Genomic DNA, 144179 nt, shown 5'->3' on the forward strand with positions numbered 1-144179 from the left:
ACTGGAAGCACTTGATGATCTCTCTCTGCCATCACTTTTCTTTTTGTCTTCTTTCTTTTTATATCTCCTTTGAACAGGCTCTTCATCTTCATTTTCGAAGACTGCATTATCTATATCATCAAATTCATGATCACTGTAAGATGGTGGTGGGCCTACTGGATAACCATTCGACGCCATCGTTGATGAACCTATACCTGATGTGATAGGCCTATAAATTAATGTTACTGTTGCGATGCAATTGTTTAAAAATACTGACGACTTTTCCAATATGTAGATAGACAAATACAATTGTCAAGGTAAAATAATGTCCACTTTCATTTTTATATATCGTGTTTACATGTCAATGAATGAATGAAATCGACGCAACAGGTTGACAGCTGATGATAGCGATTAATAAACCGTCCACTTAGTAAATCGCTAAGGAAACACAAAACGATGGCGATCTTGAAACAAACACCTTTTCCGTCTTGAATCAGAACATCATTTCACATTTTCATTTGTATCAAATATGCATTTCATAAATACCATGTGTTTTCCTTGTACAAAAATAACGGTACTGCAGCAAAATGGCGGATCTATATTTTGGTATGCATCATCGCTGAACCTTTTTGTGCAGATATTCACCACGCCCGCTATATTGAGTGTGTGGTATATTTTCTGTGGTAAGGCCTTTTCTTATGTAAATGAATAGATATGTACAGTGTTCAATGAGGCTGGGTGAAATCCTTTGGGTCATTAAACAACAAGTAGGCGATCGGCATATAAAGAGTAAACAAAACGAAATATAGAAAGTCATTATCATGGTCATATTATATATATCTTTATATCAGTCTGTGAAGTCCTGACACAATGTCAGAACGTGTGTGTGTGTGTTCCAAAAATATTACATTATGAATGTTAACATAAATATCATAGTTCCCAACATGTTACAAAAAAGGTTTGCAAAATGTGTTCTGTCAAGTGTTCATTTCTTTAACACTAGTGTTCAAAATTGAACACATTGAAATATAAAGTTTTTAATTATGGCCTGGAATGCGTTCAAAACTGTTCTCCCCAACAGTTTTTAGTGTGACAGAACACTGTTAAAAGGAAACATGGACAGTATGGGTAAAATTTCAGTATATAACTTTAAAAATTATAGAACACCTTTAAAAATCTGAACACAATTTTAGGCGTCCGTTTAATTTAGAGTGTAGGATGTAAATAATCACAAAAGAAACGCACCGTCACAAGACAGTAAAGTACACAAGAGTCAAACGTCGTGAACTCGCTCAGCAAAATAGAAACATTATTAACGCACTTTATAACCTTTTACAATGTTGTCTTTCCTGCTCGCGGATTTACGTTGATAAAAAAATAAATGAATTTGTTAAGTTATATTCTTCTCAGGTGATACATACCGAAATCACGGATAGAAATGCATGGTTTTCACCTTAGTATGCACGTGGATAGTATTAACAGGTAAATATAAAACAACACAATTATAAATAAATAAATAAATAAATAAATAAATAAATAAATAAATAAATAAATAAATAAATAAATAAATAAATAAATAAATAAATAAATAAATAAATAAATAAATAAATAAATAAATAAATAAATAAATAAATAAATAAATAAATAAATAATTTATAAACAAATCAATCAATAAAACAATAGATGAATACATTAATATTGAAAAAGTAATATTAAAATAAATATATAATAAGTAATTAATTGAATATATAAAATAAATACAATAAATAAACCTAAATGATGAATGAATGAACAAACGAACGAATGAACAAATAAATGAAGGTAAATAAACAATAACACAAATCAAATAAAAGATGAATAAATAAATATTCAATAAATAGACCAATAGATGAATACATTAAAGGAGTATTTCGTGATCCTAGCATCCTCTTTTCATGACATTTTTCAGTAGATATCCACGAAAAAAGCTTATTCCCAAAATTTCAGTTGATTCCGATTTTTCGTTTGCGAGTTATGCATGATTATGTGTATTACACTGTTCCATAGACAATGTCATGCGCGGATTTAGAGGGGGGCACAGCCGGCCCGTGCCCCCCCTTTTGGCGGATCCCAAAAAAAAAAAAAAAAAAAAAAAAGAAAAAAAAGAGAAGAATAAAGTAAAAAAAAGAGGAAAAGAAAGAAAGGGAAAAAAGAAAGAAAAGAAAAAGAAAACGGAACAACGTAAAAAAAAAAGAAAGAAAATCTTCGGACCTGTAGCCTAATAAATCTGTAGTGAGTATCATACACCGGGGCGGCACTCCAGGTACGGATTCAGGGGGCGGCGCCCCCTGCCTCCCCACAAAAAAAAAAAAAAGAGGAAAAGAGGAAAAGAAGTATCAGAAGTAGGCCCTATAGTACTTGTTGATTTCTTCTGGCCCGTCGATGATGCAGGGCCCGTCACATTTTGTCACCAAAGTCAGTATTAATACGGACTCCATGCTGGCTTCGATCCATGCATGCTTTAAATTGCGAATCTCCGAGTCTAAGGCCTATTAAAGTGTCAGTGTAACATTTTACAAATTGAGTTCGGGCCCTGTTTTGTTTTAAAAAGCAATGATATACTCTCGTATAGTGTAAAACAGATGCACCAAAAGGCTTCAATTGGACTTTCATTTTGCAAAATTTCCAAATTTCGGAGGGGGAACATCAGACAACCCCCTGCCTATATAAACAACTGCCCGTTTTCGCTTCTGTATTTCACACCCAGCACTCTGAATTTATACAATAACAGTGAAAACAGGTGGCTTCAATTGGCCTGTCATTTTGCAAATTTCATATTTTCGGCTTTTTCAAACTCATATTTTACACCATAATAGTGCCAAAATGGTCCACCAAATGGCTTCAATTAGGTTTTTATTTTGCAAATGTTTCGCATTTCTGAGGGGGCATCCCCCTCAGACACCCCCCATATCGCGCAACGTTATGGGTACATATAAAGCAATAATTTTACAAGAGGTCAAAACTTGTCCATGAATGGCTTCAATTGGGCCGTCTTTTTGCAAATTTTACGCTTTTTCAAACTAAAATTTTACACAATAATGTTGACAAAATGGTCCACCAAATGGCTTCACTTGGGTCTTCATTTTCCAAAAGTTTCTCACTTCTGAGGGGGGCACATCCCCCCTCAGACACCCACCTGCATCGCGCAAGCGCTCCGCGATGACCACTTCGCGGCCATTTCGCGGCCAAAACTTGCTCGTAAAGACATGGAGCTTGAGGTTTACATCAATGAGTCTGTCATCGAGAATGTTGAGAAGTTCAAATACTTAGGTATTTGGCTGGACCCGTCCCTCACTTGGTCTTCCCACATTTGAGAAGATTTCAAGCTCCGTCTCTAAACGTAATGGTTTGTTGAGAAGGCTGAGAAACATCTTGCCCAAGGAAACTCTCATTCTTTTGTATAAAACGCTCATCATTCCGCAACTTGATTATTGCGATACTGTGTGGGGCAACGCTGCTAAGACATCCCTCAGTAGACTTGATAAACTTCAAAATGCAGCTGGTAAGATCATTCTGGGGCTCCCACGCAGATATCCCACCGAAGTACTTCTCAACAACCTGAAATGGGATAAACTGGATTGCCGCCGTAATTTCCATCTAAATATAATGGTGTACAAAAGCCTTTGTAACCTACTCCCATCACCCCTGTGCAATATATTCCACACTGTTGCTTCGAGTCACAACCACCTGACTAGAGCAGGGTCACAAGGTAATCTGGTCATCCCACTTAGTAAGAGCGAGTCGGCTAAGCGAAAATTTACATCCAGAGGCGTGGTCTCTTTTAATTCATTGCCAACCCAGGTTAAAGTACCATTACCTCATACACTAGGCCGTTTCAAAGCGATGTGCAATTAAATTAAATTATTTAACTATTCAGTTTGTTGCATGATGGTCGGCTGCAGTGCGGACTCTGTCTGCGGGCTGTCTTAGAAGCCTGCCGACATTGCTGCACTGCAGCCGACCAGCACAGATGTGCTTCCTTGGTGTGTTCATATATGCTGTTTTTTGTTAAATCCATGGTAGGCCTATGTAATTCTTTTGTATGTATTTCATTTGTATTTTTGATGTATTTTGTTTGACCCCTGGGCCAGACTGGAAATCAGTGTAGACCACTGAGTTTGTTCCCCAGGCAAAATAAGATCTAATAATAAAAAATAATAATAATAAATCATAATTTTTTATTTTTTTTCAGGAGTGTGCCCCCCCTTTCTCGAAATCCTGTATCCGCCCCTGGACAATGTGTTGTAATTTCGTTCTGGTATACCAGAACGAAATTAAAATTTCACGATATCTTTGGTAAACGAATTAATCTGCAAGAAATATTTTGTAAATTATGTAGCCAGAGGTTTCCAGTGGTATAAAAATCTCAACTTTTTTTGAGAAAAGTGGGGGAATGATGAGGCTGTGGATCACGAAATGCCCAAAATAATATGAAAACAAATATACAAATAATTAGTGATAAATACAATAACGAGTAAACCTAAACGGTTAATAGATGAATGAATGAATGAATGAATGAATGAATGAATGAATGAATGAATTGTTGAATGAAATTTATTAATATTAATTTCAAATTTCCATATCAAAACACGGCTTTCCATAATAGCTCATAATTACCATCAACAAACATCTCTCCTTTTTAAAAATTTACTTGTTTATATTGACTTCAGGATGTCTGCCTGATGCAAAACCAATTACGATCCTTTTCCAGCTGACATTTTTTATGCAAATTACGCACTTTGTTTTGATTTTGATGGATCGCACTGGAACGGGACGGAAAATAATCGACGAAATTTAGACTGTTTTGTGACGAGTTACTTCAAAAATATACTATAATTATATTATTAAAGGTATGTAGATCATGACGGTCAATAATTTGGCAAGAAATATTTATTGAAAGATCCATTTAAATTACAATAAATTTTGTCGTGTAAGCTTAAAATATAAAAACTTGCACAACACTCACTCAGTCATTGTCAGTCAAGAACAAGTTCCATGCATTGCATTGCCATTGCATGGTTCTGTGTCATGACATGCATGATTAGTAATCATAATAATGGTAAATTACATTTTGTCATGATTTAGTTATTGCAGCTGCTGCAGTGCAGCGGAAGGGCGCTTTTTTCTTTGTTCACCCGAGCTATTACGAATTTATCAAATTAATCTTTTGCATCAAGATCAATATTATCAAGGTTAGGTAACATAAGGACAAGGTAAAACATGTGGCGACTGGCGATCCTGACTTTTAGACCACCCTCGCTATGAGGACTTAATTTTTACTTTTGCATCAAGGTTTAGATTAGCATCATGGTTAAAAAGTTGCCAAACACTTTGGAGTCAAGGTTTAATGTTTTGAAAGGAGGGCAGGGCTTGCCTTCGATAAATGAGGGAAATTATGGGGTAAAAAACAAGGTCAAAACAACTTTTTGAAAACAAGTGAAAATTACCATTTTTCTAGGGAGGTTTTGTCTCGAAAAATAATTTTGAAATAATAATAATTTTATAAGCAAGAAATGTACCGGTACCTTTATAAAATTAGCATCACTTCCGTCACATGAAAAGATGATCAGATGAGTAAAAAGTTGCAGAAATTTTGAGAAATATTATGGGAATTTTCTCAGAAAAATACAAGTATCACATTTTTTTGAGAAATTCACCATTTTGAATAAATGCATAATTGCGCCACGCAGTAAAAAGATCTCAAACGCGCTTGAAAATGCATAATTCGCTGGCATAAATTACCGTCAAAACGTGTGTATATCATGCGCTCGTAGATGCGAAAGCTTCAGAGCTGGTATCACCGGTTTTCCATCAAGCTCTTTTATGTCAAAAATATTGATAAAACATGAATTTTGGAACAAAATAAAGCTCATTCGACGGAATAAAAAGGTGTGTTTGTTGAGAAAGTTTAATTTGATAAATTAGCAATTTAAACCATACATGTATATAGCGAAGGGTGGTCTAAAAGTCAGGATCACCAAACATATTTTAGTTAATATTACAAACATACCTTTTATTTTGTTCCAAAATCAGACTCATTAGACTTGAATTTGGCACACTTTTGAAACTCACGAAGAGATGGTATTATTTTGTGGTACGCCTCTGTTGCAATGATGTCTTTTTGCAAGAATGGACTCAAAACACAATTGTGTAGTCCAAAAGAAGGTCTTACATGTACATCTGGATCTGGATTAGATACTGCCCAACGCCCCTGAGAAGGGGTCACACAAGCAGGGTGGTGCTAATCTGCAGATGCTTTGGTGGTTGCTTATTTCTTGCTTTCTTTGTCTTTGATGTGCTGTTTGACTGATGACTTAAACTTGTCCTTGTATGTCTGCTATGTCTGTGATTTGGTGCGGTAGGTTGTTCCAGTCTTTAATTGTTCAATTTATGAATGAGAATTTTAAACGGTTTTTTGATGCTGGTAATTGGGTAAATCTGCTATGTCGTGAGAAGCGTTGGACAGGGCGCAGGATATTATGCATTGGAACAAGCATGTGTACAAGCATTTTGTAGAGTGGCCTAAACATCTCCTCAATCCTCATCCATGTAGACTTGTTGTCAAAAGTGCATTTACTACAAGATCCTATTTGCCTTGTTACTTGTGGTCCCAACATATTTGCTGAATTTTAAGCATTGGTCAAAAATCACTCCCAAGGTCTTTTGTCTGATCATCCCACTACCAGTACCATGCTGTGTACGTAACAGGGCTATCTTACCTGCCATAATGGATTGCACCACACTGTTCCACATTGAATTTCAGCTGCTAATTTATAGAAACTATAGCTAAAATAATAATTTCTCGATCATGAGAGTATGAATGTACTGCGTGCACTGCGTAATGTCGCAAGTTTAGTGGAATGACACGATAGCGCGATCGATTGTGCACGCACAGGAAATGCAGCGCTACCCAAAGCGTGTTGTACGCCGATGCAATTGTCATTGCGTGCCTATTGAGCTCTCATGATCGAGAAACTATTATTTTAGCTATAGTCACTGACACTATAGTATACATTTTATATTAATTTTTTTGTACATTGTAGGTCTGCATGTATACATGAGGAGAGACCATTACTGTTATTCACATGATACAACTTTTAATTTTGTAACTCGACATATTCTTCAACCCAGGTTGATCAGAGAAGAAGTCGGAACTCTGCAATCTAACAACAATGAACCAAGTAGACTTCATAGGCAATGTGCTCTCCCTAAGTTGTGGGGATGCTCTGGGTACCTTCCAAGGAGAAGTGTCTGCTGTCAGCAAAGATGCACAGACCATATCACTCAAGAATGCCTACCGTAATGGGGTCAAGTATGAAGTACCTGAAGTCACTATACGGTAAGTTATTCTTGTTATTTTGATCAATATCTTTTTCAAACTAGTTAATATTTAACAGTAAATACAAATGAAAACACTACTTGTAGTGATGCTTTTTCTTTTAAATTCAGCTTGCATCTTCTTAAGTTCTTTGTGGTCTGTTTTACACAAAAATTCAATTAGATTATGGATGAAAATAGTGTCAAATTGCATGGGTCAGCATCAAGACTTTACAGACCCTCTAAACATTTTGCCTATAATAATATGCCACTCTGACAACATATATCGGGCAAATATGATGCTCACTGTTTTGTACCATTTGGTCATACATTGTACATATAGTCTTGACTGTTAGCAACTTTACACTATGAATTTTGTACAAAATGCAGCTACATACATGTAGGCCTACACTACAATTTTTTTTGCATGAATTGCATCTGTGTAAATTTTTTTGAAATTGGTCTACTTTATAGTTTATAAGTTTATTTTTTAGCTGAATTTAATAGTACAGTTGTTTTTATGTATGTTGCTTGTACTGCACCATCCATTCAGTCACAGATTACCCTAGCAACAGGGTTCGATTTAACTGGTGTCGTGGAGCAAAATGCTCCCCAATTTGGACAACCTGCTACACAAATTTCAGCTTGTATAGCAATTTTTTACAATGTAACCATATGCTAATAATAAGTACATCGCCTAAATAAGGTTTTCGCTAAAAATTTCTACGCAAATTATTCAAAGTAAATCGAACCCTGCCTAGCAACCCTGAAGAAGCCAGTATTTATGAATTTTAATGCAAAGATTAGGCATTAACATTACAAGTCATTGTCTTAATGTCTGTTCCTTTTGGTTGAGGAATTCCTGTCCCATCCATTCTTCAAGCATACACACATTTACAATGAATTTAAACAAAACTTTAGTCAGTCCTTGTGTTTCTGTCAATGATAGTGATCTTATCTCATGATCTATTTTCCATCACCAGTGCAATTGACATAAAGGATTTAAGAATCCTCAAGACTTTTGAACAGGTACTTCAAGAAAAAGTCCAAAGCATTGCAGACAGAAAACCTCCAAAAGTGACAATAGGAGCAAATGGTAAAATAGCAAATAACAATGGAACCTCCAAGAAGCTTACTGCTGAAAAGATTCAACAGAAGAACAAAAACACTCCTCAGAAGGGCGTCGACAAGTCACGTGGAAATACCCCAAAGAAAAATGCAGAACAAAATGGTGGGAGAACCCCTAAAGGAAAGTTTATGCCGGATGATGGCACTGATAAGATGTCGCCTTGTGTAGGAAGGGATGGTACTGATGGAGCCAAGACATCACCTCGTGTGGCAAAGAAAAATGGCTCCTGTAAGAAAGCTTTGTATCAGAATGGTGACATGCAGAATGGACATTCAACAAATAATAAGGAACAGGGTATTAAAGATGATTACAATGTAATCAAAGGAGGTGATGGAGGATCTAATAGGAGGCGTCAGCCTTCAGGAGGTAAGAAAAATTGGGGGTCAGTATAGATACATGTACATACAAATGGAATCTTGTGAACAATGAATCTGAATGAAAACAGCATGACGAACATTTGCATAACTCTATGTGACATGAAAATGAGTACAATTCACACCTGATTGGTTGGTAATAACCTCTGATAATTTTGTCCTTTGAGTAGTGTGATCAGTATTTTTGTCCTTTTCACATTTTGTCATGTTACATACAATCACATATTGCCCTGTTCATTCAATGAAATTCTTACTGTAGAGGTAATATTTGTGAGTCATTTGAAATCGGCTGAAGTTTGTCTCAAGAAAGTTGTTGCATGGTTTTAGTGTGATAAATCACCAGGATCAACCTAATGCCAGTCATCCCACTTCTTACATACATGTAAAATTATTGTGCATAGATACTCTAAGTTGGCATATATTGCTTTTCTGCAGATAATTCAAAAATGTAAGTAACTGATTGAATTACTTATTTCACTCAAGACATAGTGTAGAGAAATGTAGTCATTTTTTTCTGAAATAAATTTGTGGTTATCATTTGATTTTGTACAGGTGCACAATTCAATGAACATTCCAAAACCAAATCACAACCAATCAAGATAGAAGCCGGCAAAGGGCGCGGTAGAGGAGGCGGAGTCAACTCCAAGAACAGGGAGTGCTTCAGCGCTCCAGTAGATTCAAATCTGGATGACTTTGACTTTGATACAAATCTGAAGCTTTTCAACAAAGCAGCTGTTTTTGAAGAGATTGACGCGCTCTCTGGTGGAGAGAATGAAGTGCCTGTGAAGAAGTTTTATGGACATGATGAGAACATTCTAACTGAGGCTGAAAACTGTGCAATGTGGTTAGAGGGCACTCGGGTGGCTTATAAGACAGGTAAGGCAATAAACATTGGCATTACGGATATTGATGCCTATCATGCCTCATTGAAGATCAACATGTTCATTCTTCTTTCAGTTACAAATTCCAGGGTTCTGAAAGGGGTACATGTAGATATGTGAATGCTGTTATTTTGATATCATCATGTTTAAATCAGATTTCTAAAAATCAAATAATAATGAAATAATTATGTTTGTTGCCATTTAAAAAATATCGACAGCGACGGCCACGTTCATCCACCCCACCCCACTTTATCCATTCAAATTTACACATTTCGCACCTGAAGAAATCTCATTAACCCAGTAAATGATTAGCTCTGAGATCTGTTTCATTTAGATAGTATGAACACATAGTAGATGCCCCATGCTTGTTCTACTACCCACATCCTATGTCCAAACCACTGGAGCAAAAAAGTATCCTTTGGTGATATGATATCCCTCCATGTTAGGTAGTAAGGGTAAGGTAGAAAGTACCATATGAAAACACTGGACCACCTGTAACCACATAGTCCTTTACTCTGCTGCTGTAACAGAAATATGGGGGTGGGGGAATAATACAATTGATCTGAGCAGTGTTACATGCATGTATCAAACAATTTGTGTAATTTCTGTTCATAACAATGTATATTTTGGTCTCATATTCCTATGAATAAGGTGAATATGATTATTTTAATCAGGTGTTTGTATCCACTCTCCATCTGTTTCATGCTGAAGATAGATGGTTCCAATTATGGTACTCGTTTAGCTTCCAGTATAAAAAAAGCTGTTGTGCAACATATAAGTAAACAACACTTCCCACCACACTGGACAGTTTATTTACTGTAAAATGAAATCCTATCACTATCACTATTATGGGACTTTTTTCTAATTCAGTGAGTGGCCTAACAGTACCAAGCATCTCAACAATGCAGCAACAGAAGCTGTTCTTAACAGCAGAAAAAGCCGGATTCAGTGCAGAGAGAAGAGTAGAGTCTGTAGGGATTAATGCAGCTCATATGGCATTGCAATTACTGGGTGGATCCAAAAGGTAAGCAAATGTCACCATTGGCATGTTACAAAAATATTAACACTTATGACATGATGTTTTTCTTGTTTGAGCTCTTTCTCTTGTGCATAGGTTTGTTTTGACAAACAAATAATTGCCCGTAAGAAAAAATAAATTCTACACCTTCAATTGAGACCTGCCCGGACCCGGACCTTCGTCAAAGATCCCTAACCAAAACAGAAATTGATGCCCATCCAATTTTGTATGTATTGGGACTCAACAGTACATTATAGTTAAAACTAACCAAATTAGGTATTTGTAGAGAGAAACAATATGTGGCATGATCAAGGGGAATGAGTCACATGTGGGCAATTTTCAATTAGAAGTTTTGTACATCATTTTTTGGCAGTTTACAAATGCTACATTTTGACATTTTGATGTAAACCCCATCAAAATCAGACATCTAGTTAACCAAGTTATGAGCAATTTATCAATGGCTGAAAACAATATAAAACAAAAGAATTTGAACTCTCTTTTTGCCAATATCGCCAAAACAATATTAGCGACATCCGACTCATTCCCCTTGATCATGTCACATATATACTACCGTAAATGTTCGCATAAAAGGGCTCTCTTGACATAACTGGAATTTTAGACACAAACTATTAGTGCTCTCCCATAAAAATCCCACCAGCAAATAAGAGCACATACCCTTAATTCTTGTTGGGATTTTTAGAGGAGGAAGCTCTCTATTTGTACATGAAATTTACCCCAAGGCAAGGGAGCCCAGGGACGCTATTAGGCGAACATTTACGGTATACTTCCATATATTTAGATTTTCTCATCATCTTTGATGTTTACCTTGATTGCATAGGTTCACAGGAGACACCCAACAAGACAGTCCGTCCGTAGTTGTGTTGGCTGGTCCACACATCCAAGGAGCTCAAGGTGTTTGCTGTGCAAGACACCTTGCTAATCATGATATTGATGTTACTGTATTCTCAACAAGCTATGTTAAAATGGCAGATTCCATCACCTCGGAATTGACACTATTCAAGGAGAGCGGTGGAAAACATATCACAAATGTGAAGGTATGTGGGAAATACTTATCACACAGTTATACTTGACAAAAGTGTTGTTAAATAGGTACAGCAGCTATTCAATTGTAACTCGGAAAGTCAACATTAATTCTTACTGTAAACACTCATTCATCTGGGTATGTTGAAATTAAGATTTAATTTAAATCTGGTCAACCAGACACACCTCGTTTTGATGGACGAACTGATGTCGCCACTAAAACCTTTAGTCTTCAGGTGAGTTGTGATGTAAATGACCACCAACTGTATCAGCAGATGAATGACAATCAACAACATTCCTCATCAATTGTCATCTATACCAGAAGTGGCCTGAACTCATGGTCATTTGCATCACAACCCAGCTGAAAACTGAAGGTTTCAGTTGTAACGTCTGTTTCTTCTGTCAAAAATAGCTCTGTCTGGTTGACCAGATTTGAATTAAAAAATAATGAAATTGGTTGTTGCTTTAGGATATGATGCATTTGAATTATAGTCAACTTACTCATACTGGTAGTGAACACCCCGAACTAATTTAAATCCTCTGTAACATTAAGAAGTGATGTGGACATTTCTACTTTTGCCAAATTAGTGTCAAAAGGGCCTCTCTCTATGATAGCATGCATGTTAAAACATTTCAAAAGCTGTGAAAAGAAAAAATGATGTTGTTGCAAGTTAACAGATACAGTGAATTTATATATTATTTTCTCGTTCACAGAATTACCTACTACACCAGTCGATTTAATCATTCTTGCTCTAGACTGTCCCAACGATGTCATTATACGTGACCAGCCATGGTACAAGGATGCCGTCCAGTGGACGACAACAAAACGGGCTGTCATGTTTGCCGTGGACCCACCTGCCAACTCCACCCAGAAGGCACAGTTCACTTTGGCGATAGGATTACCCCTGTCTTACTTAAACGATGTAGGTGCTGTGTATTTGTGTGATGTAGGTATTCCAAAGAAAGTCTTTCTGTCGATAGACATAGATTGTGTTTCACCATTTGGACATAGACATGTTATTCCTTTGCGCAGCTCCTAGCACCTCTTGTGGTGAATCACTCAAATGTGTGATTAACCCCATGAGATCTACCTGCCGATTGGCCAAACAGAAGTTTTCATTATTTGACCAATCAGCAGCATTGTTAGAATTATTTCACCACACAAAAAATTGGGGTGAATTATTTGCAAAGCTCCATTCTCATTGGTGATTAAAGTGAAGATATCATGTAATTGACCAATCAGAGGCAATGTTAGATCGGCAGGTAGTGCTCAGGGGGTAAGCGGAAAAGTGCAAATATCAGGGAATGAAATACACTTGCAGTGTGCTAATATAGTTTTCAATTCTTCTCCCTTTTTGAGTCAAATATGATATAGTGAATTCATAAAGTCACTTGTGTAATTTTAGTTTTCTCTAGTGAGAATTCCCACCAAAATGTTATGAAACAAAATGTTCTTTTTTTGGAGAAGGAATCAGTATTTAGCTTTTTCAGAAGTTTTATTTTCTTAATATGCTTCATAAAAGTATTTCAAATTTCAAGCTGTGATATTGATGTCCAAGAACACAATCTATAAAGTAGAAATGCAAGGATATTTCAGCTCAAGGATTTAGCTGAAGTGAAGATATAAACTGAGAAGGGGTATGCTTTCTCTCTTAGTAGTGCTGTCATCGCAATTCATGTTTTTTTGGGTTTTTTGCGTTATGTTGATAAACAAAAGTTATCCAATATCAACACACAATAATTTTGTGTATCGATAATGTGTCGGGAATGTTCCTCATATTTATTCTTGAGGAATCTTATTTGCAAAATCCTGACAATCCCAGTCATAAATACATGCCAAATACCATTTTACATGTGGTGCTGCGCACTAAGGTCTTACACTTCCAATGCAATCTCTCTGCACTGTGTCAATCTATAGATCAAGCCAATTGTGACTGAGCGAGATCGCATTACCCAGATTCTCGCAAGTGAAACCAATTTGGGGAAAGTCCTTGCTCATGTGATCATCGCTAGCACTGGATGTTTTCACCATTGTTTAAAAATTTCATCAAAATTGATGTAATAAATCCTCAAAATGAAGAGAAAAAAAAAAGCAAACAATATGAAGATATTCAACAAGAAATATGTTCAGGAGATGTCCAATTCAGTCAAGAGGACATATGGTAAAATTATGCATCATACTATTTAAGAGTTGTAAAATTTGTGAGTTTTGTGCTATAGTTGATGTCAATATGCTGCCGATATGTATGCAAATTTATCTGGACATGCATGTTGAAAAGAAATTGTCAATGACAGCACTATTGTTGAGAGTTTGCATTTTACATATTTTATGTTGTACTGATATGCCCTTCTATGGATGGGAGTTGAATAGATGCACAGCATGAAAATGAAATTAATGTGCAGTGAAAACGTTGCCAATGCATTTTACTACATGTTGGCTTCACTGTAATAGATGCATTTTTTCAAGTACTCTTCAAGACCCATGGTGGTATGGAAGATACATGTGAGAATACTGCTTGCAACTGTGAGGTAAAAAAAGAGAACTAAATTGTTATATTTGTATAAAAATGTGAAAAAATATGAAAAAAACAGAGCAACAGTATTCAAAATTGTTATAATTGCTTTTTTACTACAAAGCTTTTTCTTTCTTGAAATGGTCTGGAAGTCATGTAGATAATGTATTGTGACAAATGAACAAACAAGTTTATTTACAGTCATTTGAAGGTCTTATTATTTTTCTATCTCAGAATATAGATTGAAACATAATTTCAAGCTGAAATATGTTTCTAAATGACTCTAGTCTAGGCCAAGAAATGTACGTCTTCCTACTGAAGAATTCATAGGCTATTTTGGTTACTATTAAATATTATCTTTTGCGGTGCTACATTCTCCTTTTCAGATTTAAATTAATTTTCAAAGTACTCAGTATATAAGGCCTTGACATTTTCTAAAAGAGATAAATTCATCTTTTCTGGTGTTAAGAATTTTTGTTTTCTTTCATTAACCTTAACACCCATAAATACCGCAAAATACCATGATGAGAAAATCTGCACATGCGTGAATCCCAGGGTCTGCGATGACGCAATCACCGTAAGTGTTAAATGCTCACGGAATTGCTGCCGGGGCAGCGTTACCTGTGTAGCTACTACGGTCTGTGTGCTTGGCATGCAGGGGGTCTGAGGTTCGAATCCCTGGGGTGCCAAGTGACTTCTTTGTTCATCTTCTCTCCTTTTTCGTATCTTCTTTAACTTCCGATATCAAAAAGCAGGGTTGGGTGTTAGGGTTAGCAGCTGAATATGTCAAGACCAATTACTTTTCAGGGCTTAGTCAAAATTATTTATTACAAAGGCTAATTTCACCTGATTTTACCCAAAATAACACAGAGTCGCTGCCAAATTTCTTTTGTGCAGTAACTTGGGTATTATATGATATATTTGGTGAATTATCAAATAGCCCCATAATTCTGTCTGACATGTGGTACTAAATTACATTCACTCCACAATTTAATTTAGGGTGCAATGTCATTTTGATAAGAGAGTTGAAAGTGCCAAAGAATGCTTAAATTTCAGAAAGGTCTTTCTCACAATTTTGCACTGTCAAGTTAAGAGTCAAATTTACAGGATTATATGATATGGCCTAATTTGTTGTAATCGTATGTGGATAGCTTTTATGTGAATGTGTTGCAAACATTAGGTTGGTAGCTTTGATATGTAAAGATCCAATAATGTGAAGGTTGGCAATACGCATATAATCAGCCATTTTACTTTGTTCAACTAGTGCAAGCCAAAAAATGTTTTGCTTTAAATGTGTGCATCAATACAACGCATGCTCGCAGAAATTCAGAAATGTGTGCCAGTCAAAAAGTATGCAAAGCAGAATTCCCCTACCTGTAAGTTCTGCACCCAACTGAGAGAACACTATTCTATGTCAATCAAGGTTATGAATCTTGCCTATTAAAATTGAATAATGTATAGTCAGTGTTGCCTCCCAATTAAATATATTTTGAAAAATATGCAAAATCATTTGTGCCATGTTTGTGGATATATGTTAGGAACTATAAACATACTAGTGTCTTTTAATGTAAAATTTGACTTCCTTCAACAACAATAAATGGTGGTAGAGAAAATTGCTAAAAGTGTCATAAATATAAACAAAAACATGTTTATTTTTGTTATCTTAGAAAAGTTGTTATATACATCAATATATAACATTACAAAATTTGAAGATAAAAAACGAAAATAGTTATACTGGGTGATATAAAATCAAAAGTCCTGTTTAAACATCTTGAATGATCAGTAACTTAAGGTGGCTGTGTACTCTCAGACATGCATGTAGTAAAAGTGCAATAACTTTGTAATTATTCAAAAACATATAAAAGTATACATTTTTATGAAGGCAAGACATCAATAAATCTTAATATAAATACAGATTTGGGGTAAAAACAACAATTTTGAAGAAAATCACAAAAAGTGAGTTTTTGGCAATATTTGTTAGGTACATCATAACAAAAAACATTCTTTCCAAAATATTTTATTTTGTTTTTAGCTCAATCTTGAGGCTCCATTCCAAAAACGGTTTTTTATTTTTTAATATTGGCCTTATTTTTTGAGATATTGACCATATAAGGCATCAAAATGAACTTTTTAAAATTCAAAAACGCCTATTTGCACAAAATGATGCCCAAAATCGGAAATAGACCAAAATATAAAAAATGAGAAAACCGTTTCTTGAGTCAAGCATGCTTTTTACGATGATCATATTTGCTTACCTATAGATGCTGTATTTATTGAGTTATCGTGTACCTAAATCGTCATTTTACCGAGAAAATGAACATTGAAATAATGGCCGTTGAAGTTTAAAGTGGTCACATTTTGCACTTTCATCGAATCTCACAGGAGAATGCGACAGTTTTCGTTTTGTAACTTATATTACGTGAACATCGGGTAAATCCACAGCCCCTTGAGAAGTTTGAGCGAAATCCATTCATAACTTGATATTTAAATCGGGGAAAGAACTTGAAAAAACCCACATTTTATCAGCTAAAACGGAGCCATTTGACCACTAGGTTTTTGTGAAATCAGTGCTTCCGTGGTGTTTCCATAAGATGCGCCACGCATGCATATAAGCGTCGCAATCGTCAGCGTATTTGTCGCGTTAACAAATTGCGCGATACATAACGCGATGAGTTGTTCTGCAGCGTGTACCTTGCTGGTACAACAAAGATTTTCTTTCCTTTTCAATTTCAAGCACGAGTGGAATAGTGAAATAAAATCCTTAAAATATTGCAGTTGGAGTTTACAAATCTGGATTTTCATTTCTTGTATTTATAAAAAACATAACAAGGTACAAACATATCATAAAAACTCAATTTTGAGAAAGAAACAATGGCTAGAGTACACAGCCGCGTTAAGTATTTGTATGCCCAGTGATGCAATATTGAAGTTCAATCAATCACTTGCTTTAATCCAGCATATTATTACCTTGGATCAAAACATAACTACATGAAATAAGACAATTTATGTTGTTATTTTGCATAGTAAACAATCAAATTTCATATTAACTGTCCAATCCATAATGATTATTTTACTTACTATGATTATGGAAAAGCTTAATGTGAATGTCTGTGTGTGTTTGTTATTGTTGATCTCATGTAGCTGAAAGCATAAAATTATATTCTTCAAACAAATCAAAGGTAGTTTAATTATTTTATAACAAAAAAATGTTAATAAAATTCTGTAGTTTTTCTCTTTTGAATATTGATTTCTATTTTGTCATCACCAAAGATACAATGCTATTTATTGCAGTACAAAACTTGTATTGTTAACCAGATACATGTAATGCTGGTTTCATACTTTCTGCCGCTTGCTGCTAAGCGGCGTGATGCTTCACCATGCAGCTTGCACTTGTCTGCATGCGGAGCGACACACAGACATGATTCTGAAGCCACTGTTGCCGCTCAGCACCGCTCCAAAATCATATTTTGTTCCCATACGTCAGAGCGGCACCGCTCCAAGTTGACTTGAATTAAACTCCTAGCGATACTGCCGCTTGGGCAACGCGGTGAAGTGATCGATATATCGGCCGGCTCGCCGCTGGTCACCGCTAGCGTTTGTGGTGCAACTGCGCAATGAAGCAAAATATGAAACCAGCATAAGTGTGGATATTAATAATGTAATGTAAGTTATCTTCATCTCACAATTTGCAAAATCATCATTTTCATATTGTTATTCATTTTCATGTCATAAATTGTATTTTGTTAGAAACTTAAAAGACAATCAAGTGCATACTGCTACATGATTATGTAGCATCAAATATGTTCAGTGTAAGTACCGTTGCTGTCAGAATTGTGGAGCATTTGATGACATTTGTTTGTCATCTTACTGTGATGCAAGTAGAAAGCTTGCCCACTTGTAAGATGTAAGAAATATTGAGAAAACATGCTGATAATGAGAAAAATCATTTTAGAGACCTAATTGGTCGCAAGTATATAAATAGTAACAAATTTCCCTGAACCCATAAATGACTTCAAAACCACTGCTTGATGTGCATAGCAATATGTGAAAGCATTCTGACAGCAGCTTTTAACCAATCTTGATGTGCATTAGTGAGTTGGTTGATTTTACATTGATATCCAAAAATACAGATAAATGAGGCTGTCAATGGGTGCATCCTCTGACCCATAGATACCCTGAATCTGTATTTTCTTGTAGTGGCCCATGTGGTCCAAATTTATGTATAATATGTCATTTTGACATGAAGTAGCCACGCTATGGTGTATATCCCACTAGGTGGTGTGTATTTATGGAAAGTTAATTTTTTATTACTTTATTACGTGGTCTCGACTGTATGTATCACATACACAAGCATAAGCACACAGGTGATAAACAATCACACTGATTGTCTGATCAACAGTCTTGACAACAAGACAGGAGACCTTGCCACTTCTACGCGATCGCCGATCACCAGCGCGTACCTCGACCACAGAAGAAATAAAAAATTAACTTTATGTGGAAACTAAAGAATTTCAGTGATCTTGGTGCTATTGCTATATAATATTAGAATGTGAAATATGGAAATGAACAATGAAGTCACTGTCTGTCAACTTGTGCAGATTTTTGCCAGTGGCAAACAGCAATGTGTTAATACTAAAGTCATGTTGTGATTGGCTGGGTGAGTATAACATATTGATTAACATCTCATTTGCATATTCCGTGTGAAGTACTAATAATGGCAAGTACATTGAGATATTTATAGTCATTGTATCTAGTGAAGTCCTTTGAAATCTTCCCAGCGAACACAAAAATGTTTTTAAAACATTATAAATATGTTATAAACACTTTTTGGTTTTGGTCAAAACATTTAAATGTTGGGTTATATAAAGGTCATGAAAACATTTTTAAAACGTGTTATATCAAAAAATCACTACAACAACTTTTAAAAATGTTTTTGCAAACTATTTTTTTGGTAAAGATCTTTTACAAAATAATTTCTTAACACTTAATAACATTACGTTAGAATGTATTGTGGCAAATTTTCTGAATGTTATTAAACCATTTTATGCTCTTATATAACCCAACATTTAAGCGTTTTCTGTCAAACGTTTTGTGCTTGCTGGATTCACCACATGATGTTGTAATTTGAAGCAATACAGTACATGTATTAATTAGAAAGGAGTTAATATGATAACAATTAGCAGTCTTTAGAAAACAAAATTAAATAATAAGATATTTCCTTTTTCTGTGGAGCACCATTGCCTGCTCCAGAAAATGATGGAAATGTTATAATCCCCTGCTTGTGAGTAGTTAGTAAAATTTGAACCTTGAAGGGTACATAGTCATAGCAGATTTTCTTCAGGGAAACCATAGTATACTTACAGCTTTTCCCCTACCAGTTCAGTAATATGCATAAATTTCTTATTTTTATACCAGGTTTGTGTGACATTAGTTTGTATAAAATATGTTGCATGGACCAAGTAGGTAGTTAGGTGGAAGCTTGTTTTAAGTTAACTGAAATATAATGTGGAAGCTTAAACTGATTTTACAATTCCTCTGACAGTGTTGGAAATCTTGTTAGTGCTGGATATTTACACCGTCAACACACAGTCTTTGCAAGTACCATAGTAGCCTCTGTGTGTTGCTTAACCCTGTCGTGGCCATGTGTTTATTTTATGCAACCACAATGGGCCACAATATGCTAAACTAAACTCTAATCCTAAGGGTTGGTGGTATTGTGGCCCATTATGGTTGCAAAAAGAAATTAAGCATCCTGGTCCAGAGGAGACACACATGTTGTAGCCTCTTAAGAGAGTTTGGGTTAGAAAAACAAAATATTTTGTTACATGACAAATATGTGTTGAGATAACAAATCACAAAGGAGCAATCACTCTCATACAATTTCTTGGAACCAAGATCTATTTGAGTTTTGAAAATATTTTTTGTATACTACATTAATTAGTAACCTTATGTGAGCATTGAAGTCAGTTGAATTTATAGTTTATTTTTTGACTGTTTTAACCACTGCAGATATTACAAGTTTGCATCCACACAGTATCAGAATCTAGAATAGTTTATACTGATTGTATCTCTGAAATCTGTTTCATGTAAAATCAGTTTGCTTTTAAATTCAAGTTAACAGGATTGTAGGTTATTTTTAAATGTGATCCAAACAGGAGAGAGAATGTGGTGATTCTATCACTATCACTTACAAAAAGTGACAAGCAGGTTTTAAAATCTTCAAATTTGCTTATTTCATTACCTTGAAGTTAAATGAAGACCATACTATATATTTAATTATTTTCATTTGGTATAAAACTTAAATGTATAGCCAATTAAAGAACCATAATTTTGTGAAATGTACCAAGTTCTTTGTGGCATGTAAACAATTGTTCTTATTTTTGTAATTAGTAATAGTATAAACCTTTTGGTACACATGATCTTGTTGTTCACACTTGTTGTGCAACTACATGTAATGAGTAGCGTAGAAGTCTAAAATTGCTTCCTATTTACGTTTACCGCTACGTATGAATATACATCATTATACATGTAATGTATATATACCACTACTTTGTAATACATAACATGGATGCAATACAACTTAAGATCAAAATTGAGTATAGGTTGTGCATCACCTTATACCACAGATTAGTACCAACTATTATGGATGCCCTGCAAATGTTGGTACTTTTTAAGATCAAATGTTGATGACTACATCATCAAAAGCAGGGCATCGTTTATATTTTGACTATGATCAGGCAAAGTGAGATTCATGTTGGGAAAATTCAACCTAGTTTTCTATTTCATTCAGATGAGACCAAGTGGAGAAAAGGAAAAATGAAAGAAACTTTGGTTGTCAGTTTTCTCCAACAACTAATTCATATTGCTTGATCATGTCATATTAAAGGAGGATGATCCAATAAGATAAAAAGTTGTTACCACCAGTATTCTATATTCAACTTTTGGAAGTTTCTTGTTTCTGTTTTAGTGACAGACATGCACTGGAAAATGACAGTGGCATGTTGTATATTGATTTATGTGAACTCCGTTGAATAAGTTTTCACTCAGCAACTCCAAATGAAATATTATATGTTGACCTGATGTTTCTAATGGTTATTGTTGCACTACAACACTATCTCCATTTATGTGTCGGTAAACAGTATCTCCATTTAGATGTAGAAAATGTTTACTTTTACTGATTGGAGCATCCTCCTTTATACTTATACCGTAAAAACTTGATCGTTAGCATATGTACTTACTATTGAGCTTTTGAAAACATGAAATTGTACGAAAGTCTGGCGCTTTACTAACTGAGGGTTGAGACACACATTTGCAGGTTTACTTGTTTGTATATAACTATGTGTATCGATGATTTGCTCAAAACTCTTCACACATTTGTGGATGAGGCTCTTCATGTTAGCATGTTTTAAAAGCGCTCGATAGCACATATGTAAGCACATATGCAAACTATCGAGTTTTTACGGTAGTGTGTTGATATGTGACTTGAGCTCCAATCTGGGATCAGTCAAGTATTAATTCTAAAAAACTTGGGTTTCTCCTGATAGAGAAACGGAATCATGTGTTCTCATTGGTGCTAGCTGCTCAGTTTGAGTTATAAAAAAGGTCAAGTGGATAACCCAAGTTTCTTATGAAGTTACATAATACTTCCACTTTTGTTTGTGGAATCATAGCCTATGTGACAGACCATGGTTGTAATGTATGAAGAAATCAAACAAGTGTCTGTATTATGAATGTTTGCACATGAATGTTAAGACACTTGCCTTCAACAAAGACACTGTACTTTGTTGCGATCCCAGGGTCTGATTTGATTTGGTAACACAATGTACAAACCCACAATTTCGTCTCGAAACCAGCGTAAGCATGATTAGATTGAGAGGGGGTTTGGATACTTCAGATGTGTTGGAAATCTTTGTGAAATTAGGGTCTAATATCTATGTTCTGAGTATTAACCCGAGACAATTTTGAGTTCCGGCAATGCAGAGTGGATGCAGAATGTGTATGCCATGGGCAGAATAGTTGACCTGCAACAATAATTACACTCTGTGTATGACAACCACCTGCACTTGGCACACACATGTATCCACCCCAGTATTCGCCTGTGTACTTACACATGTGACTAAATTATGCTTATATTATTGCAATTGTGATTATTATGTAACAAGCATAGTCTTGCCACTAATAACAACTAATTCCCTACTAGAAAACAATTTGAACACATACAGAAAATTGTTTTAAACATATATTATGGGAAGTGAACTTATTGTTCTAATTGTTTAAAAATGTTATAGTAATATTTTTCATCACTGTGGCAATTTTTTTGTTATTTTTGTTAATTGTTTATTTTGATTATTATCATACAGAGCTCTACACATTTCTTGATCAATTCAATGTTATTTTCTGTTTCAACAAAACATACAATTATAGAGTCGGATATACATATTTTACCGAAATCCCCTTGTACCAACTTTGGCAGATAGGCAGATGTCATAATAGGTACTGAAATTGAAATTACCAGTATTAATGTTATAGAAAAAAAGTCCATTGTGAAACATGCTGCATAAAAGCTGGCAAGGTACCTTCATGGCAGCTTTGACATAACAACATATACATTCTTTCATTAAGTCAGCCAAAGCTTGGCCCCTATACTTCGGATATATTGCCCATAGATAAATAAAAACACCATTATGTGTTGACCTCAGATCAGCACATGTTTGGGCTGTTTGGTATTTGTGGGTAGATATATTAAAAATGGTGTGCATTTAATGTCATAAGGTATGTTTCATTGTAACGTGTTGCATATATAAACATCACTGACATGTATACTTGACAGGGTTTGCCTTGTCAGATGTGACAAGGCATAATATAATGTAATCAATCTTTTCGGTAAATCCCATTTTAATGCGCACCTTTTTACTGTGAACGTTACATCTTTACTGAGAAACTTCATCGATGTACACATCAATAGTAGGTCATTCGGGGTAAATGCGCAAACGCTTATTTGTTTTACCAAAATGATGAATTGCAATGGCTTGCTGAACAATGACACATCACAAATTGCTCAGCCCTGCACTGTTTACATTGATATGACAGCAAAGGGGTCACCAAGTACTGAAGCATGACATTGAATTCTTAGTCATTACATGTTTGGTTGTTTGTGAAAAAAAAAAAAAAGTAGTTTGTGTGGTGAAAACTTATTTCCATAATTGTTAAACAGACAAACAAGTAATTTATTATTTTCAGAAGCATGACATGTTAATGGTTCACTTGAATTTATTAGTCCGAGTCCTGAACACTTTATGTTAGTGAGCACCACAAAAAAACAAGTGTTTCAATCAATTTTACTATATGTCATCTTTTCATCAACCTTTAGTTTTATTTAGGAAGTACTTTTATTTACTTCATTTTTGATGTATTCACATTGATTTTAATTCTTAACTATGAATTAATAGTAATTTTGTATAACATAAGAGAACATCGTTTTAAAACTTAGTAAAGCCTGGGGCTGCCATCAAGAAGTGGTGGCCAGCCACTGAAGGCAGGGTAGTCAACTTTTGAGCACAGCAAAAGTTGAGAAGTATTCAACCAGGAATTCTGTCAAACATATTACCCTAAAATAAATTGTTCTTTGGTTTCAAAAAGAGAAGGTTTCTAAAAATTCTGAAAAGTTTGCAATAAAATATAGTTGTGAAAGTTACAATGCATAGAATCTGTTGCAGCATGATTGCATTTTGGTAAAAAGCTTGAGAGAGTGTATTTTGAAGAGCTTGAAACTAAAAAGGTTGACTACTCTGCTTTTATAAGGGATTTAAACAAGTTTTATATCAGGTTTACTATAGAAAGAGTCAAATTGACTTTCTATTCTGTAAAATTAGTGCTTTGTTAATTAGAAGTAGCTCAGTTCACGGACCAAGATGCCCAACGAATAGAACTAACGGCCAGCCGTGTATTGGGTTACCTCCGGGGCACTGAGCTAGTGCTATGTTATATATTGGTCACTGTTTTTATACAGCTCTGGGTGGGATGGGTTGTGGTTGGACAGCATGGTAGGAAATAACTGCAATGTAACTGAAATGACTGTGTTCTAAGTAGGTCCAGATGCTGATGTGACCAATATAAAAATACAGGTCTTTATATTTTAAAATGTTTGTTCTGCTATAAGACAGCATAATATGTGACCCCTCGGCACAACTGAGCCCGGATGTCGCCAGTGCCACTATTGAGATATGCTCCATCGAACTTAACAATAAACAATAGGAAACAAAGGATTTATTGACTGTTTTATTGATTTTCACTACTTAAATGTCAAGTACTATAGACATGATATACATCATTTTAAAGCTAATTTCAAGCAGAATATTTTGGTTGAATATCTCAAAATGATGATTGGCGACTTCAGGGCTCAGTTGTGCCGAGGGGTCACATATGGGTTTCATTACTAAGAAACTTGATCCTAATAATGTTTCTTCTACCCGCACAGATCATGGGGTATAAAAGAATAGAACATTTCCACAGATTCATACTTTCTGTAGAATGCTTGTGTGAGAGAGGGAAAAGGGGGTAAACCATTGACAACTAGATTAGAATTAGAAGTTTGACTTGTGAAAGGTTGTTAAAATTAACAAAGGCTGGTAATCGTAAAAGGTGGTTAATGTTGGTCCTGGACTAAAGTAAGAAATATAACCTCTGTGTTTTGTCATATAAATGGTTTGTATGATGTAAAACATGTGTATAGTAGTGGATGCATAGTTACTCTTTGATGAGCTCCGGTTCTACTGGAGGAATTTCCAGCTATAGTCTGTATATCTACCTCGAGTCAACGGCACTAGCTTTGAAGTACAGCGTGTGCTGCGTCTTCGCATAGCGTGGTTCCTGGTGTGTACATATGCGGCACGTTGATCGCACGCGTTAGAGTATGTACACGCACCAAGTAACGCTTAGCTAACGCGGAACATGCTGAACTTCAAAGGTAGTGGCGGTGACTCGAGGTAGATATATAGATTATAGTAAAATGTTGATGAGGGTTTTGAAGGCTTTAATAGCCATTCAACAGGTTTTATTTTTGGAATGAGAAGAGCTTGCCACAGGTGATAAAAAAAACCATGTTGTACTACTAGTATACATAGTCCAGGACCTAAAGTGGATCTTAAGGTGGAAATCCAGAATGGATTTCAACATATGTGATTTGTAAATAAGTATGATTAGTGTGAAGAATGGATAATAATCATGAAGAAGAGAAGTATTTGGAAATGAAAATATTAGAGTCGGGCAGGAAGGAAGAGTTTGAAAGTTAGTAATAGATGGCAATAGAGTAGATGTTTAAAATAATATTTTGATTATTTTTGTGGGGATTATTTGAGTAGTATTATCCAAAAGTAGTGCAAAATAGTTAGTTGATTCAGCCATAGATATTGAATGTTGATATGCATTTGATACGGATTTAGATTCTGATATCTCTTGCAGTTTAATTTCACTGATCAACATTGTTTTTAGTATTACACAGAAAAATAACGAAACAACAACTTCCATAAATAAGCTGATATGGTAAAATATTTATGTGATGTCAGCTATGTAATGGTGCAAGTTTTGTAGGTAACATTTTCCTGTGCAAAGCTGAAAAGTTGTTTTTTTTTCTTTTCTTTTTTTCTTAAAAATATTTTTATTATCGTTAATATCTGACTTAATCAACCCACAGTTAGATTAATGTAATATGACCATGAATGGTCTTGCAATATTTTGATGCCTTGTTATTGCTGAGCTTTGTACATCAAAAATAACTGAAATGATGATTTTTTAAGCTTGCTGATTAAAAATGTTAAAAATAGTGTGTTAAAATTGTAAATCTTAATGTAAATTCCTTGAGATGTGTGCTTGGAGAGAGCAAACCTTAACTGTCATGAAGTAAAGTATAAATCTTTGTGGTAAAAACAGAGATAATAAAGTTGGTAACAGGTAAACAAGGTGTTTTTAATATTATGAAATAAATATGTTACGTAAAGCCCAAAGATTGTCAGATCTAAATAAAACTTTCACTCAAAGGATGTCAAAACTTCCCTGATATATGGCCATGTGTTTTGAACTCGCCACCCAAAAAGGGTGGCGGCGTTGCATTTTTCCAGATCCTTCCGCCAAAAATGTTTATAACTTGACAACTACATGTACTACAAACATAAGTGTGGTGTCAATTTAATGCTGAAACTCCATACTACATGCTGTGCGAAATTCATGAATGTGTGTTTTAGGGTGTTGGAGATATGTCCATTTGTTTTTGGAATATTCAGGGTGGCGGTGGCTGAGGAAGCGGTGGCTGAGGAAGCGGGCTGTACAAATGCTATGGAAGACACAGCATCATGAGCATTGCCGTTATATTTTTTTAATTGCTCCCATTTACAAATTAAAAGGCCCATCTCCATGTAACTTGGACCCAAGTGTCCATAAGTAAAGAGGTATTAGATAAGCTATGTTTTAGGTCAAACGCGGGGTCAAAGGTCACAGGACAAAGGTCATTAAAGGTCATTTACCGAAAAAGTAATAAAATAGGTATATGCCCTACCCTATATACAAGTATACATTTTCTGAAGGGAAATTTCATGGGGAGTTCAAATATGATGAGCAATTAAAGATAGGGGCAGAGGTTAAAAAAATATGGCTTGAAAGATAACAAATGAAAAAGTAAAATTTTAGCTGACAATTTCAGTCAGGACAACTTAACGATATTCCCTACAATTTTTTTAATGGCATATTTGGATTCCTCATGCAATTTCCTTTTAGGAAATGTATAGTTTGTATGGGGTGGAGTGCATATTTAACATTTTATGTCAACTTAAACCTCGGAAGGCGTAAATAAGCTCAAAAAGGCTGCGCAACGCAAAATGGGGCGAGTTCAAGACACATGGCCATATAGTAATTAAGAAAAGACGTTAATTGTTAAGCTAAAGAGTTGATACCAAAAACATGTTTAGTGATTCGTGCAAATTTAGAACAATAAAAAAGCAGTTCAGCATAAATAGAAGTGTCGTGTTTATTATTTCTGTCTTTGAGGCTGAATGTGAGAGTATTATAATCATGTAAGTAATAACTGAAATAGATATTATTTATGGAGCTACAGGGTGTCCTTGAGAGAAGTATATCGTCAGAAACTAAATTTTGTTGGTATTTTAATGCCCAAACCAAACATCACTAAATGATTGATGTGGTCAAGGAATAAATCGGCTATCACATACTTTTTTAATTTTGACAATTGAACGCCCGTTCTTGAAAAATAAGAATTTTACGAAACTCCCTCATTTTCAAACCTTTCCACGGATTCAAATATCAATCAATGAGCTGCATTAGGAGTGCCAATTACTGCTCACGAGGCGTCTATAACAGATATAATTTGTTATCGATTGATATTTGACTGCGTGGAACGGAATAAAAATGAGGTAGTCTCGTAAAATTCTTATATATCAAGAACGGGGTAGTTAATTGTCAAAATTCAAAAAAATTCAAAAATTATTTAATTATGTTTTGTTGTGGCGTGCATCAAAATACCCAAAGATTAAAGGTTTGTACAAAACAGTTCATTCAGGGACACCCTGTACCTCAGAAGTGAACTAGATTTTTATCCTTGATTGAAAAAAGAATTAAAGTGTGTGTTATTCTTTATTTTCAAAACTGAAGTTTCAAATTATTCGGATTTGTGAACTGATTAACTTGAAAGGGAAATAAAAATTGGAATGAAATTCGTGTTCTTTTCAGGAATCTCGGAATCGCCTACTGTGTGATGTATTACTGAAATTTTGGAGAGTAGTAATCTTTGTGCAAATAAAATCTAGTTTGAACAAGGCAAAAACTTCAACTTTGTACTTTCAATGGCGCGGAGACTGGAAAGGAAGCAACCAAAGCAATTAAAATTGAGTCGACCATGGGATTTTGTGATATTAAAACGTGGCAACATTATATCCGTGACGGTGATATGGCAAACAGGCCAATATGCATTTACATCATACTGGGCTCATTTTAGTTTTGATTCTCACGTAAACAGGACCTCGCATAAGAAACTACAGATAGTTGAATATGGTTGTTCCTGTCATTGCCTGTGCGGAAATACACGTGGTTAGGACCAAGGACCTGTTTCGCAAATACTAACTTATTACTAGAGATCTTGTGATTTAAAGGGGATTTATCATGCCTATCAATCGTGCGGCTTTGTAGAACAAGCCCCGGATCTGTCAAATACCTCACCACAAGCTAACCTTTAAAAGCTTTCATACTATGCTAGCTTATACTGGTGTTAATAAAAAGAGCAGATTTAAAAGATTGCCAATAATTCAGGTATTTTGGTATTCCTGGAAGTAATAAATAACATAAAATAAACCATCGCAAACAAATAAACTCGACACATTTTGGGTCAAGAGAAGAGAAACTATTTGCAAACTCAACTGCTACTGTAATATTGCCGACTCACAGATTCTGAAGCTGCATGCATGGTGCACATGATGATCTTGACTGACCTTGAAACTCTTGGTTAAAGAGTTTTCTTCAGTTCTTGTAGCAGTATCAGTACTAGCTCTTATGGAATTACGGCACATATTTTATTGTAGCCTATATAGAATGGTTTTGGCCTACAAGTGTCACTATCAATTCAAACAAACCGTTTCAACCTTAGCATAGCAAGTTATATGCCTAATATGACTAAACATGTCCCACTGGTACCAAGTCATTAGATAGGAAGATGTTGGTCATGGCCATGTGACCGCCAAATCGAAACGTCCTCCTTTAACGGTCACAATTGCGAACTTGCCACTGAAAATTCTTGTTCCGGTGTTTGGGTCACTTTGAAATCACTGACACTCAGCAAGACTGTTGACTTTGTGAAAAAAAATTGTCGGGACACGGAATAGCTTGCTATTAATTGTTGTGTTGCAACCAACACTGTGTAGTACTTTTTTGTTCTTTGCAACTGTTTGCGACCTTGAATAGATCTATCAACTGGAATGAACTAATCTATTCAGTTACTGTTTGTGTTGCACCGCTGGTTTTATTTATTTTTTCTCATACATGTACACAAGTTCACCTGTATTTGTGCTGAATACGGCATGTTACAGATGTGATATTGAGTGGTGTAAGGAACTGCATGTCAGAAGTCTGAGTGTTTTAACCAGTTTTGTTCTCACAGGCAAGGTAATGTAATTTTTGATTAGACACATCTCTCTAGTAAATTTAAGCTAATTTAGGAGATAAATCACTCTTTTAAGAGTTAAAAAATAGCCATATCTGTGAGTGACCACCTTATGGTTGACTGAATTTCACTATCCTGTCTATAATTATTGAAGTGCATATCCAGTGTCATCAAACTTTAAACACGTCATATACCATTAATTATACTGCACCTCTATCCTGTCAGTGGTAGCTACAACTTAACCATGTTAACTGCTGCATAAGAGAAGGAACATAGAACTTGAGTTGGACATGCATCTCATAATGAAATACATCAAAAAGCTCCGTAGCAGAACAGAAGTGAAACTGAAAGAACCTGAAGTCAGCACAAATAGGCCTACTATAGAATTAGTCGTTGCAAGAGGCAATGTCTCCATAGCAATACAGTAGGGCACGTTGCGGTGGTCTGGTGGTAGATCATTTCAGAGGCATTCCTTGATCTCTTTAGATTCGTGTAAAACACAGGCAAATAATAGAAATGAACCATACTGTTTGAATGTTTGAACAGGATGTCAAAGAACAGCTGGGTTAATATAATGTCACAATGTGTGTATCGACTTTGTCTCTGGAAATTTATTGTTAATCTATACTGCATAATTATTATGTTTATTTATTTATTTACAAAAGCATCACACGTTGGTGCATAAGGAGCGTGTAATTAGTTATGCAATGTCAACATGGCAACGGATCTAATTACTGGACTTTGACATCTCAAAATGTCGCCTACGCTATTATAGCTAATGCGCCCAATTCACCAACTAGACATTGACCTTCGTGTGTTTTCATACGATCAGGCATTCTGGCAACCATACACGATACTTCATGATAGCTAGGCGCGGCAGCTTTAATGATCATCTGTGTCATCTCTGTAGTCGAATATATGTTTTCTGGTTATTACCATGCATTAGTGCTTGCTAATTGATGCAGCAAAATCAATTTGGTAGAATTTACTTCGAAGGTAGGTTACCTAATCGCTTTAAATACATGTGTATAAAAACATTTTGATATCAGTGAATACATATACATTCCTTCCTATTCAAAGCTAGTCATCTGGATCTGTCAACATACTAATAGCAATTTTTAAAGCTTTTGGACACATAGTATGACAGTTTACTCGTAGAAATACAGAATTCATTCAGATTCTATGAGTTGAGTAATATGGTGACAACTGTTCATTAATTAAGAGATTGGCATTAGTTAATGCTGAAACAACTAGAAGTGACATAGCCATGCTCTACTGATACGCTGATGTGTATATTTTCTCTTCTCAGAAAAGGTAAGTCAGTTATCGTAGTGATTTACTTTCATTTGCACAAACGTTCGTAAATATTGTATTGTCCGGAGTAAATTCAACAGCATACAAATCTAGCTTTAAGTTCCTATATTTACGGAAGAGATGTTGCTTGATTTGCAAACATCGGTCATAGTTCAATTATATAATTATTGTGTATTTATTATAATTCGGCGTAGTAAATTATGCAGTATAATAACAAAATATGACCTTGACGCATGTGAAGAGAAAATATATCTATTTTGGATTTTAGCTTTTTTACAGAATTTACAAAATAATTATTGTAATATGTGGGTATTACCCAACACTAAGGCAGACCACTAATGCATGACTATCTAAGCATGCTAAAGCTACGTTTTGTGTACAGTATCCATAACTACGAACATTTGTGTGTGATTATATACCATTACCAATGGCATCAGGACCAGCTGCGTTTATTTCAATGTCAGCTTATATAGCAATACCAAATCACTATTATTAGAAGTCTCTATTATGTGGCATGCAGCGTAAGGTAATTTACCATAAACGTATTCGTTTTCCAATATGGCACAAGCAGCATTACGAAGGTATAATGTTAAATGTCGGCCATTGGTAACAATATAATTTTGCCATTCACAAATTATCCAATATGGCAGAAATAGAAAAATGTTAATGTAAGTATATGGTGTCGCCAATGGACGAGGTACAAAACACACCAAGGATCAAAGGATGATACAAAAGTAAGCAAAATTACAACCGATGTTTCGAGCAGATAAACTGACTTCTTCAGGGACAAACGACAAAGATTATACAAGTGATATAAGCTAGTTATAAGTAGACTTGGGTAGCAAACAAAACCACAAAGTAGCGTCTCTACAGAAAGAAAGCTGCTACATTTCCTTATTTTACTTGTTCCAATACCTAAAAACACGACTTATCGCAGAACGCAATTGCACCAACACCATCAGGACCAGCTGATTGCGTATTAGAATACCAGTTTACCAAAATATAAGTTAAGTTTGGGATCGATATGTCGTTATGAATTTCTCTAAAACCTTACCAAGATTATTTTTAACACAACATGCATGTGGCATTATGCTTTAAATGATAAACAAAAACGGTTTCAGTTTCAGAATGAGATTCTGGTTGTCAATAAATACCTATATTTTATATTACCCGAAATGTGTGTTTTAATATGAAGACTGTTTTATTGGAGTAAATAGCATATAAAAATGATTATACCACAAGTAATTGGCCTGCTTTTAAAACACCAAAATAAAATACTTGTATTTTGGATATAGGTTTTAGTTAACATTCATTCGATTTATTTTGTTTTGGTTATATCTGTAATCTGCAGCTGCAATTAAGTGTCTACTCAGTATTATACTTAATGATGATTGCATTGTGCATTTAGGTATATACTTAGGTATATACCTCTGTTTAGATGTCATCGTTTTTTTGCCATGGGAGAGTAGGCCTATAGTGAATTTTGTTATATAGTAATTACAACATGTATTATATATCGGTAGCCATTAGTTTGCAGTGGTTATTGGTAAACTCAGTGTTAAAGTCGGAAAAAAAGGGGGGGGGGAAGATGACATTTTCGACAAATATCGTAATGCTGGTAGTTACCAATCATTCAAATCAGGTTTTTACAGGTTAGGCATAATTATGCTAATTGTACTTCTGTACTTGATTGTGTTTCTGCTAATCATGGGTGCTGCTCCTCGCCATAAATATGATAAACGGAAAAGAAGACACAATTCACGGTCAAAATGAATACTAGTATCCCTTTCTTTTGGAGAAACACAGTCATGTCCTGTTAATTAATTACATTTTACATTAATTGCAGAATATCTGAACTGAAACTGGAATAAGCCATCGAAACTAATCAAAAGTGAGTGATCATGGCGGAGGAAGTCGAGAATCTATTCGGGGATGACCCGGCATCCGTTGATGTCTGGATGCCTAAATTATTGGATGCCATGAAAGCAGACGACAGCCAATTTGGTGAGGTAGCGGATACGGCTTGGGACGCCATTGAAGACAAAGTTATCAAAGCCATAAAATCGGCGTAAGTATTGTTTCTTGCAAGAAAACTTCTAGTTCGGATTATAGGGTTAGGGCTAGCAATATTAAGAGTCCATGTCTTTAATATTTTAGTGTTAGTTCAAAGCATAATTTTTCCTTAATTTTATAGTGTGACATAAATTTGCGTGCATATTGTTCGCTTTAATTATGATCCCATGTCTACAACATAATATATGTATACACATTTGTAACGGGTCACTAAATAAAATGAAAAATCATGATATTGAACCCATAATAAAGCACGTGCGATGGATGTCATAATACAGTTGATTTATAATTATTTCAGTGATATTTATATGAAGTTGAGTGCAATACTCAAAACGGTCATTCTGTTTTCATCATTACGTCGCGTCGTACCGTACTTGTTCGAAAGACACAAGTTCAGCTGTTATAAGAATGAATATATTCTACGACAAAATACGACTTAAGTCGTGTCATATTTATCCTCTTACCTTTCTATCAACTCTAAATCACACGTCTGAATTGCTTAAATATACATCTATGATTAACGACCCCTTAATTTTCTTTGTTTACTTTCCAGAAAAGGCAAATTCTCCAAGCAGTTTTTAGATCTATGCAAATTCGCAGCAGAAAAGCGTAGATTACATTACTACAAGTTGTTAGCAGAAATTCTTGAAGAAAAGAGCCTCATTAACACCTGGAAGGTACATTAGACTTCAAGCAAACTATATATTTAAAGACCCATCTAGTTGATCAGGCAAACTTACAAGGCCAACCCAATTAAGAAGGCTTAAAATATAATCAAGTCAATGGTCACCTCTATACCACAAAAATTTACACAACTCCCAATTTCATGGGTTTTCCAGATATTTGGAGCGGCCTTTAACAATAGGTTTACTTTTGCATATGTAGGTTTACTTTTGCATATTATTCAATGCAAAAACAGCAGAGCAACACTTGAACACTTTATCTACATTTATTTATTTATTTTATTTTTAATGCCTAAGGTTTGTACAGTGAGGTTATAGGTATGTTAATTTATAAACACTAAAACACGTAAGATATGAGTATGTTTATGTTTTTAACATATTAACATAAATATCTTCATATTTTTACGTGTTTTAGTGTTTATAAATTAACACCCCATATACCTTCACTTAGCTAATAAAGTATTCAAGTGCTTATTAAGTGTTGCTCTACTGTTTTTGCACTGTTAATCTCTTATATGCGTCAAGAAGTGTAAAGGAAGTAAAAATATGAAAAATATAAGAGACAACAAAAACGTTAAAAAAATAAGATGAACATGCGACTTATCAGCTATTAGTATTACTCTTTCCAGTCTATTCTAACTTTAAAAATGTTACAGCCAACAAAATTATTTGAGAGCTTTTAACCTTCCTTCAATTTCAGGACAATATAGCGGTTGCAGAGAAATTAATAGCGAGTTTTGAGAACCCAGCTGATTTGATCCGAACAAAAGACGACGATTGGTGGGGACCGGACAGGAAACCTAGTGATTGTGAAATGGGAGAAGCCATACAAAAATGTATGGAACATATGGTGTCAGCCTTCGGGTAAACATGCCAGTCTACAATGGTCTAAAGGTTAAATACTACTGATGAGCAGTGCTTGAAGAAAAAGGCCGCGGACTATTTTCTTGCAGGCCATCTGAAATAGCTACTTTAAAATCACTGAAAATGCAAGCTATATAGCCAAAAATGTCACAATTTTAGAGTAACATGCAGAATGATATTTTTTCTATCATTATTTTACTACAGTTCTGATGAAAAGTTTCCCAACATTCATCCACTAGACATCGATTTTCCCACCCTACTGGTGTGTTACTCTCAGGTCCCAAAAAAGGATGGCGCACTGTAAATTTGTGGTCTTTACACTTCAGTGGTTAAAATGCCGGGGTTAAAACAAGGGAAGTCTCAGGTCATTTATGCTAAAATTTTGGTAATTTGGGGATTTAACCTTAAACTTCCATTTGATCTTCCAATTTTTTGGCTGTGAAAGTTCCATGTATGAGAAATTGATGGTATTGAACCTATATGATGTTGCATTTTTTGGGACTCTGTGCATGCCTACTAGAGACAATACAACAATTGTGTTACTTAATGGAAACGTAAATTCGAAATTCAGTTTAGCTTTAAACTTAATAAAGGAAGAATTAAAAAAATAGATGAAAAGTATTCTTACTTCATCTGGTCCTACGATATAAATTTTATTTATTTTCTCTTTTGTAATCGCGAGCATTAACATGGTTAAAATGGCATATACCTATATCTTGATATTGTTTGGTCATAAAAGGTTACAGATTTCTTTTTTCGTCATTTTCAGCAAAGGTAAAATCATCAAGAAGGTTAACAAGCAACTTGTCGGACTTGTTACTAAATGCTTCCAAAGTGGCAAAGAAATGCACATCGTTGTTGTCTATGGACTTGTACATAACGACATGAGCTGGGACGTAAGTAAAAAAACAACTTGATATGATTTTATTTCAATTATCCACGATAAACCATGATACAACAGAAACAGTCATATTAACCATGTTATGTCAAAATGGAGGAAATTTGAATTGATGACACTGGCAAGATCCTGTAATTTTAACACGCATGTGATGCCAGCTTTTTGATAAAAAAAAACTCGGTTTTGCCAATTGAGGAGCAGCGTGGCACACTGGTTAAGGTCTTTGCCTTTGGTGCGAGAGGTCCCGGGTTCAATTCCCCCCTCTCCCCGTGGTTCGTCTGGTAATGGCGGGGCAGATAGTCCATGATAAAAGACCTCGTTACAGTCGGTTCCGATTTCTAACGTCCGAATGTCGGCTACACTTGCCTGTCCTATAAAATAAATACCCAGACCAGTAGCTATCTACGGCAACCCCCTTCACCAGGTCACTTGAGCCTGGCCGAAGTTTCGTCGGGCATTATCTCCTAGATTTCAGCTGTTAATGCCTAGATATGCTCGACATAAAAAAAATTGAGACTGTTAAAAACTTAGAAAGAACGTCGTGCAGATGTTAGTTCTAGGATATTCAAATTGCCGGTCTTTCGGTAGTGCAACTACGCTCGGGGAATTGCCGATATTTCTGGAGGTTATACAGTGGGCATCACAGAGTAAACCCCAAATTAAAGAAACACACCCGCTGAATTATTTACTGAGTCCCAAACCTAATCAATATACACAGAGAATCTATCTTATTAATTAGAGATCTATTTTCTTCCAACAGAATACCGAAAAACTGTATCCTGCGTTATTTAAAGCAGTTGGAGAATGGATCAGTCGCGATTCTGTAGATTTATCAACCGTTGGGCCAACGGAAACGAGTGCAGCGTCGCAGTTATTCCAAAACTGCTTCCAAAATTCAAGGTAAATTTTTTCAAAAACAATACTTCCATCCCAGCTTTCACGTGATACCATAATTGAAACGGTATTGATCAATTTGTCGATATCATGTCCATAGTCCCCAATGAGTTATTGCAAGGAGATGTTTAATTTATGGAATAAATATTTAAAATGGCGATTCAGACACATCTTTTAATAAAAAGCAAATACCAGACTCAAAGTAACTATCGTAATTTATTCATTTTGTTGTCATATCTCTAGTTCCCCATTGACATACTCAAAGGAAGTATTCATTTCATGGAATGAATGTTTGCAGCACGATCTAGAAGGAGAGCCGTTATGTTCGGGATATGGCCAAGTCATCATGAATATCCTAACTGGATTTTTAATGAAAGTAAGCATTTTTATTTTCACGATGTCATTATTCAAATCTTAAAAGGTCAATCAGTAGCGATGAGGGATGTACCGTTGACCAAAGAAATGGATTATCCGTTGCATAAAAAGGACAGTTAAATTCTTTTTCATTGTTAAAAAGGCATGAAGTAATAATGGTTGTAGCTTTTTATGCGGCGTAACATTTATACCTACCTTGTCTCTTTGCATGCAAGCAAATGTAAAAACATTCGCCCTAACCAACACACCCAACACAGATACTCAAATTATTACTTATGTCTTCCTTTTGCATACGATTTGTTGAAATTATTGTTGCCCACTACATGCCTATCTCGATACAATCATGCTACTAGTGTAAGCTTTCCCGATCTGGGTTGTACATGAAAAAACAAACCACGCCCACTAATGCCCGGCATTATTCGACGTTACAAAAATCAATTACCTCTTGCTGCTTACATTGAACCTTGTGATGGACAAGACATCGTTTTATACTGAATAACAACGATACGAAGCGTTACTGGCGATGGCGTAGAGTGGGATTTTCTACATTTTCAAATCGGTTGGGGGACATACTATCAATTACTATGAGCTCCCCACTCGTGCCCTATGACGCTTCGTTATATGCTACTAAAATGCCTTCTAAGTTGCTCCAGGAAGACGCAGCACACCCGGGCAGCACACTTGATCAATGATTACAACGGTTTCCAGGCACAGAGGCTTCAGTCTGGTCATACAGAAAATAAAGTCAAACATTGTTACATGCATCCATCCATACTGTTTTAATAATATTTATTATTGCATGTTTTTTCAATTCAGCATTACGGTACCATGGATGCAGTCCGAGACTTTGTCCCTGGTGTAATGAAAGTAATGAAATGTGATGTGCCCGTCCTTGTCCAAACGGCGTCCAGTTTCGTGACCTGTATCTACCAGCAAACTGAACTTCTTTCCCCATGTGCTGATGACGTGTTAGATGTATACTTGGAAGGAGATTCAAGTACAAGAATGATGTTGGGAAGTAAGTTTTTGCTTGATTCCTATCGTTATAATTTCCCCATTCAAGTTATCGCAAATAATATATTCATGCTTTATTAATCATTGCAGTTTAAGGGAAGGGGTGTGAACGTTTGGACAGTATTTATTGTGGAACATTAGAGCATATCAGACATATCGAATTGCATTCTGAATGCGAAGAATGTCCTTCTGATATCAAATAATTTTGATTTTTGAAATTCGCAATGTAATACACATTTTATGGCAAATCATTAAAATTGATATTTTTGATATTTAACAGTACTTGAAGTAAACTTTATAAATCTGATGATTTATACTTAAAGTGTATGTAGGTGGGATGAAAAGCCGATGATCAATTGAAAATTTTGACCTTTCGTATTGAAGATATGGATTTTTTTTCCCAAAACACCAACAGAAAAATAGGTCTTTTTGGGAAAAAAAAATCCATATCTTCAATATAAAAGGTCAAAATTGTCAATTGATCGTCGGCTTTTCCTTCCAGCTACATACACTTTAAGAATATATCATTAGATTTATAAAATTTATTTCGAGGACTGTTATATATCAAAATTTGAAAAATATCAAATTTTAATAATTTGTCATAAAATTTGTATTATATCGTAATTCAAAAATAAAAATTATTTGATATCAGAAAGACATGCTTCATATTCAGAATGCATTTCGATACGTCTGGGGTGCTCTCATGTCCCACAAAAAACACTATCGAAACGCCATAAACGCTCATTCTAGATCCCTTAATGTATTGTGATCTGGTTACCAAAATACAAATTAATGCGGAAAATATTACTGTTTGATATTTACTTCAGTGGCTTTGAAACCTCTGTACATATCAAGCTCAGACAAAATCATGCGTCGATTCAGTGCCTTACTTGAAGAATATGAAGACATGCCTAAAGATCAGCGTATGATGGTGTACATGATGTGGGAAGAGGTCGCCAAAGATCAACCGGAGGTAAGGCGCGTTGCAAGCTAGTAAGTTCTTGCTTTAGTATTATTGTAAAGGCACGATGGACTTTACCGTATCACTTTGTAATACTAGTATCTCAACCGCAACTTCAATTTGAAACAGTATTGTGTTTTGATGAATCCAAGTTCCAAGTGTGTAAAAAATATTGGATGCAACACATAATAATGATAAAATTGGATGCTTTACGCCCAATGTTTATTGGTCTCGCTATGAGTTTTAAAATATTGGACTCGACTACGTCTCGTCCAATATATTTTAAAACTCATAGCTCGACCAATACATATGGGCTCAATCGATCCAATTTTATATCAATGTTTTCTAATAGATGCTGTAATGCTATGTTTATTGTATCGAAAAGTTTAACCTTTTACATCTAAATCAGATAAGGCGCGGCTTATACCTTTATAAATACGGTATACTTGCATATGACAAGTAGCCTACATCAGGAGGACAACCATCTTTGTCCAAGCTCAATGACCCATTATTTCTTAATTAATGCAGTAGGCATACACTGCCAATTTTAATCTTTCTTGTTAATACTTTAATTACCTCGGTATTTTCGTTAGAAATTGATTCCTCATATTGCTTCGATGATGGAAGACATCACCAACCAGCGATGCAGCTACCAGGTACTCTCTATACTTAGCGCATTGTCAGCGACAGTACCGGAACAGTTTGAGGAGAAATTAGACGACATGGTCAAGGTTGCAGATCAAATGCCACATTCGGTTTACCAAACCGGGACCATAATTGCCAATGTTGGTTTGAGAAATCAGGTACAATTTTACAGCAGTAGATTTTCCTTTCTCTAGATCTATATAAAAGAGCTAATATCTTCCCGGGAAAAGCAACGAACCTAATTTGTTGGGGATCTATATTAGACAACGTCTATCTATTATTGTGAGTTTCTTTCTTCAAAAGCAATTCTTGTCGATTTATATTCAATTAAATCATCTGTCAACACTGCAAAAACAAGTGTTTATATTTAAACACCATATTGTGTTTATCAGAGCAACACTTAATAAACACATAATTCATGTTAATGGTCTAACACTAATGTTAATGGTCTAACACTAATGTTCATAAATTAACACTTGGTGTTATATTACAAACATTAGTGTGTGTAATATAACACCAAGTGTTAATTTATGAACATTAGTGTTAGACCATTAACATGAATTATGTGTTTATTAAGTGTTGCTCTGATAAACACAATATGGTGTTTAAACATAAACACTTGTTTTTGCAGTGAAGTTATTATGGTTGGGTTTTAGTGTGTTGTTTAATTTGGTAAAATGATCGAACTCAACACATGCTCAAAGGAAGACTTTGTACCCGATAAAGGCTGTGCTGCATAATATTCAGTTTGGAGAGAAAAAAAGACACTAAAGCTTTTCAACAATAATTCATCATAATTCGTTTGTTGTGTGACCCTTAAGGGTATCCGTAGGGAGAACACTTTGTTTTACGGCCAGGTCTGGCCAGGTGCATGTTTGTTCGCAGTCTACAGGTGTAACTAGGTTGTTGTATATTCTATAATTTTCCTGGTGTGTTAACTGTGATTACATCTAGACACCAGTTTATTTTTTATTTGAACGGGACCCTAATTTAATGAGAAAAACGCCGAAATAGAGAGGCCCGGCAAAAGCCGATTTGCAGACAATTTTGTAGCTACAGACAGCTCGTATTCCATATAACAACTACGGAAACCAATCAGTGCCAGAAGTGTTGATTTATATTTCATCCACTTAGGTTTGGCTTAACCCACTAAAAGGTGAAACTTTAAGGCTGATCATTTTAATTATAAATGTAGTGTGTGTGTGTAAAAGTATATTTCTGATCATTTTAATTATAAATGTAGTGTGTGTGTGAAAGTATATTTCTCAAAATGGAGGAGAGCGCCTATGACTATTGTCCGTTCTGCTACATGGTCTATGATAATTATTTTCTTACCGAAATATATTCACTTAACACAGACCACGGTTGCCAAACAAATGAGGGCAAACCGCGGGTCAAATCATTGAAAAGTCGCCCAATATTTTTTTATCAACCGTTGGTTTCTATGAGATAAAAAACTACCAGAAGTCGCGTAAGCCAATGTTGAGAAGTACCGAAATATATTCACACAGACGGTTGCCAAACAAATGAGGGCAAACCGCGGGTCAAATCATTGAAAAGTCGCCCAATATTTTTTTTATCAACCGTTGGTTTCTATGAGATAATAAACTACCAGAAGTCGCGTAAGCCAATGTTGAGAAGTCATGCAATATTTTTCTTAACCATCAATTGGTGTCTATAGGACAGGAAATTGTCGCGAGGAAAATCTTCAAAACTCATCCTATTGACCTAGGCCTATTACATCGCGGGTTTGGCAACCCTGCAATATATACAGTTATATAACATCGCACCGCATTGTGAGGTGAACGAACTGAATGTTGACATTGTATTCAGGATTTAAAACAAGAACTGTCTTTAACCAGACAATGCGGTTGGTATAAAACATAGCGTGTGATATCATGATATCAACTTCAAAATCTAAAATCAAAAGTAAAGAAATAATTTAGGGCGAAATAAATAAACAGCGTACAGCAGGTGCTATCTTGTCAATAATGATAAGAGGAACATGAAAAAACCAGCAGAGAGCATGCACCCCAGTAAAGAGTTAAATAAAGCAAGGAAAAATCATAATGTGCAGAAGGCCTACTTTTCGGATGATATTCACAGAAACAAAAATAAAGAACTAAAGATCTAAAAACAAAAGTAAAGAAAATGAGGGCGAAATAAATAAACAGCGTACAGCATGTGATGATAATTATACACTTCGACCAAAAATTAAAAAAATACTTAACACGCGACATAAATAAACAGCCATCTATCAAGAATGACAAGAGGAACATGAAAAAAAAACACCTAATATATGAGAGCATGCACCCCAATAAAGAATTGCTTTAAAATAAAACAATGAAAAATCATGACATGTGAAATGTATGTTGATACACTTATAAATAATACTCAAGGGTGAAATAAAAAACACCTTATCTACCGATATTTCCACAGTTAAACATACTCAGTGATCACTTGTACTGAAACAAAAATAAAGAAATACTTCACAAATGATAAGAGGAACACATAAAAAATAAATAAGCGAGCATGTCCCCAAAAAAAATTAGTAAAAGATAAAATAATGATAAAACGTACAAGAAGGGGCAAAATATTTGTCGCAAAAACTTATTAAATGCTCATTTGCTCTAAGATATTTAATGTTTGCAATTTACTCCTAGTTTATCATTTATTTATTATTTATCTAGGCTTATATATCTTTTATTTATTTATCTATTAATTTATCTATTTATCAATTTATTTCAATATCATTATTATTAAGTGCCTATTTATAATGATATTTAAATCTATCAACATTATGCTTACGTCATCCAGGAGTTATTATCCCACTTGAAATCGCCATATAAACACAAATTAATAAAGAAATACCCAATGGGTGAAATAAAAAGCATGATCTATCTTTTCAAGAATGAAAAGAGGATATAAAAATATAACAGAGCATGTCCTATAAACATGATAAAGAATTATTTAAAATCGTACAAATGTGAAACATGTAATATGACATATACTTAAGGGATCTGGAATGAGCGTTTTGAGCGTTTCGACAGTATTTTTGTGGGAAATGAGAGCACATCAGACATATCGAATTGCATTCTGAATACGAAGAATGTCTTTCTCATATCAAATAATTTTCATTTTTTGAAATTCACGATATAATGCAAATTTTATGACAAATTATTAAAATTTGATATTTTTCAAATTGTTGATATATAACAGTCCTCGAAGTAAATTTTATAAATCTAATGACATATTCTTAAAGTGTATGTAGCTGGGAGGAAAAGCCGACGATCAATTGAAAATTTTGACCTTTCATATTGAAGATATGGATTTTATTTCCCAAAAGACCTATTTTTTTTTTGGGGGAAATCCATATCTTCAATACGAAAGGTCAAAATTTTCAATTGATCGTCGGCCTTTCCACCCAGCTACATATACTTAAAGAATATATCATTTAATTTATAAAATTTACTTCGAGGACTGTTATATATCAAAAATATCAAATATTTAATGATTTGTCATAAAATGTGTATTACATTGCGAATTTCAAAAAATCAAAATTATTTGATATCAGGACATTCTTAGTATTCAGAATGCAATTCGATATGTCTGATGTGCTCTAATGTCCCAAATAAATACTGTCCAAACGTTCATACCCCAGCCCTTAACATTAAACAAAATAAAACGGTCATGATAATATGACATTAAGGGCGAACACCACTAATGAAGCGTCTTGGTTGAAATGCACGTGAAAATTAATGTCTTTCTTTGCTTAATTTGAGGCCTTTTTGGCTCTCATAGTTGCCTGATGTACCCCGTTACATTTTATTAAGAAACAAGGTAGTATAGTTTCTCTCCATTGATTTTGCAATAGCGTCTCCAGGAGGGGGGCTCAGAGGGGCTTTCAGATTTAGGCGGTGGGGGGGGGGGGCTTAATGGCTAAAATCGCCAAAAACCAAAAACCGCCTGATTTTACATATCCCTCTAGCGTTGGTTGTCAGTAGATTGCAGTCACTCCTCATCAAGTGTTGACAAAGACAACAGTGGTTGTTGAAACGTACACAGTAATTGCATTTTCTTGGATCAGATACTACGAACTCTGGTTTACTAGTTTACTCTACCGATCCTGATGAATTTGTTCAATCAATAACGATATCTGGGGGACCAATCACAAGCCAGATTCATTTAAAGATGCATTACATCATGACCAATTTTAGTTAGGCCAGAAATTGGCCTAACTCTCCATAGAATCCCGTGTTAAAAAGTTATCCGCAATCCAAAGTCAGTAGTCCACTTGGGAAGCTAACAAACAGAGGGCGTACGGTGACTGAAAAGATTAGATGTGAAAATCTATCAATTGTGCACAAATAATAATCAGAGTTTTAAGCTTAAATGCAATAGCCAGAAGCACAATTGGCAAGTGGAGTACGGAGAAGTCTAGCTACACCCTGGAAGGAAAAAACAGTATTTTGAAACGAGGAAATGTGCAATATGACTTAATGTAATACATTAGAAAAGGCTTAAAAGGCAACTATTAGGCCCTGATTCATATTTAATCATCATTTAGGCCTGTAAATTAGATTGTCTGTGTAAATTTAGCAGGATCCGACTTTTTATGACGACTTTCAAAATGTGTTACATTTCAGAAACACCAAGCTGTTTGTGAGGTGGCGTTAGCTGTATGGGTTATAGGTTGAACTTTTTACAATATTTCTGGAAAACAAATCCTGAAATCCATATATTAATTTTTACAATGGATGTCGTCATCTGACCTTCTGCTTGCAGAAAGGGGAAGTTTTGAAGAACTGAGTTGTTTTCCCGGCCCCTGTCTGTACAGAAAGTCAGTGGGGTTATTTACTGGTGTGCACCCTAAAAGGCCCTTGTCATAACCAATGGTGGCGGCATGATTTTTCCCGTGCATGAGGGTTTAGGGAAAATTAAATTATATGTCTAAACTTGAGGTTGCATGTGTAAAACATGGTCTTTTTTAACGCATGTTTGGGGTATTGAAATGATATTTTTTGGCTTGCACAATCATGGTAAAGATCCATGTCATACATAAGAGATTATAGGACATACAATACTTGGTAGGCCTAATGATAATGCGTAAACTTTGTACCTGTTAGGGAACTGAAATCAGACTGAAAACACAAACGTCATTCGAGGCTCTGTCTCACCAGTTGCATTTACAAGGCCCTTGTTATAACCAGTGGTGGCGGATGATTTTTTTCTGGGGGAGGAAGGGTCACACAAGGTTCTGAACAGAAGCGTCACATACGGACCAACCCACACTACCGAGAACCGCGAATGCCGAGAACCGCGAAAGCCGAGAACCGCTCTAGTTTGATATTGCCTTTGTTTTTTAAAATTTATACTTGTGTTATTTCATGTGAATTATGGGAAAAAATAAAATATCTTGTATATCTTGTATATCAATATTATCAGCTTGGTCCTATAGGCCCAAAAGTTTAACCTGAGTCATTTTAACAAATTAGGGCCCGATTAAATGATTCACCAGAGGAGCCATGAGAAATATCGTAAAACTCATAATTAATTGGAAATCTACAGTAATTTTATATGATTTTTCCTGATACGTCCCTTTCAAATATATACACAAGAGGTGTATTTGAAAGAACTTTTGCCACTTATATTATGGACAATCCTGATGAACGTATTCCCGGATCACACTGTATTACATATGTTTTGACAGTTGCTGCATGTTTTTCTTAAGAATGATAAGAAATCCGCATTGAAGTTTTTACTATTATCTTTTTAACGTTCTTAATATGTTCTTCTAATATCATTCACATTCAGGAACAAGCCGAGAGGTGCCTTAAGATCTTGTCAGAGCAGGTTGCTAAGGCAACTGCTGTATGGCAACTGACTCTCTTACAGCAGATGAAACGAATTGGACTCAAACATAAAGAGGAACTCAACAAATATCGAAGTCAAATAGAAGCACTGAAGGACAGTCCCCAGTCGGGAATGTCAGAAACTGTCCAGAATATTATTGACTATTTAGAAGGCAGAAGGTACTTGGTTCATATGGGGAAATTTCTTTGGCTCAACCAAATTGCCTACCCTTGCCAATTATTTAGGACTGAATGAGGTTTTATTAATGTAAACGTAGCTTGCTTACATATATAGTTTTAACGCAGATCCTAGTAATAGGGTATGTGGTTCATGCTGTGGTAGATCAGTTGGTTAATGTAATACCTTAATTTAAATATAATTTGGGCATTTTGTTTTACTTGGTCAGTTGTTTTTGGAAAGATCCAATATGATTTTTGCTAAATTTAATTACCTTGTTTATCTATTCTTTGATTTATCTTGATAATATTTTGGATATCAAAATACTATAAGACATCATAAGCTATGACAAGACAAGCGTATATTGAAGCGATACCGCCGCCTTTTTCAATCGTGATATTATCACAATATTCTTGTCATCTTTATCTTATCTTAACCACAGTCTAGAAACGTTGGATGATCAGATTCAAGAAACGAAAGAGGACGTGAAGAATCTTGATAACCGGGTTACCGAGACAGAGAAAGACGTTGATCGCTTAGATAAAACCGTTACTGAACAGGGACAAGATTTGCAGAATGTCAAAAACGAGGTCAATGAACAAGGAGAACGATTGGACGAACTGGAAGAAGTTGTTGATGAAACTGTGGAAAAAGTGGAAGAAATCGACCACAAGGTATGTTGGTATCTTACAACCTTTTATGCAACTTTTAATACTGTAAATAATGTCATATAATTTTGTATAAATAATTGACATCAACATAGAAATTGCTTCAATGTTAACATTTACTTATAACCTTCAGTAATCATTCAGAGTTCTTTACCAATATGTTTGGCATATGGTAGGTATAATTATAAGCCTACGTAATTATAATCATCTGAACTGGCCGCGAGTACTTTGCCATCGACTCAAGTGAATTCTGTGTATCGCTACAACTATTATTCAGCGCAGTAAAGTGAGCGGGAGATGAATTGTGTGATTAAATTATCAATCTGGTTCAAGTGAGAAAGAGTTTTGCTCCAGTGAGAAATAGTTTTGCTCCAGTGAGAAAGAGATTTGCTCCAGTGAGAAAGAGTTTTGCTCCAGTGAGAAAGAGTTTTGCTCCAGTGAGAGAGAGTCTTGCTCCAGTGAGAGAGAGTTTTGCTCCAGTGAGAGAGAGTTTTGCTCCAGTGAGAGAGAGTTTTGCTCCAGTGAGAGAGAGTTTTGCTCCAGTGAGAGAGAGTTTTGCTCCAGTGAGAAAGAGTTTTGCACCGGTGAAAGAGAGTTTTGCTCCAGTGAGAGAGAGTGCTCCAGTGAGAGAGAGTTTTGCTCCAGTGAGAGAGAGTTTTGCTCCAGTGAGAGAGAGTTTTGCTCCAGTGAGAAAGAGTTTTGCTCCAGTGAGAGAGAGTTTTGCTCCAGTGAGAGAGAGTTTTGCTCCAGTGAGAGAGAGTTTTGCTCCAGTGAGAGAATGTTTGCCAAGAAAGCCACCACTCTTTGATAATAACTTTCGACCTCTAATGAAAAGCTGGCATAATCATTTAACAACTTCTTTCTCATCAGACGATTCACAACGCACCTAAATGGTCTCGAGACGTCTCCAAACTTCTCAATCCCGAGCATGAATATGACTGGCGTTACTTGGCTATACGACTCGGATTCAACAGCGAAGATATCCGGAATTGGGCACTCTCTCCTGATCCCACAATGGCAATATTGGCCGAGTGGTATACCATACATAAAAGCAGTGAGGCAACCTATGCAATACTGACAGCTTTGGAAGATATGGGAAGAAGTGATTGTACTGAAATAATCGAGCAGGCACTGAGAGAAGCAGGTTAGTACATTCATTAACCAAATGGTTCAACCGGCACCATATGAAAAATAAAAACAAATGTTGGTATTTATACAGCGCCTTTCACATGTGCACATGTATACCAAAGCGCTTTACATCTATAATGGAATTTCCGCTGTTGTTAGAATATGTCAGCTGCCATACAATGCCCAAGGCATGCTCATACCTTTGGACGGCGCTTAATGGACAATACTCATATCAGCTCCCCATTTCACCCCTGGGTAGAGAGAGGCAAGTAAAGTAATGCGCCCTGTCCAAGAGCACAAAATGATGACACCGCCGGGGCTCGAACTCGCAATCCACCGATTTCAAGGCAGAGCCAGTACCGCTGCGCCAACGTGCCCTCAAAATATGATTGGGTTGTGTGGTATTTGCTTTTCATAGTGATGAATTCCAGATCATTTTAAACTGCATTCTTTGATTAGCACAACCAATGAACAATGAGGATGACATTTTTGTCCAAACCTCATTACCCTACATTGAAATGAACTATCGAATTCATGTCACTATCTGACCTTATCATTCTATATCCTAAGCTATCCTATCATTCACAGATCAAATGGTTCCAAGAGCACCTGCACCAACCGATGGTGAGAAACCACCGAAAGTGTTCTTAAGTTACCAATGGGATCATCAACCTGAAGTGAAAGCGCTGAAGACACATCTGGAGATGGCTGGATACACCTGTTGGATGGACATTGGACAGATGGGAGGAGGAGATCAACTGTATGCGAAAATTAACGAAGGCATGAGATCATCCAAGATTGTACTTTGTATGTGTACTGAGAAATATTCAAAGTCAGAGAACTGCAATAAAGAGGTAATCATCATACAAATCTATCATATCGATGTGTGTGTTCATAATACACCACAAAGCTACATCACGGATAATTCTTTTTCGAGATATCTATTGAAACATCCAAAATTGTGCTTAATCAATAAAATTGTCTTTCGAAATCAGGCAAACTTCCGCTTCTAAAAACCCAATGTGTTAAGTTATGTGACTTGTTTTGTTGTTATGTTGCCTATGTCACCTTACTTATAGAAATTAATTAATCACCAATTTGTGTTCATTATCTGATACCTGCTGACATGCATTGCTATAGGAATGGTTTGCTGATCAAGGTCACCGTTCTGCAACATCTTACTACAAATAAACTATAACAGATGCAAATCTTCAACATTTTGTTTGAATCATTTGCAGGTTAATCTTGCCAATCTGTTGAATAAACCCATCATACCAATCCTAATCGATAAGATGGCATGGCCGCCAGAGGGATCCATGAGTATGCTCTTCGCTCAACTACTCTATATCCAACTGTACAACGACAAGGAATACGTACGAGGAGATAAGTTCTGGGAGGATGCAAAGTTTGCAGAGCTTCTTGCACAGGTCAATTACCATGCTGCTCCAGATCAAGAGATGATAACGGATGGTAGGAGGCTTTGTTTTTGTCTTATATTTAGATCGCCGTTTGCACTGTTTGTATATAGGCCTACCCTCTGTGGCGTTCGGCTTGAGCCACTGTCTCTACAACTTTTTTGAAACTAATTATACAATCTGATGAACATACTTGTACGAGCCTGGTACACTTGCACAAACCTGATGAATACACTTGCACGAACCTGATAAATACGCTTGCACGAACCTGATGAATACACTTGCACAAACCTGATGAATACACTTGCACGAACCTGATAAATACGCTTGCACGAACCTGATGAATACACCTGTACGAACCTGATAAACACATTAATTGCACAAACTAATGCATACACACTTGCACAAACCTGATAAATACACTTGCTTGCACGAACCTGATGAATACACTTGCACGAACCTGATAAATACGCTTGCACGAACCTGATAAATACGCTTGCACGAACCTGATGAATACACCTGTACGAACCTGATAAACACATTAATTGCACAAACTAATGCATACACACTTGCACAAACCTGATAAATACTCGTACACTTGCTTGCACGAACCTGATGAATACACTTGCACGAACATAACTCTTCATGATAGCACAACTGTTGCATTATTTTTTAATTATGCAACAAAATGACATTAAACGCTGATCAGCCACCTGTTTGGCTAATGAACGTTCTTGAATCGGAGTATTTAGTGCCAGTATTTATACCATATATGTTAACTTTTTTAAGTTAATCAAGTTAAAAAATAACTATTGTGTTAATGGTATTATAAATAGTCTTGACGATATTAAAACATATCAAATCTTTTCAATAAATAAACTACCTAGTATTTTGTGGTACTTTACAAAATCGTCTTTCTTCATGATCAAATTAATGCATCACAACATACCTTACACTCCCTATAAGTTTAAGGGTAACATAGAGCTGCCTTTTTGTGTGTGATTTTTTTCTTCAGAATATCGTAACTGGATTCCTCAGGTTGAAGACACATCCACAGAGGTGAAAAAAGCAGGAGATAAATCAGACAAGAATGCACCACAAGGAGAACAAAATCAGGTAAATGGTTTCACGCTATAGCATATGTGAATCTGCAAATGTGATTTACATGTGCGCTTTCCATATCGTGCGACTTCTCTGAAATACAAGTTTGTAATAAAAAATGTTTAAAATACTCATAAATAGATAAAGGGAGAGGGAAAAACACGCATATATACTTACCCCCACACACCCAACACCCCCTTTATTACACATATTACCGAGGACCTGAAAATGACGAAAAAAATTGACTTTCCGTGCTCCAGACCTTACCGATAATAATACTGATGAATGTATTTTGTTAGTTTCTACTACACACACCTTCCTCTCTCCTTTGTAAATTGAAGGTATCTGCCGATGCTCCTGATGTGTTCATATCTTACCAATGGGGTATGCAACCACAGATCAAGAAGCTCTATACCAGATTGACAAGCATGGGATTCCGTTGCTGGCTTGACATTAACCAGATGGGTGGCGGTGATCCACTTTACACCAAGATTGACAAAGGACTGCGGAACGCAAAGGTGAGTGAAGTGATTTTTGATATCGGGTTATCCATACGCACCGCCACACCACTGACTGCTAAAGGGGTCACAAGAAATACCCCCCCCCTCCTAACGTTACAAAACATTTCTTTGGATAACTTGACATACATTTCGTTGATCTGAAAAATTAAAAAACCTGTAAATAAAGGAATTTTCCTACCCTCCCAAAGTTATCTTTTTTGTTTTGGCCAAAAACAATGTCGAAATTTTCGTAGTTTCATACGCATGTCCCCGCACAAATACACCTTTTACAAAAAGGGATGGGTTTATGTTGCAACTGCTATATAGATAACGTTATACAATTGAATGCAGTAATTCGTCCTAGTTGTTGCATCATACATGGTAAATTCATGACGTAAATACTTTGAATATTCATAACATCTCTTCGTATACCTGCAGGTTGTCATCTCAAGTGTCACTGCCAAGTACGCATTATCAGCCAACTGCCGCAGAGAAGTAAGCTTAGCAGATGCCCTGCAGAAACCCATCATCCCTCTACTGATGGAAGACAGTATGTCATGGCCTCCAGAGGGACCCATGGGAATGACCTTCACACAACTTCTATATATAGACTTTAGCAAGGAAATTAGTGATCAGAAATTTGAGGAACTTGTACAAAAGTTAAAAGAACATGCTTCACCTCAATCTCCTGGACAAGAACCGGTAGTTGCATCTGTTGAAAATGGTAGCAAGGAGACACAAAAAGAAGCAGAGACAGTACAGAAACCATTAGAATCTCAAGTAGTACAAGCACAGCCTCAGCAATCAGAAATAGTAGAAGCTGAAGACGAGTCGAAGAAATCTCAAAAGAGTCCTAAAAAGAGTCCGAAGAAGAAAAAGAGTCCTAAGCAGAGTCCAAAGAAATCAAGACCCAATTCCGCAAAGAGATCTAAATCATGCTCAATACTATGATGATATTGATATTTAACAACATTATGTAATTGAAACGTTTTTAAATGTTATGCCTGAACCAATACATTGTTATTTCTCAACTGTTTAGTAAAAAGGAACAAAGCAACAAAATGAGTGGTATTATGAACTTAGCAATTATTGAACATGCAACATGATACACTAGTGCAATGTTATAACATTACAACCGAGCCCTGACCTTACAAAATATGATTTTAATATGTACATCTGAAAGATTATGGTTTCAATGTGAAAATATTGAATCATTATCTTACTATAATAAAAGTCAGAAACTAATTCGTGTCTGACTATCCTGTCAATCAAATTCCCCGCAGCCCGTGATTGGATAGCGCGCAAAGGGATGTTGATTCATCTGGTGCCTTCCTCGAAGAAAAGGAATAGTAGAAAATGGTGGACGATGCCAAAAAAATTCTAGGCATTGTTGACATGGTACATTCAGAAAAGAAAGTTTCCTATTATTAAGACCTCACTTTTGAGACGGTTTGTATATTTGAGGGTGCAAAACTAATCATAGGGTACGCTGTTTTTGCACTACATTCAGAAATTGTAATCATCACGACAAATCGTATAAACAGGCCGTTTCAGAGTTCAACAGGTGACGTCAGACGCGAACTTGTATTTTTAATTCCGATTTTTACTATAATCGTGATAATGGGCGGATTTGTAACAAAAAACAATTGATGTACAGGTGATTAAATCTGAGAGATATCCATATCTTATTTAAACAATAATTATTATCAAATTCTCTCTCCAAAGTTTTATTTTCGATTCCTAAAGATTTATTTTTATTCTAAGAGTGACAAAAACAATAGGACTTAAACAATATAAGTCGAGAGTCAGTATATTCCTATAGATTTAAAATATTGTAACGGTTTATAAATATATAAGTTGAATTTTAAATTTCAAATGATGTAAATGTTTGTCGTCAGGCCGTGAAAAGAATTTTAAACTTTGGAATTTAGGGACTTCGTTACGAAATCGGCGTTGTATAAGTCGACATTATAAACTTACACGACATATGATAACACAATTCTAAGGCAATTGTAGTTGGCCTTTTTGATTAATTCTCAAGGAATTTAGTAGTGCCTTTTTATATTTGAAATAAACAATTTTTTATTTTTTACATGAACCAACGTGACATATCAAGAACTCGAGACCTGTTGAACCGATGGTAATATGTAATATAGTGAAACTTCTACTTATCTTAACTCTCTTCACGCGGGTGTCGACTGCAGACGACATGTTTCAATTTTTTTTTTTTTTTCAAAAATTTCAGAAATGTACATTTTCATGACCATATTTGGAAGCAGCATGACAAATGCATTAAAATGAGTACAAACAAGCCTAGTATTGGTTCAGTAGTTGTTAAGATAGCTCTTGATATTTAGAGAAAATATTTCAAAACTTCAACTTTTTCCGTTGAAGCGCATGGCTAGCACGCAGAGCATTAAAGAGTTGTTTTCACACTGCTATTGTGAACTTTTGAAGGAAATGGTGATGGAAGGAATATTGAATATGCAGCTGAACCTCTGCCTTTACATTGCAGAAATTATAAGCAGCATGTAGGCCTACATAATAATAATCAGGTTTCTAAACTATTACACGTATATTACCAAATTATTTAAATGTATAATCAAAGTAGACGATTCTGCAACACACAGTGGTATATATATATATATATATATATATTATGTATTATTTAACGTACTAACATCTCAGGAACAAAGTTATAAATGTTATATCATACTGAAATAAAAATTTACTAACGTATTCTAAAAGAATACCCATATTTCATATTATTGTATGATGGTGTATAATTGCTGTATGCATGTGAGTTTGCGTAATAAACTGATAATTGAAATTATGATAATGCTACCAGTAAATATGATAAGGATAATGAACTGAGTGCAATGCATTCGTCAAGATAATCGCACGCGCCGTGGAGTTATTGCATTTAGCTTGAGAGCCGATAGGCTCGAAAGCTAAATGCAATAACTCCATGGCAAGTGCAATTATCTTGACGAATGCATTTGCACGAGTACATTATCCGTCATACACTTTGAGTGTAGGCCTATTAAAACAATAGGCAATATTAATTGCTGCATTCATTATATTAGTTTTAATATTAGGAAAATATCTTACATTTTAAAAACACCGTCAGGACATTGACCAGCTACGTAGCATTTAACTGGTAAAGAAAATCAATCCCTGTAATCAATGGTATCGATTGCGCCATACGTCATACTTAGGTAACTTATTCACGCATTGACTTGACTTTATGTTGTGATCATTTAATATCGTGGTTTCGAACACAGAGAGCACTGAACCAGTTGGAAACGATCGATTTAGATGTCAGACTAGTACTACGGTGAATATCAACTGGACTTTATAGCTCTATAATTTGAACTACTTATATTAAAACACACGACATTGGGATTTAACAATTTGTTCAGTATTATCATAGGCCTTCAAACACATGTGTTTGAAGGCCTATGGTACTATAAAGCATGATCATGATATTATGCGCTAGTGTGTGTTTCCCGGGCCCGGCTATGTTATTTTAGATATAGGCCTACATGTATTTCATTTGTAAAATGCTGAATATTTTGCAATGGTGTCATCTTGTATAATTATGATCCACCTGTTTTTGGCCCTTTTTAATTAATAGAAGCTCGATTATTCTCATTTGATGTTTGATTTATTTGAGGTCATTAATCATAATTTATGACAATGATATTTGCAAGGGTGCAACTCTACTAGTCTTATTACAAGACTGCCCTATCCCAACCCTAAACCCTAATCCTAAACTCCGTAAACGAGGACTGGACTCAAGTCTAGCGAGTTGCACCTTATTCGGTAATTGTACACTATTATAGAACACCGTTTGTAACTATACCATTTTAACACCACAGAATGTATATTCGTACTTTTTTGTTGGTATATATATCGAACAGACAATTATATAGTTATGTGATCTCTGTGTCTGCGCCACCTAACTCTACTTAATGGTTATGTGAAAGTAGTATTTCTAGTATTTGAGCGTGCACGTATTATCTAGAATCTATTGTTTAGCGTGCAGGTTTTAGATAATGCATTGTTTAGCGTGCAGGTTTATATAATTTGGGCTGTGAAGGGTAGTTCGCGAAAATAATGCACAGGAGAAGAATACATAACGATGAATAGAAACGGGCACTAGAAGTGTATGGTAAAATAAAGTCGTTTTCAAAATTCCATACAAGTGAAGAAAAAGGTATACGAAGAAAAGAAGAAGCGAAATAGAAGAACAAAATAAAATATTACAGCACAATTACCAAAGCCAAAAATGTGCCCAGATTCACATTAAAATTGTCACAATATGCAATTACTCGAATGTAAGTTCATACGTGCTGGTAATAAACAATTTCCAAAAGTTTCAACCAAGGTCGTATTTATATTTAATACCATGCTAAATTTTATTTACTGCCCAAGTTAAAATTTAGAAATAGGGCGAAAATGTTAACGACAGGTTCCAAGAAAAAATACCAAGCAAAGAAGTGGAATTTAGCTAGTGCTACTCTCTCACAGCTAGTGCCTCACACTCACAGTTATCAGAGATCACAGTCCTCATCATGCCGAAATAGCTCAGTTGGGAGAGCGTTAGACTGAAGTTCTAAAGGTCCCTGGTTGAAATCCGGAGAGTTCGCTTGAACTCTGAACTGAATAAATTTTGAAGGTGGACCACATCGACTTTGGGCCCCCTGAAAATGTTGAATTTGCAATAAATTTCATCTTCGTGAGGGCGCTGTTCCAAATGTAAATGAGTTGTGACCTCAATTTTTTGGATATGCATTGTATTTATCCTATATATAGCATCAGTGATAACAAAAAATAATTAATCTGACAAAAATTGTGAATTTAGGGGGGCTAAACTTGCCAGTTTACAAAACATTACATTTTTTCTTAAATGACCCCGTGACACAACGCGCAATTACAGAATTTTTTTATTTTTTTATTTTTTGACAAATTATTGGGCATGCAGTTAGTGTGTGTACAAAGTTTCAGACCTCTCTCTCTCATTTAATAAAGAAGGCACAGACTCCCAAAGATGAAATTTATTTAAAGGGCAACTTTTGGGTCCAAATTTAGACCCCCCTACTCCAACTTTAAATGGCTGCCACAGAAAATCCGTAAGAGCTACAGACCTCAAATTTACCAGGTTTTTAATATTTTTACAGGTACAACATATGACTAAAATATAAAGCAAATCTGAGGGGGTCAGGTGGGGCGACTCCTTGATTTCATATGGAGTGACCCATTCGCGAGTAAATTTGCTGATATGAGACAATTGAAATGTTTATGTAACATTATATGAAAAAAATCGACCTTGCCAGGACTCGAACCTGGAATCCCCTGATTCGTAGTCAGATGCCTTATCCATTGGGCCACAAGGCCGATGCTATTCCGTGAGTCCTAACTACCATTTGTGACGTAGTATATCGAAAGGAGACACTTTTTAGATAGGATCGTAAATGGAGAAATAGCAAAAAATTTGTAATGTTAATAATGTTTAAAATATTGTTCAATAGTTTCAGACCGGAATGTAACTGACATCTTGTATTTTTTCAGACATTTGTCAATGGCATTACTATTCTCAACATTGTCAATAATACTTTTAAAGGCCGATATCTCAAATTCCAATTTTGCAATACCCTAACTTATGAACTCCATGTCTTCGCTTAGGAAGGTTTATTTTTATTGGGAAAACGTTGCGGAGCAAAATATATCTATATTTAAGATAATACAAAACACTCAAAATTAATAGCCTGCCCAAAAGTGTCTCTTTTTGATATGCCATGTCACATCATTTTGATTCTTAACGACATGGCATGGCATAAAGTCACGAACAAATATGGAACATAGTGCCTCACACTCACAGTTATATATCAGAGAGGTCAAAATCATCATCATGCCGAAATAGCTCAGTTGGGTTTTTTTTTGTTTATGAGGCAATTGAAATGTTTATGTAACATTATATGAAAAAAAAATCGACCTTGCCAGGACTCGAACCTGGAATCCCCTGATTCGTAGTCAGATGCCTTATCCATTGGGCCACAAGTCCGATGCTATCCCGTGGTCCTAACTACCATTTGTGACGTAGTATATCGAAAGGAGACACTTTTTAGATAGGATCGTAAATGGAGAAATAGCAAAAAATCTGCCCGGGTGTGATTTTGTCACAATTTGGGTTTGTTGGAAATTTGTAATGTTATTAATGTTTAAAATATTGTTCAATAGTTTCAGACCGGAATGTAATTGACATCTTGTATTTTTTCAGACATTTGTCAATGGCATTACTATTCTCAACATTGTCAATAATACTTTTAAAGGCCGATATCTCAAATTCCAATTTTGCAATACCATAACTTATGAACTCAATGCCTTCGCTTAGGAAGGTTTATTTTATTGGGAAAACGAAGATATGCAAAACACTCAAAATTAATAGCATGCCCAAAGGTGTCTCTTTTTGATATGCCATGTCACATCATTTTGATTCTTAACGACATGGCATAAAGTCACGAACAAATGAAGAGCTTATTTCCAAACCGTGAGTCCACAAGATTCACTTTGAAGAAAATCAGGAATTTTCTTTATGGCAATGAAAAAAAGTTCGATTTCTATAAAATTACAGTGAAGTGAAGGTGACATATCAGGACCATAAAAACATGTTAAGTTAAAATCTAGAGACTTTTGATTTTTTTTTAATGAATTAATTTGTTTTAAAAATAGCTTGGACTTAACACGTTTTGACACAAAACGCAATTTCTGGCATGGACTTAACACATTTTGACACAAAACATGGTATCTGTAACACAGAACTAACCATATTTTTCTCAAACTAGTCTTAAAAGATAACAAATTTATTAAAAACATACAAAATGTGATTCTCTCTACTATAAAAGATAATTTTTCCACAAAACACCTTGCATCTCGAACCCCCTCCTGCTGCCCATTTTTTTACCAAAATTCGACGTTTAAAATAGTTCAAAATTCAAAACTTAGTTGAATTGCATTTCTCAGAATTAAATAAACATCATTTCACTGACAATAAGTGATGACCTGAAATATCCACTTGTTTTATCACATTATCACAAATATTTCCCCCTCCCCATGCTGCCACCCTAATCTCATATTGACAGTCGTAAGTTTTAAGTCCTAAGTTTTTTTATACCTTTAACTTTAAAATTATATCTTGAATTTAGTAGCACATTTTGATAATCATACAAAATAATAATATCAAAAACTAACTCTACCACCATCCTCTAACATTAATTCTACCATCACAGCCTCTCCCTCTCCCCCTTCCCACCCTATTCATGTCTTTCTCGAGGTATCTATCAAATATTTCAGAAATCCCATACAAACTAAGCCTACTAATATAAAACAAAAACAACAACAACAACTTTTCATACAGACCAAATTCATGTATACTAGTCTCAGGACCAAACAAAAACTTTGGCGATTAGCTATTGGAAGCCCTATGCCGTGCTACTTGCCTACAAGCTGCCCACAAGGGCAGTGTTCGTGGACTTAACACAGTTTGCTACAAAACTGGATTGGACTTAACACGTTTTGGACAAAAATCAATACTTTGTGTGTCAATATTTCGGAACTTGACTAATTTTGGGAAAAAACAAACACATTGCTGGATAGCCCTAGTTACTCACTACCCATTTTCATCAAAAACTCAATTTTGAAGGTGGGTGGACTTAACACGGTTTGGAAATAAGCTCTTCAAAATGGAACATAGTGCCTCACACTCACAGTTATATATCAGAGAGGTCACCATCATCATCATGCCGAAATAGCTCAGTTGGGAGAGCGTTAGACTGAAGATCTAAAGGTCCCTGGTTCAAATCCGGAGAGTTCGCTTGAGCTCTGAACTGTCCCGGGTTTCGGCAGTTATTTTTCTGCTTCGCTTTTGTATTATACTACTGCTAATAATATTTTATAACTATTTTAACTGTTTTTTTGTGGGTTTTTTTGTGTTGTTTTTGTCGTTGTTTGTTTACTTTTTTGGTATTTTGTTAACAATTATTTCCTTTTGGTATACTACCCATTTAAAATATTTCTCATATTTAAAGCCATATTGGTAACTTAAATATCCTGTAAAAGACAAAAGTGCCCAAATCAAAATATTTGTAGTCACAAGTCAGTTACGCTGGTACACGATTTAGGCACTTGATAACACAACTACATGACTATTATTTCATCTATCCTACTTATTTCGGCCACAAATGGGTACATTTCTAATGGTAAAAAGTAATATAATTTTTTAATTTGTTGATGAGGCAATTGAAATGTTTATGTAACATTATATGAAAATAAAATCGACCTTGCCAGGACTCGAACCTGGAATCCCCTGATTCGTAGTCAGATAGATGCCTTATCCATTGGGCCACAAGGCCGATGCTATTCCGTGAGTCCTACCTACCATTTGTGACGTAGTATATCGAAAGGAGACAATTTTTAGATAGGATCGTAAATGGAGAAATAGCAAAAATCTGCCCGGGTGTGATTTTGTCACAATTTGGGTTTGTTGGAAATTTGTAATGTTAATAATGTTTAAAATATTATTCAATAGTTTCAGACCGGAATGTAACTGACATCTTGTATTTTTTCAGACATTTTTCAATGGCATTACTATTCTCAACATTGTCAATAATACTTTTAAAGGCCGATATCTCAAAATCCAATTTTGCAATACCATAACTTATGAACTCAATGCCTTCGCTTAGGAAGGTTTATTTTTATTGGGAAAACGAAGATATGCAAAACACTCAAAATTAATAGCCTGCCCAAAGGTGTCTCTTTTTGATATGCCATGTCACATCATTTTGATTCTTAACGACATGGCATAAAGTCACGAACAAATTAAGAGCTTATTTCCAAACCGTGTTAAGTCCACAAGATTCACTTTGAAGAAAATCAGGAATTTTCTTTATGGCAATGAAAAAAAGTTCGATTTCTATAAAATTACAGTGAAGTGAAGGTGACATATATAGGACCATAAAAACATGTTAAGTTAAAATCTAGAGACTTTTGATTTTTTTTAATGAATTAATTTGTTTTAAAAATAGCTTGGACTTAACACGTTTTGACACAAAACGCAATTTCTGGCATGGACTTAACACATTTTGACACAAAACATGGTATCTGTAACACAGAACTAACCATATTTTTCTCAAACTAGTCTTAAAAGATAACAAATTTATTAAAAACATACAAAATGTGATTCTCTCTACTATAAAACACAATTTTTCCACAAAACACCTTGCATCTCGAACCCCCTCCTGCTGCCCATTTTTTACCAAAATTCGACGTTTAAAATAGTTCAAAATTCAAAACTTAGTTGAATTGTATTTCTCAGAATTGAATAAACATCATTTCACTGACAATAAGTGATGACCTGAAATATCCACTTGTTTTATCACATTATCACAAATATTTCCCCCTCCCCCATGCTGCCACCCTAATCTCATATTGACAGTCGTAAGTTTTTAAGTCCTAAGTTTTTTTTATACCTTTAACTTTAAAATTATATCTTGAATTTAGTAGCACATTTTGATAATCATACAAAATAATAATATCAAAAACTAACTCTACCACCATCCTCTAACATTAATTCTACCATCACAGCCTCTCCCTCCCCTTCCCACCCTATTCATGTCTTTCTCGAGGTATCTATCAAATATTTCAGAAATCCCATACAAACTAAGCCTACTAATATAAAACAAAAACAACAACAACAACTTTTCATACAGACCAAATTCATGTATCAGGACCAAACAAGAACTTTGGCGATTAGCTATTGGAAGCCCTATGCCGTGCTACTTGCCTACAAGCTGCCCACAAGGGCAGTGTTCGTGGACTTAACACAGTTTGCTACAAAACTGGATTGGACTTAACACGTTTTGGAAAAAAATCAATACTTTGTGTGTCAATATTTCGGAACTTGACTAATTTTGGGAAAAACAAACACATTGCTGGATAGCCCTAGTTACTCACTACCCATTTTCATCAAAAACTCAATTTTGAAGGTGGGTGGACTTAACACGGTTTGGAAATAAGCTCTTCAAAATGGAACATAGTGCCTCACACTCACAGTTATATATCAGAGAGGTCACCATCATCATCATGCCGAAATAGCTCAGTTGGGAGAGCGTTAGACTGAAGATCTAAAGGTCCCTGGTTCAAATCCGGAGAGTTCGCTTGAGCTCTGAACTGTCCCGGTTTCGGCAGTTATTTTCTGCTTCGCTTTTGTATTATACTACTGCTAATAATATTTTATAACTATTTTAACTGTTTTTTGTGGGTTTTTTGTGTTGTTTTTGTCGTTGTTTGTTTTCTTTTTTGGTATTTTGTTAACAATTATTTCCTTTTGGTATACTACCCATTAAAAATATTTCTCATATTTAAAGCCATATTGGTAACTTAAATATCCTGTAAAAGACAAAAGTGCCCAAATCAAAATATTTGTAGTCACAAGTCAGTTACGCTGGTACACGATTTAGGCACTTGATAACACAACTACATGACTATTATTTCATCTATCCTACTTATTTCGGCCACAAATGGGTACATTTCTAATGGTAAAAAGTAATATAATTTTTTAATTTGTTGATGAGGCAATTGAAATGTTTATGTAACATTATATGAAAATAAAATCGACCTTGCCAGGACTCGAACCTGGAATCCCCTGATTCGTAGTCAGATAGATGCCTTATCCATTGGGCCACAAGGCCGATGCTATTCCGTGAGTCCTACCTACCATTTGTGACGTAGTATATCGAAAGGAGACAATTTTTAGATAGGATCGTAAATGGAGAAATAGCAAAAAATCTGCCCGGGTGTGATTTTGTCACAATTTGGGTTTGTTGGAAATTTGTAATGTTAATAATGTTTAAAATATTATTCAATAGTTTCAGACCGGAATGTAACTGACATCTTGTATTTTTTCAGACATTTTCAATGGCATTACTATTCTCAACATTGTCAATAATACTTTTAAAGGCCGATATCTCAAAATCCAATTTTGCAATACCATAACTTATGAACTCAATGCCTTCGCTTAGGAAGGTTTATTTTATTGGGAAAACGAAGATATGCAAAACACTCAAAATTAAGGTGTCTCTTTTTGATATGCCATGTCACATCATTTTGATTCTTAACGACATGGCATAAAGTCACGAACAAATTAAGAGCTTATTTCCAAACCGTGTTAAGTCCACAAGATTCACTTTGAAGAAAATCAGAATTTTCTTTATGGCAATGAAAAAAGTTCGATTTCTATAAAATTACAGTGAAGTGAAGGTGACATATATAGGACCATAAAACATGTTAAGTTAAAATCTAGAGACTTTTGATTCTTTTTTAATGAATTAATTTGTTTTAAAAATAGCTTGGACTTAACACGTTTTGACACAAAACGCAATTTCTGGCATGGACTTAACACATTTTGACACAAAAAATGGTATCTGTAACACAGAACTAACCATATTTTTCTCAAACTAGTCTTAAAAGATAACAAATTTATTAAAAACATACAAAATGTGATTCTCTCTACTATAAAACACAATTTTGCCACAAAACACCTTGCATCTCGAACCCCCTCCTGCTGCCCATTTTTTACCAAAATTCGACGTTTAAAATAGTTCAAAATTCAAAACTTAGTTGAATTGTATTTCTCAGAATTGAATAAACATCATTTCACTGACAATAAGTGATGACCTGAAATATCCACTTGTTTTATCACATTATCACAAATATTTCCCCCTCCCCCATGCTGCCACCCTAATCTCATATTGACAGTCCTAAGTTTTTAAGTCCTAAGTTTTTTTTATACCTTTAACTTTAAAATTATATCTTGAATTTAGTAGCACATTTTGATAATCATACAATATAATAATATCAAAAACTAACTCTACCACCATCCTCTAACATTAATTCTACCATCACAGCCTCTCCCTCTCCCCTTCCCACCCTATTCATGTCTTTCTCGAGGTATCTATCAAATATTTCAGAAATCCCATACAAACTAAGCCTACTAATATAAAACAAAAACAACAACAACAACTTTTCATACAGACCAAATTCATGTATACTAGTCTCAGGACCAAACAAGAACTTTGGCGATTAGCTATTGGAAGCCCTATGCCGTGCTACTTGTTTACAAGCTGCCCACAAGGGCAGTGTTCGTGGACTTAACACAGTTTGCTACAAAACTGGATTGGACTTAACACGTTTTGGAAAAAAATCAATACTTTGTGTGTCAATATTTCGGAACTCGTAATGTTAATAATGTTTAAAATATTATTCAATAGTTTCAGACCGGAATGTAACTGACATCTTGTATTTTTTCAGACATTTTTCAATGGCATTACTATTCTCAACATTGTCAATAATACTTTTAAAGGCCGATATCTCAAAATCCAATTTTGCAATACCATAACTTATGAACTCAATGCCTTCGCTTAGGAAGGTTTATTTTTATTGGGAAAACGAAGATATGCAAAACACTCAAAATTAAGGTGTCTCTTTTTGATATGCCATGTCACATCATTTTGATCCTTAACGACATGGCATAAAGTCACGAACAAATTAAGAGCTTATTTCCAAACCGTGTTAAGTCCACAAGATTCACTTTGAAGAAAATCAGGAATTTTCTTTATGGCAATGAAAAAAAGTTCGATTTCTATAAAATTACAGTGAAGTGAAGGTGACATATATAGGACCATAAAACATGTTAAGTTAAAATCTAGAGACTTTTGATTTTTTTTTAATGAATTAATTTGTTTTAAAAATAGCTTGACTTAACACGTTTTGACACAAAACGCAATTTCTGGCATGGACTTAACACATTTTGACACAAAAATGGTATCTGTAACACAGAACTAACCATATTTTTCTCAAACTAGTCTTAAAAGATAACAAATTTATTAAAAACATACAAAATGTGATTCTCTCTACTATAAAACACAATTTTTCCACAAAACACCTTGCATCTCGAACCCCCTCCTGCTGCCCATTTTTTTACCAAAATTCGACGTTTAAAATAGTTCAAAATTCAAAACTTAGTTGAATTGTATTTCTCAGAATTGAATAAACATCATTTCACTGACAATAAGTGATGACCTGAAATATCCACTTGTTTTATCACATTATCACAAATATTTCCCCTCCCCCCATGCTGCCACCCTAATCTCATATTGACAGTCGTAAGTTTTTAAGTCCTAAGTTTTTTTATACCTTTAACTTTAAAATTATATCTTGAATTTAGTAGCACATTTTGATAATCATACAATATAATAATATCAAAAACTAACTCTACCACCATCCTCTAACATTAATTCTACCATCACAGCCTCTCCCTCTCCCCCTTCCCACCTGCGCCCTATTCATGTCTTTCTCGAGGTATCTATCAAATATTTCAGAAATCCCATACAAACTAAGCCTACTAATATAAAACAAAAACAACAACAACAACTTTTCATACAGACCAAATTCATGTATACTAGTCTCAGGACCAAACAAGAACTTTGGCGATTAGCTATTGGAAGCCCTATGCCGTGCTACTTGCCTACAAGCTGCCCACAAGGGCAGTGTTCGTGGACTTAACACAGTTTGCTACAAAACTGGATTGGACTTAACACGTTTTGGAAAAAAATCAATACTTTGTGTGTCAATATTTCGAACTTGACTAATTTTGGGAAAAAACAAACACATTACTGGATAGCCCTAGTTACTCACTACCCATTTTCATCAAAAACTCAATTTTGAAGGTGGGTGGACTTAACACGGTTTGGAAATAAGCTCTTCAAATATGGAACATAGTGCCTCACACTCACAGTTATATATCAGAGAGGTCACCATCATCATCATGCCGAAATAGCTCAGTTGGGAGAGCGTTAGACTGAAGATCTAAAGGTCCCTGGTTCAAATCCGGAGAGTTCGCTTGAGCTCTGAACTGTCCCGGGTTTCGGCAGTTATTTTCTGCTTCGCTTTTGTATTATACTACTGCTAATAATATTTTATAACTATTTTAACTGTTTTTTTGTGGGTTTTTTGTGTTGTTTTTGTCGTTGTTTGTTTTCTTTTTTGGTATTTTGTTAACAATTATATCCTTTTGGTATACCTACCCATTAAAAATATTTCTCATATTTAAAGCCATATTGGTAACTTAAATATCCTGTAAAAGACAAAAGTGCCCAAATCAAAATATTTGTAGTCACAAGTCAGTTACGCTGGTACACGATTTAGGCACTTGATAACACAACTACATGACTATTATTTCATCTATCCTACTTATTTCGGCCACAAATGGGTACATTTCTAATGGTAAAAAGTAATATAATTTTTTAATTTGTTGATGAGGCAATTGAAATGTTTATGTAACATTATATGAAAATAAAATCGACCTTGCCAGGACTCGAACCTGGAATCCCCTGATTCGTAGTCAGATGCCTTATCCATTGGGCCACAAGGCCGATGCTATTCCGTGAGTCCTAACTACCATTTGTGACGTAGTATATCGAAAGGAGACACTTTTTAGATAGGATCGTAAATGGAGAAATAGCAAAAAATCTGCCCGGGTGTGATTTTGTCACAATTTGGGTTTGTTGGAAATTTGTAATGTTAATAATGTTTAAAATATTGTTCAATAGTTTCAGACCGGAATGTAACTGACATCTTGTATTTTTTCAGACATTTTTCAATGGCATTACTATTCTCAACATTGTCAATAATACTTTTAAAGGCCGATATCTCAAATTCCAATTTTGCAATACCATAACTTATGAACTCAATGCCTTCGCTTAGGAAGGTTTATTTTTATTGGGAAAACGAAGATATGCAAAACACTCAAAATTAATAGCCTTCCCAAAGGTGTCTCTTTTTGATATGCCATGTCACATCATTTTGATTCTTAACGACATGGCATAAAGTCACGAACAAATACGGAACATAGTGCCTCACACTCACAGTTATATATCAGAGAGGTCACCATCATCATCATGCCGAAATAGCTCAGTTGGGAGAGCGTTAGACTGAAGATCTAAAGGTCCCTGGTTCAAATCCGGAGAGTTCGCTTGAGCTCTGAACTGTCCCGGGTTTCGGCAGTTATTTTTCTGCTTCGCTTTTGTATTATACTACTGCTAATAATATTTTATAACTATTTTAACTGTTTGGTTTTTTTTGGGTTTTTTTTTGGTTTTTTTGTCGTTGTTTGTTTTCTTTTTGGTATTTTGTTAACAATTATATCCTTTTGGTATACCTACCCATTTAAAATATTTCTCATATTTAAAGCCATATTGGTAACTTAAATATCCTGTAAAAGACAAAAGTGCCCAAATCAAAATATTTGTAGTCACAAGTCAGATACGCTGGTACACGATTTAGGCACTTGATAACACAACTACATAACTATTATTTCATCTATCCTACTTATTTCGGCCACAAATGGGTACATTTCTAATGGTAAAAAGTAATATAATTTTTTAATTTGTTGATGAGGCAATTGAAATGTTTATGTAACATTATATGAAAAAAAATCGACCTTGCCAGGACTCGAACCTGGAATCCCCTGATTCGTAGTCAGATGCCTTATCCATTGGGCCACAAGGCCGATGCTATTCCGTGAGTCCTAACTACCATCTGTGATGTAGTATATCGAAAGGAGACACTTTTTAAATCTCAAATTCCAATTTTGCAATACCCTAACTTATGAACTCAATGTCTTCGCTTAGGAAGGTTTATTTTTATTGGGAAAACGTTGCGGAGCAAAATATCTCTATGTTTAAGATATGCAAAACACTCAAAATTAATAGCCTGCCCAAAAGTGTCTCTTTTTGATATGCCATGTCACATCATTTTGATTCTTAACGACATGGCATAAAGTCACGAACAAATATGGATAAAGGTGCGATGATGGTTATTTAGCGCGTTAGCGCTGCTCACTAGCAAAATTGCAAATTGCGCGGTATTTGCAATTTTCTGTTTTTTCCACGTTAATAGCGCTAATATCGCCGATAGCGTGATAATAGCAAACCTCTGCTATTTCGTGCTAATTGTGGTGAACCAATTGCGCGCTATTACCAAAAGTCCTAAAACTGTTCTCGGCAAGGTAAGTGATATTAGCGCTAATATCGTTAATAGCGGCCATTAGCGTAATGCGTGCTATTAGCGCTATTAGCGTGAGTCGTGCTATTTTCATCACTAACGCTATTAGCACTCATTAGCATGTCACTTGCGAAAGTTCTAAAAATGCTCTCAATAGCGTAAGGTTTGCTACTACGCTATTAGCACTAATAGTGCTAATAGCACTCATTAGCGTGAGATACGCTATTAGCGCTAATAGCGAAATGCGTGTTATTAGGGCTATTAGTGCTAATAGCGCTAATAGCACTCATTAGCATCAGATGCGCTATTAGCGCTAATAGCGTAAGGCATGGTATTAGCGCTAATAGCGACAGGTATGCTAATAACGATATTATATCTTCTACGGATGGTAGGTGCTATTAGCGCTATTAGCGCTAATAGCGCTAATAGTACTCATTAGCATGAGATGTGCTATTAGCGCTAATAGCGTAAGGCATGCTATTAGCGCTATTAGCGCTAATACCGACATGTATGCTAATAACGATATTATAACTCATTGTATTATGTGCCAAATTGTTTATTTTCTGCGAATGGTAGACGCTATTAGCGCTAATAGCACTAATAGCACTCATTAGCGCGAGGTGCGCTATTAGCGCTAATAACGTAAGGTGTGCTACTAGCGCTATTAGTGCTAATAGCGTAGTGTGTGCTAATAGCGATATTAGCGCTCATTAGTGTATCGTTTGCAAATTTTAAAATTGACCATTTTCTACGGATGGTAGGTGCTATTAGCGCTATTAGCGCTAATAGCGCTAATATCACTCATTAGCGTGAGAGGTGCTATTAGCGCTAATAGCCTAAGGCGTGCAATTAGCGCTATTAACGCTAATACCGACAGGTATGCTAATAACGATATTATATTTTCTACGGATGGTAGGTGCTAGCGCTAATAGCACTCATTAGCATGAGATGCGCCATTAGCGCTGATAGCGTAAGGCATGCTATTAGCGCTATTAGCGCTAATACCGACAGATATGCTAATAACGATATTATGACTCATTGTATTATGTGCCAAATTGTTCATTTTCTGCGAATGGTAGACGCTATTAGCGCTAATAGCACTAATAGCACTCATTAGCGCGAGGTGCGCTATTAGCGCTAATAGCGTAAGGTGTGCTAATAGCGTAGTGTGTGCTAATAGCGATATTAGCGCTCATTAGTGTATCGTTTGCAAATTTTAAAATTGACCATTTTCTACGGATGGTAGGTGCTAGCGCTAATAGCACTCATTAGCGTGAGATGTGCTATTAGCGCTAATAGCGTAAGGCGTGCTATTAGCGCTATTAGAGACAGGTATGCTAATAACCATTTTACAACTCATTGTATTATATGCCAAATTGTTCACTTTCGGCAAATGGTAGACGCTATTATCTCTATTAGCGCTAATAGCGTAGTGTGTGCTAATAGCGATATTAGCGCTCATTAGTGTATCGTTTGCAAGGCCGCAGGGCCGGCAGGCCTGAGGCAGGAGACTCCCATACGACAACTAAACACTCTAAGTGAGTTCCAATATAAAAGGGCCCCGCAGGGCAACAAAGCTAGTGTGACCACTGTCGTCACCATCAACAAAAAACATCAAGGCCGCAGGGCCAGCAGGCCCGAGGCCGCAGACTCCCATACGACAACTTAACACTCCAAGTGAGTTCCAATATAAATAGGCCCCACAGGGCAAGAAACTTAGTGTGACTGCTGTCCCCAACATCAACAAAAAACATCAAGGCCGCAGGGCCGACAGGCCCGAGGCCGGTGACTCCCATACGACAACTAAACACTCCAAAAGAGTTCCAATATAAAAGGGCCCGCATGGTAAGAAAGCTAGTGTCACCGCTGTCCCTACCATCAACAAAAAACATCAAGGCCGCTGGGCCGGCAGGCCCGAGGCCGGTGACTCCCATACGACAACTAAACACTCCAAGTGAGTTCCAATATAAAAGGGCCCCGCAGGGCAAGAAATTTAGTGTGACCGCTGTCCCCAACATCAACAAAAAACATCAAGGCCGCAGGGCCGGCAGGCCCGAGGCCGGTGACTCCCATACGACAACTAAACACTCCAAGTGAGTTCCAATATAAAAGGGCCCCGCAGGGCAAGAAATTTAGTGTTACCGCTGTCCCCAACATCAACAAAAAACATCAAGGCCGCAGGGCCGGCAGGCCCGAGGCCGGAGACTCCCATACGACAACTAAGCACTCCAAGTGAGTTCAAATATAATAAGGCCCCACAGGGCAAGAAACTTAATATGACCACTGTCCCCAACATCAACAAAAAACATCAAGGCCGCAGGGCCGGCAGGCCTGAGGCCGGTGACTCCATACGACAACTAAACACTCCAAGTGAGTTCCAATATAAAAGGGCCCGCAGGGCAACAAAGCTAGTGTGACCGCTGTCCCCACCATCAACAAAAAACATCAAGACCGCAGGACCGGCAGGCCCGAGGCCGGAGACTCCCATACGACAACTAAATACTCCAAGTGACTTCAAATATAAAAGGGCCCCGCAGGGCAGGAAACTTAGTATGACCGCTGTCCCCGCCATCAGCAACAAACATCAAGGCCGCAGGGCCAGCAGGCCCGAGGCCGGTGACTACCATACGACAACTAAACACTCCAAGTGAGTTCCAATATAAAAGGGCCCCGCAGGGCAACAAAGCTAGTGTGACCGCTGTCCCCACCATCAACAACAAACATCAAGGCCGCAGAGCCGGCAGGCCCGAGGCCGGTGACTCCCATACGACAACTAAACACTCCAAATGAGTTCCAATATAAAAGGGCCCCGCAACGCAAGAAATTTAGTGTGACCGCTGTCATGTCCCCAACATCAACAAAAAACATCAAGGCCGAAGGGCCGGCAGGCCCAAGGCCGGTGACTCCCATACGACAACTAAACACTCCAAGTGAGTTCCAATATAAAAGGGCCCCGCAGGGCAAGAAAGCTAGTGTGACCGCTGTCCCCACCATCAACAAAAATATTAAGGCCGCAGGTCCGGCAGGGCCGAGGCCGGAGACTCCCATACGACACCTAAACACTCCAAGTGAGTTCAAATATAATAAGGCCCCGCAGGGCAAGAAACTTAGTAAGACCACTGTCCCCATCATCAGCAACAAACATCAAGGCCGCAGGGCCGGCAGGCCCGAGGCCGGTGACTCCCATACGACAACTAAACACTCCAAGTGAGTCCCAATATAAAAGGGCCCCGCACGGCAACAAAGCTAGTGTGACCCCGTCCCCACCATCAACAAAAACATCAAGGCCGCAGGACCGGCAGGCCCGAGGCCGGAGACTCCCATACGACAACTAAATACTCCAAGTGACTTCAAATATAAAAAGGGCCCCGCAGGGCAGGAAACTTAGTATGACCGCTGTCCCCGCCATCAGCAACAAACATCAAGGCCGCAGGGCCGGCAGGCCTGAGGCCGGTGACTCCATACGACAACTAAACACTCCAAGTGAGTTCCAATATAAAAGGGCCCCGCAGGGCAACAAAGCTAGTGTGACCGCTGTCCCCACCATCAACAACAAACATCAAGGCCGCAGGCCCGAGGCTCCCATACGACACTCTAAGTGACTTCAATTAATATAAAAGGGCCCCGCAGGGCAAGAAACTTAGTATGACCGCTGTCCCCGCCATCAGCAACAAACATCAAGGCCGCAGGGCCGGCAGGCCCGAGGCCGGTGACTCCCATACGACAACTAAACACTCCAAGTGGTATTAGCGCTAATAGCACGCTTTCCCTAGACTTAGGGATCTTTTTAGATTTAGCACAATTGCATATGACGTGCTATTATTTGCTATTAGCGCTAATAGCTAATAGCACACTGTTCCTAGACTAAGAATCTTTTTGGATTTAGCACAATTGCATATGACGTGTTATTTATCGCTATTAGCGCTAATAGCACGCTTTCCCTAGACTTAAAATCTGTTAGATTTAGCACAATTGCATATGACGTGCTATTATTTGCTATTAGCGCTAATAGCGCTATTAGCGCTAATAGCGCTATTAGCGCTAATAGCACACTGTCCCTAGACTAAGAATCTTTTTAGATTTAGCAAAATTGCATATGACGTGCTATTAATTGCTATTAGCGCTAATAGCGCTATTAGCGCTAATAGCACGCTTTCCCTAGACTTACAATCTTTTTAGATTTAGCACACTTGCATATGACGTGCTATTATTTGCTATTAGCGCTTATAGCGCTATTAGCGCTAATAGCACGCTGTCTCTAGACTTAGAATATTTTTAGATTTAGCACAATTGCATATGTCGTGCTATTATTTGCTATTAGCGCTAATAGCGCTATTAGCGCTAATAGCACACTGTTCCTTAGACGTAGAGGCTTTTTAGATTTAGCACAATTGCATATGACGTGCTATTAATTGCTATTAGCGCTAATAGCGCTATTAGCGCTAATAGCACGCTTTCCCTAGATTTACAATCCTTTAGATTTAGCACAATTGCATATGATGTGCTATTATTTGCTATTAGCGCTAATAGCGCTATTAGCGCTAATAGCACGCTGTCTCTAGACTTAGAATATTTTTAGATTTAGCACAATTGCATATGACGTGCTATTATTTGCTATTAGCGCTAATAGCGCTAATAGCACGCTGTCTCTAGACTTAGAATCTTTTTACATTAAGCACAATTGCATATGACGTGCTATTAATTGCTATTAGCGCGCTAATAGCACGCTTTCCCTAGACTTAGAATCTTTTTAGATTTAGCACTGTCTCTAGACTTAGAATATTTTTAGATTTAGCACAATTGCATATGACGTGCTATTATTTGCTATTAGCGCTAATAGCGCTAATAGCACGCTTTCCCTAGACTTAGAATTTTGTTATATTTAGCACAATTGCATATGACGTGCTATTAATTGCTATTAGCGCTAATAGCGCTAATAGCACGCTTTCCCTAGACTTATAATCTTTTTAGATTTAGCACAATTACATATGACGTGCTATTAGCGCTAATAGCGCTATTAGCGCTAATAGCACGCTGTCTCCAGACTTAGAATCTTTTTAGATTTAGCACAATTGCATATGACGTGCTATTATTTGCTATTAGCGCTAATAGCGCTATTAGCGCTAATAGCACGCTGTATCTAGACTTAGAATCGTTTTACATTTAGCACAATTGCATATGACGTGCTATTAATTGCTATTAGCGCTAATAGCGCTATTAGCGCTAATAGCACGCTTTCCCTAGACTTAGAATCTTTTTAGATTTAGCACAATTGCATATGACGTGCTATTAATTGCTATTAGCGCTAATAGCGCTAATAGCACGCTTTCCCTAGACTTAGAATCTTTTTAGATTTAGCACAATTACATATGACGTGCTATTATTTGCTATTAGCGCTAATAGCGCTATTAGCGCTAATAGCACGCTGTCTCCAGACTTAGAATCTTTTTAGATTTAGCACAATTGCATATGACGTGCTATTATTTACTATTAGCGCTAATAGCGCTATTAGCGCTAATAGCACGCTGTCTCTAGACTTAGAATCTTTTACATTTAGCACAATTGCATATGACGTGCTATTAATAATTGCTATTAGCGCTAATAGCACGCTTTCCCTAGACTTAAAATCTTTTTAGATTTAGCACAATTGCATATGACGTGCTATTATTTGCTATTACCGCTAATAGCGCTATTAGCGCTAATAGCACGCTGTCTCTAGACTTAGAATCTTTTTAGATTTAGCACAATTGCATATGACGTGCTATTAATTGCTATTAGCGCTAATAGCGCTATTAGCGCTAATAGCATGCTTTCCCTAGACTTAGAATCTTTTTAGATTTAGCACAATTGCATATGACGTGCTATTATTTGCTATTAGCGCTAATAACGCTATTAGCGCTAATAGCACGCTGTCTCTAGACTTAGAATCTTTTTACATTTAGCACAATTGCAAATGACGTGCTATTATTTGCTATTAGCGCTAATAGCGCTATTAGCGCTAATAGCACGCTATCTATAGACTTAGAATCTTTTTACATTTAGCACAATTGCATATGACGTGCTATTAATTGCTATTAGCGCTAATAGCGCTCTTAGCGCTAATAGCACGCTTTCCCTAGACTTACAAACTTTATAGATTTAGCACAATTGCATATGACGTGCTATTAATTGCTATTAGCGCTATTGACATATTTGCAAATGAAGCACTAATAACTGCTAAAACGCTAAAAGTGGTTTGGTAATAGCAGTTTTAACGGATTTTTCATTAGCATTGCTATTAGCACTATAATGCATAGAGATAGCATACTTATTAAATGCTAATAGCATTTTTAGCATAATAGCGCTAATTCTGCTATAAGCCATCATCGCACCTTCCTCCAAATATGGAACATAGTGCCTCACACTCACAGTTATATATCAGAGAGGTCACCATCATCATCATGCCGAAATAGCTCAGTTGGGAGAGCGTTAGACTGAAGATCTAAAGGTCCCTGGTTCAAATCCGGAGAGTTCGCTTGAGCTCTGAACTGTCCCGGGTTTCGGCAGTTATTTTCTGCTTCGCTTTTGTATTATACTACTGCTAATAATATTTTATAACTATTTTAACTGTTTTTTTGTTTTTTTGTTTTTTGTTTTTTGTCGTTGTTTGTTTTCTTTTTTGGTATTTTGTTAACAATTATATCCTTTTGGTATACCTACCCATTTAAAATATTTCACATATTTAAAGCCATATTGGTAACTTAAATGTCCTGTAAAAGACAAAAGTGCCCAAATCAAAATATTTGTAGTCACAAGTCAGATACGCTGGTACACGATTTAGGCACTTGATAACACAACTACATAACTATTATTTCATCTATCCTACTTATTTCGGCCACAAATGGGTACATTTCTAATGGTAAAAAGTAATATAATTTTTAAATTTGTTTATGAGGCAATTGAAATGTTTATGTAACATTATATGAAAAAAAAATCGACCTTGCCAGGACTCGAACCTGGAATCCCCTGATTCGTAGTCAGATGCCTTATCCATTGGGCCACAAGGCCGATGCTATTCCGTGAGTCCTAACTACCATTTGTGATGTAGTATATCGAAAGGAGACACTTTTTAGATAGGATCGTAAATGGAGAAATAACAAAAAATCTGCCCGGGTGTAATTTTGTAACAATTTGGGTTTGTTGGAAATTTGTAATGTTAATAATGTTTAAAATATTGTTCAATAGTTTCAGACCGGAATGTAACTGACATCTTGTATTTTTTCAGACATTTGTCAATGGCATTCCTACTCTCAACATTGTCAATAATACTTTTAAAGGCCGATATCTCAAATTCCAATTTTGCAATACCCTAACTTATGAACTCAATGTCTTCGCTTAGGAAGGTTTATTTTTATTGGGAAAACGTTGCGGAGCAAAATATCTCTATGTTTAAGATATGCAAAACACTCAAAATTAATAGCCTGCCCAAAAGTGTCTCTTTTGATATGCATGTCACATCATTTTGATTCTTAACGACATGGCATAAAGTCACGAACAAATATGGAACATAGTGCCTCACACTCACAGTTATATATCAGAGAGGTCACCATCATCATCATGCCGAAATAGCTCAGTTGGGAGAGCGTTAGACTGAAGATCTAAAGGTCCCTGGTTCAAATCCGGAGAGTTTGCTTGAGCTCTGAACTGTCACGGGTTTCGGCAGTTATTTTTCTGCTTCGCTTTTGTATTATACTACTGCTAATAATATTTTATAACTATTTTAACTGTTTTTTGTTTTTTTGTTTTTTTTTTTTGTCGTTGTTTGTTTTCTTTTTGGTATTTTGTTAACAATTATATCCTTTTGGTATACCTACCCATTTAAAATATTTCACATATTTAAAGCCATATTGGTAACTTAAATATCCTGTAAAAGACAAAAGTGCCCAAATCAAAATATTTGTAGTCACAAGTCAGATACGCTGGTACACGATTTAGGCACTTCATAACACAACTACATAACTATTATTTCATCTATCCTACTTATTTCGGCCACAAATGGGTACATTTCTAATGGTAAAAAGTAATATAATTTTTAAATTATTTTGTTTATGAGGCAATTGAAATGTTTATGTAACATTATATGGAAAAAAAATCGACCTTGCCAGGACTCGAACCTGGAATCCCCTGATTCGTAGTCAGATGCCTTATCCATTGGGCCACAAGGCCGATGCTATTCTGTGAGTCCTAACTACCATTTGTGACGTAGTATATCGAAAGGAGACACTTTTTAGATAGGATCGTAAATGGAGAAATAGCAAAAAATCTGCCCGGGTGTGATTTTGTCACAATTTGGGTTTGTTGGAAATTTGTAATGTTAATAATGTTTAAAATATTGTTCAATAGTTTCAGACCGGAATGTAACTGACATCTTGTATTTTTTCAGACATTTGTCAATGGCATTACTATTCTCAACATTGTCAATAATACTTTTAAAGGCCGATATCTCAAATTCCAATTTTGCAATACCATAACTTATGAACTCAATGCCTTCGCTTAGGAAGGTTTATTTTTATTGGGAAAACGAAGATATGCAAAACACTCAAAATTAATAGCATGCCCAAAGGTGTCTCTTTTTGATATGCCATGTCACATCATTTTGATTCTTAACGACATGGCATAAAGTCACGAACAAATATGGAACATAGTGCCTCACACTCACAGTTATATATCAGAGAGGTCACCGTCATCATCATGCCGAAATAGCTCAGTTGGGAGAGCGTTAGACTGAAGATCTAAAGGTCCCTGGTTCAAATCCGGAGAGTTCGCTTGAGCTCTGAACTGTCCCGGGTTTCGGCAGTTATTTTTCTGCTTCGCTTTTGTATTATACTACTGCTAATAATATTTTATAACTATTTTAACTGTTTTTTTGTTGTTTTTTTTGTCGTTGTTTGTTTTCTTTTTTGGTATTTTGTTAACAATTATATCCTTTTGGTATACCTACCCATTTAAAATATTTCTCATATTTAAAGCCATATTGGTAACTTAAATATCCTGTAAAAGACAAAAGTGCCCATATCAAAATATTTGTAGTCACAAGTCAGTTACGCTGGTACACGATTTAGGCACTTGATAACACAACTACATGACTATTATTTCATTTGGTTTTTTTTGGGTTTTTTTTGTCGTTGTTTGTTTTCTTTTTGGTATTTTGTTAACAATTATATCCTTTTGGTATACCTACCCATTTAAAATATTTCTCATATTTAAAGCCATATTGGTAACTTAAATATCCTGTAAAAGACAAAAGTGCCCAAATCAAAATATTTGTAGTCACAAGTCAGATACGCTGGTACACGATTTAGGCACTTGATAACACAACTACATAACTATTATTTCATCTATCCTACTTATTTCGGCCACAAATGGGTACATTTCTAATGGTAAAAAGTAATATAATTTTTTAATTTGTTTATGAGGCAATTGAAATGTTTATGTAACATTATATCAAAAAAAAATCGACCTTGCCAGGACTCGAACCTGGAATCCCCTGATTCGTAGTCAGATGCCTTATCCATTGGGCCACAAGGCCGATGCTATTCCGTGAGTCCTAACTACCATTTGTGACGTAGTATATCGAAAGGAGACACTTTTTAGATAGGATCGTAAATGGAGAAATAGCAAAAAATCTGCCCGGGTGTGATTTTGTCACAATTTGGGTTTGTTGGAAATTTGTAATGTTAATAATGTTTAAAATATTGTTCAATAGTTTCAGACCGGAATGTAACTGACATCTTGTATTTTTTTATACATTTGTCAATGGCATTACTATTCTCAACATTGTCAATAATACTTTTAAAGGCCGATATCTCAAATTCCAATTTTGCAATACCATAACTTATGAACTCAATGCCTTCGCTTAGGAAGGTTTATTTTATTGGGAAAACGAAGATATGCAAAACACTCAAAATTAATAGCATGCCCAAAGGTGTCTCTTTTTGATATGCCATGTCACATCATTTTGATTCTTAACGACATGGCATAAAGTCACGAACAAATATGGAACATAGTGCCTCACACTCACAGTTATATATCAGAGAGGTCACCGTCATCATCATGCCGAAATAGCTCAGTTGGGAGAGCGTTAGACTGAAGATCTAAAGGTCCCTGGTTCAAATCCGGAGAGTTCGCTTGAGCTCTGAACTGTCCCGGGTTTCGGCAGTTATTTTTCTGCTTCGCTTTTGTATTATACTACTGCTAATAATATTTTATAACTATTTTAACTGTTTTTTTGTGGGTTTTTTTGTGTTGTTTTTGTCGTTGTTTGTTTTCTTTTTTGGTATTTTGTTAACAATTATATCCTTTTGGTATACCTACCCATTTAAAATATTTCTCATATTTAAAGCCATATTGGTAACTTAAATATCCTGTAAAAGACAAAAGTGCCCATATCAAAATATTTGTAGTCACAAGTCAGTTACGCTGGTACACGATTTAGGCACTTGATAACACAACTACATGACTATTATTTCATTTGGTTTTTTTGGTTTTTTTGTCGTTGTTTGTTTTCTTTTTTGTTTTTTGTTAACAATTATATCCTTTTGGTATACCTACCCATTTAAAATATTTCTCATATTTAAAGCCATATTGGTAACTTAAATATCCTGTAAAAGACAAAAGTGCCCAAATCAAAATATTTGTAGTCACAAGTCAGATACGCTGGTACACGATTTAGGCACTTGATAACACAACTACATAACTATTATTTCATCTATCCTACTTATTTCGGCCACAAATGGGTACATTTCTAATGGTAAAAAGTAATATAATTTTTTAATTTGTTGATGAGGCAATTGAAATGTTTATGTAACATTATATGAAAAAAAAATCGACCTTGCCAGGACTCGAACCTGGAATCCCCTGATTCGTAGTCAGATGCCTTATCCATTGGGCCACAAGGCCGATGCTATTCCGTGAGTCCTAACTACCATTTGTGATGTAGTATATCGAAAGGAGACACTTTTTAGATAGGATCGTAAATGGAGAAATAACAAAAAATCTGCCCGGGTGTAATTTTGTAACAATTTGGGTTTGTTGGAAATTTGTAATGTTAATAATGTTTAAAATATTGTTCAATAGTTTCAGACCGGAATGTAACTGACATCTTGTATTTTTTCAGACATTTGTCAATGGCATTCCTACTCTCAACATTGTCAATAATACTTTTAAAGGCCGATATCTCAAATTCCAATTTTGCAATACCCTAACTTATGAACTCAATGTCTTCGCTTAGGAAGGTTTATTTTTATTGGGAAAACGTTGCGGAGCAAAATATCTCTATGTTTAAGATATGCAAAACACTCAAAATTAATAGCCTGCCCAAAAGTGTCTCTTTTTGATATGCATGTCACATCATTTTGATTCTTAACGACATGGCATAAAGTCACGAACAAATATGGAACATAGTGCCTCACACTCACAGTTATATATCAGAGAGGTCACCATCATCATCATGCCGAAATAGCTCAGTTGGGAGAGCGTTAGACTGAAGATCTAAAGGTCCCTGGTTCAAATCCGGAGAGTTTGCTTGAGCTCTGAACTGTCACGGGTTTCGGCAGTTATTTTTCTGCTTCGCTTTTGTATTATACTACTGCTAATAATATTTTATAACTATTTTAACTGTTTTTTGTTTTTTTTGTTTTTGTTTTTGTCGTTGTTTGTTTTCTTTTTTGGTATTTTGTTAACAATTATATCCTTTTGGTATACCTACCCATTTAAAATATTTCACATATTTAAAGCCATATTGGTAACTTAAATATCCTGTAAAAGACAAAAGTGCCCAAATCAAAATATTTGTAGTCACAAGTCAGATACGCTGGTACACGATTTAGGCACTTCATAACACAACTACATAACTATTATTTCATCTATCCTACTTATTTCGGCCACAAATGGGTACATTTCTAATGGTAAAAAGTAATATAATTTTTAAATTATTTTGTTTATGAGGCAATTGAAATGTTTATGTAACATTATATGGAAAAAAAATCGACCTTGCCAGGACTCGAACCTGGAATCCCCTGATTCGTAGTCAGATGCCTTATCCATTGGGCCACAAGGCCGATGCTATTCCGTGAGTCCTAACTACCATTTGTGACGTAGTATATCGAAAGGAGACACTTTTTAGATAGGATCGTAAATGGAGAAATAGCAAAAAATCTGCCCGGGTGTGATTTTGTCACAATTTGGGTTTGTTGGAAATTTGTAATGTTAATAATGTTTAAAATATTGTTCAATAGTTTCAGACCGGAATGTAACTGACATCTTGTATTTTTTTTTTTTTTGTCAATGGCATTACTATTCTCAACATTGTCAATAATACTTTTAAAGGCCGATATCTCAAATTCCAATTTTGCAATACCATAACTTATGAACTCAATGCCTTCGCTTAGGAAGGTTTATTTTTATTGGGAAAACGAAGATATGCAAAACACTCAAAATTAATAGCATGCCCAAAGGTGTCTCTTTTGATATGCCATGTCACATCATTTTGATTCTTAACGACATGGCATAAAGTCACGAACAAATATGGAACATAGTGCCTCACACTCACAGTTATATATCAGAGAGGTCACCGTCATCATCATGCCGAAATAGCTCAGTTGGGAGAGCGTTAGACTGAAGATCTAAAGGTCCCTGGTTCAAATCCGGAGAGTTCGCTTGAGCTCTGAACTGTCCCGGGTTTCGGCAGTTATTTTTCTGCTTCGCTTTTGTATTATACTACTGCTAATAATATTTTATAACTATTTTAACTGTTTTTTGTGGGTTTTTTGTGTTGTTTTTGTCGTTGTTTGTTTTCTTTTTTGGTATTTTGTTAACAATTATATCCTTTTGGTATACCTACCCATTTAAAATATTTCTCATATTTAAAGCCATATTGGTAACTTAAATATCCTGTAAAAGACAAAAGTGCCCATATCAAAATATTTGTAGTCACAAGTCAGTTACGCTGGTACACGATTTAGGCACTTGATAACACAACTACATGACTATTATTTCATTTGGTTTTTTTTGGTTTTTTTTGTCGTTGTTTGTTTTCTTTTTTGGTATTTTGTTAACAATTATATCCTTTTGGTATACCTACCCATTTAAAATATTTCTCATATTTAAAGCCATATTGGTAACTTAAATATCCTGTAAAAGACAAAAGTGCCCAAATCAAAATATTTGTAGTCACAAGTCAGATACGCTGGTACACGATTTAGGCACTTGATAACACAACTACATAACTATTATTTCATCTATCCTACTTATTTCGGCCACACATGGGTACATTTCTAATGGTAAAAAGTAATATAATTTTTTAATTTGTTGATGAGGCAATTGAAATGTTTATGTAACATTATATGAAAAAAAAATCGACCTTGCCAGGACTCGAACCTGGAATCCCCTGATTCGTAGTCAGATGCCTTATCCATTGGGCCACAAGGCCGATGCTATTCCGTGAGTCCTAACTACCATTTGTGATGTAGTATATCGAAAGGAGACACTTTTTAGATAGGATCGTAAATGGAGAAATAACAAAAAATCTGCCCGGGTGTAATTTTGTAACAATTTGGGTTTGTTGGAAATTTGTAATGTTAATAATGTTTAAAATATTGTTCAATAGTTTCAGACCGGAATGTAACTGACATCTTGTATTTTTTCAGACATTTGTCAATGGCATTCCTACTCTCAACATTGTCAATAATACTTTTAAAGGCCGATATCTCAAATTCCAATTTTGCAATACCCTAACTTATGAACTCAATGTCTTCGCTTAGGAAGGTTTATTTTATTGGGAAAACGTTGCGGAGCAAAATATCTCTATGTTTAAGATATGCAAAACACTCAAAATTAATAGCCTGCCCAAAAGTGTCTCTTTTTGATATGCATGTCACATCATTTTGATTCTTAACGACATGGCATAAAGTCACGAACAAATATGGAACATAGTGCCTCACACTCACAGTTATATATCAGAGAGGTCACCATCATCATCATGCCGAAATAGCTCAGTTGGGAGAGCGTTAGACTGAAGATCTAAAGGTCCCTGGTTCAAATCCGGAGAGTTTGCTTGAGCTCTGAACTGTCACGGGTTTCGGCAGTTATTTTTCTGCTTCGCTTTTGTATTTTTCTACTGCTATTAATATTTTATAACTATTTTAACTGTTTTTTGTTTTTTTTTTTTTTGTTTTTTGTCGTTGTTTGTTTTCTTTTTTGGTATTTTGTTAACAATTATATCCTTTTGGTATACCTACCCATTTAAAATATTTCACATATTTAAAGCCATATTGGTAACTTAAATATCCTATAAAAGACAAAAGTGCCCAAATCAAAATATTTGTAGTCACAAGTCAGATACGCTGGTACACGATTTAGGCACTTGATAACACAACTACATAACTATTATTTCATCTATCCTACTTATTTCGGCCACAAATGGGTACATTTCTAATGGTAAAAAGTAATATAATTTTTAAATTATTTTGTTTATGAGGCAATTGAAATGTTTATGTAACATTATATGGAAAAAAAATCGACCTTGCCAGGACTCGAACCTGGAATCCCCTGATTCGTAGTCAGATGCCTTATCCATTGGGCCACAAGGCCGATGCTATTCCGTGAGTCCTAACTACCATTTGTGACGTAGTATATCGAAAGGAGACACTTTTTAGATAGGATCGTAAATGGAGAAATAGCAAAAAATCTGCCCGGGTGGGATTTTGTCACAATTTGGGTTTGTTGGAAATTTGTAATGTTAATAATGTTTAAAATATTGTTCAATAGTTTCAGACCGGAATGTAACTGACATCTTGTATTTTTTCAGACATTTGTCAATGGCATTACTATTCTCAACATTGTCAATAATACTTTTAAAGGCCGATATCTCAAATTCCAATTTTGCAATACCATAACTTATGAACTCAATGCCTTCGCTTAGGAAGGTTTATTTTTATTGGGAAAACGAAGATATGCAAAACACTCAAAATTAATAGCATGCCCAAAGGTGTCTCTTTTTGATATGCCATGTCACATCATTTTGATTCTTAACGACATGGCATAAAGTCACGAACAAATATGGAACATAGTGCCTCACACTCACAGTTATATATCAGAGAGGTCACCATCATCATCATGCCGAAATAGCTCAGTTGGGAGAGCGTTAGACTGAAGATCTAAAGGTCCCTGGTTCAAATCCGGAGAGTTCGCTTGAGCTCTGAACTGTCCCGGGTTTCGGCAGTTATTTTTCTGCTTTGCTTTATTATTATACTACAGCAAATAATACTTTAAAACTATTTTAAAGGTTTCTTTTTATTTTGTTGTCGTTGTTTGTTTTCTTTTTTGGTATTTTGTTAACAATTATATCCTTTTGGTATACCTGCCCATTTAAAATATTTCTCATATTTAAAGCCATATTGGTAACTTAAATATCCTGTAAAAGACAAAAGTGCCCAAATCAAAATATATGTAGTCACAAGTCAGATACGCTGGTACACGATTTAGGCACTTGATAACACAACTACATAACTATTATTTCATCTGACCTACTTATTTCGGCCACAAATGGGTACATTACTAATGGTAAAAAGTAATATAATTTTTAAATTTGTTGATGAGGCAATTGAAATGTTTATGTAACATTATATGAAAAAAATCGACCTTGCCAGGACTCGAACCTGGAATCCCCTGATTCGTAGTCAGATGCCTTATCCATTGGGCCACAAGGCCGCTGCTATTCCGTGAGTCCTAACTACCATTTGTGACGTAGTATATCGAAAGGAGACACTTTTTAGATAGGATCGTAAATGGAGAAATAGCAAAAAATCTGCCCGGGTGTGATTTTGTCACAATTTGGGTTTCTTGGAAATTTGTAATGTTAAGAATGTTTAAAATATTGTTCAATAGTTTCAGACCGGAATGTAACTGACATCTTGTATTTTTTCAGACATTTGTCAATGGCATTCCTACTCTCAACATTGTCAATAATACTTTTAAAGGCCGATATCTCAAATTCCAATTTTGCAATACCATAACTTATGAACTCAATGTCTTCGCTTAGGAAGGTTTATTTTTATTGGGAAAACGTTGCGGAGCAAAATATCTCTATATTTAAGATATTCAAAACACTCAAAATTAATAGCCTGCCCAAAAGTGTCTCTTTGATATGCCATGTCACATAATTTTGATTCTTAACGACATGGCATAAAGTCACGAACAAATATGGAACATAGTGCCTCACACTCACAGTTATATACCAGAGAGATCACCATGATCTTCATGCCGAAATAGCTCAGTTGGGAGAGCGTTAGACTGAAGATCTAAAGGTCCCTGGTTCAAATCCGGAGAGTTCGCTTGAGCTCTGAACTGTCCCGGGTTTCGGCAGTTATTTTTTCTGCTTTGCTTTTGTATTATACTACTGCAAATAATACTTTAAAACTATTTTAACGGTTTCTTTTTATTTTGTTGTCGTTGTTTGTTTTCTTTTTTGGTATTTTGTTAACAATTATATCCTTTTGGTATACCTGCCCATTTAAAATATTTCTCATATTTAAAGCCATATTGGTAACTTAAATATCCTGTAAAAGACAAAAGTGCCCAAATCAAAATATTTGTAGTCACAAGTCAGATACGCTGGTACACGATTTAGGCACTTGATAACACAACTACATAACTATTATTTCATCTGACCTACTTATTTCGGCCACAAATGGGTACATTACTAATGGTAAAAAGTAATATAATTTTTTTATTTGTTGATGAGGCAATTGAAATGTTTATGTAACATTATATGAAAAAATTAATCGACCTTGCCAGGACTCGAACCTGGAATCCCCTGATTCGTAGTCAGATGCCTTATCCATTGGGCCACAAGGCCGCTGCTATTCCGTGAGTCCTAACTACCATTTGTGACGTAGTATATCGAAAGGAGACACTTTTTAGATAGGATCGTAAATGGAGAAATAGCAAAAAATCTGCCCGGGTGTGATTTTGTCACAATTTGGGTTTCTTGGAAATTTGTAATGTTAATAATGTTTAAAATATTGTTCAATAGTTTCAGACCGGAATGTAACTGACATCTTGTATTTTTTCAGACATTTGTCAATGGCATTCCTACTCTCAACATTGTCAATAATACTTTTAAAGGCCGATACCGTAAAACCCCGTCTACAAGGATATACCTAAGAAACGCCCTCAATAAAATTGGTTGCTTTTTGTATTTGGAGTTTGAGCAAATATATACTGGCACTGGGTGGCTATGCATTCCATCTAAGTATGTTGTAACACCAATCAATTGTATTGACATAATAACGACTGTTTCGTATATCAGGATCGTATAGCTCAATTGATAGAGCGTCAGACTTTGGAACTGAAGCCATGCTGAAGAGAGCATGGTCCGGGCACGGTTCCGTTTTTTCATTCTCGTTTAATTTTAACTTTTGACATGTTCTTTTATCTTTCTTCAAATCTACCTTTCTACTTTTAATTTTAGGTGTGTTTTTTTTATTTTTATTTTTAATTTTTTTTTATAGTTTTTTTAGTAATTTTGTGGTTTTATAGAAACTAGTAAAAGCATTTATTCTAAATAATAGCGAAACCCACGGTTAGACAGATGTGTTGTAACTACTTGTCTGTCCTCGTCTTTGTAATAAAAACCTATGTTGCACCTTTGTGCCATCCCAATTCTTGAGGAATGGTAGGTAGGGTGCGTTTTTGGCTTAAGCACGATTTTGTTTCTACTTGAAATGAAATCAAAATAAATATTGTTCTGTTGCCACAATTGCAGTTTTTTCAATAAAAAAAATAGATGAGGAATAATAATTATTCCATATTTGAATCTATTGTCCCATCAAGAATAGAGTGTCTTCAAAAACTTCAATCAATTCATCTGACAAAGGAAACTATTCTGGTCATTCAATTTTGTTTCGCTTGCACCTGTTATATCACAGGCGTTGGTAGAGAAGGCACACTTCTCTTGTCTTCACCGAAGTAGTGATGTAAACACTAACATGATTAATTACCATAGCTAGCAATGGACATACACTATTTTTGTTCCACTTGAACCCATACTCATAGGCTATTCGCTGTCGATGTGACGTAATTAATCGGATTAATTACCATAGCAATTGATGAATACAATTTCGAATATATAGCCCTGCACTTCATCGTTCACGTGGCACCTATGCATTAAACCATAGTTGTCAAAGAAATGCTAATCACTCGCCATGTAAGATTAGTATTTATGAAAAGAGTGGTATTCAATCTATGTTTGGTGACATACGCGGGTGATTAGTGCAATCTGCTTGATGGTAGTTATTGCGATTATTACGTCACTTCGACAGCGAATTGTAGTATAGACGAATCCAACAAGCCAAGTGATGGTCAGAATTTATTCGGCCATTATACGCTGGTGAAGTTGCGTAATTAATCGGATTAATTACCATAGCAAATTAGGTGAAAACAATTTTGAACATATCGCGCTGCGCTACAAGCAGGTTACACTCATCACCTGTGTATGTCTGCAATCATAGATTGAATACAATACTGGTCTTTTCAAAGATACTAATCTTACAGGTGCAGCATGATATGGTTCAATGAAGAGGTACCGCCTGAACGTAGGCCTATCAGTGTATAACGCGGTATATTCAAAAATTGTTTTCACCTATTGCTATGGTAGTTAATCCGATTATTACGTAACTTCGCCAGCGTATTGGAATAAAACAGGAGGATGTGAGTTCATAAGGGCAATGTCGGGGATTATAGGTCACAATCGATGTGGAGAGATGAGAGGTCCGACCAACAGCCATAGCGAATGGTTCCAGCGGACGGTCTGTGGCTAGTAAGGAATCGTCTTTGACCACATGCGCAGATCTGTCTCGTCAGGAAGATATTTAATATCCCGAATTTATAATAGGCCTATGCCTACCAGTTCCATCGTATAACCGATCTGCTGGAGAATATTTGTTACCATGTTTAATAAATTCGTATTTATCGTATAATAAAATGTAGCCAAATGTATATTATGTGTCACACGGTTTTCTGCTAACCACTAGCAGGCTATGTTACCACATCTATGACAATGACAAAGGTGAATTTTGATGATTTTTACGATCGTCCGGATGAGCAAATCACTGAATGGGTCTTTAGTTCCTCCTCTCCTTATCCTGCCAATATTATATGAATCAAAGAAAAATAAAGAAAAATAAAATTAAACAAGAAAAAAAGACAAAGAAAAGAAACAATAAAAGAAAAACAATAGAATAAATTAAACTAAATATGAAAAAAAAAAAATGATCACGAAAGGAGTCTTTAGAAAATGCAAGAAAATATAAATGAAAAGTTTGAACAATATTTTGTTTATAAAAGTTTGTGTGACCGTGATGAGGCTGGAACTCACCATCTTCCGATCTAAAGAACCAAAGTCTTATGCCTTGCCAAGTGAGCTATGCTCGTGAGATGCGAAATAAAGATAAAATAATACATTGTATACCTGCTTGTGTCGGTAAATGATTTGCTCAAATTCCATAATTTGAGCAAATTGTGGAGGGCGCTAGCGTGAAATATGCTATCATCACAGTCGCTACTATTCCTATAGACGGGTTTCTACGGTATCTCAAATTCCAATTTTGCAATACCATAACTTATGAACTCAATGTCTTCATTCATTCATTCATTCATTCATTCATTATTTTTTATTTCCTTAAAAATCAAAGACATTACATAAAAATAATATATAAACACGGTACATATGGAGGAAAAGGCTGGAAGACCAAAAAGGTCTGAAAGTTACATGATGCAGTCATGTCTACAGTAGAATTCAATTCGACCTTTGCAGGACTTAAACCCCATTAAAAGCTATTAAACCAAGATAACACTCATTGAAAACAGCTCAACTGATTAAATCATATCTTCTCTGGTTAAATACACACAACATATGTGTCTGCTTTAAACGTACAATGGAGCAATGAGCTGGGATTATACTTTCAGTTGGGTGAACGATTATAAAGCGAGCGCTAGAGAACAACTGTGTGTGGTCTTTGTTTACGAAATGAGACAATACGTGCTTATTGTTAACCAGCGTTCTTGAAAATGAGAAACATGGTGGTTTGCAGACTTAACACGGGTTGGAAATAATTTCTTCATATTTTTTGGTGTTATCTGTCGTTTACATATCCTTCCTAAAACACCAAAGTACGAGTATTTCCAAACATCTAAATTTGCTAAAAATTTAGGACATGTTACCAAACTATATTGTCTAGAATTTTAGAAGAGTACTTTTAATATTGGCCGGTTATTTTTCACACAGCGACGTTAACTAGGCAATGTACTATTACCTATAACATTAACTAAAACACCAAAGTACGAGTATCTCCAAACATCTAAATAAGCTAAAAATGTAGGATATGTTACAAAACTATATTTTCTAGAACTTTAGAAGAGTACTTTTAATATTGGCCGGTTATTTTTCACACAGCGACGTTAACTAGGCATATCCCCATACTTTTAACGTAGGCTATTTGTAGAGGTCACGCGTCAATGGGAAAGAGCACTGTGTATTTTGTATAGGAAAACGGACAGTAACTGCAGTATGAGCCTTTCCCTGAAATCAAATAAAATTAACAAAATAAATCAACATCACATAACATAACCAAAAGACAAGGGAGGGGGTGCTCACGGAAAAGATTAATTATATATAGAGATCAGTTTTGTTTTGAATTGATTGCGGAAATGTTTAACAGATTTTGAAGCTTTCAGATTTTTATCTAAAGAATTCCAAAGAATGGGACCTCTTGTACGTATGGCATGATCAGAAAAGACTTTCTTATTTTTGGTTAGATTTAGGTCATTTACATATCGTGTCTTGTAGTTATGTATGTCAGAACGTTTGGTAAAATAATTATCAAATGAACAGGGCAGCTCATTTATAGAGTGCCTGTACATGAATGTACCTAATTCCAGTGTGTACATATCTTCAACTTTTAATATATTATAATTAGCAAACAATGGCGCTGTGTGGTCTCTATAGTGAACGTCTTCGCTTAGGAAGGTTTATTTTTATTGGGAAAACGTTGCGGAGCAAAATATCTCTATATTTAAGATATGCAAAACACTCAAAATAAATAGCCTGCCCAAAAGTGTCTCTTTTTGATATGCCATGTCACATCATTTTTTCAGACATTTGTCAATGGCATTCCTACTCTCAACATTGTCAATAATACTTTTAAAAGGCCAATATCTCAAATTCCAATTTTGCAATACCTGTCTTCGCTATTGGGAAAACGTTGCGGAGCAAAATATCTCTATATTTAAGATATGCAAAATACTCAAAATTAATAGCCTGCCCAAAAGTGTCTCTTTTTGATATGCCATGTCACATAATTTTGATTCTTAAGGGAACTGGAATGAGCGTTTTGAGCGTTTCGACAGCATTTTGTGTAGGACATGAGAGCACATCAGACCTATCGAATTGCATTCTGAATACGAATAATGTCTCTCTGGTATCAAATAATTTTCATTTTATGAAATTCACGATATAATACAAATTTTATGACAAATTATTAAAATTTGATATTGTTCACATTTTGGAGATATAATAGTCCTCGAAGTAAATTTTATAAATTTAATGATATAGTCTTAAAGTCTATGTAGCTGGGAGGAAAAGCCGACGATCAATTGAAAATTTTGACCTTTCATATTGAAGATATGCCGAAATAGCTCATTTGGGAGAGCGTTAGACTGAAGATCTGAAGGTCCCTGGTTCAAATCCTGAGAGTTCGCTTGAGCTCTGAAATGTCCCGGGTTTCGGCAGTTGTTTTTCTGCTTTGCTTTGTATTATACTACTGCTAATAATACTTTAAACTATTTTAACGGTTTTTTGTTTTGTTTTTTTTTTTTTTTTTTTTTTTTTTTTTTGTTTGTTTTTTGTCGTTCTCATATTTAAAGCCATATTGGTAACTTAAATATCCTGTAAAAGACAAAAGTGCCCAAATCAAAATATTTGTAGTCACAAGTCAGATACGCTGGTACACGATTTAGGCACTTGATAACACAACTACATGACTATTATTTCATCTGACCTACTTATTTCGGCCACAAATGGGTACATTACTAATGGTAAAAAGTAATATAATTTTTTTATTTGTTGATGAGGCAATTGAAATGTTTATGTAACATTATATGAAAAAAAAATCGACCTTGCCAGGAGTCGAACCTAGAATCCCCTGATTCGTAGTCAGATGCCTTATCCATTGGGCCACAAGGCCGATGCTATTCCGTGAGTCCTAACTACCATTTGTGACGTACCGTAAAATGGGGTAACTTTGGGCACTTTTCAGAGTTTTTAAACCACTGCTTCCAAACAAAACCAATTATATTTCTAATTAACTCTTTTTGTGACATTAGGGTTCCCTTCTACACCTTGAAGTTGAAAAAGATTTTTTAATAATTTTGTAAGGGTGCCCTAGGGGTTCAAAATGACCTGACCAAAGTTACCCCGCCTTTGGGGCAACTTTGGTCACAGTATTACATTCCATGAAGGAAAAAAATCAAAAAATTGATCTTCGCTGAATATGGGCAAGTTGTTGTTTTCTGTGACATTTGACACCTTGCAAAATTAATCAAACACACATCCTTGCTCACAAATATCGATTTTTATTTTTTCTGAAAAAAATGTAAAAAATGCTGATTTTTGGTCAAAAATCCCGCTTTTTTCGTAAATTTCAAGGAAATTACACATGAGGGACTATTATTTCTTCCAAACATATTTCTTAACAAATTGACACCAAATATGACTAAAAACAATATTGCTGTACGAAAATATGACCATTTAAAAAAATATATTTGACCGACCAAAGTTACCCCGCTGACCGAAGTTACCCCATTTTAAAATGGTAGTATATCGAAAGGAGACACTTTTTAGATAGGATCGTAAATGGAGAAATAGAAAAAAATCTGCCCGGGTGTGATTTTATCACAATTTGGGTTTGTTGGAAATTTGTAATGTTAATAATGTTTAAAATATTGTTCAATAGTTTCAGACCGGAATGTAACTGACATCTTGTATTTTTTCAGACATTTGTCAATGGCATTCCTACTCTCAACATTGTCAATAATACTTTTAAAGGCCGATATCTCAAATTCCAATTTTGCAATACCATAACTTATGAACTCAATGTCTTCGCTTTGGAAGGTTTATTTTCATTGGGAAAACGTTGTGGAGCAAAATATCTCTATATTTAAGATATGTAAAACACTCAAAATTAATAGCCTGCCCAAAAGTGTCTCTTTTTGATATGCCATGTCACATTTGATTCTTAACGGCATGTCATAAAATCACGAGCAAATATGGAACATAGTGCCTCACACATTTGAAAATGTTACGATTGTGTTTAAAAGTATACCAATGGTTCAAAAGGCCAAACTATAGCAAGGGTTCACATGGTCTATGGGGATCGACAATCTTAGTCCAGTAAAGAACATACTGAAGTGTCATAGGTAACAGTCGATCAACGTTTTCTGTTTTGGTATGACCAGACGAGGAATTTGGAATCGGAGTATTCTGAACTGATGTGTACAAACGGATTGACATTGAACCTTTATACGCGTGAATACTCTCTAAATTTGATTCTTAACGACATGGCATAAAATCACGAGCAATATGTATACCAATGGTTCAAAGGGCCAAACTATAGCAAGGGTTCACATGGTCTATGGGGATCGACAATCTTAGTCCAGTAAAGAACATACTGAAGTGTCATAGGTAACAGTCGATCAACGTTTTCTGTTTTGGTATGACCAGACGAGGAATTTGGAATAGGTGTATTCTGAACTGTGTACAAAAGGATGACCTTGAACCTTTATACGCGTGAATAGGATTGAAATGGTACATAGATATGTCAAGCAATACCTTATTTTAAAAATGTTTTCATGACCTTATAATCCGACATTTACATGTTTTTATCACGTTTTGACCAAAGCCATAACGAGTTTACAACACGTTCATAACGTTTCACATTTTTGTGCTTGCTGGGTTTCCAATAGAAGTCATAATATGTTCCACAAAAACAAGTCATCATAAAGCATTCATTCTAATAAGAATAACAAGCTTATCTGTATCTTGTCAAAATAATTGAGATGAAGCAGATTTTATTTAGTGAAAACCCAATGTATAACTTGTTTTTCAATAGTGACCCTTTCATATCCTCAACCCACTTTGTACAGTTTAACCGATGTGCAATCTGCTACGAACAGAAGCCCGTCAGAGTTGAGAAGGATATCTTGTGGATGATACAATCCTTCAGCAAGACACTTGACGAGCTTTCCTGTAGTAGCACAGTATTGCTCAATGACACCAGTGCCAGGCACTGGTTTATCACCAGGAGCCATCTGCTCATTACGTCCTACAAGCATGCTATCGGTTTCTTCATGATAACATAACGCAAATGCATTTGGAATGGGTATTGTGCGGACTCCCTCTCCTGTCTGCAAGTGAATGATACAAACTCTACTTTCCTTCCAATTGCTCATGGCTATACAATCATTAGGCATCAGAGCAATGTGACCTAGAGAAATACTCGTTGGTATAATTTTAAGAATAGTCTCGTGCGATGATAAAACGATGATCTGTGAATGCGGCCGTGAATCTCCTATCACTATTCTACCATCAGGTAGTGCCTTGATCCCATACGCAAAACCAGCCGCCTCATCCGCCCTTTGTAAGTTAAGGACTCTTTGGTATCTTCCAGATTGGGAATAAACCTCAACGTGAGTCTTTCGCGTCACAAGTATCGCACCCTCTAATGTAGCAGCAACACCGAATGGTCTATCTGTTGTATTTCTGGACGACAGGTCTAATCTGGATTGCTTCTTATAGCTACCTGGTTTTTGCTCGCTATAAAGATACACCTTCTCGGCAACAGTATCGTTGATAACAAGTAAACCGCTTGGTGTGACGTCAACATTGGTAGCCCGTTGGAACTTCCCAAATTCATTTTTCATTTCACATTCTAGTTCTCTAATCTGTAATATTTTACCAAGTTTTCCTTTTGGCTCCATCGGTTTTCCACAGACATACTTACTCATACCTATAACTACAGGTACATTTACATTCCTGTCTATTCCTAACAAAGAGTCCACAGTCTGATCTAGTTCCACCTGCTTCAAGACAAGCTCTCGTGGTTCCATCGTTGCAACTGCGGTCTTGACTACAGCTAAAATGTTCTCCGATTCCTCAATTTGATTCGTCAACCGATCACTTTGAGCTTGAAGGAGATCAATTCGAGGCTGTTCTTTGTTTTTCAGTTCCTCTTTCATCCGCTTCATACTGCAGTTACTGTCCGTTTTCCTATACACAATACACAGTGCTCTCACCATTGACGCGTGACCCCTACAAATGATGTATGTTGAGAGAATGGACACTTGCCTAGTTAACATCACTGTGTGAAAAATAACCAGCCAATATTTTATTTATTCTCCAAAACTTCTAGCAAATATATTTCTCTAACATGACCTAAAATTACAGCTAGGTTAGATGTTCAGAAATGGTCGTACTTTTGTAAAATATGAGTGAGGGCAAGGCATAGCTAGCCAACTCCCCGTGTTATTTGAATGGAGATTTGACCGAAAATATTGGTATCGGACCGCTCACTTCTGAAGGATGCCACAAAAAACCGGTAAAAGCTACATTTAAATTATTCTAAATAGGTTCTAGAAAATAAAGTTTTGTAACATGTCCTAAATTTTTAGCTAATTTAGGTGTTTGGAGAGGGTCGTACTTTTGTGTTTTAGGAAGGACATGTAAACGACAGATAACACCAAAAATATGAAGAAATTATTTCTAAACCGTGTTAAGTCAAAAATCATTATGTTGCTCATTTTCAAGAATGCTGGTTTACAAAAAGCACGACATTGTCTGATTTCGTGAACAAAGCCACACATAACATTGTTTCCTTTCGTTTCCTTTGTAATCGGTTACCCAACTGAAGCTATGAATACTAGCTTTATTGCGATATCGCACATGAAAACAGTCACTTGTGCACAACCAGAGAAGATCCGATTTAATCAGTTGAGCTGTTTCAATGAGTGTTATCTTGGTTTAATAGCTTTTAATGGGGTTAAGTCCTGCAAAGGTCGAGATGAATTCTACTGTAGACATGACTGCATCATGTTTTCTCCTCATTCAGCTTCATAATAGCTTTTTTAGTCTCAGTGTCCATGTTCTTGCATTGTATTTGTATATTATCTGCGATTTCTTTACGGACACTTTCGAGTTGATTTCTACTTAGCTTACATCCCTCAATAACGTCCTCGGCGGTCTGGATGCTGACATGTATTTCATCTCTCCGATCCTTCAGGATATCATCTATCTTGACAGCATCGTGGTCTGGTCCCTGATGCAATTCCATCATACATGTACTACAACCGGATATATTACACTTTTTACAATAATAATCAATGGCAATACCATGTTCATTGCAAGCTTTTGCTTTTATTTTGCGGTGACCTTCATGTTTTTCCGCGAGATTGCGAATGCGTCGGTTTGTCTTCATGGCTTCAACCCCTTCATCTGGTATACATGTTTTACGACGACATTCTGGACACTCTACCTCTCTTCGTCCGCCTTCAATTATTTTCTTGATACACAGAACGCAACATTCATGCATACAGTCCAGAAGTTTTGGAGTGTTTGGTGCTCTTAGAAGTTCAGAACAAACAGGACATTCGAGATCTTCTTGAGCCGTATCTGCAAACGACAGGTACCGGTACGCCATTTTGTCCAGTAGTGGATAATGAACTTCTATGACTCAGTCTTGTGTACGCAGTCAGATAACATTGTTTATTCAAATATCGACATAATATGTAGCGATTTTTTTTCTATTTTACTTGGCGATTCATTTCAGAGATACGTGTATTTGAAACCCAGACTGAAAAAAAAAATACATATAAAATACTGCAAGCATTTCCGTCATTTTAGTATCAGATTTTATGGAAATTTTACTTACACCGATATTTTATTCATTATTGATAAGTTATTGTTTTTGTTAAGTTTTTCTTCCTTTTCTTTTCGTACCCTAATTTTAATGTATAGGTTGCTTGTATTGCAAATCATTAAGTAATTAGAATCACAACATTTGCTAGGCTACCAATCACAACCTTCGCTACACTATTAAGACGGACTTTGACTCGCATTACACCATAGACCAAAATAATGGTCTATGATTACACACACGATCTTCCCGGCCCTGCTCTACCACAAAACTTGATTCACGCCCCCTTTTAATTATTTATTTAACAAATTTCCCCTTTGACAATAGGAGGCGTCCCTACAACTCAGAGTGACCAGATGATGGTGGATGCGATATCGCTATTTTTGACGTCGCCATTGGATTAACACATAATCATGAAATCTTCACAAACAATTCTAAATTTGTTATGTGGTGTCAAAGCAAAATTATCTTACTCTAAAACCGTTGGGGTTCTGCCAAGTACCCCACTGCAAGTATGTTAATTGTCCATTTATAATCACTAACCGTGTATTGTGAATGGGGCTGTCAGCCCTGTATCTTCGCCAGCCTCGTACGTCCGTGTTGCGTGTCCTATGCCGCCTGGAGTGACGTGAGACGGGATGCGACATCAACGTCTGGAAAACTTACTTATATGCATTTCAGATTCGAGCATGATGCATTTGAGTAATTAAAGGAGTATTTCGCGATCCTAGCATCCTCTTTTTATGACATTTTTCAGTAGATATCCACGAAAAAACCTTATTTCCAAAATTTCAGTTGATCCGATTTTGCGTTTGCGAGTTATGCATGATTATGTGTATTACACTGCTCCATAGACAATGTGTTGTAATTTCGTTCTGGTGCACCAGAACGAAATTCAAATTTGGCGATATTTTTGCTAAACGAATTAATCTGCAAGAAATATTTGGTACATAAACATTATGTAGCCAGAGGTATCCAGTGGTGTAAAAATCTCAACTTTTTTGGGAAAAGTGGGGGATGAGGCTGTGGATCACGAAATGCCCCTTTAAGTTCAAAATCAAAAATAGTTGTGAACAAGCAACATAAACATTTAAATGAATAATATGTTTTGAAAATTAAACAATTTAAAATTCGGTTAATAATAAATTGCAAAACTAAAAAAAACATATAATTTTAATGGCATAGAACTCGATTATCATTTTCGATCACTAGGCCTATATTGTGAAATTCAGAAATATTAAAAAACTATTCGACTGTATGTAGGCCTATTGGTTTCAGCTTTGGCCATATGTGTGAATATGTGTGTCTTGATTCTTTCTTTCTTCGTCTTCTCAATTTCACTGATTTTGTCTTTGTACTGTTGCTTGTAGCTTTAGCCTATATACGTCAGTTACTTACCAGGTACATGTCAACTTTACCTCGTCCCGCCAACTGTCAAAGCTTTGATTACTTTGTCTTGTGTTACCAGTCACTAACGATTCACCCGTGTCATCACAACGGGACGTTTTCCCTGGCGCGCTTTCAACTTTTATTTCACCAGCACGAGCTTGCGAGTTTGTATTTCTTTCAATAGTATCAAAACTTTTTTGGTTGCAGTCATACTGAAATCTATTTCACTCGCTCCGACGAGCGATTGCTTTTTAACCAATGCTTTGAAGCGATTTTACGAATGCAACAAAACTCGCTCTACCTCATTGGTTCAATTTTGGTTTAACCCCAATGAGCACTACCTGCCGATCTAACATTGCCTCTGATTGGTCAATTACATGATATATTTACTTTAATCACCAATTAGAATAGAGCTTTGCAAACAATTCGCCCCAATTTTTTTGCGTGGTGAAATTATTCTAACAATGTTGCTGATTGGTCCAATCGATATGAACACTTCTTTTTGGCCAATCGGCAGGTAGTTCTCATGGGTTTTTTTTTAAACAATTACTCGTCGCTCATGTAGATTGGGTGTAAATTCAGCTATAGACAGTCAGAGTACAACAAACTCGAGTTCAAGTCGTATATTTGAACAAATTGAATAGCTGCGCAATGCAAATTGCATGTCAATAATGAGGTTATTCGGTATTTCAAGTTCAGATGGAAACCCTCTTCGACTTAAATTATTTTTTAAGTTGACATTCTCTGATGTCTTGACGATTATTGTTAAAACCTGTCTGTTATAAATTTGTAGCATTCCCGCCATCCTCTCGCAAAAAGACACTTAAGCCTAATTTACATGGGGACTTTACCCTTGCCTACATAATAACCATAAATTTTATTTTGATGGATTACTTGCCCTGGCGATGCAATTTACATGGGGACATAGAGTCCAGCAATTGTGACCTCAATGAACTATATCTGGGGCAGCTATGTGACCTATAAAACCATAAACCAGGTAAATGTGCTGAAAAGGCCAAGGAAAAATTAAATCCAATATTTAATATTGCATACACATTTTAGATTAATTGTGTAAAGTTATAATATAACAATGATACTTCATGTATACTATACTACAACAAAAGATGTATTAATTGTGTAAAATTATAATGACATAGGAATGAGACTACATGTAGGCCTATATTACTGCAATGTGCTATGGAATAAAATATGTATTAATTGTTTAAAATTGTAATGACAGGAATGATACTACATGTTTTATTTAATTACATTTTTATGTACTACAATAACAATGTACTATAGAATAAAATGAAAATAGTAACCTACCATCAATGCCCATCATACTTCCGATTCTCTCCAAAGCATCTTTCCTTTTGTTTTTGTTAAAGTAGTCCTGATGCTTGACATTCCACAGTATCTCTTCATCTTGATAAAGTTCTGCTAATTGTTTGACTAATTCAGAGGACAACTTTTTGTGTGACATTTTGTATTTGTAGGGTGGTATGATTAGCTAGTGTTCTATAACGTGCATGTAGAAATCAAATGGCAATGGAAATGGACTTGAACTTTGAGGAGGACAACAAAAGTGTGCATATGTCATCAACATACCAGAGAAAACTCTCTGGAGAGTGTATACTGTCCTGAAAAAATAGCCCCGGTTCTATTTTGAGGAAACTATGAAAGGTCAGAGGTCCAGGAGCATTGCCTGGCAAAATTACCAATATACACGGGACTCTCCTTGCTGGAAATAAATTTCAAGCAATAGAGTCTCCATGTAAATTAGGCTTTACACACTGAAAATCTTTCTGACCCTTTCGGAGTACATGTACCTGAGAAAAATCATTAGAATGTTTAATGTTAATTGAAAAAGAAACTTACAGAGTCCATAGAGGAGAACATCATGCAGTTTTGATGAAGCTGCAGGATTATACCACGTGTTTCTCTCCGCAATGGTTTTGGAAGAGGAACCATTACCTGCATGGGACACAAAAGAACAATTATTCTTCATCGTGCATCATGTGTATTTCGATATATATTTTATTGAATTGACTTTGTAATCAGGCATGTGGCAGCTATGTTGTGTTTTGCCTTTTCGAGATATGGCGGACAAAATAGGATGGCGCTACCGTGACGAAATGGGTCAAGTCTTTTGAATTTGCCGGGTTTTACCCATATTGAAGATTGTCCTCCCATTGTGTACGCCATATCTCGAAAAGGCTAATTACATTAATTCAAAGACAAAACCCACATTGGAGACACTAAGATGAAACTGAGACCTGCAGTATGCGTGCCTTTCTCAGACGTCATTGTGTTTATTACAGCCTCTGTTGTTTCAGTAACCATGGTAATAGGCATATAACCATATATACCGTATGATACATAATTGATGAACTCAAGACATGAATATTGAACCTGGTCTCATCAGGACTCAAGCGTGTGACGAATTATGTCTTACTGCTAGTTCAATCAAATACATTTCAGTACAAGTTTTTTAATTCCTGAATTACACAGTATACCACTTTTAGCATCATCTTGATACCAGTGCCATGCACATGTCATGAAAACAATCTTCTTGCATTCGAAGTTCATCTTTTTTGAGCTTCTGAAATCGTAAATTTATTGGTAATCGGTGTAAAACAAACAAACATATCCACCACTGAGATAGTCCATCTCACAAATAGTAACTCATTCAGCTTTTATTTGAGTTACATTGACGACGTCAATACGGGCGCACACCACTAAACCACTCTGTTATTGGTATAAATTTTTTTTTTTTTTTTTATTCATTTCAATCTTTATTATATACAATTACATCAAAACAGATCGAAAAGTAGACATACAAATCCAGACAAGAGTATGGCATCAGAAAGAATTCAGTTGCCATATCTCTGCAGGAGTCATTGATCAGGAGGAGATGATCAAAAGGCCATGAAGGCCAGAAGTGATCATCCCCTAAGACATAATATAAACAAACATGTTTTGAATAATATGTATAATTTGGATGAGTTTGGACAAAGGGTAAAACCATTTATATTTGAGTTATTTGCGTAACTTTCAGAAGAGAGAATAGTAGGGGAGACCGGGGATGGAAGTTACACGGGGAAGTTGTTACACCTCTCAGTGTGCCAAGCTGGAAGAATAGAGGGCAGGCTAATTGACATCCATTTGTTGCCTACACATCACTGGGGTATACTGCCAGTCGCGAGCTTTTTCCATTGTTCTAGTAAAAAGATATGTCAAAAAAACTTTTTTTGTCCTCTCCTAGTAACTTTCTGACAAAACTGTAATACTGTAATAGCTCTAACGACTGGAGGTGCATAATGCTAGCTTGTTATGGTAAATATAGTATGTGTAGGTCACTAATATATCCCTGAGTCATGATCTGTAATTCTGCCTCAGGGTTGTGTTATAATGGCGTATGTGTGCAAAACTCCCTATGGGGATAGTTGTTACACTGTAACAACCTACCCCATGTAACAACCTACCCCAATTACATTTTACATGTGTTGAACTAAATTTTGTTTCAATTTTCAGGTTTAAATATTTCATATGTTTACTGTGTATTTGCTTTACCTAGAGCTGTAATTGCTCTACTGTTAATGATGCCAAGAACCTGGAAAAGGAAGACAGAGAGGGGGAAAACACCTCTTCATGTATTATGGAAGCTGCTGCCCAACGTGTGTTGGAATATGGCGATTCTTTGCGGGTTGCAGCAGCTAAGCATAATATAAGAGCATCATAGTTTAATATAAATGAACTTATTATAGAATAAAAATGATCTAAATGCTTCTAAAGGCCTTTAAAAGGTCCATAAAATTTTGTAACATTGTAACAACTTACCTCAGCATGGTGTAACAACTTACCCGGTATGCGGGGTAAGTTGTTACAAAAAATTACCTTCATTAGTTAATTAGTTGTTTGATGTTTTCATGTTTTGTATGCCCCAAGGTTTAGTTAACATAATGTGCTAACCACACACCCAAGATGGAGTGTTTGAGTTCTTTCATTGGAATTATATGGGGCAAAATGTAAATTTTGTAACGTCCATCCCCGGTCTCCCCTATTTATTTGTTTTATGACCGGCCTTGTGTTTTGAAGTTTGAAGACAGATCTGAATTAACGATGGTGATATTTAAACGCCACTACCGCGAAATTAAATAGCGACGGTGAAAATATTAAAGCATTTTGTTTTTTCAGATAAGACATGGCAGGAAATCGAGCAAAGACATTTACGTATATTTAGGCCTACATATGGAAACCGTTCAAATCTTTTGTGTGCCCTTAAATCTGGGCGTTTCCTATTTATTCCGACTATCGCAGAACGCAGCCAATAAAAGGCCAGCATTGCATGATTACACGTACGCCTTGAATGTTCTTCACACATCCCCATTTATTTTAAACGAACCCGGGTCCTTTGCTTTATAATCAAACTCCCCTTAAGTCAGCAATATGGTTTATTATAAACCCTTGTTTATTGCAATATTTTGATCAATCAATTCAAATGAATTTCATTTGCATGAAGCCCGTACAACATTATAAGGGCAACGCAAGTATTAATTTGTCTGTTTTCGCATTCACTCCATGTAAAAATTGGCCAAACGCGGGCACTTGCGTCTTAAAGTACTCATGACAATTGTGGGCCATACGGTTCTTAGTGGGAAAATAATTGCGAATATAGCTTTTGATTTCCACAATTGACTTAATTTTGTGAAAAATATAGAGCTCTACAGACATACGGGCGAATGGGCTGTGTCTTGAAGCCATGTCTCAAGAAAGCCACTTAAGTGATCAAAATCAAACGGCATGAACATCAAGGGGTAAGAAAATTATAAGGCGGATTTCATTTGTGAGTGAACCGGTTACGACAAGAACAAAATGCTTTCAACCGTAATTATGTAAAAACTGAAATGGCTATGTCGAATTATTCAAACAATTCAGTTGATAAAAGAGTGTGGAAAAAATGCAAGGTAATGCATTAAGTATGGAAGATTTTTTTTCCGCGCGCGCCAAAAGCGGTGGAAATATTGCCGCTAACGGTATCTTGACCTACATCGCATCGGCCGCTAGTACTCTTACCTCGCGAACTACTTTTGGGACTAGATTGGTAAAAATTGACAGCGTAATCACATAATAGTGCTATTTATATGTTATGAATACATAAATCCACTTGCCGCGGTAGCATTTTTAGTATCCACTTAAAATCTGACTAGTTTGATCCCAACTGGCCCTCTAAGCAACAATTAGGCAAATTGGTTAATTGCATGACCAAAGCTAAATGATTGCCTTTAAAATCAATTATAAAACGATGGCTAATTATAATGGTTGCTGATTGTTGAGGTAAATAAAAGCTAATTCACCGTGTCATGGACTCCATTCCAAGAAAACGTCACACCAACCGTCTTGCATAATGTGTTCAAACTCTTTGGACTCCAAAGACCCTTTGGAATAACGAGTAAAGGTAAAGGAGACGATCCTGTATAAACAGTGATCGGAGTGCCCATCTCTCTCTTTCACTGGCGATTGGGCCAGACTTCTCAATGTAATGTTCCTATAGAGGGATTGCTATACCTCCTCCACAGCGAGTCTGTTACCTTCCCAGCATTTAAGAATGCCGGTACCCAAATATACCTGGGTGGAGAGGAGTAATTGAAATAAAGTGCCTTGGGGGCACAACACGATGGCGTCGCCGGGGCTTGAACCTACAACCTTCCGAATATGAGTCGTGCTCCCATTCGAATAACGACGAGTACGCCCTATCAAACCAAGGGCCCGAATAAAGATCCTGACCTGATGTGTTAATATCTTCAAGACAATAAAGAATCGTGTCCGTTTATATTTCTATTCTTTATATAAGAAACTAACCAATTTTGACGGAATTTAAAACAGGTGAGTTTTCAGTCAACAGTAAGGTCAGAAGTAGCCATCCCTTTTGAATAGGTATTTGAACTCGCCAAAGGACCCCGCCAAAGGACCAGTGCAGTGCAAAGTGAGAATAATATCTCAGGTTAAGTATAGGAACTGACTCATCTGTAATTAGTCACACAGATAGTCCCATAGCAAAATATCTAGCCAATTTAACTCCCATCTTCTCCAAGAAATCCTGTAAAGGTCTAAGATTTTTACACGCCCTAAATCCATGCAACAAAGTGCGTTTCCTTAATGTCACTATACATCAAGACGGTGGGTTCAGAAAAGTACTGCCACGATGCCAGTTAATTGCACGACGCCGCACATCACAAATGGGTTCTTTGCCCTATTTCTAACTTTTGGTGTTTTTATGAGTGAAATTGTCAGGTAAATTATTTACGCAAGATTATGAATGACAGTTTATGTTGCCCGATTCACTCTAAGATATAGTTGTTTTGACATTACAACTCTTGGCAGATGAGATGGAAGTTGGCTTTGCTTTGCAGCGTTGGTTTACAGAATGCGATTTCAGCCTTTGGTTATGTTTTGGGTTAAGTGGGAGTGCCAAAACCTAACGTAAACGGTGTCATCCTCCCTGAGATGCGCAACAATTAGTTGAAATTTTTGTTTACAACGTATAATAGGAAATGACAATGACAAAACATAAGCCAATCAAGTTCCTTTTGACAAGTTTAAACACGTTTATCAAATTTATATTTATGGTGTATTCTAAAGTATATAGCTTAGATATATCGTGCATAAGTTACTGTAATTTTTTTCAATTCACTCGAAATTATAAAATGCAAATGACTCCATGTTGTAATTAGATCGATTTTAGCATTTTCAAAAGCCTACGCATAACAATTTGTTGTTCATTCAGAAGTGCTGCATTGTTTAATCATAGGGATGCAGGAAATTAAACGAGTACACAACCTTTGGCATGATAGCTATATCCTCTTTATCATCAACAACAACATCTTCGTCTCCTACTCCTTCTTCGTCTTATTCTCCTTCTTCTTCTCCTCCTCCCTCCTCTTTCTTTTTCTTCTTCTTCTTCTTCTTCTTCTTTGTCTTCTTCTCCTTCTCCTTCTTCGTCTTCTTCTTCTTCTTTTTCTCTTCCTCCCCTCCTCTTTCTTCTTCTTCTTCTTCTTCTTCTTCTTCTCCTCCTCCTCCTTCTACCTCTAATACTTTTACTTTTGTTTCTTGTAATTATTTGTCCGTATGGGGTGCGTGAGTGAGTGGTTAAGCAATATGTTAAGAGCAAGGAACTTCAGAATGTGGAAAGACCACCTTCGAGTCACTGTAATTCCATACTCTTCGTATAGGACAAATCTGTATTTCAGAGTGGATATGTAAGTTGTGCACTTCGCTGTCTATGTTTTGACCAGCGTTATACTAAATTACAAGGATTTAAAATCAATCCTAAGGGATTGTGATTAGGGACCAATCATGTATTAGAATTAAAATTAAATCTTACAAATTTAAAATCAAATCTTAAGATTAAAAATTCAAACTATAAATTGAATCTGAAATTGATTGGTCCTTAATTACAATCCTAATGATTTATTTTTTAAATCCTTGTAATTTAGAGTGTTATATACCTGGTAATGATATGCGTGCGTGTCCCAAATTCTAATTTTTGTTAACTTAAAAGCGATACATAAATATAATTATTTTAAAAAGTCACAGAAATGCGTTTAAATGTGCTTAAAAATGTCATACAATTAGTTCTTCAATTGTCGGCAAAAAAATTTCATAAAATTATACAACTTGTTCTTTCAAAACTGGCATCATGGATTCAAGGACGATCCTTCTTCCATTACTCTCAACAAATTTCCAACCCTAGCAAATATTATTTTACTTATGTAATACAATTCTTTTATTTTTAGGAACATGACAACAGATAATAAACAATATAACAAAGTATGCTTTTTTGAATATTTATACTTTTATCAAATTCGGTAAAAAGTTAGATAAAGATTCAAGAGGAGCTATTTACGGAAATGTGATACATAATTTATCAGAACAAGAACACAGAGAAATCAATTTGAAAATGTAACTCGTTTCACGTAGGCCTATACATGCTTGATATTTAAAAATAGGAAAGCTTTGGTGCAACTTTTCTGAATATATCATAATATATTTAACAACCCAAGTATAAAATGAATCAGCTGAATCGTTTGTTATACTATATATTAAGTTGATAATGAAATTTTTTTAACCAAATTTGCTATTGTTATATACCAAATTTATGTCTATCGAATAACCCTTATGGGGTTCGGTCGATTGGTATAATTAAATTTCACCTTACGTTCGACACAAATCTCGTACTTTATTTCGCAAAATTCGTTTAACATGAGATAGATCAAAATGAATCTCAACGTTTATGCTTAATTATCTAAAAGTGGTTTTCAATCGAAATATCAATTAATATTAATCCCTAATTATACCAATTTTCTATCAATAATCTCACCTTAATATAACATTTTTGCTCTTAAAACAAAAACGCACTTAAGTCTGATTCTCTTCAGGCAAACTGGTTTTGAATTTCATTCCCGAGAAGATAGTGCTGATCATAAATGAAAATAAAACATCTGCATTTAGAAACAAACCTATGAATCAATACAAAACAAAGCAAAAAGTTTACTTAGTAAAGAGTATGAAAGGTTTTATTTATATTTTTATGGAAACAGACAGAAAACTTCAAATGGATGATATCGCCCTGGGGTAGATCCTCCCAGTACACACGGGTTAAGTGCATTAGACGCGTCATGTGTAATATCGCCGTCATCCCTACCTTACCTACACAAACAATACCTCAGAATCATGCACCAGCACCCAGGCATTTTAATGCCAAAATCCTCTCTGGTTTTATGGTATTTTGTACTCAAAATTGCTCAGAGAAATAATTAAGCTATATCTAAGTGATAGAGTGGTTCATTGATTTCGTACCTAATATTTAGCAAACAGAAGTCAACTGTAGTTTGGCGATTGTTTTTAACAACGCTAAAAAGGCATGAAAGAAAATGTGTTTCGTGCAATATGGTGTTTATATCTAAAACATAATAAATTCATCAGTCATAATGTGTTTACTATATAAACACAGCTAGTTAAAAGGTCCAAACATCAACCATCCCATTGTTAAACACATACACAGGTGTAGATTTTAAACATGCCCTGGACAGAGAAAAAGGGGGGCATCAAAATATAATTTCATTAAAAATATTGTTCAGTTTATTTGTCAAATTTCGTGACAAATTTTTATTTTTAATGCCAGAATATCATTAGATCCGTCTATGTACATTATCTTTTCATTTTGATATACTGTCGTAAATATCATTGAAAGTAATATGTCATTATAAATTTCATATCTTTACGACACCTTTCAGTTGGGTTTCCCGCTAGAGCTTAGTAAATTACAGCAAAATTGTTTGGTGTAAATAAGCGGGATGATCTTAATAATAGATATCTACTAAAGATAGGAATGTTCAGGTTCGTGAATCATAATAGCCAGCTACTGAAGATAGCAATGAACAGGTGTGTGGATCATAATAGCTATCTACTGAAGATAGCAATGAACAGGTGTGTGGGTCTTAATATCTATCTACTGAAGATAACAATGGACAGGTGCATGGCTCTTAATAGCAATCTACTAAAGAAATCAATGAAAAGGTGCGTGGATCTTAATAGCTATCTACTGAAGATAGCAATGAACAGGTGTGTGGATCTTAATAGCTATCTACTGAAGATAACAATGGGCAGGTGCATGGCTCTTAATAGCAATCTACTAAAGAAATCAATGAAAAGGTGCGTGGATCTTAATAGCTATCTACTGAAGATAGCAATGAACAGGTGCATGGCTCTTAATAGCAATCTACTAAAGAAATCAATGAAAAGGTGCGTGGATCATAATAGCTATCTACTGAAGATAGCAATGAACAGGTGTGTGGATCTTAATAGCTATCTACTGAAGATAGCAAGGAACAGGTGCATGGATCTTAATAGCTATCTACTGAAGACAGCAATGAACAGGTGTGTGGATCTTAATAGCTATCTACTAAAGATAGCAATGAACAGATGCGTGGATCTTATTATCTATCTACTGAAGATAGCAATGAACAGATGCGTTGATCTTTACACAGAGTTGTTCAAAATCCTGCTATCAGAAGCCGCATTATTTGCAGTATTTCAGTTCAGATGGATTTTCACGATGATATCTAAGAATAAAACATTGACGTTTCTACTGAAGATAACAAAGACCAGTTTTGTGGATCTTAATAGCTATCTACTGACGATAGCAATGATTAGTTGCGTGGATCTTAATAGCTGTCTACTGAAGACAGCAATGAACAGGTGTGTGGATATTAATAGTAATCTACTGAAGATAGCAATGAACAGGTCCGTGAATCATAATAGCCATCTACTGAAGATAGCAATGGACAGGTGCGTGGATCTTAGTTTTAATAGCTGTCTACTGAAGATAGCAATGAACAAATACGCGGATCTTATATCTATTGAAGATAGCAATGAACAGGTGCGTGGATCTGAATAGCTATCTACTGACGATAGCAATGAACAGGTGTGTGGATCTTAATAGCTATCTACTGAAGATAGCAATGGACAGGTGCATGGATCTTAATAGCTATCTACTGAAGATAGCAATGAACAGGTGCGTGGATCTGAATAGCTATCTACTGACGATAGCAATGGACAGGTGCATGGATCCTAATAGCTATCTACTGAAGATAGCAATGAACAGGTGTGTGGATCTTAATAGCTATCTACTGAAGATAGCAATGAACAGGTATGTGCATCCTAATAGCTATCTACTGAAGATAGCAATGATCAGGTGCATGGAACTTAATAACTATCTACTGAAGATAGCAATGAACAGGTGCATGGATCTTAATAGCTATCTACTGAAGATAGCAATGAACAGGTGCGTGGATCTTAATAACTATCTACTAAAGATAGCAATGATCAGGTGCGTGGATCTTAATAGCTATCTATTGAAGATAGCAATGAACAGGTATGTGGATCCTAATAGCTATCTACTGAAGATAGCAATGGACAGATGCGTGGATCTTAATAGCTATCTACTGAAGATAGCAATGATCAGGTGCATGGATCCTAATAGATATCTACTGAAGATATCAATGAACAGGTATGTGGATCCTAATAGCTATCTACTGAAGATAGCAATGGACAGGTGCGTGGATCTTAATAGCTATCTACTGAAGATAGCAATGATCAGGTGCATGGATCCTAATAGATATCTACTGAAGATATCAATGAACAGGTGTGTGGATCTTAATAGCTATCTACTGAAGATAGCAATGAACAGGTATGTGGATCCTAATAGCTATCTACTGAAGATAGCAATGGGCAGGTGCGTGGAACTTAATAGCTATCTACTGAAGATAGCAATGATCGGGTCGAGGATCTTAATAGCTATCTACTGAAGATAGCAATGATTAAATACGTGGATCTTAATAGCTATCTCCTGAAGATAGCAATGATCGGGTCGAGGATCTTAATAGCTGTCTACTGAAGATAGCAATGGACAGGTTCGTGACAAAATCTTATTGTACACCTACATTCGATATTAACACTGCGTGGGCTATAACCTATAATGGCTGGTTCTTTTCAAAACTAATTTAAACGACGCGGCCTATTTGTCAGAACCGTATCGCGTTTTGCTAACGACTGGGCATATGAATTCAGTTAATGAATACCATGCGACTATTTTTGAAATCACAACCTCAGATCTTATATTGTGGTGATAACTAATGGATAGTTCTCACTCGCGTAATGCGTCTAACAAACCATGAAATATAAACAGAATAAAAAGCATTATAACCATACCATCTATACCCAGTTTTTATTCTGTTGATTTTGGGCTATTTTTATTTACACATTATTCAGCATCGACAATTCCATTTTGAAACCAAACAGAAAATGGTATTGCTATGCGTTAGGTGTGACCACAACTTGAGGATTGGACTTTTATGTGGTTGGATGAGACCAATCTCATGCATTTTGCATTGTTTCTGACCTAAGATATTTGTGTTCCCTTATAATCTTATTTGACTTCAATAATCTCATCTTCGGATTGTAACAATAAAACGGACAAATACGATCGCGTATCTCTTTGAAATATGTGGTTGGGTGGTATATACAATCATCAAGTCTATTCTGCATTTTCCCTGCAAATGTTCGTGTTGGTTTTTTGACCATTTTCTTTAACGAAACTAGTAGAAGTATTTCCTATCATATGCCTATTCCAATTTGTTCACTAGAATCCTTTTCATGGATATCAGTCATTCAGAACAATTCAGCAAGAACTTAAAAGATGCGAATTATTTGACGTGATATTTTCGTGATGTATTGTCACGGTATATCTAATCTAGGCACTGTGAATGATCTTTCTAGGATTCTGCAAACATATGCCATAGCTGCCTCATTTGATGCACTGGCGTTAAAAATTGATATAGACTGCAATAAATGCCAAAACAATTTAGGGTATTGCTTAAAAGAAGCTTAACAAGTACAAAAGGCTTACAAATCTTAAAAATCAGGGTTACAAGAGATATGGTATAAGGGACATTTGAAAGAGTGGTTTGAACTCTTGTAGGAGTAGTTTTTACTCTTTTATGCATGATGTTCTTAGAGTAATTTTCACTCTTCTCACTCTTCTGAAGGGTAAATTTTGCATTGTTTATTCTTTTACATCAAGAGAATAAACTTTGGTGAACAGATTATTTTGGTCTCTCTTTTCTGTAACTTCTGTCAATATAATTATGGTACTTAACATTTGCTCTTTTAAAGTCACAACTTTATGGGTATATTAAAGCTAATCGTTTACACTAAACCTCAGATTTTGAGACAAAGGTTTAATTATAAACTACTTTTTTACTTTTCTGCACATGAATTATTATTTGAGCTCCCATTTATCATGTTTATATCGTCAAAGTTGACCACGAAGTTATTCATATCGAAAACTTGCCCGTATACACTTAAACAAATTGTTGATTGTAAACCTTTCCTCTGCCCAAATACATAGCTCAGCAGTTCCCTATAGCCGTGCCTATAGCGTGTATTATGCACACAGCAGCTATCGCGTTTATTTGCACATTATGTCCATATCGTCCTGACAAAACGATGATTATAGCCTACGGATGATCCGTCCAGGTCTTGATACTTCACCCAGCCGGTCGTCTCTCCTTTCATTTACCCATCATGTTCCTGATATCACCCTACCAATAACTTACAATCAACCTGAGTGCCGCGATACCGTCTAACTTTTTCAGCTCTTCTTTCTCGTGTAAATCAATTACTTGGCAATGACATTGCTTATAGTTAAGTAAGTAAAAACCTGCCGAAACTAAGCCAAAATTGTAGTATTTATACCTACTCACGGACATAATCTACGCGGGGCTTTTGCAGGGATGGGTCAATCGCACGTACTGTCCTCACAACATATGCCCAGCTGGAAACACCACTTAGAATTAGCGTTTATCAAGCTCGCGTGGCTGTGGTGTAAGTTTACTTCGAACGTGCCGACGCACCAAACCTTTTGCTAATGTCCTGAGCAGTCTTCGAGTTGTACCGAGTTGAACGCCAGGAGGTCCTGAGCTGAACTGAAATACTCCCGCTTGGTCCTTATATACCACACGATACACTTGCAAATTTTTGAAGCGAAATGGTGATTGGTAACACTGACATTCTCCTGTTCTGTCCCTGTAAGCAATTATGACAATATACTAATGATTTAATAAGCCCGAGTTGCATTTGATACCAGGGTCTCAGCATAGTGATTTCCTGGCCACCACGCTATAGGTTTAAATTGCCCGGGACAATGTTGCCTGTAGAAACAGGACGGGGTTACACATTATCAGGAGGGGGAAGGTTAATTGAAGTGCTCTAGATCTCAATGTCTAAAACGATAGGAAATAAGTTGCTGTTTAGGTGTGTATTCGAGAATGGTCTTATGATGGGTCTTATAGTGGTAAGTATTTTGACAAATAAGGCGTGGTCAAAAGGGCAATGGTTCTTTTTACTGATGAAGTACGTACGTCCGGGTGAATGACCATTTTCAAATCTTACTTTAAACTCCTTGGCAGTACACTCTAAGAAATAAAGGTTCTAAATAGAACCCTTTTTGTCCTCTCAGGAGAACACCCCTCTTCAACCTCTAAGAAAGGTTCTTTAATTTTAGAAAACCCTTGAAGGTTCTCCAAAGAACCGAAAACGGTTCTGTATCACATTTTGGGACCGTTTTATACGGATTTGATACCATTTTTGGTTAGAGGACAACTTTAGAACCTTTTTAGAACCTTTATTTCTTAGAGTGTAGATGGTTGTATTCTATATTTATATTATATTTGCTTTTATAATAACTTTTTAGGCATAGAACTAATTAACAATAAAAAATCACGCTCAGAAACTTTTATAAACAGCCACGCCTTTTACAGTCGTTAAATGTAAATGCACTCATCTTATTTGCCACGACAAAACCTAAAGTAACATTTCTTATTTCAAAACATTTTTGGTATTACAAATACGGTATTGGATCTAGGGCATTCAACCAACCTTTCTAAATCTTCACTTTGTGTAACTCCGTCCCGTTTCTATAGGCACTATGCCCAGCTATTTGACGTTGCCTATCACGTGTTGGCTAGAGGACCAGGAAATGACTGAAGCATGATGTGTTAAATTAAATTAAGTTAGATATATTCAAGTTTTCTTATAATATTCCATTATATTAATGGTTATTACATTCTACGTCTATAGCCATCACGTAATTGATATGAATTATGCATTTTGTCTGTTACACTTGTTGTTTGTGTATGTTGTCTCTCTTTGCTTGCATAGGTTCTGCAGTTTATTGCCACTAAGTCCGTTGAAACCCGCTATCTTCAGTAGATAGTCCTTTTGTTGAACGACAATTGCGAAACTTGCAAAGTTCGTATTCTATTTGAAAATATATACCGATAAGGCATTTGACAAGTAACGTAAAAATGAAAGTCAGCAATCTATTAAATGATCATATTCTATTTTACATGATGGATCTACGACAAGGACATTATCTTTGTAAGTTAACACCGGTGTGGTGTGTTTAGTTAGCCCACGTGCATCGCACACCCCTCTGTGTCACCTATAAGGGTTGAGACTCTGTCAAAACATAACACAATTGTAACACTAATAGAAACGTTACGAAATATGGCACGCGTAAGAAGTGTGGTATGTGAGTGTGATGATTAATAAATTAATGATAGGGATGGTGGATATCATATATATATAGTTGACATTTTAACACATTATTATATATTTTTGAAATTAACTTTTTTTTAAACAAAAAACCCTATTAAAGTTGACAATTGGCATCCCTTTTGAATCACATAATATAATAAACATATTTTCAAAAGGAGTGCCAATTGTCAACCCAAATGTGTTTTTGCTCAAAAGTAAATTTACAAATATATAATACCGTAAAAACTCGATAGTCAACATATGTGCTTACTATCGAGTTTTTACGGTAGTGTTTTTTGTATGCTCCTCATAAAACTGGAATCAGATCTTGTTTTTCACTTGGATGGGGCAATCTAATAATCATTAGAAATTTATTTGATTTAGTTTGTAGATTAGTTTGAAAATTATATAAAGTCAATGTGTTGTAACTAGAATACTAATTGTATTCAATATATGATTATGCTTGTTTCATTAAATACTTTATCGTTCTCGACTCGTTCTCCAACTTGTATTTCGGTTGGGTGAAACAGGATCATAACCGGTCAATTTATAACATTACTTTTTCATTCTTTCATTTTTTCAAAGAGGGAAGTCTGCCCCTTGTCACTCCCTGGTTACGTTCCCGAGTGCAAGGCTTTTCCTGCCTCCAGACCCTGCCTCCGGTTGCCTCCGGTAGCCTCCGGGTCTTGAATCGCATTTGCGCCCTCTGGGTGTAGCAACTGCAAAATGATGAGACTGAAAAACTGATGGTATCATGGTATACATTGTATCCGAATATTATACCTCACTTAGTAATTTCAATGTAAGGAAGGTATAAATCTAATCTTTACGACGATCTTTATACACTTTAACTATACTCTACTTCTTATGCCAGTAAAAAATGGCAGACTGTGTTTATCATTGTCTATATTAGTAGGGATGCCCACTCTCAATACAGTTTCCACTAGAACGATTTTTCATTTACTGTGTGCGTGCACTCACACACGTATTGTCTATGGAGAAACTGATCGATACAAGAAATCCCAGGCATGTTAAATGGCGTACATACTTGTTTTGATCCAAATGTAGGCCTATATCAGGGTGTTTCAAGAAATTCCTGATTCCACCAGAAAACATTCACCAAACTTTTTCCTGTTTGGTCAGTAAATAGAGAGGACCTTCCTGCATGAAGAGATCAACTTTTTTTAATGAAAACTTTAATGAGATGAGAACTACAACAGGTTGAAGTGACACCATTCCGTGCATCAGGTGTTCAAACGCAATTATCTCCGAATTTGGAGTGAATCAGACAAGCAAACTTACATACTCATAAAATTTAACTATTTATGAAGACAAAATGTGTAGGATGTTAAGAAATTTAAGAATGTTTAAGCCTACTGCGGCCCATCTCAAATCATGCACTTCCCCGTGCACTTCTCACTACCATGTCCATTTCATAGGGAGTATAAAAACCGGGGACCATCATGGCTTCCATGCACACAGTGTATTGCTCAATGTAGTAAAGATAACCTTTGAGTTGGAACAAATTTCTCAAAATTGGTAGTGATTAATGTTACCAAACTTATGCCATGATGAAATATAATAATTTTTGAAGATAAAATGTGCTGACCTTAAAAGATTGAACAATGTTTAAGACTACCGCTTTTCATTTGAAATAATGCACTTATTGTTCATCTCCTCTATGGAGATATTTTCCATGGCGGCCATCTATGATCATGCTTGAGGTTTCAACAAACAAACCATGGGTTTTGAGGTCTTATAGTTTTTGTTGTATGTCAACAAAATCGATTAAATTTTCAGGATGATCTTATTTTCATGTTGTTATAAGCAAATATAATGTTCCAGATAAGATAGTTAATAAATACATTAAGAAAAAGTACCTTAAAGTTGCACTTTCTGTTAGTATTCCATTTTGGACTTTAACTTTTTAACATGTTCTAGCAGCCCTATATAAAACCGTGACACTCGAAAGGCCATATCTCTGGAATGAAACGTCCGATTAAGATTATTTAAACGCCAAAATGTTTCTTTCATCAATTCCCATCCAATAAGTTAGGTCTGAATCAATTTAAAAGTACTTCAATTTTTAGTGGACATGCCTAATATTAGGACTAATTTAGGAAGTGATAGATGGAACTCTAGACTTTGAACCTGCAATTATTATGTCAAATAGCTAAAGACAAGATCTGTATGTTTCATTGAAGTCTAAAATAAACCTATCGATGTATAACAAAACTAAGGTGGGATATACTTGTAGGACTATAATAACTTTTAACAGTTTAATTAAGATATGATAGCTTGGGGAAAATATACCCGCGTACATTTATGACAAATCGTCGAAATTGTGAATATTTCTGAATTGATTATATCAATTATGTATGTGTCCGATAATTTGGTACGATGAACACCATGAAATAATTAGTATTCATCAGTATTCTTCAATGATGATTCAAAACAGACTACGATACGATCAGGGTTTATTTAGAAAGTGTAAATGTTCCATTCTGTATACGGCAAATCATCAAAGAAAGACACGGACCACTTGAAGCATATATCGCCTCTGTCGCAAGTAAAGCAAAATATTGCCCGATACAGACGCAATAATTATGATCAATGGATTGCGACCACTCGTGAAATATATAATTAATTGTCATGTTGTGTTTAAATTGTTAATGACTAAACCAACTGAGATATTAGGGCGACATTCTTAATGGCACGAATCATTCAATTTGCACTAGTATGTGCGGTATATCATGTGCTCAGTGTTTCCGCTCGCGAATGCCATCTTATAGCAGATTGTATTATGACGAGTCGAGATGAAGTGGTGAAATATTTAAGAAAAATTTAAACATGTTTAAAAAAATATACAGTTTCTTAAAATTCTCAAACGCGTTTATAAAATCATAATGGGAAGGTCAATTAAGAAAACGTGCCCAGTCTAGAGCTATATAATCTTGAAATGCTGCGTTTGGCGTGATCGGTGTTAATGGCCTGCAACATTTCATTTTCAAGAGTCTCATATACGACACTGATACAGTGGATGGATGGATGGTTAGATATACATAGAATCAGGGACTATATACAACAACAAAACATATGATTTAAAGTCTAACAGATAGTATAGTTATTGCTTATTTAAGCAATAAGTATAAGAACGAAGTTTTCCATTAATATTTGGTCATATTTTACTATAAAAGTCATATAGAAGATTCTTATAAGCTAAAAGTTCAATAGGAAATGATGAAGAACTTCAAATGACAATGGATGAAATCGATTTTTTAAGTAACACGTCTGCTACCTGCTGCTGATGGTACAAATGATGAAGTATAGCTATCTACAACGGAAGGTAGAACTGATGAAGTAGATATCTACTGCTGATGGTGTAATTGACGAAGTAGCTATCTACTGCTGATGGTGTAACTGATGAAGTAACTATCTGTTGCTGATGGTACATTTGATGAAGTAGCTATCTACTGCTGATGGTACAATTGATGAAGTAAAGTCTGCTGCTGATGGTGCAATTGATGAAGTAGCTATCTACTGCTGATGGTGTAATTCATGAAGTAGCTATCTACTGCTGATGGTGCAATTGATGAAGTAGCTATCTGTTGCTGATGGTACAATTGATGAAGTAGCTATATCTACTGCTGATAGTGCAATTGACGAAGTAGCTATCTACTGCTGATGGTGCAATTGATGAAGTAACTATCTGTTGCTGATGGTGCAATTGATGAAGTAGCTATCTACTGCTGACAATGCAATTGATGAAGTAGCTATCTACTGCTGATGGTACAACCGATGAAGTAAGGATGTGCTACTGATGGTGTAATTGATGAAGTAACTATCTGCTGCTGATAGTACAATCAATGAAGTAGCTATCTACTGCTGATGTTGCAATTGATGAAATAGCTACCTACTGCTGATGGTAGCACTGATGAAGTAGCCATGCTGATTTTGTGATTGATGAAGTAACTATCTACTGCTGATGGTAGAACTGATGAAGTAACTATCTACTGCTGATGGTGCAACTGATGAAGTAGCTATATCTACTTCTGATGGTAGAACTTATGAAGTATCCGTCTACTACTGATGGTGCAATTGATGAAGTAGCAATCTACTGATGATTGTGTAATTGACGAAGTAGCTATCTACTGCTGATGGTAGAACTGATGAACTTGTTATTTACCGCTGATGGTACCTAATGAAGTAGCTTGCTGCTGCTGATATAATTGACGCATTAGCTATTTATTGCTGATAAAATAGATATCTACCGCTGATGGTATGACTGATGAACTATCGCCAATAGTATAACTGTCAAAATAGCAACAATTTACTGCTGATGGTGCAACTGATGAAGTAGCTATCTACTGATGATGGTGCAATTTATGAAGTAGCTATACTGATGATGGTGCAATGACGAAGTAGCTATCTACTGCTGATGGTACAGTTGATGAAGTAGCTACCTGCCGCTGATGGTGCAATGACGAAGTAGCTATCTACTGCTGATGGTACAGTTGATGAAGTAGCTACCTGCCGCTGATGGTACACCCGATTAGTAGTTTTCTACTGCTGATGGTACAATTGATGAAGTATTTATCTATCCATTCTTTTGTTAATCATATAACAGGCAATGAAGTTGAGAACAGTGAAGCTGGTGCTACTCTCCGGCCTTCATTATACGATTGACACCGAAATAATTACCAATTGAGTTAATTAAATTAAATTAAGTTAAGTAAATTTTACTATGATTTTATAAAGCAAATAAATAATGATTTGCATACCTCAAAATATTATATCTTTAGCAAAACATAAACAATTCAACTCATACAGTATGGCCTTTAAACAAAATCCTCAAATAAAAGCAGACACGTCTTTACATTTTGAGTGTTTTGGTGTTCAAATAATATAGATCTACTGTCTATGTCTGTGCATGGAGAATTTGTATACCGTAAATACATTTAACGTTGAGTCCGTCCCTTATAAAACTAAAAGCAACACTTATACGCTGTCATTGTGTTAAAGAGCTTTTGCGATTAGTAAAACCAGGAGATATTGTTGTTGTTTGGTTTATACGATATGCACTTTCATTTGGGTTTCCCCAGTCGAATTCCACACACCCCCTATGGAAGACATGGCCTTAATTTCAAATTGTGTTATCTGAATGGGTGACTTCATTTGAAATCTACACTCCCTGTGTAGGAGGTTAATGTCATGTCTTCCATATGGGGTGTATGGATTTTAACTGGAATAACACATCATTGTACAGTATCCCTCTGACAATTGCCATACACACCATTAAAGCCATAATGTACGATCTTATAATATAAAATTGGTCAATTTTTTTCAAATCTTATTTTTTGGAATATTTGTAATTTTTACTTACTTACTTTTACTTTTGTCCTCCGCTTATTCCTCTCAGAGTCGCGGGGAAATGATGGGAAGTCTGTCTTGGGCTGCATGGGTAGCATCTGTCAGGTTGGTATTGTGCCTTGTCAGGATTTTCTTGACCCCTCAATCCATCTTCTTCTTGGCCTTCCGACAGGTTTGGTACCGGACAGTTTGCTGTTGTAGGACCGCAGGGCTGGTTGATTTGTGGGCATGCGCATAAGATGACCAAACCATTTGATGCGATGGCTTTCAATCTGGTCTAGCATAGGCTTGGTGCCAACCATGTCTCTGATGACTTCATTCCTAATTTTGTCCCGTCGTGTCTTGTTTACAGCTTTTCGTAGGCATTTCATTTCACAGGTGGTGATCTTCTGTTCAGTCTTTGTGTGCATAGCCCATGTTTGTGCCTGGTAGCAGAGAGTCGGGGTATAGATTGCGTTGATGATTGTTCTTTTTGCATCCATTGGCACAGCTGGGTGGGAAAGTATAGGCCCAAGCATGAAGGTGATGTTGTTTGCTTTCTGGCATCTGGTTTCAATTTCTCGGTCTATCTTCCCGTCTTCAGTAAAGATGCTGCCCAGATACTTAAACTCCTTTGATTGCTGGAGGGTTGTGTTGTCAATCTTGATGTCCAAGGTCTTTTGGGATCGGCTGATCAGCATGGTTTCTGTCTTTGGGATGCTTATGCTCATGCCATACTTTTGGCAGGTTGCGTGCAGTCTGTTGGTGTGGTTTTGTAAGCTAAGGCTGTCTTGGTGGATGAGACATTGATCATCTGCAAACAGTAGTTCATTGAGAGCTTCTTCATCTAGATTTGCTTCTTGGGTGATCCTGTCCATAAAAATGAGGAACAGGAGAGGCGAGAGGACACATCCTTGTCGGACACCTGACTTCACAGGAAACCACTTGGTGAGTCCGGTCCTTGTCCTGACAGTACAGAGGCTGCCCCTGTAGATGGCTCTCACACTGTCCAGCAGTTGCCCTTTACACCGTAGTCTTCTAGCACAGTCCAGAGTAGATCTCTGTTTACTCGATCAAACGCCTTCTCTTGGTCTATGAATATAGTGTACAGGTCTTGGTTGTACTCAATACTCCTTTCACACAGCTGTCTCAGAGCAAATATGGCATCAGTGCACCCTCTGTTCTTCCTGAACCCAAACTGTGCTTCACTCAGCTGATGTTCAACAACTGGTCTTATTCGTTTCTCTAAGATCTTTGCATAAATCTTTTACACATGTCCAAACTTCCATCTAAATGGAATCAGCCAAATTTGTTGTGTTTGTAGGTCAACAGAGCAAAGTTGGACATAAAGTCATAATTCATAAAATATGACTTTATATCCTCTTATAGAACTGCATGTTAAACGGCCAAAATAACCAGCAGGGTTTCTCATTTTACCTTGTTATTTCAGCGCAAAATGGACAGAAACCCTTCCCTACAATTATTACTAGTATTATTTCAGCATTTTGAGCATAGAATAACAAATTTGAAATTTGAAGGAAATCGTACATTAAGGCTTTAATGTTGATATCACATTATTTTCGACAAATCACCCAAGTGTTTACAAGGATCGCATACTATATATGTAATGATGTGTTGCTTTATAGAGACATTAAATGTCAAAGTGAAATTAAAATTTGTCAGGGTTTTTTTTCGGAAAGTTGATATAAACACATGAGTCCTGAAGAATTCTTGACTCTTTACTTCTTCAGACATGAAGTCACACACGGCAAACGCTTGACAACCTTTTCAATCCGATGGCACATCTCGTTGAAACATTGTGACCTAATATATCAGATTTTGAGGCCTTTTTGGTACTTGCTCATTTTTGACCATTTTCGTCAAAGTTTTCCCCCACCCCTTTGAAAGTTGTCCTCCCCCATGCCACCCTCTTATAAAATTCTGGTTACGCTACTGATTCTAAGTTTAACACAAAAATATCTTACATAAAAAGTTGTAAAACAGATTTAACTAAATGCACTTAACAAACACACTTGCTTTATGTCTACTGCCTATTCATATTATCTATATAGAAAACACTACCATGCATATATGTTATTAACCCATATAATTGATTGATTCATTTCATTTAATTTGCATATTTTCTGTTTCCAATTTGATATGCCAACGACATTTAATTCAATCACACCAAAATAAGTTTCATTTATATCATTTGCATGACTCAAGACAAGACAAGTGTGGAATATATGTAACGACGCACGGCAAATATCACATAAAAATCTTAGCTACAAATTACATTTTCTCTATCACTGATGTACATCATTTTATACGACACGGTATAATTCCTTTAAATTTTAACACCTCACTTGAATTCAGTGTTAATGTCACCGACACGAAATAAACTTCAGTGATGAAAAAAAAAGCTTCAATTTATCATCGGTAGGTTACAAAGCTATATAATGTGATATAACTCATTTCTGTTGAATTAATTTCGCATGTATGCAGTGAGTACCGGGCTTTGCACGCCCATCGCTGTCTGTCACAACCAAGGAGATTTGTGCCGGAGCCGACCCTTCTTTCCTAGCCGGAAATGTTCGGCCTGACTGAATGCGAGATAGCGCTTGCTTGGAAGGGTTCCATATGTTGCCTAAACCCAATAAATCAGTCGGGGATAACACAATTGTTACATCAGGTGGAAATTGAATAGTCAAAATATAAGAATTTTACAAGGACGTAACGCAATAATTTAAAGCTTCAATACTTTTTCCCAAGCATGTCAATATTGATCTTAAGTATTTGTAAAGTACATTGAAAACTAGTTTATGGATCTCCATGCGACAATAAAAACAAGAGAAAGTAGTCTAATTTCAAATGAAAAATAAATAAACGAACGTGAGAAAAATACCCTGGCACGTGTGAGTATCTTGTGGTCAAACTCATTGTAAGGACCCCATGATGTGTTGTAATTAATATGCTTATGACCTTATGGAACAAGCAAATAATTAATTGTTTTTAAGTAAATGTGAATTATATTAAATACAAGGCCAATGAAAGTAATTAAAAAAGGACTAACATTACTTTCTATTCTACAAATATTTTTATTCAAAAATATTTGAAACTCCTTTATAAAATAACATCAGATTTGTACCTTTGACCACTTTTTATCCATAGAAGTCACATAATACTTTATCAGCAGTAGATAGCCATCAGCTCAACTATCAGCAGTAGATAACTATTCTTCATCGGTTGTACTATCACCAGTAGACAGCTACTTCATCAGTAGTACCAACAGCAATAGATAGCTACGTCATTAATTGTACAATCAGCAGTAGATAGTTACTTCATCAATTGTACCATCAGCAGTAGATAGCTACTTCATCAATTGTACCATCAGCAGTAGATAGCTGCATCATCAATTGTACCATCAGCAGTAGATAACTACTTCATCAATTGTACCATCAGTAATAGATAGCTACGTCATTAATTGTACCATCAGCAGTAGATAGTTACTTCATCAATTGTACCATCAGCAGTAGATAGCTACTTCATCAATTGTACCATCAGCTGTACATAGTTCAGTCATCAATTGTATCATCAGCAGTAGATAGCTGCATCATCAATTGTACCATCAGCAGTAGATAGCTACTTCATCAATTGTACCATCAGCAATAGATAGCTACGTCATTAATTGTACCATCAGCAGTAGATAGTTCAGTCATCAAGTATACCATCAGCAGTATAGATAGATATACTTTATCGGTCGTATCAATAGCAGAAAGTAAAAGACAGGCAGAAAGAAATATAAATAAATGTTTAAGTCTGACAAATAATTGTCAAAAGACACTTAAATACTAGTTTCAATTTATATTGTTGGTAGTAAATATAGCTTCTTCGTCAATTGTATACCATCATTAGTAGATATACGTAATCAATTGTACCATCAGCAGTAGATAGCTACTTCATCAATTGTATCAGCAGCAGTATAGATAGCTACTTCATCAATTGTACCATCAGCAGTAGATAGCTACTTCATCAATTGTATCATCAGCAGTAGATAGCTACTTCGTCAGTTGTACCATTAGTAGTAGATAGCTACTTCATCATTTGTACTATCGGCAAAAGATAGTTACTTCGTCCATTGCACCATTAGCAGTAGATAGCTACTTCATCAATTGTACCATCAGCAGTAGATAGCTACTTCATCAGTTGTACTATCGGCAGAAGATATATAGTTACTTCGTCCATTGCACCATTAGCAGTAGATAGCTACTTCATCAATTGTACCATCAGCAGTAGATAGCTACTTCATCAGTTGTACTATCGGCAAAAGATTGTTACTTCATCAATTGCACCGTCAGCAGTAGATAGCTACTTCATCAATTGTACCATCAGCAGTAGATAGCTACTTCATCAGTTGTACTATCGGCAAAAGATAGTTACTTTATCAATTGCACCGTCAGCAGTAGATATAGCTACTTCATCAATTGTACCATCAGCAGTAGATAGCTACTTCATCAATTGTATCATCAGCAGTAGATAGCTACTTCATCAATTGTACCATCAGCAGTAGATAGCTACTTCATCAATTGTACCATCAGCAGTAGATAGCTACTTCATCAATTGTATCATCAGCAGTAGATAGCTACTTCATCAATTGTATCATCAGCAGTAGATAGCTACTTCGTCAGTTGTACCATCAGCAGTAGATAGCTACTTCATCAGTTGTACTATCGGCAAAAGATAGTTACTTCATCCATTGCACCGTCAGCAGTAGATAGCTACTTCATCAATTGTACCATCAGCAGTAGATAGCTACTTCATCAGTTGTACTATCGGCAAAAGATAGTTACTTCATCAATTGTACCATCAGCAGTAGATAGCTACTTCATCCATTGCACCATCAGCAGTAGATAGCTACTTCATCAATCATGGTAATAGCTACTTCGCCGGTTGTACGGCACGGTATACAGTAGCTACTTCATCGGTTGTACCATCAGCAGTACATGTAGACCTCATCAATTGCATCATCAGCAGTACAGCTTCAAATTGGGTGTTACAAGCTCTCTGGTCCATTGGTTGTAAAACAATAATATTATTGCAAAATTGTTTCAGACTAAAATTTGCCTCACATTGCATAATTTTGCAATCATGCAAATGCCAATTTGTCGGTGATTAATGCAAAGCTGTGTTTTATAATGTGTTTGTAAAATGCATAAAAGTTGATTACGTTTTCCCAACACCAAACCAGTCCAAATCGCTGCAGAAAACCAAGAACATAACCAGTATCGTCGTCAGGATTTAAGTGTTAGGGGGAAAACTCAAATTTTCGTCCCCATTTGTTAATTTTGTGTGTCCCATTTTAGGAATTTGAAGGATATTTTACTCTTTGCCGTCCCCGTTTTATCACCGAAAATTTTCTGTGGGGACAGTTCCTCCCCCCCCCCTACCCTGGCTACATCCCTGAACATAACGATAGAGACCTTTATAAGCCATGATAACGGTCAGTTATGAAAGTTTGTGTCAACAAAATTTCATTTTTGCCTTCAATACGTTACAATATTTTATCAACAAAGTCAATTACAGATCTTCTCCAAATATTGTGAATTAACTTGTGCAAATTGGACATCATGTTAGGAAACTTAAAACTCACTTGGGCAATGGACAACTCCCAAAAGCACCTGACAATTTTGCACTGTGTTTCCTGTCAAATTTATTGTAATGAGTTGCGCTGTTGAATCAAATCATCGGATCCTGCCTGATGTCGATACAAATTTAAAATGTCGTCATTTCTGAAGCATTTCTCAATGCCTGTTCATCTCTCCTCTCCCGTCCATGCTATACATTTCTCGTTGATATCAAAGAAACTCGACATAAATAATAACACTTTCATTTTATGAAAAGCCACCGGGGACATTGGTAGAAATTCTTCATTTCAAAGTAGACGTGAAGTGGTTTTAAGAGAAGTGGGGCAAACGGTGCAGTTAATTACATCAGGGTTTTAAGTCGCGATTCATGCTTATAAAACGAGACGACAAGTAGGAATTGAAGATTCTATACGTCTTTTATACGTCATGTTGCTAATAACGTTTCCCCTGATATCATATAAGTCCTCGGCCTTGCAATATCATTGAAAAAGGTTAGTCTTTTCAGTTTGTTTGTCCCCTGGGTCGGACATATCCTGGTAGTATTGCTACGACTCTGCAAGTAATAAGATTATCTTTTCTCGTGTATTGTGTGAGCAGTGGCCATGCGGGCGGGTTTTTGGAAGAGAAAAATAATAACACGCCCGTAGTTTTATTTTTGTTTCATTTCTCTTCGGATTTGACCCATCCCTAATATAAGAGTCTTTTGTTCAATTATCACGCCTCGAAGCACATGTTTCTGTTGTTAGTTCTTCAATTCTGATCGTGTTTACTGCAAGTGTAATATCATGGTACAAATCAACATAGATATGTGCATTGTTTGTGACAGATACACGTATTTTACGTTTTGATATTAACGAGGTTAAGTTTTCCGTACGCAGTGGAAGTGCATGGGTGTGGTATTATGTAATTGTAAGCCTCAACAGGGCCACAAATTGAAAAATGCTCCGATTTTAACGAAACTGATCTCAAATTGTTCCTTATTGTAAAAATATATCAAATAAGGAATAGTTTGCATTATCTAGAATGTTTCGTTATTGCAGTAATAGAGCAAGACAGAAATTTCTACTTCCACTACGCGTGGAAAACTTAACCTCGTTATTGTATCTGATGTATATAATATGCATTACATAAAAGCATATGTATGCCTAATACAATTTGTTTCATTACTGTATGATATGAATTGTATTTGAAATATAAAAAATACACAATAACATGAAAAAGTATGTTCTTTGAGATTGCATCCGCTAATGGATTTGCATTGCATAAAATGAGATTACACGACGGTGTCACACAGCTACAGGAAAATAGGGTTGATGACAACACGGAAGATGGGGAGATTTCTCTCTTGAGTAGTCTACTTTGATAGTGCCCCTAGGAAAACGCTAGTATACCCTCTCACGATCCATCGCCTTCACTTACAATAGCCCCAGGCCAGATGTACTTTTTCTCCGGTCAAACCTTTTATGCATTATCTATACGTCGTCCATACCATTGCAAGTGAGTTTCGAATCCGGGTATAGGAATATTTTGGAAGAACCTGCTTGAATGGAAAAGACAGGGAACAGATTGAGCTTGTTTCGCGGTTTACACACGTCGCTGGTTTGTCCACAAAACCTTGTGCCTCTGTCGTGAGCACGTCGCAATGGATAGGTAGAACCAAATAATAACATTGTCTACGTGAAGTGATATCGAAATAAATAGTTGATGGAAAATGATTGTAACACGTTGTTGAGGGTTATTTACTGTGATTGATGGGTTGCGATGATTCACGTAAAAGCAGAATATAAAGAAAATGAGATGGGTGAAAAATAAAAGAATAGGAAAACAAGCACGATTTCAAAGAAATAAAATGTGTTTTGAGACGATCATGATGTAGAAAAAAAAACAAGCGAAGACGGAGGAAAGAATGGGTATAAAAAGATGAGACGCAAGGACAGAGGAAACTGTGTGAGAGGAGAGTCCAAAACCAAGAGATAAACAATGAAGGAGTGACCGTGTTGAAGCAGTCAAAGGAGACTGACTGACAGACACACAGACAGACAGACAGACAGACAGACATACATACAGACAGACAGACAGACAGACAGAGATATAGAGTGAAGGACAGACAGACAAAAAGACAAAATAGACAGAGACAAAGAGACATAAAGTGAGACAGACAGTCATGTTCAGAGACAGAAAGTAAAACAGACAGACAGACAGACACACATACACACATACACACCGAGATACAGAAAGTGAGATAGCGAGAAGGCGAGAGGGAGTGAAAAGGAAAAAAGAAGGCAGAAAGAGAAGATATTAACAAACAGGACGAAGAGAAAGAGCAACTATTCTTCATTAATGGAACAGCAGGTAGAGAAAACAACAACAACGTGTGACCTTAAGCTATAACAGCTATCTTCAGTAGATAGCAAGTGAGTCAATGCACCAACCGAATCTTATCTTTACATAACACACACTTGTACATGCATAGACAAATGTACTCAACACTTCATACATGCATAATTTCTTTCAAGATAATTGCTACACTTTTACTTTTAAGGCAACAAAAAACAAACACAAACAATTTGTGTGATTCAAATAATTCATACGTCTAAGTAGTGTTAAAAAACACTTGACAAGTAACATCACAGTACAGCGTTTTTGTCGTTATAATATAACTTTGTATTTTGAACACTTTGCTTTCAAAGCAACTTATTTAAATAGATAAAGTGTTCTTCATATTTAAGGTATGGAAACAAATTGACACTCATTATTTTGAGTGTTGCATATGACAATGGGCTGTTCCAGTTATAATCCATACACCGCCTATGGAAGATGACCTTAAGCGTGCACACAAGGGGTGTAAATTTCAAATGGAGTCACCTATTTGAAATTCACACTCCTTGTGTTGAAGATGAAGATCCTGACTTCCATAGGGGGTGTATGGATTTCAATTGAATGGCCCAATGAACCAGAACTGTTGAACTAATAGAGAGTTTTATAACAATTCTCAATATTAAACAGATATATGCACGATTTATTGTTTTATATCTCATACAACTTGTATTTCACTATTGATTGTGGCTATTGTGGCTATCAGCGTCGGGTACGTGTGACCACAGACCAGTGATAATGTTTACTTTAAGTCAACGTTCTCACGTGCTGCATCCTAATTAGTTTTTTGACTAACGAGCTGCAAGTAAGTTCCAATTCTTTAGCCGAGTGTGCTTCTAACTATGTTAACATTTAGCCTATAACTAAGGGAACATTTTAAAGGTGTGTTACCAGATCGACATTCTCATTCCCCATTTTGTAAAAAGGAATAACCACTAACAGAGGTATGTAATATCCTATGGGGCATTTATACACACTTTTGCTTCTCATATCAAAGCCGCTGGAGTAATACAACTCAAAATATGGAAACAGATTATTTTAATGGTAGGCCTCAATATAAGATGAAAATATCATACCACCCATCTTTAATGTCACAAATTTACAATTTTATAACTGTATTTCCAAACAAATATTGTAATACAAATATGAGCATAAAATACGAACATACCTATTATATAGATTTGACTATTGACTATACTGTAATGATAGCCCTTAGATAGTTTTACCGATTATAAACTTGGTTCGGAACTATAGCTTGTAAAAGAGAGAGTAAGAGAGTTAAACCCACCCGATACGTTTTTATTGAGATTTTTAAAAAATACTTTGAACAAACTGTCCATCGCAGTTTTCACGAAAACGTTAAAGCCATAATTTACGATCGCATAATATGAAATGTTTCATTTTTTTAAACATGGATTTTTGTCAGAGCAATTTGGACATAATATTAAGTTCCCCATTTGACTCCGCATTAAACAGCCAAAATAGTATAGGGTTTCTTTCACTTTACTTTGTTATTTCGGCTTAAAATGGACATTAACTTTTCCGGACAGGTATTATTCTATTTCAGCATTTCGAGTAAAGAATAACAAAATTAGATTTGGTGAAAATCGTACATTATGGCTTTAAGGTTTCCATCGTCAATCAATTGTTAAAATGTTACAGCCATTTAATCCATTAACTTGTTAAAATGTTATAAAGGTTATTGGTTACACTTTAAAAACCAGTCAAAAGCATCAGTATGCAACATAAGTTTGACAATGAAAAATATAGATATTTCAAAGCAATTCTGATAATTGGAGAGTGTAAGTAACAATCCTCTATAATATTTCAATAACTTCTCGCTTTCAATATTATGTGCAAAATACTCTTTTTATAACTTTGACGAGGACTATCTCCCGTGTTTACCCTATCAGAGTGCACGAAGCGAAGCTAAATTGAACACACACTGTCATGGATATTGTCACAGCAATTCTCTCGTTATAGCAATATATTTTTTTCGTTTCCCCTATGAGAACTTACTGCGATACAAGACCTCAGCCAAATCCCAGTAACCCTGGTCTGAGTCCAGCCATATGCCAACAGATTGAGGTACCACCGCACTTAATCACACAGACGACTGCCTCATAAAAGCCCTACCAGGGTTTTCCCAGGACCTCATCTCCCAAGAGCCACCCGCTCATTATTATTGTTTACTCTTGATTCCCCCTCAAATCAACAAGGCGAATAATCACCCAATTTTACGCTTTCTGTACTTTATATCACACTGTTTGTTTTAGGTAGGTTCTAATGTCCTCTCTATTGGAGTATTTTTGACATATATTTGACTTGACCATCAGTCGGATGACTGGTTTTAGATCCGTGGGATCTTAATTTAGGTAGGGATTATAGCAATAGAGTTTGTTTAATTGCCGATTTCACTGTCTGTTGCATGTATAGAAAATGACCAATTAAAGCCATGACTATCACAAATGTCCACAAATGTTTGTCAAATGTCTTTTGTCTTTTCATCACAGTGATAATTAAAAATTGTGATGCAAAAATATCAACTAAAATAAAGCATGTGACACTAAATGTACTTTGGATGCGTTTGGTGATATTTGCACCAATTTTACTAACTCTTATAAGCAGAACATATGCCATTTAAATGACAGTTTGAATAGAGCGAAGTCAGGATCAGTATCTGAGACGTGTGGTCAGTAGATACGACGTAATTATGAAATGGCTAATTGTTACACATGTGTCCATACAACTTCAAAACAATGTTCACGTTGAGTGTGACACGTGTGCTATCTACCGTAGATAGCAGATCATAGCATAAATATGTTAGCAGGCGCGCGTCCTGTCTAGCGACACTTCGTCACTATATTCTCAAATATGTATTGTGAAAACAAGTTAACATTTTTTATTGTTAGTGCCAAAGTATCAACTATTTATTTGAGGCATCTAGGAAACAATATAACAATCAAGATGTGAAACAAGCAAATTAATTAATAAGTCAACTACATCTATTAATACATAAAGTATTACCAAATATGGCTTAAAACAGGCAAACATTGCACATGACGAGATGAAACTTTTTGGACTATCTGGAACGTTAATATAAAGTTTCCTACTACTCTTGGAAATACAGCTATTAAACAACTTGACAATAGTCCAAGCATATAACATAATATACAAACATTAAAATATTACATACATTTTATTTTAAGTATACTATTTATGTAATCGCGTTATATATATTTCAGCACACATTTCGTTTACACTGTTAATGTTGAATTGTTCAGTAGCTTACGATCCTTAAAATCCAGACAGCCCCATGAATAGTCACCCAACAGCACAGACAAAAATACACACCAAACACACCGTATCGACTTAAAACAATCTTATCTATACACACCATCAAAAGAAAAAGAAATTTCTCAGTCTATGTACATCTACACAAAACATTTCCTCCGGCTAGAATTTGGTCCACTGGAAAAAAATCAGTTGAGAAGAGAAGAAATGGAAATGGAAGTGTTGATATTATGTCGTGCGCCCACAAATGCGTGTAATTCGCTAAAATGCCATGAGCTATAGAATTCGACAGGTATATGGGTTTGGTTTAATGACAGCTTTTTAGAACCTAGTCTTGTTTTTGCGATGTCCGACTGATGGACTATATATAAAAGCCAACATATGTCATGGACAATTTTTATGGTACGAGTTTGTTTTAGTTTACCTTTTCCAGTACAATTATGGCCCCATCCTTAATCCACAATGTGTTTTTAACCCGCTTGACAGAACAAGAAGATCCTCATCATCATCATCATCATCATCATCATCATCATCATCATCATCATCATCATCATCATCATCATCATCATTATCATCATCATTATAGAACATTGTCATCATCATCATCATCATCATCGTTGTCGTCGTCGTCGTCAAGATGAAACCTTTAATTAAGCTTGCCCAAAACAGCTTCCATACAAAACACTGAATAGCCACATTTTGTGACACATGCATGTGCTATTTATCTGCTATCTACGGTAGATAGCAGACGTGTGCTATCTACGGTAGATAGCAGATGACAGCAAAATATTAAGATCGGTGTGTTTTTAAAACACACATAGAAGATGACATATAATCCATTAATTAACACATTAAGCTTAGGTATAAACTCAGCTTCACATCGATATTACGTCCACTCGTGAAAAAATTACAAAATGTGAAATTTTAATTTCCATTCATTAAATACCTTGTCTATATTCTATGTAATACATGTTTTATATTAATGTTTCAATACTTCATGAAATATGATGAATACGATCTCATATCCGCTGTGTATGTCACATTACAGGTGCATCAGTCATCTATTGTTCTCTATACTAATTAAATCAAATCATATTATTGATATAGCTAGTGAATGGTGATATTATTACAATCACCATATTCAAGTTACACCATATTTGTCACCATAGACAATACTTTAAACACATAGGCTTAATTTCATAACAATATCGGCTTATATGTATAATAAATCTTAACCATTGGAAGCCAGAGGCAAGGTCCATTAAAGCACCATCAAACATTGTGGTCTATAGCGACCATAATCACGTCAAAATAATGCGAGGAGACAGGAGAAGAAATGGCTTTTATATGTCTGCTGTCAACCCATAGGCATGGCCTTACAGCAATGATCAAGAGATGGCGATGAAGATGCGGAATTTTCAGGAAATCTTACAGCAATTTGTAACGCATATTTGCATTGGTGAGTGTGGAAAGTGATAGAATCTGCATTCAAATATATACCATTGTTTATGGAAGAAAATTGTTTAGTTTTTAGTGCACCAAATTTGTTCTTCAATGACTTAACCTAATACAAACCCATAGCCAAGACAAATATATGAGGGGATATTATACATTTACATAAAATTTGGATCTATTATTATAATACTTTTTCTCTATACCTTTTATCTTATATCCCTATTCCTATCTGATTTTAATTCCAGGCCCCCACTAAAAACTACAATAACACCCATTAAAAGATATCGTACATGACACGCACCCCAACACATATGCAATAAAACACTCAGTTCAGAAGAAAATAACGTTTTATATACCTTCAAAATCTACCCATTTGTAAAGCTGAGATAGGTATCAAGTGTGAGAAGAAAATGTATATACCATATTATACCAGCTACGTTTTTACACGTTTTTAGGTATTTTTTCACAGATAGGAGAAGATGAGGGAGCGATAGAAAGTGAATAGAGAAATGGATAGAGAAAGGAAACCAGGAGAAAGACAGCGACTAAGAGAAAGCGAGAGATAGGGGGAGAGAAATTATTTCTCCTAAATACAGATATAATCGAAAAATACAAATAAAAGAGCGAACGCGAAGACAGAGACATAGAGAAGCAAAAACCATTACGATTGAATTTATTATACGAATGTGATTTCGCAAAGCATTCTAACTAAACACATAATTAATCAATCGTTTAACAACCGCGAGTAACACTCCGGTTCCAGTCGTGCTTAAAGGAGTCAGATTTAATTGGATCATATTTGGATAAAAATATTCGTCACAGAAAATTGGAAATCTGAAATTTTAATATTGACCTTTCGGTGTTTTTGCGCTACTTGAAGGTTAGATATGGTTGTAAATGATGAAAATAAGTTGCTTCAAGTGTGATAAGAGGCGATTATCACTCGCTCTATCAACATGAGCAGATTGTTTTGATGAAATACATGAATACTCAAACATGTTTTACATAAAATAACAATTTTTAATTATAGCTTGAGACTTATGTTTTCAAAGACACAATACGAGCTTGATGAGATATAAGAGCCTTATTTTAAATTCTCTATATAATAGACAATTCTTTTAAAAGGGATTTTATTAGTTGCATATTTTAATTAAAATCTACATTTCTTAATCGTTACCTTGAAACTTTAACCATTTCAAGCATATCTATTGGCTTGAACAGTTCGCCTTTATATTTTGTTTGTAACAGGTACTTATCCTACTAGTATAGGGAATCACGTATATAAGGTGCAATTATTGTTTTGTTATTAATTGATTAATAAATGAATAAAATGATAGTGATGCTGTACTTCTTTCTTTTCTTCTTCTTTCCTTTCATCTTCGTAATCTTCTTCTTTTTCTTCTTCGTAATATTTTTCTTCTTCCTCTTTTTCTCCTTTCTCTCCCCTCCCTATTCTCCCCTTCTACTCTCCTTTCCTTCGTCTATTCATCTTTCTTCTCCTTCTTCCCCTCTTTCTCCTTTCCTTGCTTCTCCTTTTCAGTTTCCTCCCCTCTACTTTTCCTTCCCCTGCTCATCTTCTTCTTCCAATATTCACATTTTGGCAGAGTTCATGAAGTAAGTGTAACACTATCCAATAACCTCTGCTCTTAACCTCTTCATAATCTCCTTCAAAATATTTGGTAAAAATCCGATAACTTAACTGTCAGAAGCCATAAATGGCAATGTTCATATCAAATAGTGTCATGTTTCATAAAGCATATAACACAAAATAATGAAGTATGTTCAATCTGATTAACTAAATTGATAAAATTGATGAAATCAAGAAAAACTTTGCCATCAAATATATTCATCGTTCTACTTTTAGAACCATTTAAAGCAAAAATATAAAATCACATTGTGTTTTTTCTGTACCGGCACTATATGAGTATATCCCAGTCACTCATATATCTGTACAATAACATTTTGCCTGCAGATGTACATTGATTACAAAACTAACCACATTCCGTATTTTCACATTAATGTAAAACCTATTTCAAGAACCACTACATCATTTTTGGTTATATTTGTAATCACTTGAATGCATTTTTCACGAATATCCCAAATATGAAACTATACATGTGTTAAATTCCATTTTTGTTGGGAAAAATGTGTACAATTGTCCGAGGTTGCAGTATATACAAGTGTAGCAGGTTTTTGTTTAAGCTACACGACGTTTTGCCGTAAGATTGATGATGCTTTTATCTCATTTTCCAGCATGAGTTCTTTTGAGATAATTCTCTCTCCCGCGCTAAGCTTTTAACTTGTAAAAAAACCTTTCTGTGTTTATATGGTTGCCATGGTTATCTGTGTATAATTGAGATGATGAATAGTCAAGATATATGTTTATTGTCATAGATTACCCACCGTGGATACATGACGTATTTCTATAGTGGTTTGTGCGCCTAGGTTTCCTTTTTATAAGACTGATGTTTTTAAGTGTTTTTTTTTCTTCTTCCTTTTCTTCTTTTTCAACATTTCATGGTATGTCTCAGAATTCAAGAAACCTCAAATTTGTTAACTTACTAGGCATGTTTGTACTCATTTACATATCGTAAGCTCCTTATATAGTACAGATACTTGTAGTATGGATCATTCAATCAATCTTTATTTTACAAAACATATAAAGAAGTAACATATAAACCCAGGTCATGAGCTGGAAACCCCAACTCAAGCAGGGTAAGAAAACATCGAAAAGGCAAATATAACATACACAATAATCAAGGAAATATAAAATACAATGGATGTATGCAATGTTGAAACACAGTCAGAGGAACCTAAACGTTGGTGTAAGGGTACTCTTCTTATATTTATACAAATTATAAGAGTAATAATTCTGTATTTTTCTTTGAAACTATACTTTTTAGTTGAGTTGTTTGCAACCTGGATGAATAATATTATAGCCTAATGAATTTCTTTTTCATGCCCCTTTGGGGACTTGATTTGAGACTAAAACAGACCCAGATTATGTTCCCTACCCTTTTTTCATCTCTAGTGACCTCCTAAATTGTCTTTATTTTGAATAGATTTCAATTAAGTGTCCCTCGTATAGATTACATTAATTTTTGAATGCTGGTTTTAAAGCTATAGCCTCTATTCAATAAGAATAAGATATTTGTAACAAAGTTGTCTGCATAAGATTTATGATGCATGGGGGACAACTCAAGTTAGTGCTTTTCCGCGAATGTTGAAGGTATCCACACTTATTGCTTGAAGAAAACAATCTGAGAAATCAAAGTTCGCTAAATGTTCCAGTTATTAGAAAAAAGTTCATTGTGTTATTTGCTATATATCATGATATAGCTTCTCAAAACAGATTGCAAGCACAAGCAGTGAATTACATACTTTTTATATAAATCGTGCATACAATGTGTACGATATATACGACTTATACTCTTTTCATTCTGAAACGGCAACCTTAAATTTTACTTTTTTTAAGAAGAAGAAGAAGAAGAAGAAGAAGAAAGGAGAAGAAGAAGAAGGAGAAGAAGGAGAAGAAGAAGAAGGAGAAGAAGAAGAAGAACAACAACAACCATAACGATGACGACGACAACAAGAACAAGACATATAAGAAACTTTGAAGTTCAATAAATTGTTCAAGTATTATTGTCGCCATCAACTACAAGGCCATTCAAAATATCTAGACCAATTCATGCATGGTGGTGTTGTTAGATAGATAGATTTTTATCACAATCAATGCACAAATATAATTCACTCCTTAAACGATGCACTTAATAAATTCAAAATAAATTACATTTTAAATAAGCTTTGTTAATTGGTCCAATTTTACTCAATTTACCAAATTGATGAATAAAAATGAGCAATACTTTATTTTTGGCAAAAGGTCAGTACAAAATACCATTCCAATCATGGTCGCAATATATAAAGACTTTCAATAGACAGAAACCCACAGAACGTCGCATCTATTCAAAACTGCCACCCGTACAGACGGACACCAAATTAAATTTAAACTTCATTAACAATTCTAAACATGGTACGGCATTGTATTCCTAAAGAAAGGCATACAATCGAACAGTTTCCCTGTATTTTCAATTTACAATCCTAATAACCATAATTGTTGGCCAAAATATTTTACCAGCTATATATTACTATTCAAACCATGGAATTGATCAAATCTATTAAAATGTCATCTATTTTAATATTTGACACTATGTGGCGGTGCGGTTACCGCCATTATCTTTTTCACACGCGTTCTCTTTTCTGACAAAAACCACGGTTGTAAGATGTTGCTTAAATTATTCATTTGCATTTGATAGATGTATTTTTTATCAAAGTTACCGAGCATTTTTACCGTTAGCCCTAGGGGGTTTATTTGCCCTTTGGACCTTCTTAACGTTTGGAAAAAGATTACGAAATATCCAATAGCTATAATTATATCAATAATTTAGTTTCTTTATTTAGTTTCTTTCAAGTCATATACTCATCTCCATACATGCTCAACATTTAAAAACATCAAACGGCTGTAAAATTAATATTTTATTCTTTCAAAACAAATGACCATTTCTTACATGATATTTTACAAATGAAAACTTTCCTAAAGTCCAGGCATAAAACAGCGATTAAACATTAATCTATTTGTATGAAAAGAGAGTGAAATAGAGAGAAAGGGAGATGCGGGGAAAGAAAGAACGAGATAGAAAAAAGGAGAGAGAGAGAATATTCGTTGTATGTTATAATGGATATGCCCTAGATCCCCAACATACCAAAACACCACAGTATACTTTTATGTTCAGATATCACATTAAAATCTTGCAACTAACACAATTGAATGTTTTCATAAATTGGAAAATGTATCTTTTACAGTGGTACACATTTTGTGAAGTGAGGTGAACTGAGGTCTAAATCACGTGGCATTTTAAGTAAACTGTTTTTCACCATCCATTACTATTATATATAATACGTACGTATCCTCCGACAGTCTCACCAACCCTTATTCACTATACACTCTCCACGCGCGTAATGTTGTTTTACCGGCACCTGGATTATCGCGGATGATACTTTAACATTTCTTGTTTTATTACCGTCGAAATAATATATTTGTTTATTTGATCGTATCTGGTTCTTGATACTTTTATTATTGTTTGATATTTACAATGTTAAAAGTCATCATCATAGTCTATTAATTTACCCATGCACCTACCATAGACTCTTGTTAGCACATAGAGTCCATGCTTTTATATTGTCACCAGTTGGGTTTACACCAACCCGGATTAACCTTGATGATGACTTCAAAATTTGTCTTCTTTAACTTTCAAAGTTGTTAATTTTCATTTGTTGAGTGTTCTTTACTTTAGAAATCTTATTAACAGTACCCAAGCAAGACTAGAATTTAATGTTGCATTTGACATTAAGATTATATATAGTATGTTATCTTACCTGCGCTGTAGGATACGCATCAACTGTATAAAATCAGTTTCATTGGGTGCCCTTGACAAAGCCAGATAGCACGTAAAAAATGCTTAATGTTTTTCGTTTCATCTATTTTATGTATTTGATTGTATATTTGTTTTTGTTAGTTGTTTTATAAGCATCAATCTTATCATCACAAGCCATCGAACAATTATCTATCCATCTTTCACTCACACTGTTTATGTGTTATTATCTTACCAACACATCATATGCACAGAAAACACGTTTTTCTCACTCTCCCATATTTGACTTAATGACGTAGTCAAATCGCTAAATACCCATTATTCAAATTGACCGGTGGTTCAGATATAAACTAGATAACTTCTTATTTATATTATTATGATATTTATATAACTCAAGCATAAACGTACAACTTTAGTCACCTGTGCTGTGTTGTTGTGGCAACGCAACATGTCCTGAAATCCCAAAATAGACTAAATTATGCTGATTTTACATGTTTTGCCCAAATACATGCACATTGATAGCCGAGAGGAGCTCTCTCAGCAAGCAGGGGTAAGTGTGGTGTCATCTGGTATACCCGTATATGGACAACCTTAAGTCTGTCACAATTAAAGAAACGGACAAGGATTAAGAGTGGGCTTACGTTACCCATGGTGTCTATTTCCATGCAGTTTAAAGCAAAAGTTACATCACTTATATCAAACCTTTTGATCTCCTTTGTAGGACTCATGCCATTCCTCTTGTATGTCAGTATTTGAGTGCAAACACCACTCCCCTCCGATCCGCCTTAATAATTGAATGGTTTGGTTCTTTTTTGTTTCGTTATTGTGCGTTCTTATGTTTGTTTGTTTATTTGTTTGTTTGTTTGAATATTTGTTTGTTGGCTTATTTGCTTATTTTTTTCTATAATTGCAGCTAATTATATATAGCTTTTACTTACACTGCAAAAACTCGAGTGTTGAAAGTAACACCAGCGGGAACACCAGTTGGAGTCAATATAGAGGACCGCGCCCATCAGGGGTGTTGTTTTTTAAACACTTTTGGTGTTACTGTTATACCTTCCAGGTGTCAAAAATGACAACTAGAGTGTAAAAATAACACCCACATGAGTTTAAAAAAATAACACCCCTGCAGGTGCGGTCCTCTATTGACTCCAACCAATGTTACTTTTAACACCCAAATTTTTGCAGTGTATACACACAGAAAAACGATACGAATCCAAAAATAGTTATACACTACTCGAAAAATTAAAGGATCAGACTTATTTATTAGCATTTAAAAAAAACCAGCATTAACCTTGTAAATCAGCTGATATCATTTCATTCAGTAATATTTTAGGCAACAAGACACTTGCACTACCGAGTACCGATGTCTCGTGACACTGAAAAACATATTGGTTAGGACCATAAGAACAGAAAAGAAAGAAGGTAAAATCGAGATTGTCAGATTCTGATCCTTTAATATGTTCGAGTAGTGTATCTTTAGTTGCTAGTCTCTAAACGGAAAAAACCGATACATGACAAAAGCTCTGAATTTTCCTATCCCTGCCGAATACTAAAAGTAAAAAAAGAAACCTAGAGCCGCTGCCTTTTGTTGCGTATAGCGCCGTATATAGCCCGCGGAGATAACAACATGCCTAATGGACGAGCTAGTCTAGCTCGGTCTCTCGCAAAAAGCGTCTTTGATAGGAGGTGGTTTCCATTAAGCTACTGGGGATGTACATACCTTACTGGATTTCTCCCTTTTCCTTCTACCCTTCTCTGAATCTTATTTCCCTTTTAGGCTTTTCCAATTCAAATCCACACACCCTCTATGGAAGGCGTGACCTTAATCTCCCACACAGGGGGTGTAGATTTCAAATGGAGTCGCCCATTAAGGTAACCCCATTTGAAATACACACTCCCTGTAGCTCCCTGTGTGGGAAGATTGAAGTCATGTCTTCCATATGGGGTGTATGGATTTCAAATAGAATATCCTTTTTCGGCATAACCTAGTAACAGAAAAAAAGAAAGAACGTTGAAGATAGTGATTCCTGTATCGTCCAATCAATAAGACCCGTTTCCTGCGTATAAGACGTCACTGTCAGTTTGCAAATAGATTCATAACTAGGACTTAATCTCGGGCATAATCTTTACGAGATCATTCACCACAGAAATATCTGACTTTTCTGCCATTCATATTTTTTCTTCAACTTGTCTGATATCTTTGAAGTCGTGTTATTTTGCATATCATATATCATCTATGCGGGGGTTGATACACATCAACCTTTTTTAACCGGAATACGACCAACCTTTCTTATATGAGAAAAGACTTTACCCTCATTTTAAGATGGATGAAGCAGTAAAAATAGTCTGCTCATCAAAATAGCATAAGTATTTTGGGCATTTTGCCCTTCGTCCTTCTTTAATCACACTAATTTTAACCTGTTATCGAATGCGGCGAATCTTTATATAGAATCGAGTACATCTTTACATCCAAGTGTCCTTTTATCCAAGTGTCCTTTTTGTCCTTGTGTTAGACTGTCCCACAGTCTCGGTTCCATCTCTGGGTAAATAATTATTATTTTAATTATTTATTATTATTATTATTATTAATTAGAGCTAAAACCACCTTCTCCTTCACTCCAAAGATTAAAACCAACACACCACTAAGCCCTAACTTTTTATAATAGCTCCTATCGGGTTTATTTAATGTTATATAATTTACATTACCAGTCGTTCTCCATGGACCCGAGGGAGGGTCTATCCTTGTGTATTCGCACGATCATTTTATTGACTGGATGATTTTGAACTTTCTTTAATGTTTGATATTATTTCAGGTGGAGAAGCAGCAAATAGATTACTTATATAAAAGAATTACGCAATCAATTTTGTCTTTTAGGTGCCTGCTTTACCCACCATATAACGTATTTTTCTCTATAGTATTATTTTGAGGCCGATTGCTGTGATTTTTAAAAACATTTTCAATCATGATTCCCTCAAATAGGCCAACATAAAAACAGAAATGTGTCACTCTAAATATAAAAAAAATAGTAAAAGTTTTTTACTAAAAACAGAGCAAGAAAATGAGCCAAATGGAACTCAATGTTTATTAAAATTTTATTCAATAAAAGTTATAAAACAGTACAATTTAATCAACATTAAGTTCTATTCACTAATTTTGTTTCTCTGTTCCCTTTTTTACTTTTATTCCCCATTTTGTAATTTATGTCCCCACTTATACAGTGAAAACCCGTTTCATGTCCCCACAATTACGGAAATACGAGAGTTCTCTCTCTCTCTCTCTCTCTCTCTCTCTCTCTCTCTCTCTCTCTCTCTCTCTCTCTCTCTCTCTCTCTCTCTCTCTCTCTCTCTCTCTCTCTCTCTCTCTCTCTCTCTCTCTCTCTCTCTCTCTCTCTCTCTCTCTCTCTCTCTCTCTCTCTCTCTCTCTCTCTCTCTCTCTCTCTCTCTCTCTCTCTCTCTCTCTCTCTCTCTCTCTCTCTCTCTCTCTCTCTCTCTCTCTCTCTCTCTCTCTCTCTCTCTCTCTCTCTCTCTCTCTCTCTCTCTCCTCTCTCTCTCTCTCTCTCTCTCTCTCTCTCTCTCTCTCTCTCTCTCTCTCTCTCTCTCTCTCTCTCTCTCTCTCTCTCTCTCTCTCTCTCTCTCTCTCTCTCTCTCTCTCTCTCTCTCGTCATTTCAGTTCTGAAGAAATGTGATATATCTTCTCTCACTTTTCGTTTAAGACTGAAGAAGATGAAGTTAGAATTACGAATACGGCAACCTGTACTGTCTTATTTCCTGTGGTGGATTCGTTAGGGACAGAATGTTTGTCACCAATTATTGATAAAAATGTGAAAATTTATAACTACAAAGCTTCACGGTCATATTTAACATCAAACAACAATCTTTCCAAACTCGTCAACCTATTATTAAATAGTAGAATCTCCAACTAGTAGGTCGAGGCCGTGCATTCTTCCTTAAAAGCAAAAGCATAGACGGCACGAACTGTTAATGGGTTCGAACGGCAAAAGTTACAATCGATCGATAGCTGGCGCTATGATTTTCCCGCCAATTTTGTATCTAATATCATATATTTTTCGCCCGAGCACCTGGTAGCCTAAGGATGTACACGTTACTTTAAGTGTTACATGCTTTCAAGCAAACTCGGCAGACGATATATCGGTGATATTTCACAGCCCGATGTGATAAAGTGTAAGTACCCCCTCAGAGCAGGTTTTTCAGCTTAGGGAAAACACCTCTCGATTTCTAAAATCGAAAAAAAAGTGATAGGCCTCTGGTCTGTAGACTCTTGTGTTGGCATTAAACTTGGCTATCTCCGATTCCACGCAAAGTCATATTATATAAATTTGCTGGTGATGCCTTGATTATATGACAATTAAAGATAGCAATCAGCTTTTCTGTATGCGTATGTTACCAAAATGTTTGCAATTATCCACAAATGTGTGTGTTTTTAAAGTACTTTTATCAGGAATATTATGATAATTACACAAATTCCTGTTGTAAGCACCAATTTCACGTCATCCATCTTACATCAGGGAAATAAAGTCCAGTATTTTATTGTCAATGAAGCTCAGAATTCAAATTCAAATGTGTTACATACAATGGCGGATTTAAGCTGTCAGACCCCCTCCCCCCTTGCTATTTGGGATTTCGGCCCCGTGCTTTTTTTGGGGGGAGGGCTTTTGTTTTCCTACAAAGTACAAGGTTCTTAACAAAAAAAAACCAACTTCTTATTGATAAGTAAAAGCAAAAGTGACCTTTGTCAATTTTGGCCCAGATATTCAAGGTCAATGGCTCCCACGGCCCAAGAAATCGCTTGGTCTAAGCAGATATAGCTATAGAAATTAACCAATATAGGCCTATGATTGCATTTCTAACAAGAAAGCTATAAGAAGATGTATTTAGACTTTATAAATCAATTTCAGGTCATAGCACATCTAAAGCTTAAGATTCAGGTATTCAGGTTGCTATAAAATTAGATATCAGTGTTATTCAGGGTTTACTATAAGATGCTATATAGCTATACGTCTTAGAAAAATGCTTTTAGAGTTTGGTTCCATTTTAGGTATCCATCAATGTCTATTGTTATGTGATACTGACAATGGAATGCATTTTTTGTATCTTTTTTACATTAGTTAGCCCAGAACCCAAGGCCAATATTTAATATTCTCCTCGTTTTAAGTAAAAATATACTACCTCGTAATTATGCGACCCTGTGTAATTTACAAAGATATTTAGTTCTTATCATTGTGTAATATCATCTTTTTATTCGATCAAAAAATTGTAAAATTAAATAACTAAATAATAATTTTTTTCTTATTACTTCACAACCCTTAATTACAACCGCGTAATTTCTCTTGTCACTCCTTCCCCTTGCCCCCCCCTCCCTCTTTCCAGCTCTCATGTAGGTGGTGCATTGCAACACTTATATATTATTGAGCATGCAAATCGGCTTTTTCTTCCATTTCTGTTGTTAAACCCACTCTTAAATTCCCTTATATCACCGACGAAAGTACCTCTGACTTTCAATGCATTGTGGTATAGGCAAAAGGTATATATTCCTCCTTCCCATGGTCATCCCAGCCATCAAACCAGAGTAAATTACTGGTTGACAAACGCGGTTTAATTGGTTGCGTTCAGACTTCATATTACAAGTCCAAGCTGGGTAAAAGACACTAGTTTTTCTTTCGTGTTGGAAATAATTACAAGACATTCATTCGTCCAGTAATTACCATGATGAAAGTAGCCTAGTCCTGATCCTCCGTACGTCCTCCCTTTGACAACCACCTGTTTTATGTTTGATAGGGAAAATTACTCAAACTTATATTGTACTTTTAGTTGTTATGAAATCGTTATTTAGGATTCAATGTATGTTTTTGGTAACGATTAAAATAGCATATAAGTCATATAAGTCAATCGTGCATAATGGTGGGATCAATATTTCGTTAAATTCATCAGGATTCGCTTAGTAAAAACAATACATCATTATGCCTTTATTGACATAAAGGGTTCACAAAAAATAACTCCCCCCTAAAATTACAAAACATTGTTTTGCATAACTTGACATATATTTCGTGGATTTGAAAAATTTAAAAACCTGTCAACAAAGGAATTGTTTTTCTACCCTCCTAATGTTCTTTCGTCTGAAAATCTTTTTGTTTTGGCCAAAAATAATCACGTTTTCGAAAAATGATGCTTTCAGAAAAAGTTGCACTTTTCATCATCTTCATTTATGTCAAAATTAGCTTCAACAAATCATTATTTTGCACTACGTGATGGTTGCATGGGTGACTAAGAGTTCAGAGACAAAAAGGTGAAGGAAAAAAAAACCAATTAAATTAATCGTAACATTAATACCGAGAAAGTTTTGTACATTACATGTATGGGATGTTGAAAAGCGCAACTTTTTTTAAAGCATCATTTTGGAAAAATGTGATTATGTTTGACCAAAACAAAAAAAGATTTTGAGAAGGGATAACTTTGGTAGGGTAGCAAGAAGATGCCTCTATTCACAGGTTTTTAAATTTTTCAAATCAACAAAATGAATGTTAAGTTATGCAAAGAAATTTTTTGTAACTCCTAAATTGATTTTACCATTTTTGAAACACCGGCTCAATAAAATCTTCTAGAAATACCCCACACATGTTAATTATTCATTGGTTTATACTGCAAGATGATTGCATGGGTGACTGGGTAATCGTATACATAAAAATTAAAGAAAACAAAAACACCATTAAATAATTCAAAACATTGATATCGAGAATGTTTTTGTACATTAAATGTATAGGATGTGGAAAAGTGCAACTTTTTCTGAAAGCATCATTTTTGGAAAATGTGGTTATTTTTGGCCAAAACAAAAATATTTTTGAATGAAAGAACTTTGGGAGGGTAGGAAAATGATTCCTTTATTCACAGGTTTTTATATTTTTCAAAACAACGAAATCTATGTCAAGTTATACAAAGAAATGTCCTGTAATTTTAGAGGGGGAATTATTTTTTGTGAACCCTTTATGCATTGTCTTTGAGATTCACAAACATGATAAATACCTGAGTAATTTTATACAGCAGTAAAAACATATTGATCAAACGTATAAATTATACAGTTATGTTGATTATGTCATTGATAAACTGTATATTTGGAGTAGCTATCTACTGCTGATAGTACAACTGATGAAGTAGCTATCTACTGCTGATAGTACAACTGATGAAGTAGCTATCTACTGCTGATAGTACAACTGATGAAGTAGCTATCTACTGCTGATAGTACAACTGATGAAGTAGCTATCTACTGCTGATAGTACAACTGATGAAGTAGCTATCTACTGCTGATAGTACAACTGATGAAGTAGCTATCTACTGCTGATAGTGGTACTGATGAAGTAGCTATCTACTGCTGATAGGACAACTGATGAAGTAGCTATCTACTGCTGATAGTGGTACTGATGAAGTAGCTATCTACTGCTGATAGTACAACTGATGAAGTAGCTATCTACTGCTGATAGTACAACTGATGAAGTAGCTATCTACTGCTGATAGTACAACTGATGAAGTAGCTATCTACTGCTGATAGTACAACTGATGAAGTAGCAATCTACTGCTGATAGTACAACTGATGAAGTAGCTATCTACTGCTGATAGTACAACTGATGAAGTAGCTATCTACTGCTGATAGTGGTACTGATGAAGTAGCTATCTACTGCTGATAGGACAACTGATGAAGTAGCTATCTACTGCTGATAGTGGTACTGATGAAGTAGCTATCTACTGCTGATAGGACAACTGATGAAGTAGCTATCAGCTGATGGTATGACTGATAAAGTAACAATACCGCTGATGGTGCAATTGAAGAGGATGAAGTCATCTACTGCAGATTGTATATAAACTGATAGCTATCTATTTCTGCTAGTACAACTGATAAGACTAATGGAATAAATGAAGTAGCTATTTAATGCAGCGGATGCATCTGATGAAGTAGCAATCTACTGCTGATAGAATAACTGGCGAAGTATCTATCTACAGCTGATAGTACAACTGATGAAGTAGCAATCTACTGCTGATGGTACAACTGATGAAGTAGCTATCTACTGCTGATAGAATAACTGGCGAAGTAGCTATCTACAGCTGGTGGTACAATTGACAACTGACGAAGAAGCTATCTAGTGCTGATGGTGCAATTGATGAAGTAGCTATCTAATGTTATTGGTACAATGGACGAAGTAGCTATCTACTGCTGATAGTACAACTGATGAAGTAGCAATCTACTGCTGACGGTGCAATTGGTGAAGTAGCTATCTACTGCTGATAGTGGTACTGATGAAGTAGCTATCTACTGCTGATAGTGGTACTGATGAAGTAGCAATCTACTGCTGATAGAATAACTGGCGAAGTATCTATCTACAGCTGGTGGTACAATTGACAACTGATGAAGTAGCTATCTACTGCTGATAGTGGTACTGATGAAGTAGCTATCTACTGCTGATAGTGGTACTGATGAAGTAGCAATCTACTGCTGATAGAATAACTGGCGAAGTATCTATCTACAGCTGGTGGTACAATTGACAACTGACGAAGAAGCTATCTAGTGCTGATGGTACAATTGATGAAGTAGCTATCTAATGTTATTGGTACAATGGACGAAGTAGCTATCTAATGTTATTGGTACAATGGACGAAGTAGCTATCTACTGCTGGTGGCACAACTGATGAAGCATTTATCTACTGCTGACGGTGCAATTGGTGAAGTAGCTATCTACTGCCGATGGTGCAATGTAGTTATCTACTGGTGATGGTACAATTGATGAAGTAGTCATCTACTGCTAGTGTCACAACTGATGAAGCATATATCTACTGCTGATGGTACAATAATTGATGAAGTAGCTATCTACTGCTGATGGTACAATTGATGAAATAACTATCTACTGCTGATGGTACAATTTATGAAGTAGTCATCTACTGCTGGAGACACAACTGATGAAATAGCTACCTACTGCTGATGGTGCAATTGATGAAATAACTATCTACTGCTGATGGTGCAATTGATGAAGTAGTCATCTACTGCTGGAGACACAACTGATGAAATAGCTATCTACTGCTGTTGGCACAACTGATGAAGCATTTATCTACTGCTGACGGTGCGATTGATGAGGTAGCTATCTACTGCCGATGGTGCAATATAGTTATCTACTGCTGATGGTACAATTGATGAAGTATATATCTACTGCTGATGGTACAATAATTGATGAAGTAGCTATCTACTGCCGATGGTACAATTGATGAAGTAGTCATCTACTTCTGGAGGCACAACTGATGAAGTAGCTACCTACTGCTGATAGCACAGCTGATAAGTAGATATCTACTGCTGATGGTATAACTGATGAAGTAGCTATCTACTGCTGTTGGCACAACTGATGAAGCATTTATCTACTGCTGACCGTGCGATTGATGAAGTAGCTATCTACTGCCGATGGTGCAATATAGTTATCTACTGCCGATGGTACAATTGATGAAGTAGTCATCTACTTCTGGAGGCACAACTGATGAAGTAGCTACCTACTGCTGATAGCACAGCTGATAAGTAGATATCTACTGCTGATGGTATAACTGATGAAGTATAGCGAACCATAACCCTTACTTTAATATCAGTATTCCACTACATCAGCCATATTTATAATTATTCTATTGCGTTACAAAAGGCATGATTATAAACGTAATTTTCCTCAGATGCCCAAAGACACCCCTATACATTTCATGAAATTGTGAACTAAACTTTATATTATCATCAGACCCGGGTGTAAGGTGAAACTTTTTTTTCCACTCGACTTTATCACATCAACTTGAGATTGTTTTTGTACCAATCCACATGCTGTTGATACCTCAACTGGTGCTGCAGGAGGTTTATCTAAAGAAAGAGTGAATGTGTTATTATTATCCTTATTTAATTTGTCATGTGTCAATGAATGTAAGGAAAACTCCTCCTTTTCATGATCACAAGTTCTTTTGTGTTACCATCAAATAGCAAGTATCATGACGACTCAATGAGCATAGCAGGGGATGCTTATGGCACACAATCATTCAGCTAAAGTAAGACGCAGCACGGGAATGAGTTTTGTTTGAGATATGTTCTACTGGCAGTATAAAGTGGTGGCTAGTAATCAGTATAGTTCTTACAACCTTTAAATTCTATTAAACATATTAAACCTTTAGCTGCAGTTAGAAAAATATTTTTTCTTGACACACTGGGTTAAACACTACATGCATGTTTAGATTACGAAGGATGAACATGAATGGGAAACTACTGTTATATATTTTAAAACTAAATTGTTGAGTATTAATCTATTAATTATCAAATACCACTGGTGATGTATATGCTGCTGATGGTACAGTTATACTGCAGATTATATTTAGCTCATGATATAGCTATATGGTACAACTGGTGAAGATGAAGTTGATATCAACTGCTGGTAGTATGTAATTGATGAAGTATAGCTATCTACTGCTCATGGTACAATTGATGAAGTAGCTATCTATATATTCCTGATGGTAGAACTGAAGAAGTAGCTATCTACTGCTGATGGTACAATGAAGTAGCTATCTACTGCTGATAGTACAATTGATAAAATAGCTATCTACCGCTGATGGTAGAACTGATGAAGTAGCTATCTACTGCTGATAGTACAATTGACGAAGTAGCTGTCTGCTGCTGACGGTGTATTTGATGAAGTAGTCATCTACTGCAAATGGTACAATTTTTGATGGATGTAAATAGTGCTGAATTGATGCACTGTTCTATAAATATTTTTGCCAAATCACCAAAACAATGCAATTGTCTTATGTCTTACATAAACTGCTTTCTATAACAAAAGCTACACAAATTACTTTGAAACGCTTAGAACGACGTGAACAATTCTCGCGTAATTTCCGCACTGTACAGATTCTTTCGGTCGATCAACCCT

At 35.7% G+C, this 144179-nt stretch overlaps 4 protein-coding genes and 29 non-coding genes across 34 annotated transcripts in view; 15 read left to right on the forward strand and 18 right to left on the reverse strand.

Moving 5' to 3' along the window:
• LOC140158531 (uncharacterized) overlaps positions 1–627 on the reverse strand; it is a 14857-nt gene extending 14230 nt beyond the window's left edge. The window contains exon 1 of the mRNA XM_072181652.1: positions 1–627. This exon is cut by the window's left edge and continues 3 nt beyond it. Within this exon, the coding sequence (XP_072037753.1) occupies positions 1–177 (177 nt within the window). The 5' untranslated portion in view covers positions 178–627.
• A 4133-nt stretch (positions 628–4760) lies between these two features.
• Positions 4761–12818, forward strand: LOC140158433 (enhancer of mRNA-decapping protein 3-like). The gene is made up of 8 exons (XM_072181523.1): positions 4761–4868; positions 7150–7357; positions 8319–8830; positions 9391–9714; positions 10590–10743; positions 11576–11792; positions 12101–12152; positions 12493–12818. Exons 2-8 carry the CDS (start codon positions 7191–7193, stop codon positions 12816–12818), a joined length of 1752 nt encoding a protein of 583 aa, XP_072037624.1. The 5' UTR covers positions 4761–4868; positions 7150–7190.
• A 16299-nt stretch (positions 12819–29117) lies between these two features.
• On the forward strand, positions 29118–51173 carry LOC140158532 (uncharacterized). Of its 2 annotated transcripts, none has more exons than XM_072181654.1 (18): positions 29118–29453; positions 32612–32833; positions 33392–33515; positions 34222–34385; positions 35155–35281; positions 36044–36183; positions 36421–36553; positions 37369–37570; positions 38394–38539; positions 39121–39330; positions 44987–45204; positions 45645–45876; positions 46741–47014; positions 47587–47852; positions 48237–48468; positions 49429–49529; positions 49856–50032; positions 50453–51173. In XM_072181654.1, exons 2-18 carry the CDS (start codon positions 32667–32669, stop codon positions 50963–50965), a joined length of 3426 nt encoding a protein of 1141 aa, XP_072037755.1. In that variant the 5' UTR covers positions 29118–29453; positions 32612–32666; the 3' UTR covers positions 50966–51173. The 2 variants fall into 2 exon arrangements, with proteins under 2 accessions (XP_072037755.1, XP_072037756.1); XM_072181655.1 differs by lacking the exon at positions 29118–29453 and adding an exon at positions 30315–30447.
• A 4168-nt stretch (positions 51174–55341) lies between these two features.
• On the reverse strand, positions 55342–55414 carry Trnar-acg (transfer RNA arginine (anticodon ACG)). The gene has a single exon. It is a non-coding gene; the product is annotated as a tRNA-Arg (tRNA).
• A 594-nt stretch (positions 55415–56008) lies between these two features.
• Positions 56009–56081, reverse strand: Trnar-acg (transfer RNA arginine (anticodon ACG)). The gene has a single exon. It is a non-coding gene; the product is annotated as a tRNA-Arg (tRNA).
• A 1737-nt stretch (positions 56082–57818) lies between these two features.
• On the forward strand, positions 57819–57898 carry Trnaf-gaa (transfer RNA phenylalanine (anticodon GAA)). The gene has a single exon. It is a non-coding gene; the product is annotated as a tRNA-Phe (tRNA).
• Positions 57899–58351: 453 nt separating this feature from the next.
• On the reverse strand, positions 58352–58428 carry Trnar-acg (transfer RNA arginine (anticodon ACG)). The gene has a single exon. It is a non-coding gene; the product is annotated as a tRNA-Arg (tRNA).
• A 1731-nt stretch (positions 58429–60159) lies between these two features.
• Positions 60160–60239, forward strand: Trnaf-gaa (transfer RNA phenylalanine (anticodon GAA)). Its single transcript has one exon. It is a non-coding gene; the product is annotated as a tRNA-Phe (tRNA).
• A 449-nt stretch (positions 60240–60688) lies between these two features.
• Trnar-acg (transfer RNA arginine (anticodon ACG)) lies at positions 60689–60765 on the reverse strand. The gene has a single exon. It is a non-coding gene; the product is annotated as a tRNA-Arg (tRNA).
• A 3136-nt stretch (positions 60766–63901) lies between these two features.
• Positions 63902–63981, forward strand: Trnaf-gaa (transfer RNA phenylalanine (anticodon GAA)). The gene has a single exon. It is a non-coding gene; the product is annotated as a tRNA-Phe (tRNA).
• A 452-nt stretch (positions 63982–64433) lies between these two features.
• Positions 64434–64506, reverse strand: Trnar-acg (transfer RNA arginine (anticodon ACG)). Its single transcript has one exon. It is a non-coding gene; the product is annotated as a tRNA-Arg (tRNA).
• A 527-nt stretch (positions 64507–65033) lies between these two features.
• On the forward strand, positions 65034–65113 carry Trnaf-gaa (transfer RNA phenylalanine (anticodon GAA)). The gene has a single exon. It is a non-coding gene; the product is annotated as a tRNA-Phe (tRNA).
• A 456-nt stretch (positions 65114–65569) lies between these two features.
• Trnar-acg (transfer RNA arginine (anticodon ACG)) lies at positions 65570–65642 on the reverse strand. Its single transcript has one exon. It is a non-coding gene; the product is annotated as a tRNA-Arg (tRNA).
• Positions 65643–72578: 6936 nt separating this feature from the next.
• On the forward strand, positions 72579–72658 carry Trnaf-gaa (transfer RNA phenylalanine (anticodon GAA)). Its single transcript has one exon. It is a non-coding gene; the product is annotated as a tRNA-Phe (tRNA).
• Positions 72659–73110: 452 nt separating this feature from the next.
• On the reverse strand, positions 73111–73183 carry Trnar-acg (transfer RNA arginine (anticodon ACG)). The gene has a single exon. It is a non-coding gene; the product is annotated as a tRNA-Arg (tRNA).
• A 551-nt stretch (positions 73184–73734) lies between these two features.
• Trnaf-gaa (transfer RNA phenylalanine (anticodon GAA)) lies at positions 73735–73814 on the forward strand. Its single transcript has one exon. It is a non-coding gene; the product is annotated as a tRNA-Phe (tRNA).
• Positions 73815–74268: 454 nt separating this feature from the next.
• Positions 74269–74341, reverse strand: Trnar-acg (transfer RNA arginine (anticodon ACG)). Its single transcript has one exon. It is a non-coding gene; the product is annotated as a tRNA-Arg (tRNA).
• A 527-nt stretch (positions 74342–74868) lies between these two features.
• Trnaf-gaa (transfer RNA phenylalanine (anticodon GAA)) lies at positions 74869–74948 on the forward strand. The gene has a single exon. It is a non-coding gene; the product is annotated as a tRNA-Phe (tRNA).
• Positions 74949–75631: 683 nt separating this feature from the next.
• Positions 75632–75704, reverse strand: Trnar-acg (transfer RNA arginine (anticodon ACG)). The gene has a single exon. It is a non-coding gene; the product is annotated as a tRNA-Arg (tRNA).
• Positions 75705–76230: 526 nt separating this feature from the next.
• Trnaf-gaa (transfer RNA phenylalanine (anticodon GAA)) lies at positions 76231–76310 on the forward strand. Its single transcript has one exon. It is a non-coding gene; the product is annotated as a tRNA-Phe (tRNA).
• Positions 76311–77001: 691 nt separating this feature from the next.
• Positions 77002–77074, reverse strand: Trnar-acg (transfer RNA arginine (anticodon ACG)). Its single transcript has one exon. It is a non-coding gene; the product is annotated as a tRNA-Arg (tRNA).
• A 552-nt stretch (positions 77075–77626) lies between these two features.
• Trnaf-gaa (transfer RNA phenylalanine (anticodon GAA)) lies at positions 77627–77706 on the forward strand. The gene has a single exon. It is a non-coding gene; the product is annotated as a tRNA-Phe (tRNA).
• Positions 77707–78161: 455 nt separating this feature from the next.
• Trnar-acg (transfer RNA arginine (anticodon ACG)) lies at positions 78162–78234 on the reverse strand. Its single transcript has one exon. It is a non-coding gene; the product is annotated as a tRNA-Arg (tRNA).
• A 525-nt stretch (positions 78235–78759) lies between these two features.
• On the forward strand, positions 78760–78839 carry Trnaf-gaa (transfer RNA phenylalanine (anticodon GAA)). Its single transcript has one exon. It is a non-coding gene; the product is annotated as a tRNA-Phe (tRNA).
• A 692-nt stretch (positions 78840–79531) lies between these two features.
• Positions 79532–79604, reverse strand: Trnar-acg (transfer RNA arginine (anticodon ACG)). The gene has a single exon. It is a non-coding gene; the product is annotated as a tRNA-Arg (tRNA).
• Positions 79605–80155: 551 nt separating this feature from the next.
• Trnaf-gaa (transfer RNA phenylalanine (anticodon GAA)) lies at positions 80156–80235 on the forward strand. Its single transcript has one exon. It is a non-coding gene; the product is annotated as a tRNA-Phe (tRNA).
• Positions 80236–80691: 456 nt separating this feature from the next.
• Positions 80692–80764, reverse strand: Trnar-acg (transfer RNA arginine (anticodon ACG)). Its single transcript has one exon. It is a non-coding gene; the product is annotated as a tRNA-Arg (tRNA).
• Positions 80765–81291: 527 nt separating this feature from the next.
• Positions 81292–81371, forward strand: Trnaf-gaa (transfer RNA phenylalanine (anticodon GAA)). The gene has a single exon. It is a non-coding gene; the product is annotated as a tRNA-Phe (tRNA).
• Positions 81372–81810: 439 nt separating this feature from the next.
• Positions 81811–81883, reverse strand: Trnar-acg (transfer RNA arginine (anticodon ACG)). Its single transcript has one exon. It is a non-coding gene; the product is annotated as a tRNA-Arg (tRNA).
• A 551-nt stretch (positions 81884–82434) lies between these two features.
• Trnaf-gaa (transfer RNA phenylalanine (anticodon GAA)) lies at positions 82435–82514 on the forward strand. The gene has a single exon. It is a non-coding gene; the product is annotated as a tRNA-Phe (tRNA).
• A 443-nt stretch (positions 82515–82957) lies between these two features.
• Positions 82958–83030, reverse strand: Trnar-acg (transfer RNA arginine (anticodon ACG)). The gene has a single exon. It is a non-coding gene; the product is annotated as a tRNA-Arg (tRNA).
• A 5313-nt stretch (positions 83031–88343) lies between these two features.
• Trnar-acg (transfer RNA arginine (anticodon ACG)) lies at positions 88344–88416 on the reverse strand. Its single transcript has one exon. It is a non-coding gene; the product is annotated as a tRNA-Arg (tRNA).
• Positions 88417–92313: 3897 nt separating this feature from the next.
• Positions 92314–92922, reverse strand: LOC140158434 (tripartite motif-containing protein 2-like). The gene has a single exon (XM_072181524.1). It carries the CDS (start codon positions 92920–92922, stop codon positions 92314–92316), a length of 609 nt encoding a protein of 202 aa, XP_072037625.1.
• Between the last annotated feature and the right edge of the window lie 51257 nt (positions 92923–144179).

This window comes from Amphiura filiformis, chromosome 8 (assembly GCF_039555335.1).
Source record: "Amphiura filiformis chromosome 8, Afil_fr2py, whole genome shotgun sequence".
NCBI lineage: Eukaryota > Metazoa > Echinodermata > Ophiuroidea > Amphilepidida > Amphiuridae > Amphiura > Amphiura filiformis.

Excerpts from the sequence above, each read along its gene's own strand:
- LOC140158434 (XM_072181524.1), bottom strand. The coding sequence starts at position 92,922 with ATGGCGTACCGGTACCTGTCGTTTGCAGATACGGCTCAAGAAGATCTC.
- LOC140158532 (XM_072181654.1), top strand. The coding sequence starts at position 32,667 with ATGGCGGAGGAAGTCGAGAATCTATTCGGGGATGACCCGGCATCCGTT. Across the intron at positions 39,331-44,986 it reads ATGTTGGTTTGAGAAATCAG|GAACAAGCCGAGAGGTGCCT; the intron begins GTACAATTTTAC and ends ATTCACATTCAG. Across the intron at positions 50,033-50,452 it reads AAGGACTGCGGAACGCAAAG|GTTGTCATCTCAAGTGTCAC; the intron begins GTGAGTGAAGTG and ends GTATACCTGCAG.
- LOC140158433 (XM_072181523.1), top strand. The coding sequence starts at position 7,191 with ATGAACCAAGTAGACTTCATAGGCAATGTGCTCTCCCTAAGTTGTGGG. Across the intron at positions 11,793-12,100 it reads AACATATCACAAATGTGAAG|AAGTGGCCTGAACTCATGGT; the intron begins GTATGTGGGAAA and ends CATCTATACCAG. Across the intron at positions 12,153-12,492 it reads AACCCAGCTGAAAACTGAAG|AATTACCTACTACACCAGTC; the intron begins GTTTCAGTTGTA and ends TCTCGTTCACAG.